General features: G+C 38.4%; 12 protein-coding genes and 1 long non-coding RNA gene across 22 annotated transcripts; 7 read left to right on the top strand and 6 right to left on the bottom strand.

Moving 5' to 3' along the window:
* Positions 1–29,217: 29,217 nt before the first annotated feature.
* Positions 29,218–32,242, top strand: LOC121793802 (protein terminal ear1-like). The gene is made up of 5 exons (XM_042191835.1): positions 29,218–30,056; positions 30,341–30,947; positions 31,162–31,281; positions 31,439–31,580; positions 31,660–32,242. The coding sequence occupies exons 1-5, from the start codon at positions 29,471–29,473 to the stop codon at positions 31,960–31,962; spliced, it is 1,758 nt and encodes a 585-aa protein (XP_042047769.1). The 5' UTR covers positions 29,218–29,470; the 3' UTR covers positions 31,963–32,242.
* Positions 32,243–69,092: 36,850 nt separating this feature from the next.
* LOC121795252 lies at positions 69,093–75,782 on the top strand. The gene is made up of 3 exons (XR_006049436.1): positions 69,093–69,137; positions 75,428–75,532; positions 75,607–75,782. It is a non-coding gene; the product is annotated as an uncharacterized LOC121795252 (long non-coding RNA).
* Positions 75,783–80,038: 4,256 nt separating this feature from the next.
* Positions 80,039–82,962, bottom strand: LOC121797240 (protein SIEVE ELEMENT OCCLUSION B-like). Its single transcript, XM_042195995.1, has 7 exons — positions 82,574–82,962; positions 82,335–82,490; positions 81,823–82,271; positions 81,617–81,726; positions 81,404–81,546; positions 80,844–81,323; positions 80,039–80,775 (listed from the first exon to the last, which is right to left on the bottom strand). The coding sequence occupies exons 1-7, from the start codon at positions 82,916–82,918 to the stop codon at positions 80,146–80,148; spliced, it is 2,313 nt and encodes a 770-aa protein (XP_042051929.1). The 5' UTR covers positions 82,919–82,962; the 3' UTR covers positions 80,039–80,145.
* A 3,495-nt stretch (positions 82,963–86,457) lies between these two features.
* On the top strand, positions 86,458–89,039 carry LOC121797130 (proteasome subunit beta type-7-A-like). Its single transcript, XM_042195861.1, has 8 exons — positions 86,458–86,753; positions 87,595–87,736; positions 87,857–87,953; positions 88,044–88,113; positions 88,197–88,301; positions 88,385–88,483; positions 88,586–88,673; positions 88,801–89,039. The coding sequence occupies exons 1-8, from the start codon at positions 86,610–86,612 to the stop codon at positions 88,875–88,877; spliced, it is 822 nt and encodes a 273-aa protein (XP_042051795.1). The 5' UTR covers positions 86,458–86,609; the 3' UTR covers positions 88,878–89,039.
* Positions 89,040–91,314: 2,275 nt separating this feature from the next.
* LOC121794512 (paramyosin-like) lies at positions 91,315–95,877 on the top strand. Its single transcript, XM_042192703.1, has 5 exons — positions 91,315–92,980; positions 93,132–93,208; positions 94,140–94,251; positions 94,424–94,540; positions 95,317–95,877. The coding sequence occupies exons 1-5, from the start codon at positions 91,607–91,609 to the stop codon at positions 95,671–95,673; spliced, it is 2,037 nt and encodes a 678-aa protein (XP_042048637.1). The 5' UTR covers positions 91,315–91,606; the 3' UTR covers positions 95,674–95,877.
* A 352-nt stretch (positions 95,878–96,229) lies between these two features.
* Positions 96,230–97,255, bottom strand: LOC121795041. The gene has a single exon (XM_042193472.1). It carries the CDS (start codon positions 96,920–96,922, stop codon positions 96,230–96,232), a length of 693 nt encoding a protein of 230 aa, XP_042049406.1. The 5' UTR covers positions 96,923–97,255.
* Positions 97,256–97,590: 335 nt separating this feature from the next.
* Positions 97,591–101,193, bottom strand: LOC121797475 (pentatricopeptide repeat-containing protein At1g13040, mitochondrial-like). The gene is made up of 3 exons (XM_042196237.1): positions 98,966–101,193; positions 98,171–98,390; positions 97,591–98,065 (listed from the first exon to the last, which is right to left on the bottom strand). Exon 1 carries the CDS (start codon positions 100,820–100,822, stop codon positions 99,278–99,280), a length of 1,545 nt encoding a protein of 514 aa, XP_042052171.1. The 5' UTR covers positions 100,823–101,193; the 3' UTR covers positions 97,591–98,065; positions 98,171–98,390; positions 98,966–99,277.
* A 2,109-nt stretch (positions 101,194–103,302) lies between these two features.
* LOC121794511 (coilin-like) lies at positions 103,303–110,378 on the bottom strand. 2 transcript variants are annotated; one of them, XM_042192701.1, is made up of 16 exons: positions 110,059–110,378; positions 109,473–109,537; positions 108,984–109,364; positions 108,730–108,888; positions 107,630–107,699; positions 107,165–107,266; positions 106,762–106,827; positions 106,629–106,694; positions 106,164–106,536; positions 105,747–105,778; positions 104,855–105,049; positions 104,665–104,736; positions 104,430–104,576; positions 104,036–104,201; positions 103,882–103,929; positions 103,303–103,808 (listed from the first exon to the last, which is right to left on the bottom strand). In XM_042192701.1, the coding sequence occupies exons 1-16, from the start codon at positions 110,251–110,253 to the stop codon at positions 103,483–103,485; spliced, it is 2,463 nt and encodes an 820-aa protein (XP_042048635.1). In that variant the 5' UTR covers positions 110,254–110,378; the 3' UTR covers positions 103,303–103,482. The 2 variants fall into 2 exon arrangements, with proteins under 2 accessions (XP_042048635.1, XP_042048634.1); XM_042192700.1 differs by having other exon boundaries at positions 106,164–106,542; positions 110,059–110,377.
* Positions 110,379–111,309: 931 nt separating this feature from the next.
* Positions 111,310–113,008, bottom strand: LOC121794510. Of its 2 annotated transcripts, none has more exons than XM_042192699.1 (2): positions 112,719–113,008; positions 111,310–111,700 (listed from the first exon to the last, which is right to left on the bottom strand). In XM_042192699.1, exons 1-2 carry the CDS (start codon positions 113,006–113,008, stop codon positions 111,691–111,693), a joined length of 300 nt encoding a protein of 99 aa, XP_042048633.1. In that variant the 3' UTR covers positions 111,310–111,690. The 2 variants fall into 2 exon arrangements, with proteins under 2 accessions (XP_042048633.1, XP_042048632.1); XM_042192698.1 differs by having other exon boundaries at positions 111,310–111,577.
* Positions 113,009–113,147: 139 nt separating this feature from the next.
* Positions 113,148–114,894, top strand: LOC121794508 (mitochondrial import inner membrane translocase subunit TIM22-4-like). 2 transcript variants are annotated; one of them, XM_042192697.1, is made up of 5 exons: positions 113,148–113,286; positions 113,569–113,737; positions 113,815–114,005; positions 114,102–114,174; positions 114,527–114,894. In XM_042192697.1, exons 2-5 carry the CDS (start codon positions 113,578–113,580, stop codon positions 114,577–114,579), a joined length of 477 nt encoding a protein of 158 aa, XP_042048631.1. In that variant the 5' UTR covers positions 113,148–113,286; positions 113,569–113,577; the 3' UTR covers positions 114,580–114,894. The 2 variants fall into 2 exon arrangements, with proteins under 2 accessions (XP_042048631.1, XP_042048630.1); XM_042192696.1 differs by having other exon boundaries at positions 114,494–114,894.
* Positions 114,895–116,449: 1,555 nt separating this feature from the next.
* LOC121794507 (alpha-L-fucosidase 3-like) lies at positions 116,450–118,829 on the top strand. Its single transcript, XM_042192695.1, has 6 exons — positions 116,450–116,774; positions 117,016–117,225; positions 117,305–117,474; positions 117,603–117,873; positions 117,973–118,234; positions 118,704–118,829. Exons 1-5 carry the CDS (start codon positions 116,489–116,491, stop codon positions 118,230–118,232), a joined length of 1,197 nt encoding a protein of 398 aa, XP_042048629.1. The 5' UTR covers positions 116,450–116,488; the 3' UTR covers positions 118,233–118,234; positions 118,704–118,829.
* LOC121794506 (probable protein phosphatase 2C 14) lies at positions 118,333–120,353 on the bottom strand. The gene is made up of 5 exons (XM_042192694.1): positions 119,864–120,353; positions 119,613–119,780; positions 119,200–119,370; positions 118,939–119,118; positions 118,333–118,870 (listed from the first exon to the last, which is right to left on the bottom strand). Exons 1-5 carry the CDS (start codon positions 120,179–120,181, stop codon positions 118,469–118,471), a joined length of 1,239 nt encoding a protein of 412 aa, XP_042048628.1. The 5' UTR covers positions 120,182–120,353; the 3' UTR covers positions 118,333–118,468.
* A 9,913-nt stretch (positions 120,354–130,266) lies between these two features.
* On the top strand, positions 130,267–133,743 carry LOC121794505. Of its 7 annotated transcripts, none has more exons than XR_006049302.1 (9): positions 130,267–131,119; positions 131,198–131,326; positions 131,768–131,872; positions 132,583–132,639; positions 132,748–132,814; positions 132,925–132,965; positions 133,084–133,158; positions 133,243–133,268; positions 133,389–133,743. XR_006049302.1 is itself a non-coding variant. In XM_042192690.1 (8 exons), the coding sequence occupies exons 2-7, from the start codon at positions 131,316–131,318 to the stop codon at positions 133,109–133,111; spliced, it is 309 nt and encodes a 102-aa protein (XP_042048624.1). In that variant the 5' UTR covers positions 130,267–131,119; positions 131,198–131,315; the 3' UTR covers positions 133,112–133,158; positions 133,243–133,743. The 7 variants fall into 7 exon arrangements, 5 of the variants coding, with proteins under 5 accessions (XP_042048624.1, XP_042048623.1, XP_042048622.1 ...); XR_006049301.1 differs by having other exon boundaries at positions 133,233–133,268; XM_042192690.1 differs by having other exon boundaries at positions 133,243–133,743.
* Positions 133,744–134,424: the final 681 nt, after the last annotated feature.

Below are 134,424 nucleotides of genomic sequence, written 5' to 3'. Positions count from 1 at the left end.
ACATCTTTGACCGGACTCGTCTTTGGTCTGATGAAATAAACATCTTTGACCGGACTCGTCTTTGGTCTGATGAAATAAACATCTTCGACCGGACTCGTCTTTGGTCTGATGAAATAAACATCTTTGACCGGACTCGTCTTTGGTCTGATGAAATAAACATCTTTGACCGGACTCGTCTTTGGTCTGATGAAATAAACATCTTTGACCGGACTCGTCTTTGGTCTGATGAAATAAACATCTTTGACCGGACTTGGTTTGTGTTCTAATTTGGCGATTTTTGTCGCCGGGATCGAACTTTCCCTTGTCCTAATTCGGCGAGTTTTATCGCGTGGATCGGACTTTCCCAGTTAACCGAAGTGGTCTTATGCAGTAAACCTCTTTGACTAGACATGGTCGTCCTCGGTCTTATGAGGTAAACTTCTTTGACCGAACTTGGTCGTCCTAATTCGGCGAGGTTTATCGCGTGGATCGGACTTTCCCTTATTGCAGTTCGTTTCAGACGAAGTGCTTATTTCTTAAGCCGAATTGTGGTCTTGTATCCTCCTTAGAAGCTTGGACTCACAATCGTTGGCTTATTGCAGCTCGTTTCAGACGAACTGCTTGTTTAAGCTGAATTGTGGTCTCGTATCCTCTTTAGAAGCTTTGACTCACAATCGTTGGCTTGTTGCAGCTCGTTTCAGACGAACTGCTTGTTTAAGCTGAATTGTGGTCTTGTATCCTCTTTAGAAGCTTTGACTCACAATCGTTGGCTTGTATATGTTCTAAGAAGGGGATCAGCCTTCGAAGAACAAGATACCTCAGTAACATTTGTAAGAGACGACACGCACAGAGACAGACAAAACACATAGACAAAACGCACAGAGACAAACAAAGACCAAGCAAACCAAATAAAGCACATTGACCGAACAGGACTCAAGACTGACTGACCGGACTGTCTCTTACAAATGGAACTTTTTGAGGTTGGAAATGTGCCATGTTCGGGGTACCTGTTCTCCTGACATGTGAGCCAATTTGTAAGACCCTTTGCCGAGGACTTCTGACACCCGATATGGACCTTCCCATGTGGGTTCGAGCTTGCCCAGCTTTTCTGCTCGGCTTACTTCGTTGTTTCTCAAGACGAGATCTCCCACTTGAAATTGCAGCTTTTTCACCCTTTGGTTATAATACCGGGCTACTTGCTCCTTGTACTTGGCTGCTTTTATGCAGGCCAATTCTCTTCTTTCTTCGGCAAGATCTAGTTCGGCTCTCAGTCCGTCACCATTCATTTCTGAGGAGAAATTGAGTTCGGGGACTGGGTATGCCGATCTCAACCGGAATCACGGCTTCAGTGCCGTACACCATCGAGTTCGGCTCCGGTGTGACTTCGGTCATTTCGCCTGCCTCTGACTCCGGCTGTTGTGATTGCTATGCTTGATGGTGCCGAACTGATTGCTCGGCACTTTTAAGCGCAATCTGCAAACACACTTGCTCCTTTTCGATCACCTCGGATGACCGCTATCCCTCCTTTGGTGGGGAAGGTGTTCGGCGAGGAAGCCTCTGATCGCTATGATCGGGCTTCTTTTTGTCTTCTCTAGATGAGCTGTCTAAAGACCGTTTTCGACGGTCTGCCTCATCGGCACGAGAAAACTTGTCCGCAATGTCCCACATCTCTTGAGCTGTTTGCGGACTGCATTCCACGAGCTTTCTGTAGAGAGCTCCGGGCAGGATTCCATTTTGGAATGCCGAAAAGACAAGTAGATCGTTGAGATCATCTACTTGTAGGCATTCCTTGTGGAATCTCGTCATGAAGTCGCTGATATTTTCGTCGCGACCTTGACGTATAGAAAGCAGCTGAGCCGAAGTAATCCGGGCTTCCGCTTTCTGAAAGAACCTCCTGTGGAAAGCATCCATTAGATCTCGGTAGGATCTAATGCTGCCTTGAGGAAGGCTGTCGAACCACCTTCTGGCGTTCCCGATGAGCAGCTCGGGGAACAGCTTGCACATATGGACCTCATTGAGGCCCTGGTTCGCCATATTATACTGATAGCGTCCCAGGAAGTCATGAGGATCCACCAACCCGTCATAAGTCATCGACGGAGTTCGGTAGTTCTGTGGAAGGGGAGTTCGGGTGATATCGTCCGAGAACGGAGTCTTCAATGCTCCGTACATGGCGAACCCGACATCTCTTCGGTATGGAGGAGATCGAGGTCTCCTGTGATTCCGGTACCGAGGAGGAACAGGAACATGTCGGGGTTGAGGATTCTTCTTCCTGGAAGACACGGTACTACTGCGGTAGTGACTTTCATGTCTGGACGAGGAAGGAGAATCTACCGTTTTCGTCTTCGGCTGTTGGCTCTTTTGCAGGAAGGCTAAGAACTCATCCTGCTTCTCAGCCAAGAACAGCTTGACAGCCTCATTCAAATCAGGCTGCTGGGAAGACTCGGTGTGTGGACCTTTTGAGCGGCTTGTTCCTTCATCGTGAAAACTGGAAGTAGATGTCTCCCGAGGCTGTTTTCCGGACCTGCGGGCTGGACTAGCTTCCTCATGGTTTTCACGAACGGTATTACGGGTAGTGTGTGATCTGGTATGCATTTTTTTTTTTTTTTTTGGGGTGGAAAAAGGGTCAAAAATTCGCTTTATCACAAATTTGGTTCTCTGTTTCCCACAGACGGCGCCAGTGATGAGTCCGCGAATCTCTGATGTTTGTGAATGCTAGTAGAGAATGAAAATGCAGATCACGACACAGAGATTTACGTGGTTCGATTTACTGAAGTAAATCTACGTCCACGGGAAGAAGGGAGGGCAAGACTGTATTGCTTGATCTGGGATTACAGCTTACAACACAGACTTGCTATATGGTATTTTATCTCTAGAGAGCTTAACCCTTTTCTATCTGATCTAAGTTCTATTTATACATTGAACTAAGATCGTGGCTTGCATCACCACTAATGATGGTTGTGGATGTCGTGGAGGTCATGGAGGTCCTGCATGTAGCTTAGGTCATGGCCTACGATCGTGGCCTGAGCTGACACCACGTGGTAGTGGGTGTGTTGGAAGTTGTGGAAATCCTGTATGGGTCCACTAACTCCTTGTTCGGTCGAATACTGAGACCGAACTGCTTTGGCTGCCGATCTGAGAGTAGAGCTTGATGCCGACCTGAGAGCAGAGCTTGATTGGTTGGCTTTTACCGAGCTGTAGGCTGAGGCCGAACTCTTTGGTAATGCCGAACTCATACTCTTCCTTGGGCTTTGGGCTGTTGGTTGCCGATCTGAGAGCAGAGCTTGATTGGTCGGCTTTTACCGAGCTGTAGGCTGAGGCCGAACTCTTTGGTAATGCCGAACTCATACTCTTCCTTGGGCTTTGGGCTGATGGGCCGTCATTGCTGTTGGGCTTGTTTAGTACGCACCCCATCAAAAACCAAAACTTATTGCACAAATATCTTGAAACAAGGTCTTATTATCGAACTTATAACATAACTCTTTGAGAATTTATAGTTTGTTCTTATTTAAGGTATTTACTTCTTCATGATGGCTGTGTTTCCTTTTGTTTTTTGTTTTATTTTGAACTAGTTGCAGTAGTTGTATTCCTCTCGTTTATGTCCAAGCATAAAGTAGACATTGTACGATATGGATGCATGTGGCATAAATAATAATGATGAATGAAGTAAATATTCAAAAATTCTATGTTCTCGTGTTTAGCATCTATTTGTTGATTATGATACTCCCCATGTAGAACCACCCTTGCATTCATATGCGTTTGTTAGATCATCAATGATACTCCCCAGGTAAAAATTTTTGTAATACTACTATAATTCACATGATTGTTTACATCTGTATGATATGGATGAAATTCGATGTGTTTTCCTATTGCAATGTCAGATTCTATGTAATGAAACTTCCATAATGTTATAATGACAGTAAGTTCATAGTTACTGTAATAACAGATTATATGTAAATGCAAACTCTATATTGTTATAACGCAATATATTGATTTAGGTAATGCATAACGTACGAGCTTTCGTGTAATACGAATTATAGATTGTTGTAATGCAAAATTGTCGTGAATTAAATAAGATAATATTATAATAATACTATTCTATCCACTTTAGGAGTCTCATTTGTGTTCGACACGAATTTTAAGAAATGTAAATAAAATTGATGGAAAGAAGATAGTGGAATGTGGGTCATACTTTCATATAAGAGTATTAGTTTTATAATAAAATTTGAGTGAAAACATGTTAGTGGAATGTGGGGCTTATTACCATTCATGGAATATTCCAACCGAAACTCCTACAGTGGGACGCCTAAAAATAGTAAATCGGGACTGCTAAAATGGAACGTAGGGAGTACTATTTTTAAGAAACTAATATTATATTCAACCGAAAAATAGACAAAAATAGAGACTTGCCTTATTATAATATACTCCCTCCGTCCCAGTCAAGATGTCCAAATTCTTGAGTGGCACGAAATTTTAGAAGAAGTTGTTAGTTACGGTAAGTAGAGAGAAAATGTAATTGAATATTTTAATAGTGAGAGATGATAGAGTGATTTATTACCAAATAAAGAAAGTGAGACAAACTAAAATGAAATGTGGACATCTTGAGGGGAACGGAGAGAGTACTAACCGGCTGAAAAATAGGATTTAGAGAAAACCGAAATATTATCCATCCTTGTAGTTTTCGTAAATAAGGGGAAAATTGAATGCAAAATGAGTCGTGTAACTCATATTTTAGATCAGTGTGATGCAAATATTGTCTTGAATGAAATATATATGAATAGGAATATAATAAAATGCAAACTCTAAATATTGTATGATGGGGTACGTACTAAACAAGCCCAATAGCAGTGACAGCTCGGCCAGCCCAAAGCCCAAGAGTTCAGTTCGGCATTACCAAAGAGTTCGGCCTCAGCCTACAGCTCGGTAAAAGCCAACCAATCAAGCTCTACTCTCAGATCGGCAACCAAAGCAGTTCGGTCTCGGTATTCGACCGAACAAGGAGTTAGTGGACCCATACCGGATGTCCAACACACCCACTACCACGTGATGTCAGTTCAGGCCACGATCGTAGGCCATGACCTACGCTTCACCCACGATCTTAGGCCATAACCTACACGACATCCACGACTGAGGGTGGTGACGCAAGCCATGATCTGAGTTCATTATATAAATAGAACTTAGATCTGATAGAAGAGGTTAGAATCTCTCTAGAGAAACAATCATATAGCAAGTCTGTGTTGTAAGCTGTATTTGGCAGATCAAGCAATACAATCTTGCCCTCCCTTTTTCCCGTGGACGTAGATTTACTTCAGTAAATCGAACCACGTAAATTCTTTGTGTCTGTATTTTCATTCTCTACCAGCCTTTGCTAACATCAAAAATTCGCGGATCCATCACTGGCGCCGTCTGTGGGAAACGAAGAACAAAATTTGTGATAAAGCGAATTTTTGATCCATTTTTTCCACCCAAAAAATGCATACCAGATCGCAGAATACCCGCATTCCTGCCCGTGAGAACCCGGAGGAAGCCAATCCATCCCATAGGTCTGGAAAACAGCCTAGGGATAAATCCACCACCAGTTCTCATGGCGAAGGAACAGGCCGCTCCAAAAATCGTCCCACTGAGTCTTCCCAGCAGCCTGATCTGAATGAGGCTGTCAAGCGGTTCTTGGCTGAGAAGCAGGATGAGTTTTTAGCCTTCCTGCAAAAGAGCCAAGAGCCGAAGACGAAAACGGAGGATTCTCCTTCCTCATCCAGACATGAAAGTCACTACCGCAGTAGTGCCGTGTCTTCCAGGAAGAAGAATCCTCAACCCCGACATATACCTGATCTTCCTCGGTACCGGAATCACAGGAGAACTCAATCTCCTCCATACCGACGAGATATCGGATTCGCCGTGTACGGAGCACTGAAGACTCCGTTCTCGGACGACATCACCCGAACTCCCCTACCACAGAACTACCGAACTCCGTCGATGACTTACGACGGGCTCGTGGACCCTCACGATTTCTTGGGGCGCTATCAGTATAACATGGCGAACCAGGGTCTCAACGAGGTCCACATGTGCAAGCTGTTTCCCGAGCTGCTCATCGGGAACGCGAGAAGGTGGTTCGATAGCCTCCCCCAGGGCAGCATCAGATCTTACCGAGATCTAATGGATGCCTTCCACAGGAGGTTCTTTCAGAAAGCGGAAGCCCGAATCACTTCGGCTCAGCTGCTTTCCATTCGTCAAGGTCGCGACGAAAAAATCAGCGACTTTATGACAAGATTCCACAAGGAATGCCTGCAAGTAGACGATCTCAACGATCTGCTTGTCATCTCGGCGTTCCAAAATGGAATCCTGCCCGGAGCTCTCTACAGGAAGCTCGTTGAGTGCGGTCCGCAGACAGCTCAGGAAATGTGGGACATTGCGGACCAGTACTCCCGGGCCGATGAGGCAGACCGTCGCAAACGGTCGTTAGACAGCTCATCGTCCCGAGGAGACAGGAGGAAGCCCGATCATAGCGATCAGGGACATCCTCGCCGAACTCCTTTTGGCGATCAGGGACATCCTCGCCGAACTCCTTTTGAAAGGATTCAAAGGACTCCGGTGCAAGACAGATTGGGACCCCGTCTCAATCCCGAGAAGCCGCCCGCTCAGTTCGTACCGCTGAACAAGCCGAGAGCGGAAATTTTCGAACTACACTCTGACCTGTTCGAAAAGCCAAAGCGGATGACGAAATCGGCCGCGCGCCGACCCCAGGATAACTACTGCTCCTACCATCAAGACCACGGTCACGATACCGAGGAGTGCAGAAACTTGGCTGCAGGTATCGATGTTCTTGTGAGGGCAGGGACATTGAAAAAATACCAAAGCAAGCAGTCAAAGAAGAACAAGAAGCAGAGAGGTGCGAACTGCGCTCCTCAGGATCCGAAAAGGCAGCCGGATCCCGAAGACGATGACGAGCCGCAATATGATGGAGTAATCCTGACTATTGACGCTCTCCCAGCCGGGAAGACCAAGTCGTCCCTGAAGTCAGAGCGCAGGGGCTCCAATCGAGAGGAGCCAACGCATAAAAGGCTGAAGCAGGACGAAGTGATTACGTTCTCGGATGCTGATCCCGTCCCGGCCATCTCTCCTCACCAAGACGCCATTGTCATCCAAGCCGGAGTGGCAAACAAACTGATCCACAGGGTGTTTGTGGATACAGGAGCGTCAGTCAGCATTCTTTTTAAAGAGTGCTTCGACAAACTAGAAGTGGACCCAGCTCGGCTCAGCCCGGCTCCGCTTCCCCTGAAGAGCTTCGCCCAGGAGGACACCCGCCCTGAAGGTATTATCAGCCTTCCGATCACGGTGGGGAAAGCGCCTACTAGCTCCAGTACGATGATTGAGTTTTTCGTGGTGAAAGCTCGGTCCCCGTACAACGTCATCCTGGGAAGAGACTGGCTCAACACAGTTCGGGCCATTTGCTCCACTTATCACCTCACCATCAAGATCCCTACTAAAGGAGGGATAGCGGTCATCCGAGGTGACCAAAAGAGAGCAAAGGAATGTCTGCAAATTGCGCTTAGAAGTGCCGAGCAGTCAGATCGGCACCACCAAGCATAGCAATCACAGCAGCCGGAGTCAGAGGCGATGACCGAAGTCATACATGAGCCGAACTCGATGACAGTTCAGCTGTACGAAGACGACCCATCCAGAACGGTTAAGATCGGCTTCGCGGGAACGCCTCTACTTCGGGAAAAAACCATCCAGCTCCTCAAGGAGTACAAAGACGTCTTTGCATGGTCTCCGTTGGACATGACCGGAGTGCCCCCCGAGGTAATCACTCATCGTTTAAATATTGATCCTTCGGTCCGGCCGATAAAACAGAAGCAAAGACTCTTTGCGGCAGAACGAAGTCAAGTCATCCATGACGAAGTCCGTCAATTATTGAAGGCGGATGTGTTATTCGAAGTGAAGTACCCTTCGTGGGTGGCCAATCCTGTCATGATCAAGAAAAAGGAAGGAGGATGGCGGATGTGCATAGATTTCACCGATCTAAATAAGCACTGTCCCAAAGATTGCTATCCCCTTCCGAACATAGATAAAAAAGTAGAAGCTCTGATAGGCTTTGAAATTTTTTGTTTTCTTGATCTATACAAAGGATACCATCAGGTTTTAATGGATGAGATTGACGCTTCAAAAACGGCCTTCATTACTGATTTCGGCATTTTCGCTTATAAAAAGATGCCATTCGGTTTAAAGAATGCCGGAGCCACTTATCAAAGGATGGTAGACAAGCTTTTTCGGCACCTGATTGGAAAGGAAGTCGAAGTATATGTTGACGATATAGTCGTCAAGAGCAAAAGCACCTCGGAGTACGAGCACAACCTCAAGTCCACTCTCAACGTGCTCAAGAAAGCCAACCTCAAACTTAATCCCCAAAAGTGTACCTTTTTGGTAGATTCGGGAAAGTTTCTGGGTTGTTGGGTTTCAAAAGACGGACTCAAGGCAAACCCCTCAAAAGTTCAAGTCGTTCAGAACATGGCAATGCCGAAGTCCATACATGACGTGCAAAGGCTAACCGGATGTCTAGCCGCACTGAGTCGATTCCTTTCCCAAGCAGCCGAAAAGCAACTGCCGTTCTTCAAGGTGTTGAAAAAGGCACCAAAGTTCGAGTGGGGAGCCGAGCAGAAAAAGGCCTTTGACGAGCTCAAAAGTTATCTAGCCGAGCTTCCTATTCTCTCTGCTCCAGCCGAAGCCGAAGTACTATTCTTATACTTAGCGGCATCGGATCAAACCATCAGCGCGGTGCTTGTACGAGAAGAAGGCCTAAAGCAGTTTCCCATCTACTTTACAAGCCGAGCATTAAGAGGTCCAGAAACAAGGTATCAACCTCTGGAAAAAATTGCTCTGGCGTTAGTAAATGCAGCAAGGAGACTGCGGCCATACTTCTATGCTCACAAGGTATGCGTCTTAACCGATCTACCTCTTCGGCAAGTTTTGACCAAGCCAGAAGCATCAGGCAGAATCGCCAAGTGGGCTATAGAGTTGGGAGAGCACACAATTGAATATCTACCTCGGAAAGCCATCAAGGGACAAGCCTTGGCAGATTTTCTTGCAGAAGCGAAGTTCGATCAAGCAATTCCTATTATTGCCGAACAGAAGAATTCTGCCAATGCCGAACTAGCACAGCCCTTGGAATCCGAAGTAGAGCCGCCGGACTGCTGGAGCGGATTCGTAGATGGAGCTTCAAACAAGATGGGAAGTGGAGCTGGTATTTTACTTGTCGCTCCCGACGGACACGAGGTAACCTACTCACTTCGTTTCCTATTCCCCACTACTAATAATGAAGCCGAGTACGAAGCCCTCCTGGCCGGACTCCAGTTAGCGCAAAGTCTACTCGTCAAATCTCTCAAAGTCCATTGTGATTCACAAGTCATAGTAAATCACATGTTGGGTACAAGTGAAGCCCGTGACGAGAGAATGAAGAAGTATTTGGACAAAGCGCAAAGCATCAGCCGAAGTTTCTCCTATTTCCGGATAATCCGCATTCCCAGAGCGGAAAATAGCCGAGCAGATACCTTAAGTAAGTTGGCCTCAGATCCGAGCTCAAAGGCGGAAGAATTAATGCATCGAAGCATTGATGAAGCCGAGGTACATTCTGTATCCAGCTCGCCGAACTGGATGACGCCGATCTTGCAGTATCTGGATCAAGGACAATTGCCCGAGGATAAGAGAGAAGCTCGGAAGATCACGTGCCGAGCTCTTCGGTACGAACTTCATGAAGGAGTCCTCTTTAGAAAGTCTTACCTCCAGCCGTTATTGCGGTGCGTAGGACCAGAAGAGACGGACTACATCCTCAGAGAAGTTCATGAAGGATCGTGCGGTAGCCACATCGGAGCCAGAGCTTTAGCTAAAAAAGTTCTGAGATGGGGATATTATTGGCCAACCATGGTACAAGAGGCAGTGCAGCTCGTCAAGAAGTGTACGAAGTGCCAAATTCATGCAAATGTCCCAAGGATGCCGCAGACCGATCTATACACTATGCAAAGCCCTTGGCCTTTCATGCAATGGGGCATAGACATAGTGGGACCACTTCCTCAAGCTCCTCGGCAAATGAAATTCCTTATCGTTGCCGTGGACTACTTCACGAAGTGGGTGGAGGCTGAACCTTTAGCTACGATAACGAGCTCAAAGGCATTGGACTTCGTCTGGAAGAACATAGTGTGCCGATTTGGCATACCCCACATCCTCATCTCGGATAATGGGACTCAGTTCACCGACAAGACGTTCAAGAATTGGTGCCAAGAGCTGAACATTCAACAGCGGTTCACTTCGGTCTCCCATCCCCAAGCAAACGGACAAACGGAAGTAACGAACCGGATTCTGGTGAAAGGGTTAAAAGCTCGGTTAGAACAAGCCAAAGGACAATGGGTAGAAAATCTCCCTCAAGTCCTATGGTCCTACCGAACTACACCCAAAACCTCCAACGGTGAAACTCCGTATAGCCTGGTGTACGGCACTGAAGCCGTAATTCCGGTGGAGATCGGCGTACCCAGTCCCCGAACCCTAAATTTCTCCTCAGAAATGAATGACGACGGACTGAGAGCAGAACTAGATCTCGCCGAAGAAAGAAGAGAATTGGCGTGCATAAAAGCAGCCAAGTATAAGGAGCAAGTAGCCCGGTATTATAACCAAAGGGTGAAAAAGCTTCAATTTCAAGTGGGAGATCTCGTCTTGAGAAACAACGAAGTAAGCCGAGCAGAAAAGCTGGGCAAACTCGAACCCACATGGGAGGGTCCATATCGGGTGTCCGAAGTCCTCGGCAAAGGGTCTTATAAATTGACTCACATGTCAGGAGAACAAGTACCCCGAACATGGCACGTCTCCAACCTCAAGAAGTTCCACTTGTAAGAGACAAAGTCCGGTCAGTCCGTCTCGTGTCTAGTTCGGTCATAGGGGTATGTGTTTTTATTTGTTTGTTTTTTACTTGTACCTTTTACTTGTCGTTTTATAAAAAGTTTAAAGTTTTTTCTTTCGTCTTTTTCATTTTTTCTCTATGTGTTTTGTCCCTATGTGCTTGTCGTCTCTTACAAATGGTACCAAAGTATATCGTTCTTTAAAGACTGATCCCCTTTTTAGATCGATTATTAAAGACTATTGTGAGTCCAAGCTTCTAAGGAGGATATAAGACCACAATTCAGCTTAACAAGCAGTCCGTCTGAAACGAACTGCAATAAGCCAACGATTGTGAGTCCAAGCTTCCAAGGAGGATACAAGACCGCAATTCAGCTTAATAAGCACTTCGTCTGAAACGAACTGCAATTAGGGAAAGTCCGATCCACGCGATAAACCTCGCCGAATTAGGACGACCAAGTTCGGTCAAAGAAGTTTACCTCATAAGACCGGGGACGACCATGTCTAGTCAAAGAGGTTTACTGCATAAGACCACTTCGGTTAACTGGGAAAGTCCGATCCACGCGATAAAACTCGCCGAATTAGGACAAGGGAAAGTTCGATCCCGGCGACAAAAATCGCCAAATTAGAACACAAACCAAGTCCGGTCAAAGATGTTTATTTCATCAGACCAAAGACGAGTCCGGTCGAAGATGTTTATTTCATCAGACCAAAGACGAGTCCGGTCAAAGATGTTTATTTCATCAGACCAAAGACGAGTCCGGTCTAAGATGTTTATTTCATCAGACCAAAGACGAGTCCGGTCAAAGATGTTTATTTCATCAGACCAAGGACCAAGTCCGGTCAAAGAAGTTTACTTCATAAGACCGAGGACAAGTACGATGAAATTTTTTCGCTAAGCTGTAAATACAGTGTTAGAAGCGAAAACAAAATTTCATTTATCAAATCTTGTTCGGCATACAACTCCGCTACCCTACAAAATGGCGTTACGCTATTACAAAGGACTATTCTACTGTCCAGGGTTGCTGAAGTTAAGCCACCTATCTGCAAAATCCTCCGGAAGCCGAGTTCGGTTGTTCCGAGCAGATGAAGAATAAGCAGGTCGACGAGACGCTATCCTCGACCCAACGCCTCTTCCCCGAGCCCGAGAAGTCCTAACACCTCGGCGATGAAGAGTCTCTGCAATAAGCATCTGCTGATCTTGCTCGCTCATAGTCACAACTCCTCGGCGAATTTCAGTCCGTCCCCGTCTTGACGATTCCGGTTGCTCCTGAGCCCGTTCTCGTCTTGACGTTTCCGGCTGTTCCGGAGTTCGTTGTTGGCTGGGAGTAGGATTTTGAACAAGGGAACCAGAGGTTTGATCTGGAGTGCGAGCATCTGTCGGCGCGATATGCCGGAGGAATCTCTCAATTGAGGGACGCCGGGCAAGAACAATGTCATACCGAGAAGCCCAGCGCCGCAATGATTTCACGACTTGTTGGCAAGCCGAGCTCTCCAGCGCATTGTTCCTCCGGAGTACATTATACTCCTCCCACAGTTCGTCAACTCGTTCCTGAACTTCTGATATGGTCATTCCCCCGCGCACACGGATGTAATCCTCATACGCAGTCCTCTCAGCAATGGCCGTATTCAGCTCGGCCTCCAGATCTTTCTTATCGGACTCTAAGTCCTTGATATCGGCCTCCAGCTTCACTAAACGAGCCAGAAGCTCGTCATTCTTCGTCTGATCGGCTATAGCTCTTCTCTCAGCTTCGTCCAAAGCCGAAGAGTACAGCCGTTTCCAGTGAAGTATCTCCATCTCCTTGGGTACAAAGCAGCTATATTAGTTCGGCAGCTATACCGAGCAGATAGTAAAATACAACAGGAATAAAGGCGAGTACGAAAAGCTATACGAAGACAAATGTAGAGAATTTTTCATTCACAAGGAAAATTTTTTACACTAGGGCTTCAAGGCCATTTTACAAGGAAGAAACTAGACTAAGAGAAGGGAGACGAAATCATACTCCGCCTGCTTCGTCTCCGGCTCCTCGGTCTGGTACAGCTTCCTTCTCCTGGGCTACCTCAGCCTCGGCCTCGCCTCCTGCCGGCCTCGCCTCCGCCTCCTGATCGGCCTCCTTCTCCGGATGCCCGGCCTGATCGACTTCGGCCTCCCGCTCCAGCGGCTCGGCCTCACCCTCTCCGTTGTAAGTCGAAGCGGGTGAAACGGGTCCCACGGAGGCAAAGATAGCCTCCAGGTTCTCGTCCCGATCAGCTCGACAACTCCGGACTCGGTCTGCAGAAAGCAGGACCGAGGATGAAGCGAGCTCCTCAAGGAGCGGCAGATTCTGAAGCCGAGCAGCTATCTCTCGGCTGTACAGAGGCAACACGACGTCGGGCCCCTGCTCGCCCTTATCGGCAATTAGCCTTACCAGACTACCGACAAAGGCCGAGAACTGGCTGCTCAAAAAGAGTCTCTCCGTGTAGGCACGGAGACCCTCTCCTTGGGCAACCACGGCGGCAGCATCCCTCCGTTTCGTCTGCTCTCGCTGGATGACGAGCTGGTTTTTGGCGAACTGAGCTTCATCCTGGGCCGAAATCCTAGCAGCCCTGGCTTTCTCAAAGTTTGCCTCAGCCTGCTCGGCCCGGTGACAAGCAGCCGCCAATTTCCTCTGCATCTCGGCATAGTCGTTGGACGCTTTGGAGAGTTCGACGGCGACGAGCTTGGAGAGCATATCATTCCTCTGAAAATGGATAAGGAAAAAAGTTAACAGAGGGCACCAAAAATACAAGACAGAAGCCAAGCCAAGGAATCAAGAAGACAATTCACCTCGGCGAAGTCCGTGGGCCATAAAAATGGCTCACAGATATGCTCCGAAGGAGGCGCCAAGACCACGTCTTTCTCTGGCGCCCTTGGGGGCTTCTGGGTCTTCCCCTTCTTTGGACCCGAAGAGGTCTTTTGCCTCTTCGGATTCTTCTCGGCATCAGGCGCCGAGCTGGTAGCCTTCTCTCTCTCCGGCTCCACAAGCTCGGAGGACTTTCTGATAGCCTTATTCAACATGAACACTGCCAAAAAGCAAGAAAGCAAAGTCAGATTTTCTTCGTTAAAGCAGTAGAGCATAAAGATAAAGAGAAATCCTCACCCTCGGCCTCTTCGTCCGAAGACGAGATGTCGAACACGACGTCGCCCTTGACGAGCTCAGACTCCGTGTATTGTTTCCTAACTATGGGAATCTTGTTGAGCTCGCCATCGAGCTCGTCCAACGGTTCAGGCCGAGGGTGACGGATAACGGACTCCGGCCCTCTCCAGGGAAAACTAGGAGCCGCGGTCCTATCATAGTAGAAGAAGCGATTTTGCCACTTCGGCCACTTCGTTTTACAAAAGGCCCTAAAGGGCTGTAAAGGGATCAAGTAAAACCAAGACCCCTTCCTCTTAAATTGAAAGAATTTAAGGATCGCCTTCAAAGACAAATCCCTTCCTAACCTACGGAGTTCGGCAGCGAAGGCCGACAAGTGCCTCCAAGAGTTCGGAGTCACCTGGCCTAAAGGAAGCTGAAAAAAATCTAGTAAATCTATAAAGGCAGAAGGGAGGGGGAAACGAAGCCCGCATTCTAAGCAGGCCTCATACACGGTGACGTAACCCTCCGGCGGGGAGTCAGCCCTGTGATCACCGTCAGGTACCACCGCCTTCCCCCCAGGAAAAGAGTATTTTTCGTAAAGGGATATCACAGTATCCTTACTCAAGATACTGTGAAAATACTCTACGGTCTTCTCCCCGGATTCTTTCCGGCTAGAAGACCCCTTACCCCCTTTCCTAACGCTACCCGACTCCGAAGAAGAAGAAGAAGACATTTTTCTTACTTTTTGAAGGTGAAGGTAGTCTGAAGAAATTTTTGAAAGCGGAAGGAAATTTTTCACGCAGAAGATAGAGAGTGCAGAAGAAGCCAATAGCAAAGGTGTTCAAATGATGAAGAAAGACGGTATTTATCAGATTTGGAAAAGATTTCAAATCATCGCACCGTTTCATATCCCACCTTTTCAGGATTCAACGGCCGGATTTTACTGTCGCATTTAATGCCGCATTTAATGCAGTCACGCGCAGGGCACGTCCCCTGACTTCAGCCTCCCCCGTACCCTTTTCCAGAATGCCGAAGTGACTCGCTTCGCCGAAGTGAATCACTTCGCTTTTCGGGGGGGGTAGTGATGGGGTACGTACTAAACAAGCCCAATAGCAGTGACAGCTCGGCCAGCCCAAAGCCCAAGAGTTCAGTTCGGCATTACCAAAGAGTTCGGCCTCAGCCTACAGCTCGGTAAAAGCCAACCAATCAAGCTCTACTCTCAGATCGGCAACCAAAGCAGTTCGGTCTCGGTATTCGACCGAACAAGGAGTTAGTGGACCCATACCGGATGTCCAACACACCCACTACCACGTGATGTCAGTTCAGGCCACGATCGTAGGCCATGACCTACGCTTCACCCACGATCTTAGGCCATAACCTACACGACATCCACGACTGAGGGTGGTGACGCAAGCCATGATCTGAGTTCATTATATAAATAGAACTTAGATCTGATAGAAGAGGTTAGAATCTCTCTAGAGAAACAATCATATAGCAAGTCTGTGTTGTAAGCTGTATTTGGCAGATCAAGCAATACAATCTTGCCCTCCCTTTTTCCCGTGGACGTAGATTTACTTCAGTAAATCGAACCACGTAAATTCTTTGTGTCTGTATTTTCATTCTCTACCAGCCTTTGCTAACATCAAAAATTCGCGGATCCATCATTGTACAAACTCCAAACTATGATCAGGACCGTTAGAAAATATCAACATATGACAAAATAGTAGCAACAGAAAATGTCAACACAGTGTCAACGATTGATGTTGTGTTGATATTGTGTTGACACTGTGTTGATATTTTCTGTTGCTATTATTTTGTCATCTGTTGATATTTTTTAACGGTCCAAATCATAGTTTGGAGTTTGTACAATATATGAGTTTGCATTTTATCATTATTCTAAATGAATATATTAAAATATACTAATTAATTACGAAAATAATTTAGGCAGAATCGATACTCCATCTGTTCCATTTCATGTGACACATTTCTTTTTCGCACGTGTTTGGGGAAAATCATAATAAATAGTTCAAGTAAACGGAAAGTAAAATAAGAGAGGAATAAAGTAGATGAGATCTTCTTTACATTATTTTCTCTCTTACTTTGCTCTTCCCTTTACTTTAACTATTTAGTATGATTTTTTCAAAATACGTGCAAACAGAAATGTGTCACATAAAATGGGACAAAGAGAGTAAGTACTTATTTTGTGATGATATAACTACTAGCAAAAAATAAATGAAGATTAAGAGATAGCAAAAAATATCCACAACCGTGGTCTTGCCAGCGGCACGGTTGTGGGCCCGGCCCAATTTTTTCTCGCATGCTCTCTGGCAAGAGCACAACACCCACAGATGTGCTCTTCCACAAGGACGAGCACAATTCAATTTAAAATTCAATTAAACAAAAACATTTCCATAATATGACAATTCATTAAAAAACCGAAATAACATTATAAATTACAAATAAATTTAAAAAGACATAATTAAAAGCCTAAAAATTTAAAATTACATAATTAAAATCCTAAAAATTAAAAATTACATAATTAAAATCCTAAAATTAAAAAAACCACTATGCGTTGCCGAATTTCGCCCACATGTGTTTGATTAGGTCTTCTTGTAGCTTAATGTGGGTTCGGGTATCGTGCATTGTGTGCCTTGTCTCGATCCTCTGGCCCACCGTCATATGCACAACTCAACGTGGGGGAAACCTCGCGGTTGAGCTTCCGACTTCATCCTCGTCGTAGAAGCTAGCCGCCCTCGGTCCTTCGTCGGCTATAATCATGTTGTGTAAGATAATACACGTGAACATGATGTCGGCGATATTATTGACGTACCACAGCCGAGCCGGGGCCTTCACAATGTTGAATCGGGCTTGAAGGACCCCGAAGGCTCTTTCGACGTCTTTCCGCGGGGACTCTTGACGTTGCGCAAAAAGAACCCGTCTCGGGTCGTGCGGGTTGCTGAGCGTCTTCACGAAAGTCAACCACCTTGGGTAGATACCATCGGCGAGATAGTAACCCATGTGGTATGCATTTCCGTTGACGGTGAAGTCGATCGCCGGTGCTACACCATTCATCACATCATTGAAGAGTGGTGAAGAATAGAGCACGTTCAAGTCGTTGTTGGATCCGGCAACGCCGAAATATGCATGCCAAATCCATAGGCGGTAGTTGGCGACCGCCTCAAGGATAAGTGTTGGGCAGCCGCCTTTGTGACCGCTTAAGTGTTGCCCCCTCCAAGCAGTCGGGCAATTCTTCCACCTCCAATGCATGCAGTCAATGCTACCAAGCATGCCGGGAAAGCCATGGACTGATTCGTGAAGATGAAGCAACCTTTGGCAATCATCGGTGGTGGGTACCCGAAGGAATTCATCACCGAAGGCTGAACGAACGCCATCGCAAAAATTTTTTAGACAAAGGATTCCAGTGGACTCACCGATATGCAAATACCCGTCGAAGAGGTCGGCCGTTTGCCCAGTAGCGAGTTGTCGGATGGCACACGTACACTTCTGGCAACGGCGTGATACTTTGCCGGTCGGTTGCATCTGGACCTGTTTGGAAGAATTCAACACGTGCGGACAATGTGTTGACAATTCGCATAAACAAGCGCTTTGACATGCGAAAACGGCGCCTGAAGTAATCTGCTGGAAACCGCGGCTGGTAGGCAAAATAGTCGGCAACGAGCCTTTCGTGGGCTCCCTCCCGGTCACGATGGATGTAGCGGCGAATTGATCTAGTTCGTTGAGGAGGAGGAGCGGGGGTATTCGCCGCGACATATGCGTCGTCAGCGGCACGATGTTGTTCGTAGTATTATTGTTCTTCGCGCTCCGCTTCCGCCATAAGATGAGTGAAATCCATTTGAGGTTTTGAGTGAGAGATGAAGGTGTAGATAGTTTGTATGAGAATTATGAATGAGAGATGAATGAGAGATGATTTGAAGTGATAAATGGATGATGAATATGTGTATTTTTAGATGATTTTGGGGGAAAAAATTTAAAAAAATAAAAAAAATTCAAAAAAGGGAAAAAAACTGCCATATTTTTGGAATTTGGAAAATATTTTTTTTTTATTTTTTTATCATTTTAAAAAATTAAATACCAAATTTTTAATAATAAAAAAAAAAAATCAAAGGCAACGGCTATGCCGTTGCCCAATCGCGTGCCGCCACGTCGCCTGCTCGCTGGAACGGACGTGCTCTTCGCAGCGAGCAGCGTCGTGCCAGCGGCGCGAGAGCAGCGGCGGTGGAGCTTGTCCGTGCCAGCGGCACGGACGGCGTCCGTCCACCGCTGCACATGCTCTAAAGCTTTTGTAAGAATGTGAAAAATTTAATGCAAAACGAGCTTATATGTAAATTATATAAGCCTATTACATATTTCTGTGATGCAAATGTTGTTTTCTGAACAACATAATTTAATTAAGAAAAATAATATCATGCATATAAAAAATTTCTGAAAAAAAGAATTTAATACTAGAAATTTGATAATGGATATAAAATATTCTGAAAAAAAATTTATTGTTACCCTATGAGAAAATCCATATATCATACTAGTTCAATATTATCAATGGCTTGAATATTCGTAGATTCTAGTGCATCTGATCGATATAATTAATGGACGAAATAAAACGTACGTAAATGTTTAAAAATAGTTTATTTTTGAGTCTCATTCCGATTGTATTATATACATATCATTCGTATATATAGACATAGTCACATAGTGCTTAATCAAAGACGAAATCTGATCATACATTGGATCAATAAATCAATCACAGAGATTAAATATCTACTACATCATTCTGTACTATCAGATATAGGTCATTACGTGGGTACAACAGAAATGATAATTTTTGGTTAACTAATTCAGTTTAGAAAAAGAAAAAAATTAAGAATTAAAATAAACATTTGTTGATTTGGTCTCCAATAAATAACTTTGATTCTCGCCTAGTTTATAACGTGGGACTTGGGAGAATGAGTTATTACAAAATATTCTATAAATCTGCAAACAACAAACTAAAATTTTGACCATTAAATTTCAATATTTGACATCAACTGATAGATAAAAAAAAACGTCAACAAAAAATGTCACGTTTGTATATTTAAATATTGGTTGACATTGTGTTGACTCTTTTTATTAACATTATTTGTCATTACATTAAAAAATCTAATAATCTAAATTATATATATGTGTGTGTGTGTGTGTTTGTACGTTAATGATTATATATATGTATGTGTGTGATTGCATGTCAATGATTGTATATATAATATATACGTATGTCTTACTCTGTGCGTTTGCATGTGAGTGATTTTGATTTTTGAAGGAAGAAAACAAGGAAAGAGATTAAGATATGTCAAAAAAGCGATGAGGAATGGTCAAATGCCTTCCCACGTTAAGGTGGGTTCACTTTCCTGGTTACAGCAAGTTAAAGCCTCAATTCTTGAAATTAACAAGTGTTCACTTTTTGAGAAATAATTCTTGCGGGCCCTAGAAATAACGTCGGCCCTCACTGTTCCTTGCTGAGATAACCAGTTTTGAATTCTTGCAAAATTGGTGTTAATTGAAACTGCATCAGAAATTGAATCAAGAATTGCAGGCAAAATACCTTCTATAACCCCCCTATTTTCAATGTCTACCAGGAATCTTTAAGATGGAAGAGTGAGGGCTTTTTAGTCAATGTCTACTAGGAATCTTTAAAAAATATTATTTACATTACCAAATCTGGTGTTATTTCATGTAAACTAAACATCAAATAGTAGAAACGTTTCTATGGGCCATCCCCATTCAATTATGACCTTGATATAAATCTGCTGAATATATAAAATGGAAAGTGAAAAAGAGTAGTATTATCCATGAAAAATTAGTACTACTTCACTATTCTGCCCTGCTACAATTGCCAGTATTATCCACGAAAAATTACTCCAGTAAGTTTTCAGATATATCTTCTATATGAGATATTGTAACGTCATAATATCTCAACACGTGGACGGCCAGGGTTTCACTGCCCCTTATGATTTTATTAAGGGTGTCCACTATAAGGTGGACACGCCCAATAGCCCCGCCCCAGTTTTTTGTCCATAGCCCCAATTTTTTGTCCATAGCCCTAAAATTCTATTTCCGCCACTATAGTGGACAACTCCAATAGCCCCAAAATTTTATAATCAACTTTCATTTTATAATATATCAAGTAATTATTAACAAATTTATCGGACTCTAATTAGTGGATTAAGAAAGGCCGACTATACGAATTAAAAATAAAAATAAAAATAAAAATAAAAATAAAAATAAAAATAAAAATAAAAATAAAAATAAAAATAAAAATAAAAATAAAAATACAAATACAATACAAATTAAAATTAGAATTACACACTAAATTTAAATTAAAATTAAAATCACACACTACATTGAATCTAATACAAATTACTACCAAGTTTACACAACGCCACCACCTCCCCTACGTGCCCACACTTCTTCAATCAAATCGACCTGCAGTGTGTTATGTGATGTGGTCCTGCGCATATCAGCGAAGCGTTGGATCAAATATTCATTGCTCTGTGGTACGCCCATCTGGATCGGCGCGGAGGCGACACCGTGACTTGTACTTGCACCCTCTTCCGGCGCCCATCGCTCTGCCGCAAATCATTCATCTTCTATGATCATATTATGCAATATGATACAGGCTAACATAATATTTGCGACATCATCTTCGTGCCAAGCTCGTGCCGGACATCGTATAATAGCCCACCGCGATTGGAGGACACCAAAAGCTCGCTCAACGTCCTTCCTAGCACTCTCTTGTTTGCGCGCAAAATATTGTTTCTTCGGGCCTACCGGTTGACGGACAGTCTTCACGAATACGGGCCACCGCGGATATATTCCATCTGCCAAATAGTAGCCCCTACTGTACTGCGTACCGTTGGCTACGAAGCTGATTTCTGGCCCCTCCCCCCGGCACTCCTCGTTGAAGAGAGGCGACGACTGAAGAACATTGATGTCGTTGTTCGAACCTGCCACGCCGAAATACGCATGCCAGATCTTCAGACGGTAGTCCGCCACGGCTTCCAGTATCATCGTTGGATGTTTGCTTTTGAATCTAGTAGTGAACTGGCCTTTCCATGCCACGGGGCAGTTCCTCCACTCCCAATGCATGCAATCGATGCTTCCTAACATTCCGGGGAAGCCGTGCACCGACCCGTGCATATCAAGTAGGCGCTGACACTCATCCGGGTTGGGCTTCCGTAGAAACTCCCCACCGAAAATTTCCCGGATCCCCTTACAGAACTGCCTAAGCACCGTGAGGCTAGTCGTCTCACCCATCTGTAGGTATTCATCGAACATGTCCGCTGGTCCAGCGTAGGCAAGCTGTCGGATTGCAGCGGTGCACTTCTGTTGTGTGGACAGCCCGATCCGGCCAGACGCAACACGCCGGAGGGTGAAGCACCGGTAACGCTCCGCCAAATTCGTCGCTATATAGTTGAACAACCGCTGCGACATCCTGAATCTCCGGCGGAATATCTCGGGTGGATAACGGGGGTTATCCACGAAGTAATCATACATTAAACGTTGGTGAGCACCGACGTGGTCTCGTGGGGTTGTCCGCCGATGAGTAATGGTGCGAGGGATCGGATCCTCCGCATCCTCCACCTCCTCCGCCAAACGGGCCGCTACATCCTGTTGCACCTGTTGAATCAGAGCATTCCAGTTGTCTCTCCACAAATTGTTCATTTCCGACCCCAAATTGTAGTGAGAGAAATTTGTATAGATGTTGTGTTTGAATGGTGTGAAAATAATGAATGGAGTGGGGTGTATTTATAGGTGAATTGAAACGTAAAAAAAAAAAATCGCGCGCAATAGCCGCGGCTTCATCCTCGTGCCACTATAGTCGCCGCGCCTATAGGCGCGGCTATAGCTCCATCGCCGCGTCCTCGCCCCGCACGCGGCTATCCCGTGTCCGCCGCCTCCCTCCCCCCTCGCCGCGTCCACCTCCGGGGCGGACAACTCCGCCACTATAAGGCGCCCCGCTTCCGCCCCAAACGCAGCTATAGCCGCGGGCATGTTATAGTGGACGCTCTAAATAACCTAGACTAAGTTATTATTATTTCTATTACTCCTTATATATAAATATGATCTACTCCGTTTCTTGTTAATAGAGACATTTATTTTTATCACGGAGTTTAAGAATAGTGTATTAAATGGATGGTGAAAAAAGTAAGAGAAAGTAAAGTAATAGAGATGAACAGAGAATAAAGTAAAAAGAAGAATTACTTTTTGCTAAAAATAGAAATAACTCATTTAACTTGGAACTTCCCAAAATAGAAAAATGACTCTAATAACATGGAACGGAGGGAGTATAATTTTCAAATTATATTAAAATTCTCTTAATTAGTTATTAATTTATGACTTAATTATTGAATAAATAATACAAATAATATTAAATACTTAAATATGTAGAATCCTAAAATTTGAAAAAAGAAACTTAAAAAAATGGGAAAACTTTTTTTTAGAAAGTTATAGTACTACTATTTTTCATATTTTAAATTTTGATGCTATTCCTTATTTAAAAATAAACAAACTTCAACATTTAAAAATTAAGAAATCATACGTATTACTTTTCATAATAAATCTAAGTAAACAAACATGTCCTATTTAAATATAGATAAAAAAGATTCAAAATATTCATGTTCTACTAGTATTATTTTTCTTACTATGTAATACTATCAGTAAGACTATGCTTACTTTTACAATATCATGATATTTATGATATAGTATGACATAAATAGATAATAATAAAATATCATTAACATTACGAAGTTTTTGTTATACTTCCCCCATCACGATATTAATTGGCCGTTCTCTTAGGTACATGCCTATTTATTTGGCACACTCGACATTTAGCAATTCCAATCTGATCTTAATCACAATTTCTCTCATATCCATATCGCGACTATTCCACGGCACCTTAGGCCATCTGCATCCATGTCTCTTATCCGTCTCATCTCTTCACCATTCATGGGTCTCGCTGTACTTTTCACTCCATCTCTTAACTAAGATACAACACCTGCATCCCTCCATCTTTTAACCATCTAATCCCTTAACTTTTCATTCAATTTCATTTTTTTATTTTTATTTCCAACAAATTCAATTAATAAAAACACACTTCATTAAATAAAATAAAATTACAGTTTAAAATCCTAAAAAAACACATAATTAAAAAAACCCCATAATTAAAATCTAAAAAAATAAATAAAAAAGACATAATTTAAAATACTAGAAATTAAAAATTACACACTTAAAAACTACTCCGCCGGTGAATCATCCCCCGAAGGCGGTGGCGGTGCACTCAAGCCACCTGCAGGCAGAACACCAATTTGTCTTGTCATATACTCAATTCCGACAAGATGGGCTTGATATTGGGGAGGCGTCATGCAGGAAGTGTCAGCCATCGTGTCGGGCAAGTACATGGACAATAGGATGTTCGAGCCCGCCTGGCTTGATTCACCTCGGCCACTCCTCCCTCTAGCCGCCTTGGTCCCTTGCGGCCGACGGCGCCCACTAGAGGAGCCCCCTGCATCGGTGGTCGTTCCCTCAATCTCTTGTGAGGCGTTGCCTGACCCGCCCTCACTAGACGAGTATTGGCCACCCGCCGTGTGCTTCGTGCGTTTCGAGCTCAAGCCCGTGCAGGACTGGACACCGCCAGCCCACCTTTCAACGTCTTTGACCGCCTCCTAAACATCGACATGTTTGAATTCTTTTTTGTTGTCGTCAAAAAAGACTCGCATAGCCGCTCTCAGAATGTCGGCTCCATTGGCTCCGCTTTGGTAATTCGCCGCTTCATTCGTGTAGATCCCGCAAAATTTTTTAACATCTCTGTCGACTCGGTCAAAATGACTGCGGAACATCTTCATGGTGCGGTGGCGGGACCCCTTTGGCTTGTTCTCGTTGTAGGCGTCGGTGACGTTTTTCCAAAAACACTTGCGGGTTTGTTGATTCCCGACGATGAGATCGTACGAGACGCTGACCCAAGCGTTGAACATAGTCAACGATGGGATCGTACGGCCTACATCCTGCTCATCCTCGGTCGCCTCCTGCTCTTACTCCACGGCGTCGAATGCGCGACCCCCGAAGCTTCTACCGCCTCATCCTCCTTCCGGATTGGGTTCATCCGGAAAATCCTCCCTAATTTGGGATAATCCCTGCGATTGCCCATACCTCGGGGCTGAGGGACGAGAGTATGCATCCACATCAAAATATGGTGGTTGGTACGCTGCCGGCGTCGAGGAGCCTTGGGTGCCCGGCGTCTACGAACCGTAACCGGAAGCACCCAAGACATTGTACATCCCCCCAGTCGCCAGACGTGATTAAGTCATAGCCGCCGGAGCCGCCAGAGTTTCCGTCGCCAGACATTTTGAGATGAAAATTGGAATGGTGAGATGAAAATTGGAGAAAAAAGACAGATGAATTGGGAAGAATAGATGTGTGTTTGTGTGTATAATGAGAATGAAAGATGATTAATTATAGAATAAATAAAGAAAAAATAAAAAATTACCGTTGAACGGTAATATTATCATTTTTTAATTTTTATTATATATTTTTAATTAAAACCGAATTAAAAATAATTTATTGCTTCAGCATGACGACAACCACTCGCAGGCCGACGAGTGGGCGTCACGCCTAGCGCCAACGCTCGCCACATGGTGCTATCGCGTGACGAGACGTCTCGCCAACCCACTCTCCGGGCTGAGACGCCCGCCGAGACGAGACCGAGATGGATGGTTGCATCGCTGTCTCGATGCCGTCTCGTCTCTCCGAGATGAGATAGAGACAGCATCGAGACGCGATGCAGATGGCCTTAGAAGCACATTATTCAATTCTATTATGATAGAGTCAATTAAAAAAATCTAGAAAATTTGTGCAACAATTTGGAGAACGGATAGAGGAGTGACACAAGAGATAAGAGAGACAAATATTCATAACGGCGTGACGATTATTAGTGGTGTCGAAACGGGTAGCGGGTAACGGATAATTCTCAGGGCATCCACAATGGGCGCCCTAAGGAGCGCCACGTCATCAGTTTTATCCTCCTACCCCCCACCTGCAATGGGGAGCCCTAAGACGCGCCCTATATGTTTTATTACTATTGTTTTGTTAATTAATTTAAATGTTTTTAAATATATAATGCAAACTAATTTAAAAACACAACGAGTAACTAAAAACCGGCGAAGATTGCATTAATTACACAAAAGTTACACGATTCAAGTTGGCTAATCTATGCAATTCCCAAACTTCTGGCGCATCTCATCGATCAACCCCCGGAGATATTCGGCTTTGGCGGGGTCCGTACACTTCTTGAGGGCCTTGTGCGTCTGCAACAACTTCTTCGCCATCGAGGCTGTTGCTAACAACTCATACACGGCGGCCGTCGGGCTCGGGGTCGGGATCGGCGATGGCGCGGCGGCGGTCGAGGATGATGTCGCCGCCGCCTTCCCCTTGGCCTTCGCAGCCTTGACGCCTATGGGACGCAGAGAGGACATCGGTGTGGCAGAACTCTCTTCCTCCATGTACGCTCGGTTGAGGTCCACCGGACGAGTTCCACTTTTGCTGCTCGTGTAACCACCAGATTCGGTGTTCTTCGTCCTCTTTGTCGCCCCGGTGTGCAGAATCCTGCCTTGGAACTTCTGCTTGTCCCTCAAGAGCGCCCAGATGGCCTCGTGCTTGAAGTCGTCGTACAGGACTGGTACGACAACAACGCTTTAGCGAGCACGTCGCTTAAGCTCTCGCCGTTCCCCTACTCCCTCGGGCACTTCTCGTACTCCGACGGGAACAGGTTGACTTGCTTCTTCACCTGATCCCAGTGCTTGCGGAGCTGCTCCCGTTGGCGCTTGTACGCGTTCGGTGGCTTCGCCGCATTGTAGCCTCGGCGATGTGCTCCCAGTACGCCGCATGCCTCTGGTTGTTCGCGAATATCGGGTCCTCTGATATATCCACCCAACACCTCGCCAATACGAGGGTTTCATCCGGCTGGTAGTTCGTACGGCCGGGGGCGTACTCTTCACAAGTTCCCGGAGATGGCAACTTGTACGCGCGCTTCCGGTTCCGCTTCTTTTTGGCAGGGGCAGAAGCGGCGGCGGCGACGGATGGGGTGGCGGCGACGGATGGGGTGGCGTCGGCGGCGGCGGCGCGGCGGGAGGGGGCGACGGGTCGGTTTGGAGACGGCTCCATGTCATCCAAACCGAACTATTCCGTACTGAATTCGGGATCGTACTGCGTGTTGGCGTCGAACGGCTGATATTCGTCGGGTTCTGTACCCGGCCAACGCGCTTCACCGAACATCGGACTATTGGGACTTGAATCCATTTCGTACTAAATGTGAGTTTCGAGAGTGGAATCGTGAAATGAAATGTTACAAATGAAGGTGGGGTAGGGGGTATTTATATAAAAAATAAAAATGCATGCCATCGTCCGCGCCCATCGTCCCCTGAGCCCACAATGGGGCGCCCGATGGCGCGGACGATAGGCCATCATACGCGCTTCTTCCGCGGACGATGGCGGGCACCCACAATGGATGCATCGTCCGCGACGAGGATGATGGCCTCCATCGGGTGCCCCATTGTAGGTGCCCTCATCCTAACCCGATACCCGCTGGGTATCGGGTACCCTCTACCCGGTGACAGTGGGAAACGAGGCGGGATCAGGTAGTGTGGTTTAATGTTTTGCGGGTATGGGTACACCTGATAAACTCAATAATTAGGTGTGCACACGGTTCATGAACCGCCGATTCCGGTTCATGAACCGGTGGTTCACGGTTCACAAAATGCATGAACCGGAACCGGCCCGCCTAGGGTCCCGGCGGTTCCGGTTCCGGTTCAAAAAACCGGCGGTTCAAGCGGCAGTTCAAAGCCGCCGGTTTTCGGGCCGGTTCGGCGGTTCGGCCCTTTTTTTTTTGCATTTTTCAATTAAATTACGACTCCAACGTGTAATATTTATTCAAAAATATACGATGAAAGTTGCAATTTTACTGAAATTACACGTTTACAAGTTACAACAATTACAAATCGAAAAATTTAAATACAAGTTACAATAATTACAAATCGAAAAATTTAAATACAAGTTACAATAATTACAAATCGAAAAATTTAAATACAAGCTACAACAATTACAATTTACAAGTGTTGACAAAAAAGACTTAGAAGTTCTTATTAAAAAAATTATAAGTATATATACTCTTAATCGGCGAATGAGATCTTTCTACATAACTAAATTAAGGACACCTTTAGCAATTCAACTTTAAATGTTGAGTTTAGTCTAACAATCAACAATTATAGTAGAATTGTCAAAAGTTTCCCGGATTTAGCCGTATAGAGAAATCTACTTCATCGACTAGAGTATATACAAATACAATTATGTAATTGTATTTGCATATTTTTAAAATAAGAACAAATGGGAAAAAAGAAATAAAGGAAAAAGGACTTGAACTCAACTTAAATTTAAAATTTAAGTTGAGATGCCTACATATCCCCAATGCTCATTTGCAGTAGGGAATCAAAGCCCACGTAGTTCTCTTACCTTACTTACCTATTTGGCATGGCCGGCGGCGGTTTACGGTTGGCTTACGATTCATCCCCGGTGAATTCATCTTGTGATCCCTCCTGACGATCATCCCAATCATTTTCTTGTTCTCTGACGTCGGCTTTGGCCCAATCATCAAGTAACATCACAACTTCCATATTTTTCACCGAGAGCTTACTTCTTGATTCATCCAACACACGCGAGCCAACACTAAAAGCGGACTCGACGGCGACAGTGGAAGCCGGAACAAAGAAAATCTCCTTGGCCATTGACGCAAGGATGGGAAAATCTTTCTCGTGGGTTCCCCACCAATCGAGGACGTCGATTTGGGCCGGAGGAGTAGGACCTTCATCACCAAATGAAAAGAGTGAATCGAAATATAAATCCAATTCACTTACCATAAAAATATCGGGTATTATTGAGTCAATAATACCCGATATTTTTATGGTTAGGGTTTTCAACTTTTTTATTTTAATTAATTAGTTTCAAATATATACTGTCAGACAGACTTTATTGCTTATTGTATCTCCTCCCTGACTTGTCTTCCAATTAATTCCATCCCTACTAAGTTCTACCCGCCGCCGCTATCCGCCTACGCCTTCACCCGCAGGAGTTTAGGTGAGTATTTCTTTTATTTTTCCTATTCTAATCATACTATCAGTAAGAGAGATTCGTAATCACCTTATTTGTGCATAGTTAATGGTTAGACATTATGCAAATACAACAAAGTAAAAAACACAGATACGAAATCATAGTGTAGCAATAATTCCAAAATTCATTCTGGGATTACAAACATGTAAAATTACAGTAAACAGGTTTGGGTACCCGCAACTACGGGTATCGGGAAACCCGTATAACCATACGGATCGGGAATGAGTAGTATAATATTAAACTTTTCAGGTTCGGGTACGTGTTTCGACACCCATATCGACTATCAATAAATTAGAGGAAAAGGCCTTTTGAGTACATGTTAACTTAGGAGAGGGTTTGATATTGTGAAAAATGTGTGTTCAACGAGCATATGCCCGATCGAACCAGCGATCAATTACATTGCCCAAATTTTTGACCGACGAGGTGGGTGGGAACATTTACATATAGCCTTCTGATTGGATATAAGACAACTAAGCACATACTATCCTGAACAATATATCCGCTGTGTTAAACTTTTTATAGGATATCAAAAATACTTTAAAAATATGAATAAAACAAACTACAATATTTATACTTTTAAAACGAATACCAAAGTCGTGGCTAGGATAAATGAGACTCAATGGCAAAAAAACACATCCAATTCCTCACATCTCTCGAAAAATAATTGTGACTCCAAATTTGAATTGGTAGTGTTTTTCAAAATTTGGTTATGTAGTTTTGTTTAGTTGTGTTTGGATTTAAATCGAATTCTTAATTTCGATTGTTTACAAATCAATTTAATTATAATATTTAATTATAAATATTTCTAAATTTGAAATGATGGAGAATGGTATGAATACGAAGTGAGGAGGGATGAAATGGAAGTTAAATACTAATACAGGTGTGATACATCGGGGATGACTTTAATACGTATAATTCCGAAAAGCACTGTTTAATTCGATTTGACCTTAAAATTTATTGCAAAGGCAATTTCGCAAATTTGAAAGGAAGAAAGCAAATTATTTTAGTTGTATATATCTCAACACTCTAGTCTGCCATTATCGTCACACTCTCTCTCTATTCCTCTCTACTACTACTACTACCTAGGCAGGCTGAAGATCCAAGTAGAGGCTAGAGAGAGAAAGAGGTCGAGATTTTGTGCTAGTGTGTACAGTAGTATACATCCATCGAATGAAAGCGAGTCAAGTGAGAGAAACCAAGATATGTTCTGAACCAAATTATAACAAGATCACCAACCGTCCAGCGCTGTGGCTCTTTTTTTTGTAGAAAGACCACAATACCCCTCATCGGCGATTTCCCCCCTTTTCCCGACGATGAACGACCCTGTTCACCACCTCGACCCCGCCGCTCAGGAATTCTTCCCCACCGCCCACCCTCAACTTTACTACACCTCCTATCCCCCTCCTCCACCCATGCTCTACCCGCGCCCACCGCAGTTCGCTCCTCCGCCTCACTCGGCGGCGCCCTCCCGTACGCTGCTTCTCAGCATGGTGCCGGCCACCGTCAGCGAATCGACGGTGCGCCGTGAATTGGAGGTGTTCGGCGATGTGCGGTCCGTGCAGATGGAGCGGCGCCGTGAGGGTTTGGTGACGGTGCACTTCTACGACGTGCGAGCCGCGCAGGCGGCGCTGGTGGCGATCCAGGACCAGCACATGCAGCAGCAGTTCCGCCTCGGCCGCCACTACGAAGCCGTGCTCACCAACCCCGCTGCGTCGATGATGGTGCCTATCCCCCCGCAGACGGCGCTCGGCCTCATCTCCGGGCGGGTGGTGTGGGCCCAGTTCGTGACTCCGGTCACCTCCGGCCTCCCCGATGGGAACAATCAAGGAACCCTCGTTGTCTTCAATTTGGGCCCAGGCGTTTCCGCTTCTTCCCTCCAAGAAATTTTCGAAGAATTTGGTACCATATGATTATTATCATCCCCTTCTCCCTTTTGCTCTCTCTCACACTCACGCAGGCTGCCACGTGAAGGGTGGTGGTCCGGCAAGACACGATTTTGTCGTATGTATATTCCTTGTATGATGTTTGTTTCAGTGCAATAATGAAGATCTAGTGAGATTTTGGTGTGGGAGGAAACGAGTCGCTTTCTTGACCATATTTATGTGAAAGAAAATTATTGTCTTTTGTTACTCATTATATTCTTGGTAGTTGCTTTTTAATGCGTTGATTTTCCTTTCCAATAGGACCCGTCAAGGAATTGAGGGAGACGCCACACAAAAGGTTTCAAAGATTCGTGGAGTTTTATGATGTTCGAGATTCCGCAAGAGCCATGGCCGCCTTGACCGGCAAGCAAATCTTCGGCAAAAACGTCCTCATCGAATTCAGCCGCCCCGGCGGCCACTGCCGGAAATTCTGGAAATCCCCTCCTTCACGAAATCTCAATCCAAACTCAAACTCATCCAGACGTTTGCCTCAGCCTCGCCCTCCGCCACAGCGCCAAGGGTGGAGAGGAAACCCTAGTGGGAGCGATGGGAGCAGCAGCGGATCGTCGCTCCGTGGATCGCTCTCGAATCTCTCCATTACTACTGGATTTGAGGAATGCTCTAATAATAATAATAATAATAATAATCGGCGCATTAAAAGGAGTAGTGGCTCGAGGAAAGACAACGCCCCGGCGTCTAGCAGTGGTGGGGCTTCGAAGCTTGGAGGCAAGCCGTGGAAAGGCGGCGGGAATCGGCGGGGAAAGGAGCATGATCCCCGGTTTCTGATAAATGAAGATACAATTGTGGAATCGGATTGCAGGGATTTGAGAACCACTGTCATGATCAAGAACATCCCCAACAAGTATAGGTATTGCAAATATTCAAAAAAATCGATTCTTTTCACTCATAGTCCAAACATTCTGCATTCTGCATAAAATTAATTGATACAGTTTCTTTTGGTTTATTTTAAAAAAGGTGGTCTTTTTTAACCCTTGTGAGGATGGTCTTCTGCATTCATCTTTGGTGATTTGACTTTGCAAGTATTTTTTTATTATTTTGTTAATGTGAAATGTGTTGTGCAGTCAGAAGCTGCTGCTGAACATGCTGGACAACCACTGCATCCACTGCAACGAACAGATGACCGGCGGCGATGACCAGCCCTTGTCTTCCTATGACTTCGTCTACCTCCCCATTGATTTCATGTGCCTCTCTCTCTCTCTCTCTCTTCAAGATTTGATTTTAGATTTGTGTGTGTTTGTTGTTGTTAGTATTTAATTAGTACTGCTAAACTTGAGAAAACCCCAATTTGATTAGATTAATGTGCTGATTGTTTAGTTTATAATGTTTGATTGATATTAGCAACAAGTGCAATGTGGGGTATGGATTCGTGAACATGACTTCTCCAGAGGCAACATTGAGACTCTACAAAGCCTTCCACCACCAAAGCTGGGAAGTTTTTAACTCCAGAAAGATCTGCCAAGTCACATATGCAAGATTGCAGGTTTTATTTTTTTCCCCCATATACTCTTATGTTTGTTTCATTTAGTTGCGGTAATATATAAATAAATTTCTATAAAAAGGGACTTGATGCATTGAGAGAGCACTTCAAGAACTCCAAGTTCCCAAGTGAGGCCGAGGAGTACATGCCGGTGGTGTTCTCTCCCCCTCGCGATGGACGAGCGCTGACCGATCCTATCCCGATAACTGGCTGCACCTTGGAGAGCCCAGCTCCGTCTTCCACTGCAAGTTCCAAGGGAAATCTGTCGGAGCCACACAGTGACAAAGGTCTCAACGGCCACCACATCGGCAACGCCATTTATGACTACGACGAGGGCGGCGGCGGCCACCATGGTGTTTGTAGTTATGACGAAACTGATATGTGAAGAATTGGTGAAAAGTAGCCAATGGGCATTGTTGTTAAGAAGCCTCGAGCCCTTCTCTGGCACCCCACATTCATGGCCATGCATTGTGTGTGTGTGTGTGTGCGAGCGAGAGAGAGAGAGAGAGAGAGAGAGAGAGAGAGTAACCTTAAAACCACAGTTGAGCTAAGCTTTATAGAATTGGAGAGTGAAGCCTGTCTTTTGTATCGTAAATATACTTAGAACTTTCAGCGAAATAGGTGTTAGGGCTTAATTTATAGCATCTTTGCTTGTTTTTTTTTCACTTTTTGCGTCTCTTCTCTTTTCCTTGAGTCAGTAACAAAATAGATATGGAGTTTATTGGAAGACAGAATTTGCGTGATGTTTTTAATCTCTATTTCGTTCTAGTACTCATTCATTTCGTTTTATTTTGTTTTTGAAAGGTCATTTAGCATATCGAATTAATAAAAACGTTGGAAATTACTACTCCACACATCTATTCGTTGGCAATTCGGTTTGATTGCATCTTTTGTTTGGTTAAATACTCGTTTTAGTCTTGTTCCATCTTCTGATTTCTTCTCCGTAGTAAATTTGATCCCAGCTACACGATATTCTATTTAAAGCTTCTTTATTTTTGTTACATGAGATAATTGTATATTTAAGTTGCTAGTCTGGCAATGACATTAATTATGCAGATGAGAAAGAAAGTTGTATGTTATCCCAAGGCATTAAATGACATCGATTTAATATTCTTGAATATTCTTTATTCGATGGATTAGTAGATATTTATTTCTATGTAAACTATCCTGAGTTTAACACTCCCAAGTAAGCATGCACACGGTTCAAAAACCGCCGGTTCCGAACCGGCGGTTCACGGTTCAAGATTTCCTTGAACCTGAACCGACCCGCCAAGGTCCCCGGCGGTTAGTAAATTTTTTTTTCTTCTTCTTCTTTTTCTTCTTGTTTTAGTGTTTATTTCAACGAGACTACAAGTTACAAGTCACAACTTATAAATTACAATTTACACTTAATGTTGGACTTGAGCCTTTGGGATGAAAAGAGAGTATATTGGATGATTCTTTTTTATAGCTAAATGTTCTTGGATGTGTTACTCTTTCTTTCAATGTGGGATAAAACTCCTTATTTATAACTACATGATACATCTCATCATCTTTGTTTATATTAGTTTATATCTTGACTATCTTCTATTATTATAACTTAACAACAAATATAATTACATAAACTATTATTCTTTAATTCTTTATCATTATCGATTTGTTTGTATATAAGTTTATGTGTATGTTAACTAATAAATATCATTATACACATTAAGAGAATAATTATTATACAAATTGTATTAATCTAGCGATAACTATAATATGAATAATTATTTATCTATATACAAATCATATTACTCAATAAGTGTTTATTCTTATCTATCAAGAATATATTCACAAATAATAATTTTATTTATACAACTTATACTACATCTATTAGAATAACAACTATTATACAAAATCATACTATTAGTCTACTACTAATATAAAAATATATAAACTATATTATACAACTAAACAAATCATTTTTTAGTTATCTATTTTTATCATTATTATACCAATTATATTAATTGTTGTTTTTTAACATTTTAATCAATATATTGAGAAAAATTAGCAACATACTTACATTTAAATCCAATTATTTGAACACGTCCACATTCTATAAATATACAAATTATTAGCAACATGCAACATTCAAATTTAATTAAACTATTCTAGTTGATGCTATTATTATCTATAAATTTGTCTTAGAAAAAGAATCATAACAAAAATAAAGATAAAGTTAGTGAATAATAAAATATAGTAAAAAATAAAGAAAAGTAGAAAACAAAAGAAAGTTTTGTATCCCACATTGGAAAAAGATGAATGAATGATCTAAACATGTAGTTATAAAAAAAACTTCAACATATTTTGTCCCACATTGAAAGTGATACAAAAAATATTCAAGAATGTCTCTATAAAAGAAAAACAACCTACAATGGTTTCATAAATTCGCAAGCCCATCAAATATATATGGGCTATTATGAATTTCTTGTATTCATTTATTTGTAAAAATTATTTTTAAATATAAAAATCAATTTTTATAAATAAATTTTTTTTTTAAATTTCAGTTGAACCGATGGTTGAACTGTTGAACCGGCAGTTCCGGTTTCGTATTTCGTTGAACCTGAACCGGACCGTGTGAACAGCCGAACAGTCCGGCGGTTCGGAACCGCCGCGCCGGTTCCGTTTTATGAACCGGCGGTAAAACCGGCTGTCCGGTTCGGTTTGTGCATGCGTACTCCCAAGTATGTAACGCGTTGTCAATTATAAATGTGTTAGGCTTAAAGAGAGACGACGGCTGTTGAAGATTGTGTAGAATTTGAGTTGTGTAAAAGTGGTGTTTCTATAAATCAAACACAATGAAAGGTACAACCTAATGCGTTTGCGATTTAGTTTATTTTTTGAATTACGACTCACACGTGACACGTGTCCGTATATGATATTCGTTATTGAATTAATATACGATTGAGTTAAATCACCTCTCTTTTATGCTATTTTATGGTGATATTTGGCTAAAAACACCTCTCAGATGATAACTTAACTACTAATGTCAATCATTAAATAAAAAAATTAATTTTATCGGATATCATCATTACTAAGTTACAATATCGCCAATCATGTAATATTGTCGTGATAGTAAAAACACTGGACAATTAATTATGTAAGGACTTACTTAAACCGTTAATTTATCATATATCATCAATGCTAAGCTACAAGTATCATCAGTCATGTACTATTGCCGTGATCGTAAAAACACCGGACAATTAGTTATGTATTAAAGCTATCCGTAATTTCTCTCCCAAAAGTTATCATAATATTTTATACTTTCTTAATTTAGTAGTACTATTTTTGCAAAAAATATAGTATTAATATAAATTTATGAGAATTTTAACAATATCTTAATTGTATATGTTCAAATAAAAAATTTTATAATTTTTTTTTACCATAATATCAACTTAGCACACAGTATCATGAACGCTACATAACAATATTATTAACATAACATGTCAATATCATCAACATACAACATAACATCATTAATCTTATGTCACTATATCATTATCACAAGGGTTTGTTATATTGTCAACTCTCTCTTAAATTATTAACTACAACTAAATGATAGACATTAGATCATTATATCAAGGTACAAGATCATTCATCCACAAATATCGATACGATGCACAAAAAATGTCAATTAGAGATATTAATGTCAATTAACAAAAAGTTAGTTGTATCCAACTTTTAAAAAATATCTCAAAACTTTAAATGATTATAACTATATCAATTTATATTATTTGTTTTACACAAAATATATTAAATTAAAGATAATTTTATAAGAATTCTAACGACATCTCACATGCATATGTTTCAATATCAAAATTTAATTTTTTTTAATTTTTGTATTTTTTATTATTAGTTTAATGTAAATGTAGGTATCAAAATATGTCAATATAATATATATACAATGCCAATCCAAAATTATGTTTACATATTCAAGCAATCACATTGATATTTTTTATATACTATATTGATGTTTTATCCAAAATTCTAAATTTGGTCATTCTTCTAATCTATTTAAATTTAAATAATAATAAAAGAAAATTACACACGACAATTTATAGACCACTAGATCTCTGAAAATCCCATGGACTTAAATTAATAGTAGTTAGCAATTAAGGGATGAGTTAGTAATTGATCACACCTCATTATCACAATATCACCAACTACATATCACAACATCAACAACACAACGACCCAACATTGTAATGACATCAACACGACAACACAATGTAATTTTATCAACCCTATGTCACAAAACCATCAACACAATATCATCGACACGATATCACATTATCATCAATCAAATGTAACAATATTAGTGGCACAGAAACACACAAGATCATCAACACAGAATCACCATATCATTAATGAAAATCATCTTTATAATGATCATGCAAATTTCTTTATATGAACTGATATATTTACAATTTCGTTAGAATCCTTATATAATAAAATTTTATTGATCTATTTTTATTGGAAAATAATTAAATAAAAAAAGAAAGTGAAATCAAAATTGTAAAATTAACTTTAGGAGAGAAATTGATTCATATACATTTTAGTGATCATATGCATAAAATAAGAATTAAATCCAATGAAATCCTACGTTAAAATGGCTTTAGCAACCTTTTTCTATATGTAAAATGCTGAAATTAGTGGGACCCCGTCCCGTTGTATAGTAATAATCCGGGGGATTGCAATTGTAAAGTTAGATTATGGAGTAGTTCGTAGAGAAATGATATTAGTTGAAAAATAATGTTTAAGTACATATTTTATGTTAATATTGTTTTTGTTTAATGTATATTTTGTATTGTTTGTTTTATTTTAGATATAAAGTTTAATTTTAATATATTAAAAATGTTATTGATAATTTTAATTTATAAAATTCATAAAAATAAAATATTCATTTTCTCTATTTTCAATATATAAATAAAATAATAAATTGAATTTTGATTTTTATGAATTTTGTAAAAATAAAATATTAATAATATTTTTTTATATTAAAATCCAAATAAATATATATAAAAAAACAATACTGAACGTGCATTTTACGGGATAGTGCTCATATAAAGGGCTTATATTATTTCCCCTAGTACTCTACATGTCCTACTTAATGTAACATTATTTTTTAGAAAGAAAATATTATATTATCTTTCTTACTTCATAACATAGTTTTTAGAAAAACGATTCGCTTTAAATCGGAATCTAAAAACTATTCTCCTTAAATAGGATGGAAGGAATATATAACTACTATTCGTCTTTTTTAGGGTGGATAAGAATTGGAAAAAGAAAAGGAAGGAATATATAATTACGATTCTTCTTTTTTTGAGTGGATAAGAGTTGAAAAAAAATAGAAACTCATCATCATTAGTGAGTATTTGGTTATCATGTTGCAATAATTATCATTGCCCACTAATAATTTGATTTTCTTACCCACTCATGAGTTTTGGAATATTCTATTTAGAAAACCTTTCCATTCCCCCTCCCTTAAAATTGCTTCAACCATGAAGGTAAACGAACAGGTAAAGAGAAATAACCATCATATTTATCTTTTCTTGATAAAATTTCATGCTCCAATGGAAAAAGTATTTGAAGAGGTATTATACCTTCTTTCATTTTGAGAAGGTATCTTTACTTCTTCTTGAAACAAAAACTAAAAAATTAGTTATTTTTGTTTGTCTTTTTAATTCATCTTTTTTTTTCTTGGAATTCATTACTTTTTCAAAAGGTATAATTAGCTTTTTGAGAAAATACCTCGACGGTTCTGCCACGATGCCTTTAAAGCCTATAAGCGATGAGAAATATATGTTCTCAATTATGGTTATTACTATTATTTGCTACAGTTGGTTGAACCAAGTGGTGTAAAAAGGAAGGAGAGTTAGTATGATGCTATTTGCGGCAAATTGTAACAATTACCAGCGCCTTACACAAAGTACATTACATAGAAAGGGGAATTTAGATGATAAATAATTAGAGTGCTGTTTAAATTTTAATAGTAGAGGTGGTCAAGGTCAAACATATTAGTTGATAGAGCAATTGCAGAATGGCAGCTAATACAATGTAAAAGCTACAAAATGTGTAGTTGCTTTCGGGGAAAATGTGCAGATATTTTGGGCTTTACAGTATTTGCCCCAACTGCAGTGTGTATAAGAGAGCTTCATTGGACTGCTCGGTTATCCATGAATCAATCCACCCAAATATTAACCCTCATATTTGTACATGGAGTATATTTTAGTAAATTTATATTTTGATGGTCAAGGAAAACTTCATTTTCCTAGAATTGAAAATTTACACAGGAACAGGATCCATTTATTTATAGTGTGATATTGCATTGCTATTATTCGTTGTTTAACAATTTCTTAGACAGGAGATGTTTTTTTCTGTGTTTGCGACAAGCTTTTTAGGGCATCATTAACCCCGTCCCCATTTCCGGCCCCAAGTCCCCTCCACGTCATCATTCCTCTACAGTTGCGGCCCACGCCCCAACTGCTGTAACCCTGCATGTTGCGGCCCGGGCCGCAACTAATAAATGACACTATTCACAACTCCAACCTATTTAACTCGTAAACGCAATTCGTTAAACAATTGAAACCGGGAAAATGCATTGTTCATTAGAAATTAACATTACATTACTAGACGAAGCAAATTTGAAATACAAGAAACCCGGGCCACGACTACTACTTCTTCATTTGGGCGCGAAGGTAGGCGATCATCTCACGGTGCAACTCGATCTCCTCGTCCGACATCTTCGATGTATCCCTCGATGTCAACTCCGTCAGCTGGCTCATCCGCCATGTAATATTCATCTCCGACAAAGTGTCGGCGATCTTATCCAGAGACGGATTGGTCGGCGGTGGCACCATAGCGGAGTTGCTCGCAGCTGCCTTCCCCTTTGCTTTCCTCTTGGCCGCCTTTGTTCCTATCGGGCGGCTCTGAATGCTAGGAGAGGAGCAGAAGACATCGTCGTCCGTCACGTTGAGGTCGATCGCCGGACCTCCTTCGCTCGAAGAGTAGTTTCCGGAGGCGGAAACTTTGGTTCTCTTCGCCGCACCTGTTGCCGCCGGCTCGGCACCGCTGGTGTACTTCGGGCTCTTCTCGACGAGCTTCCAAACTTCGAAGTACTTGAAGGTCTTCTTCCCGTCAGTGAAGAACTCATCCTTCACCTTCTCGACGAGGTCCGCCTCGCTGTGCCCGCTCGGCCACATACGGACTACGTTGGCCCACTTTCCGTTCCACTGATGCCTGGACCCGGCCAATGCTTGCGCAGCTTCACGTAGCTACGCTCGATCGACCCTTTCGGACGGCCAGCGTTATATTTCTGCGCAATCCGCTCCCAAAAAGCCTTGCCGGTCTGCTGGTTGTCGATGATAGGATCCTCGGCGACATCGATGTAGTTCCTCGCAGGCCACAATGTCTCGTGCGGAGTGTACTTCTTCGGCCCATCCTCCTCCCTGACCTTCTCCTTTCCCCGCTCTTGAGCGGGCTCCATATCACTGAGCTCGAAATCTTCGGTGTTGACCGGCGATGTAATGTCGACGTTGCTACCGACTCCCGGACTAGGTTGTGTCTGCGATGGTTGCGACGACGGTATGTACCAATTGTTCGAGTTAACGAACTCCTCCATCTCACGTTGATCGCTGTTGAACCAATCCATTGGCGCCGAAACAAAGGGTATAATAGAGTATTGAAATGGAACGCGGGATTGAAATGGATGGAACGCAAGCTCGTATTTATAGACATCGAATTAAAAAAAAATTGGATTTGCGGCACGGCCCGAAGAGCGTGTAACGCTGGGCCGGGCCGCGGGACATGCGGCCCGTCACCGTGCAACCCCATCCCGGGCTGGGACGCGGGATGCTCACCAGGCCGGGAACGCGGCCCCGGGACCGGCCTGGGCCGTGACTCGCCTCCGTGTAACGCATGGGACGGACCGGGACTCGCGATTTGCGGCACGGCCCGACGCGTTACAGATGCTCTTAAGCCTCGGAAATCTCGAGGGTGGATCCCCTGCTGTGGTGAAAACATAGCAGGGGCTGTTGTCCCATGAAGCGGTAACGTTTTTGCCTCAACTTTTGCAAACTTAGCTTTATTCAAATGTAGCTTCTGAAACCCGCCGCCCTAACTAAAATACACATACTGATTCATAGTAATAATGATTTTATTTAAATGGCGATTAACTAGGAGCTTATGATCAATTTGATTTCATTTTCAGTTGCATCAGGTTCACTTAAATTTAATTTAATTATTATTATTATGATAAATTAATGTACTATCAATGAATTATTATTTGAAATTATAGTTAGAGACTTAGAGCTTATCGGTTGCAACTAAGAATTATCAATTCTATTACTATAATTTATGAGTACTTAATAGCCACACTTTTTTATCAAATTTGAAAAGTCACTTTACATTTAAATTTATAATCTCTATTATAGTCTCTAAATATTTTTAAAAAAATAATTGAAAGTCCCTTTGTACTACTCTTCTATTCGCGAATATAAGTCTCATTTTTCCATTCTAGTCCATAGGAGTCCCGGTTCTTTTTTGCTATAAATGATAATAGGGTCTCACATTTCATTAACTCATTCTCTTCACATTTCATTTAAAACTAATAGTGTATGCAAGTGGGACTCATATTCCACTAACTTCATTCCACTAACTTTTCTTAACAATTCTTAAAACCCGGGCCCCAAGGAATGAAACTCCTAATGGCGGACGGATGGAGTATATAAGTGAGACTCATATTCCACTAACATTTTTCCATCAACATTTCTTAAAATCTGTGCCGAAAAGAAATGAGACTCCTATTCGCAGACGGAGGGAGTATTATTTTTTAAATTATTTTTTGTGGACTTTTTCTTGTTGATTTCATAATTTTTCAAATTAAAATATAAAATTATACTCCTATCATTCCTGAAAAATATGAACATTTAGTTCGGAACAAGTTTTAATATAAAATTTATAAAGTAAGAGATATAGATAATAGGTAATAGTGTTAGTGGAGAGTGAGCTTCACATAATTAGTAATGTATTGTAGTGATATAAGTTGTAAACATAGTTTAAATGTTATATTATTTTAATTACTAAAAACAAATATTCAACAAGTTATTACTATTACTTATATAAATAAAATCACTATTCAACCAGAGTATTAAATAACTACTATGATTTAATCAACGGTAGTTTGGACGTAGAACTAGTAGTGCAATGTTAACAAAATCATTGATATTGCATACCACATCGGCAAGTTAAGCTTAATTGAAAAAGGCAAGTAATGTAGTGGTAATTGAATCAAAACGTCACCGTTCCATAGCACGGAAGCCCCTGCTGTGTTCCCACCACAGCAGGGGATCCACTCCCCGAAAATCTGTCTTTGTAAGTTCAACTTTTAAGTTCTTGAAACTCTTTGTTTTGTAATCAAATTTTGCTCTAGATATATATTCTCTCTTATTTATTGATTCTTGCAAACTTTTAATTTCAAAAGTTCAACTTTTAAGTTCTTGAAACCCTTTGTTTTGTAATCAAATTTTGCTCTAGATATATATTCTCTCTTATTTATTGATTCTTGCAAACTTTTAATTTCGCTCATTATTAATCAGTATATATTGCCATCCAACAAACGCGCTAATATTTATAATTTGAAAGGATCTTGATGGGGTACGGACTAAACAAGCCCAATAGCAGTGACGGCCCATCAGCCCAAAGTCCAAGGAAGAGTATCAGTTCGGCATTACCAAAGAGTTCGGCCCCAGCCTACAGCCCGGTAAAAGCCGACCAATCAAGCTCCACTCTCAGATCGGCAAAAGCTGCTCGGCAATAGTTCAGCAGTTCGGTCTCAGTATTCGACCGAACTGGAAGATAGTCAACTCATGCAGGATCACATGCAGGATAGTGGACCAAGCACAGAGATAGTGGACTCATGCAGGATCTCATGCAGGATAGTGGACCCATGCAGGATCTCCATGACCTCCACGACATTCACAACCATCATTAGTGGTGATGCAAGCCACGATCTTAGTTCAATGTATAAATAGAACTCAGATCAGATAAAGAAGGGTTAAGTTCTCTAGAGATCAAATATCAAATAGCAAGTCTGTATTGTAAGCTGTAGAAAACAGATCAAGCAATACAACTCTGCCCTCTTTTCTTCCCGTGGACGTAGATTTACCTCAGTAAATCGAACCACGTAAATCTCTGTGTCGTGATCTGTATTTTCCTGCATTCATCACCATCAAAAATTCGCCCAACCATCACTGGCGCCGTCTGTGGGAAACAGAGAACCAAATTTGTGATAAAGCGAATTTTTGACCCTTTTTCCACCCCAAAAAAAAAATGCATACCAGATCACATACTACCCGTAATACCGTTCGTGAAAACCATGAGGAAGCTAGTCCAGCCCGCAGGTCCGGAAAACAGCCTCGGGAGACATCTACTTCCAGTTTTCACGATGAAGGAACAAGCCGCTCAAAAGGTCCACACACCGAGTCTTCCCAGCAGCCTGATTTGAATGAGGCTGTCAAGCTGTTCTTGGCTGAGAAGCAGGATGAGTTCTTAGCCTTCCTGCAAAAGAGCCAAGAGCCGAAGACGAAAACGGTGGATTCTCCTTCCTCATCCAGACATGAAAGTCACTACCGCAGTAGTGCCGTGTCTTCCAGGAAGAAGAATCCTCAACCCCGACATGTTCCTGTTCCTCCTCGGTACCGGAATCACAGGAGAACTCCATCTCCTCCATACCGAAGAGATGTCGGGTTCGCCATGTACGGAGCATTGAAGACTCCGTTCTCGGACGATATCACCCGAACTCCCCTTCCACAGAACTACCGAACTCCGTCGATGACTTATGACGGGTTGGTGAATCCTCATGACTTCCTGGGACGCTATCAGTATAACATGGCGAACCAGGGTCTCAACGAGGTCCATATGTGCAAGCTGTTTCCCGAGCTGCTTATCGGGAACGCAAGAAGGTGGTTCGATAGCCTCCCCCAAGGCAGCATTAGATCTTACCGAGATCTAATGGATGCTTTCCACAGGAGGTTCTTTCAGAAAGCGGAAGCCCGAATCACTTCGGCTCAGCTGCTTTCTACACGTCAAGGTCGCGACGAAAAGATCAGCGACTTTATGACGAGGTTCCACAAGGAATGCCTACAAGTAGATGATCTCAATGATCTACTTGTCATTTCGGCATTCCAAAATGGAATCCTGCCCGGAGCTCTCTACAGAAAGCTCGTGGAATGCAGTCCGCAAACAGCTCAAGAGATGTGGGACATTGCGGACCAGTTTTCTCGTGCCGATGAGGCAGACCGTCGAAAACGGTCTTTAGACAGCTCATCTAGAGAAGACAAAAAGAAGCCCGATCATAGCGATCAGAGGCTCCCTCGCCGAACTCCTTCCCCACTAAAGGAGGGATAGCGGTCATCCGAGGTGATCAAAAAAAGAGCGAGTGTTTGCAGATTGCGCTTAAAAGTGCCGAGCAATCAGCTCGGCACCATCAAGCATAGCAATCACAGCAGCCGGAGTCAGAGGCAGGCGAAATGACCGAAGTCACACCGGAGCCGAACTCGATGGTGTACGGCACTGAAGCCGTGATTCCGGTTGAGATCGGCATACCCAGTCCCCGAACTCTTAATTTCTCAGCAGAACTGAATGAGGACGGACTGAGAGCCGAACTAGATCTGGCCGAAGAAAGAAGAGAATTGGCCTGCATAAAAGCAGCCAAGTACAAGGAGCAAGTAGCCCGATATTATAACCAAAGGGTGAAAAAGCTGCAATTTCAAGTGGGAGATCTCGTCTTGAGAAACAACGAAGTAAGCCGAGCAGAAAAGCTGGGCAAACTCGAACCCACATAGGAAGGTCCATATCGGGTGCCAGAAATCCTCGGCAAAGGGTCTTATAAATTGACTCACATGTCAGGAGAACAAGCACCCCGAACATGGTACGTTTCCAACCTCAAGAAGTTCCATTTGTAAGAGACAGTCCGGTCAGTCAGTCTTGTGTCTAGTTCGGTCCTAGGGGTATGTGCTTTCTTTGTTTTTTACTTGCGTTGTGTCTGTCTATGTGCGTGTCGTCTCTTACAAATGTTACTGAGGTATCTTGTTCTTCAAAGGCTGATCCCCTTTTTAGAACATATATAAGCCAACGATTGTGAGTCCAAGCTTCTAAGGAGGATACAAGACCACAATTCAGCTTAAAAAACAAGCAGTTCGTCTGAAACGAACTGCAACAATAAGCCAACGATTGTGAGTCCAAGCTTCTAAGGAGGATACAAGACCACAATTCGGCTTAAGAAACAAGCAGTTCGTCTGAAACGAACTGCAACAAAGGGAAAGTCCGATCCACGCGATAAAACTCGCCGAATTAGGACAAGGGAAAGTCCGATCCACGCGATAAAACTCGCCAAATTAGGACAAGGGAAAGTCCGATCCGAGCGATAAAACTCGCCAAATTAGGACACAAGCTTAGTCCGGTCAAAGAAATTTACTTCATAAGACCAAAGACGAGTCCGGTCAAAGAAGTTTACTTCATAAGACCAAAGACGAGTCCGGTCAAAGAAGTTTATTTCATAAGACCGAGGACTAAGTCCGGTCAAAGAAGTTTACTTCATAAGACCAAAGACGAGTCCGGTCAAAGAAGCTTACTTCATAAGACCGAGGACGAGTCCGGTCAAAGAAGTTTACTTCATAAGACCGAGGACGAGCACGATGAAATTTTTTCGCTGAGCTGTAAATACGCAGTGATAGAAGCGAAATGAAGATTTCATTTATTAAAACTTGTTCGGCATACAATTCTGCTGCCCTACGAGAAGGCGTTACGCCATTACAAAGGACTATTCTACTGTCCCTGGTTGCTAAAGTTGAGCCATCTATTCACAAAATCCTCGTGAAGCCGAGTTCGGGCGTTCTCGGCAGCTGAAGAATAAGCAGGTCGACGAGATGCTCTAATCGACCTACCGCCTCTTCCCTGAGCCCGGGAAGCTCTAGCACCTCGGCGGCGAAGAGTCTCTTCACGAAGCATTTGTTGATCTTGCTCACTCATAATCACAGCTCCTCTACGAACTTCAGTCCGTCCTTGTCTTGACGTTTCCGGTTGCTCCTGAGTCCGTTCTCGTCTTGACGTTTCCGGCTGTTCCTGAGTTCGTTGCTGACTTGGAGTAAGGTTTTGAGCAAGTGAATCAGGGGTTTGAGCTGGAGTGTGACCATCTGTTGACGGGAAGTGCCTAAGGAATCTCTCGATTGAGGGACGCCGGGAAAGAATGATGTCGTACCGAGAAGCCCAGCGCCGCAATGATTTCACGACTTGTTGGCAAGCCGAGCTCTCCAGCGCATTGTTCCTCCGGAGTACATGATATTCCTCCCACAGTTCGTCAACTCGTTCCTGAACTTCAGAGATGGTCATTCCCCCGCGCCTGCAGATGAAATCCTCATACGCAGTCCTCTCAGCGACGGCGGTATTCAGCTCGGCCTCCAGATCTTTCTTTTCGGACTCTAAGTCCTTATTGTCGGCCTCCAGCTTCACTGAACGAGCCAAGAGTTCGTCATTCTTCACCTGGTCAGCTATGGCTCTTTTCTCAGCTTCGTCTAAAGCCGAAGAGTACAGCCGCTTCCAGTGAAGTACCTCCAGCTCCTTAAGAGTTCAGAATATAGAGCAGCTATGTCAGTTCGGCATTTCAGATTACTGAACAGGTAGTAAACCACAACAGGAGTAAAAGAGAGTACGAAAGGCTATACGAAGACACAAGAGCAGAAAGAAGAATTTTTTCATTCATAAGAAAAAATTTTTTCTACACAAGGGCTTCAAGGCCGTTTTACAAGAAGGAAGAAACTAAACTAAGAGAAGGGAGACGAAATCATACTCCGCCAGCTTCGTCTCCGCCTTCTCGGTGAGGTTCAGCTTCCTTCTCCTTGTCTGCTTCAGCTTCAGCCTCGGCCTCCCTGCTCTCCCCAGCCTGCTCGGCGCCACCGTAGCCGATCTGCTGCGCCTCCTGCTCGGCATGCTCATCGCCGGTCTGCCGCTCATGCTGCTCGGTCTCACCCTCTCCATGGAAAATTGGAGCGGGTGAAACTGACCCTATGGAGGCAAAGATAGCCTCCATGTTCTCATCGCGGTCAGCTCGGCAACTACGAACTTGGTCTGCAGAAAGCAGGACCGAGGACGAAGCAAGCTCCTCAAGCACCGGCAGACTCTGAAGCCGAGCTGCTATCTCTCGGCCGTACAGCGGCAGGATGACTTCGGGACCCTGCTCGGCTTTATCGGTCATCAGTTTCAGCAGATCACCGACAAAGGCTGAAAATTGGTTGCTCAGAAAGAGTTTCTCCGCGAAAGCACGGAGAGCCTCTCCTTGGGCAACCACGGCGGCAGCATCCCTCCGTTTCGTCTGCTCTCGCTGGATGACGAGCTGGTTTTTGGCAAATTGAGCTTCATCCTGGGCCGAAATCCTAGCAGCTCTGGCTTTCTCAAAGTTTGCCTCAGCCTGCTCGGCCCGGTGACAAGCAGCCGCCAACTTCCTCTGCATCTCAGCATAGTCGTTGGACGCTTTGGAGAGTTCGACGGCGACGAGCTTGGAGAGCATATCGTTCCTCTGAAAATGGAAAAAGCAAAAAGTCAACAGAGGGGCCACAAAAAATACAGGAAAAAAGCAAGGCCAGAAAATCAAGAAGAGAATTCTCCTCGGCGAAGTCCGTGGGCCATAAAAAGGGCTCACAGATATGTTCCGAAGGAGGCGCCAAGACCACGTCTTTCTCTGGCGCTCTCGGGGGCTTCTGGGTCTTCCCCTTCCTACTTGCCGAAGTCGACTCCGGCTTCTTTGGATCCGAAGAGGTCTTCTGCCTCTTTGGATTCTTCTCGGCATCAGACGCCGAGCTGGTGGTTTTCGGCCTCTCCGGCTCCTTGGACTCAGAGGATTGGCGACTGAGCTTATTTAGCATGTTCACTGCCGAAAAGCAAGGAAACAAGGTTAGTTTTCGCCGCTAAAGCAGTAAAGCATAAAAAAGAAATCCTCACCCTCAGTTTCTTCGTCCGAAGACGAGATATTGAACACGAGGTCGCCCTTGACGAGCTCAGTTTCCAAGTACTGTTTCCTAATCATAGGAATCTTATTGAGCTCGCCCTCGAGCTCGGCCAACGGTTCTAACCGAGGATGAGGAATCACGGACTTCGGCCCTCTCCAGGGAAAGCCCGGAGCCGCTGTCCTATTATAAAAAAAGAAGCGGTTTTGCCATTTCGGCCATTTGGTTTTGCAGAAGGCCCTAAAAGGCTGTAAAGGGATCAAGTAAAACCAAGATCCCTTCCTCTTAAACTGGAAGAAATTAAGGATTGCCCTCAGAGACAGATCCTTATCTAGCCTACGCAGTTCGGCAGCAAAGGCCGATAAGTGCCTCCAAGAGTTCGGAGTCACCTGACCTAAAGGGAGTTGAAAAAAATCTAGCAGCTCTACAAAGGCAGGGGGAAGAGGGAAACGAAGCCCGCATTCCAAGCTGGCTTCATAAACGGTGGCGTAACCCTCCGGCGGCGAGTCAGCCCTATGAAGGTCGTCGGGAATCGCAACCTTCCCCCCAGGAAAAAAATATTTTTCGTGTAAGGATATCACAGTATCCTTACTCAAGATGCTGTGAAAATGCTCTACGGTCTTCTCCCCGGATTCTTTCCGGCTAGAAGACCCCTTACCCCCTTTCCTACCGCTACCTGACTCAGAAGAAGAAGAAGAAGACATGGTTCTTACTCTTTGAAAGTCTGAAGAAATTCTGAAGAAATTCTTGAAAGCGGAAGGAAATTTTTACGCAAAAGAGAGAGATTGCAGAAGAAGCAATAGCAAAAGTGTTCAACTGATGAAGAAAGGACGTATTTATCAGATTCGGAGAAGATTTCAAAATCATCGCACCGTTTCGAATCCCACCTTTTCAGGATTCAACGGCCGGATTTTACTGTCGCATTTAATGCAGTCACGCGCAAGGCACGTCCCCTGACGTCAGCCTCCCCCGTACCTTTATCAAAATGCCGAAGTGACTCGCTTCGCCGAAGTGATTCACTTCGCTTTTCGGGGGGGTAGTGATGGGGTACGGACTAAACAAGCCCAATAGCAGTGACGGCCCATCAGCCCAAAGCCCAAGGAAGAGTATCAGTTCGGCATTACCAAAGAGTTCGGCCCCAGCCTACAGCCCGGTAAAAGCCGACCAATCAAGCTCCACTCTCAGATCGGCAAAAGCTGCTCGGCAATAGTTCAGCAGTTCGGTCTCAGTATTCGACCGAACTGGAAGATAGTCAACTCATGCAGGATCACATGCAGGATAGTGGACCAAGCACAGAGATAGTGGACTCATGCAGGATCTCATGCAGGATAGTGGACCCATGCAGGATCTCCATGACCTCCACGACATTCACAACCATCATTAGTGGTGATGCAAGCCACGATCTTAGTTCAATGTATAAATAGAACTCAGATCAGATAAAGAAGGGTTAAGTTCTCTAGAGATCAAATATCAAATAGCAAGTCTGTATTGTAAGCTGTAGAAAACAGATCAAGCAATACAACTCTGCCCTCTTTTCTTCCCGTGGACGTAGATTTACCTCAGTAAATCGAACCACGTAAATCTCTGTGTCGTGATCTGTATTTTCCTGCATTCATCACCATCAAAAATTCGCCCAACCATCAGATCTGTATCTCAATGTTAAAGTTACACAACCACATAACACAGAATAAACGAAATAAGTTTAATTTAAGTTATAGATGTATAACAATAATAAAATAGTAAGTATAATATGAATATTTAAGAAATCCTCGTTTTCTTCAAGTCATGTCCACCCGTGGGTAAAAGAGCTGAGATTCTCTCGGACTCATTTTTTCTTGTTCTTGTGCTTCTACATGCATGGATTAATTAAATCTTGACCGAATCCACTCGATTTTATGAATCATTGTATAATCTTTTGTTTTCAAACATACACTACTCCCTCCTTCCCATAATAATAAAAACTTAAGAAACAACACGTATTTTAATGAAAAATTAATAAAGTAAAAGAGAGATCGAAAGAAAAGAGTGTTAGTGGAAAGTCCCAACTCATTAGATAGATTTTTTTTCTATAAATAGAAAGTTTCTAGTGTTCAGGGACAGAAAAAAAATGAAAGAGTTTGTATTTTTATGAACAATGAAGTACTTAATTGTAGTAGTATTAATTAATTCTCAATTAATATTCCCTCGATCTCAGCTCATGTGATTGACTTATTTTCATCACACATGTTTTGGTAAAATAATAAGTAAATAAATAGCTAAAGTGGAAAGAAAGTAAGACTAAGAGAGTATAAAGTAAGACTTCACCTGCATTGTTCTCGGTCCTATTCTATACTCCCTCCACTCCACAATACACTCCGATCCTATTTGGGTTTTTCCACAATCAATCCAACCAGTCAATTTATTACTAGTTCATTTAAACTAAAATTTTTGCGAGGACACTAACTCGACTAAACTTGCATGGATTGCTGAATTATGTGATCGTTTAAGAGCCTCAAATAATACATTTATATGTTGATGAGTAATTCTTCTGCATTTAACTCATTTATAGTTTAGAGCATAACAACAATACCTAATTAGATTGGTGGAAAAACATGATAGTGGTGGGGAAGCATTTTGGCCTCCCTATATTCAGTTTTCTTTTCAAATTTCTATAATTATATATTCAAATCAACATGATTTGTTCTTAAAAAAACAGTAACATGTATGCGAACAATCAAACATCATGTCTATTAGTAATTTAATAGGAGTATATAATTATTCATTGGGAAAGGAAAAGAATAAGTAAAGTGATATGAATACATAGTAGATTAAACATAGTGATGGGGAAATCGTGTGATACAAGTAGTAGGTGTGGTCTGTATAAAAGCCATGCCATGCCATGCCTCCCACCATCATCAAACTATATTTCTGGGAAAGGGTGAATGTGATCAGCCGCCAAAATGGAGAATAGAATTTGTGTAGTCAAGAAAATATTGCAGAAAAGCTATCATTTCTCTTTCCCTTCTTAATTAATCCTCACATTACTACACGATACCTCTCTCTCTCTCTACTCTCCAGCTCTGTGTTTGGTGTTTTATATTGCGTTCGTATCTAGTTATTTATTCTCATTAATTATTTATTCTCTGCGCACACCATACTAGTTTATAAATATGTAATATACGTGGTGGCTGGATATCATATAATATACCAACCGAGTCAGTTCAATTTACGTCTAACTTTTTGTTTAGTTCAAATCGCCCATGAAACTTGTGAAAATTAACAATTCGTTATGGGAAATTGATAGTAGTAGTTTTTTTTTAATACCATCCGCCTAAATGCACGTAATAAATGTAAAATACTCCATCCGTTCGCGAATAATAATAGTCCATTTTAGTCCGTCCGCAAATACGAGTTCGGGTTCACTTTTACCAATGACGGACCCAGAAAACATTCATAGTAGGGTTGGACAAATTAGCAATAAATCATAGAGTTACTTTTATCCGTTTAGCGATTAGTCGATGACCCTTCCACTCGGCACATCATCGATCACTAAGGTCGACTTTCGTCCCCTACTAGCCTTTCTTGATGTAAAATCTTAAAAAAACACATTTTTGTGTTTAAATAAATTTTTATACTATTAAGTAGCTTTAAGTTGATGATGCATCAAATTGATAATAGTGATATATACTCCCTCTGTCCCACTTTATGAGTCCCGGTTGGAATATTCCATAAATGGTAATAGGCCCCACATTCCACTAACTTTTTTCCACTTACATTTTATTATAAAACTAATATATATAAAAGTAGGACTCACATTCCATTATCTTTTTTCACCAACCTTTCTTTAAAATTCTTAAAACTCGTATCAAACTCAAATGAGACTCCTAAAGTGGAACGGAGAGAGTATATTTTTGTAAAATTGGCGAATGTATGAGTGCTTCAAATAGATAATAGTGATATATTTATGAAACACATAATTCTTAATCATAAATCTCATTATATTCTTATTATCCTCTTTTTTTAATCTATTTACCTTATAATTTTTCATCATTATTCGAAACTCATTTGTCCAGTGCATAGCACGGGTGATAATATTAATTATTGAAAAACACCGCACATAGTGATATATTGATGCTAGTCACTCAATGCACAAAGTAAAATAATAGAGGACATCAAGCCATATGAAGGAACTCCCTCGGTCTCTCTTTTCAGTTTTCTCTGTAACACACAAACACGCTTATTCATGAATACAAAAAGACGGAGACCGTATATGATTCCTTGATAGACATCTGAATAAATTCATTACCATTTAACAAACCCAAAAAACAACAAAAAACAAGAATCAAAGTTACTCCTACAATTTTCACCATCTATTTCAGAGAGAGGCTATCGTTTTTTTGGGACGAAGGGTTGTAGGTAGGGTCGACGGCTGATCGAAAGCCAGAATTCAATTGAGATTTCCGGTATTCGTGGACCCACAGTGGAGTTGACCGACCTCACGCGACCTCACCTCCGTCTGTCATTGACTTTTACCATAAATGGTAATAGGGTCTCACTTCCACTGACTCATTTTACTCATGTTTCATTTAAGACTAATATATACAAGTGAGACCCATATTCATATTTCACTAACATTTTTCACCCATTTTACTTAAAACTTGTGCTACCAAGAAATGAAACTCTTAATAAATCCGACAAATATTGGGTAGATGTGTAGAGTAGATCAGTAGAAAACGACAGAATAGGAGTATTTGGTTAATTTGTTTTTTGTTTAATAAATCAACTTTAAATGGAAGGCGAAAGGACATGGGCTTCCGTAACATAATTCAGCATAAAATGGCAATAATTAAATGGTTGGGGGGCATTGGCCCAGCTTAATCCTAGGCTCGGGCTTAAACTAGAAGTTGGGCTTTGGGTAAAATTACACACGCAGCAGAGTAGTTGTACTTGGTTGCTTTTCTTATTAGTAGATCTATCTTTGCACTTAAAATGTAGTAGGGAACCCATTGGTAATGCCGTAATGTAATGATACTAATTATTTATAGATCTAAAACCAATCTGGGTATATATATTTACTAGTACTTCCTTTCAAAGGAGCTGACGAGTGGGATGGATATGCCTGCCATATATTAGGAAACAAGAATCTAGCAAATACTCGTATATGATTATGACTACTTAAAAATAAAAGTAATGTAGGCAAACAAAATTGTGTCCAAAAAGGAGAGTAATTTAGTTGCAGAAAATGAGTGCAGAGTCATATTATCATTATTCATTAATTAATCCAGTTCGGTGGTGTTCAGTTTCTACGATAAAATAATACCAAGATTCAATCTAGGATTGAGTTGTGGGATTATTTTTAGTCATAAGGGGGTTAGCTATAACTAATTATCCCATGATTATCCATCTATGATTGAGTCGTGGGGTTGAATCTCATAAACCAAACACACTATAAATTTAATCTCGGATACAATCTTACAAACCGAGTACATTTATTCTCATTCTCTAATCTCTATTGTAGAGAGGTTGAAGCTTAAAAGTTGATGAACACAAATGATATATATTGTGTGTGTGTGAGAGACAGAGAGAGAAGCATTGTTGATGGGCTTTCAAGCCCGAGAGATTTATGGAAAGAGATTTCTCCATTATGGGATCCGATTTGAGGCTCGCGCCATTTGGGACGGGCCTGCCCTGGGAAGGCCCTCCCCTTGGGCTAGCCACGGTTCACCTGTGGCTAGCGAGAATGCTGCAAAACATGGAATGGCTTCCTCTCCAACCGGTGGATATTGGAGAATGTCTAAAGCTTTCTCTTGAAATGAAGAATCCATTAGTATGTCGTGCGGTTTCTATAAGTTGAATTTCTCAACGTATTATACTCAAATGCTTCTAATTTGCATGTTGTGTACAAGCTTTAAAGTGTACAATGTTATCAAGCTTTATATATAAATCTTAACTAGCCCAGTTATTTTGTGTTTTTATATTTTTCTTTAAGTGTGAAGATCGAGATATAAGAGTATAAATTAGCTGATTTGGTTGTTGCGGACAAAATTAACCGAAATATGATAAATAAATAAACAGACTAGGCTGATCACTAGTATTTATAATTAAGAAACAACCTTGGATTGCCTACAACAAATAGGCTTTGAAGTACTTGCTTTGCACAACTTACACTCGCCGCATAAAATACTCGTTAAATTTATTTAAAGGCATTTGGTTGTAAGTAGGGATGTCAATCGGGCCGGCTCGTCGGGTTTCGGGCCAACCCTACTCGGGTTGCAAGTCAATCGTGCGTGGGATAATCGGGTTGTGATTTCTTTCGGGTTATAAATATTCAACCCTAACCCTCAAAACTCGGGTTTCGGGCTAGCCCAACGGGTTAATCGGGTTGCTACCGATAATATTAACATGCGATCAATCTAATAAATAATGATTAAAATGACTAATATTCATACAATGTAAGACATTTAATTATGATATACTTGAGATATATGCTTAAACTCAATCATAAACATGATAAAATACTAATATTTGAGATATTTCGTGAAATTTTAATGCATGTTTTCAAAATTTAAATATTTTTTAGTGAATTTGAAGGTTTTAATTTATTTATCAACTATTATATTAATAAAAATTTAATATTTAATTTGTATATTTAATATAAAATTAAAAGTTATTTTTTAAGTTAAAATTAATCAATGAAGTATCGAATTAGGAGTAAAAAATAGAATAATAGAAATTTTATCGGGTTTTTGGGTCTGGCCCGAACAAGTTGCGGGTTAATCGAGTGCGGGCTAATCGGGTTTGTATTTTATCGGACTATAAATTTTCAGCCCTAACCCTATAAATTGGCGGGCTATTCGGGCCAGCCCACGAGTTACGAGCTACATTGACGTCCCTAGTTGTAAGAAACGGTATGGTTACTCAACTAGTGTCCCACAACATATTTATTTCACTATTTTAATATTTTTTAAAAGGAGTTGTTATGGAGTATATTTTAAATGGAATTAGTTTAAGTAATTTGAGAATTAAAACAAGAAATTAAACCATTTGGAATTATTACTTCGATTTTGCATCAAAGACTACACGGATCGATGTTTGGAGTTAAATAACTGAACAACATATATTTTACTCGTATTTTAAATTCTCATCAAAATTTTTAAATAATACTACTTATGAAAAATGAGTGAACAATTTCTGGATGTACAAACATTGCGAATTGGCTTTTGGAATTAATTCTGATTCGCATCGTACCAAAGCATTAACAATAAAATAAAATAAATAAATAAGTAAACATTAAGTGACTTTTAAAAAATAAGTCTCGAAACGATTTGGGCCGACTGGGCTAGGCTCATAAACTCAATGGCTTTTATGTGTCGCAACTAACCCCTCTAACTTATATATTTATAATAGACAAAATATAAATTAAAATAAAGAAATCACATATTAATCATTTCACCATCCAAAATATTATAATTACAAAATCCATCATTACGAGACTTATTTACAAATATTATTAACCCACATATAAATGACATTAAATATCATAAACATTTCAGATCTATATACATATGTCTATTTGTTCAATTTATTATTTTGTGACAAATCAAGTCTGGTATCTGCCCGGGCTATTGTATACCACCCGAAGGTTCCTTTTGATTATTTGACCTTTCCATCAAGGTCCCTCTTTGATTTGACAGTTTGAAATAACATCCCTTTGACCCAGGATGATTGGAACTTGTAAATCATTGATATATGATGTGTTAGAAATATTGGGATGAAATTCTCAAGCCGTATACAGGCGGTACTCTAACTATTACAATCGAAAGGAAAATGGTAACAATAAGTGGAATGAAAATTACAACGAAAATAATAAAATAAACCAAACTATAAGTCGAGTCAAGTCGAGGAAAGCCCTCTTTCTGCAAGACAAATTACGCCCCGACTAGTGCTCATGGAATGTATTGTCCCCAAAGATAAAACGACTTCCTCCTAGAGTGCAGAAGCACCTCAAAACCGCTAGGCACCGGCGAACTTGATAGAGTTCCGAGAATCAAGTTAGACAATGCCATATAATGCACACTAGATGTACAGAGCTAGAGAGAAGAATGCTTTTCGTCGTGTTGTTGGTGTTTTTCATTTCTCTACAATTCCATCCTTTTATAGGCACAAAAGGTGGACATGGAAGATCATGGCATTAAGACACCATAACCCATAACCTTAAGGAATTGGTAGTTAAAAAGATGAAAAGCCAAAAGGCTCTCATAATCCCACACGTTTTCAACATGATGTGTATTGCTTTACTTGTATTATGATTACGGCTTGTATTGCAGCTATGATGTCATTTTAGCCCACAGATCTTATTCCCGATTTGATCATTTGCAGTATTTATTCGTTTCCTTGCATATTAATATCCCTTTTTTATTATCTTCTGTGTTTTGGTTTTATCATGCGTAACAAGCATCCCGAAAATAACTTCTGAATTTGATTACATGGATTTATAATTTTTTATTTGGGCAGATTACCACATGTTGAGGCAAACCTTTTTAGTCTTCAAGAAGCTCTTCTCCCGGCGTAGTTATCAAATCATTCGCTCTGCGCCTCTGATATCCCACAGCTACGCCGACAAGGGAATCCCAGCTTTTGTGTATTGAAGGAAGAAAGGTGTCGTCACCCCAATAAAAGATCAGCAGGGTTACGGTATCATATATTCAATTATTCTTATGGATTATATTCTTTATCATTAATGTTATGTTTTCTTCTTAATTGCATTCTATATTGAATGTCAAATATGGTTGTGAAGCTTCATGCTAGGCCTTCGCAACGGTTGGTGTTGTTGAATCAGCTTATCAGATTAGGACCATGCTGTCTCTTGAACCTGTCCGCTCAGGAGCTTCTGGATTGCAACAGACACCCAAGTCGCACGTCTGATGGAGGAGGAACAATGTATCATGCCTTGGTGTATATTACCAAGAGCGGAATTCACAAGGAGGAGGATTATCCGTATTGGCGTGTTCCGGGAATTGCATGACAAATAAGGTAAATTTGGTTTAAACTCTTTTTTCTTTCCTTCTCTGTTATATATATATATATATATATATATATATATATATAGGAAAATGATCAATACAAAACTTGATCTCAATACAAAATCCAGACCAAATCATGACCATGAGATTTGACAATCCAATGGTCAATAATTAAACAAAAACACGGAGGGTCATTGTAAAGTAGTTTTAGGTCATATTATAAACTTTGGGTTTGAGGTCATGTTAAGATCATTTCATGTCATCCTTACTATAATGGCGTAAAAATAAGCTTACAATGACCTAAAAATGACTTTTGTATGCTTGGTTCTGCATTTTTGTATTAAGAATGGTTTTGCATGGATCAAAACCCTATATATATATATATATATATATATATATATATAGGGTTTTAATCTATGCAAAACTAGATTTAAATACAGAAACGCAGAACAATATCATGCGTATGACATGTTTAGGTCATTGTTAGTTTATGTTTAGGTCATACTACCGAAGCATGACCTAAAATGATCTTAACATGACATTAAACTCAAATTTTATAATATGACCTAAAACTGCTTAATTATGAACTTCCGTGTTTTTGGTTAATTATTGACTATTAGATCATCTAATCCTAGGGCCAAGATTTGGGCTGCATTTCTGGATTTAAACACGTACTTGTTTTGATCATCTCCCTATATATATATATAAGTGAAATCAAAGCAAATCTCAGTCATTGGATCTTGTGATGTAACTATTAGATTAATGTCACTCATCCACAACATATTCAGCCACTCATCCAAAACATTTTCGAAATATCAACTTCAAGTAGATTATGTCAACTTGGGGGTATTATCGTCAATAGCCTGCACATCAAATGTCAACAACTTATAGTTGACATGAATTTTATATCTAGTTGACATTATATGTGTGTAGTTGACATGGATTATATATGTAGTTAACATGGATTGTAAACATAGTTTACATTATATGTGTGTAGTTGACAAAAAAAATTATTTTTAATTTTTTAAAAAAAAATTTAAAAAAATTAAAAGAAAAAGTATTTATTGAGTTTTTCTTAATATATATATAGGGTTGTGATCAATTGAGATTTTATAGCCTAATTGCGAATTGAGATGCATTATCAGCCACTCATTTTTATTAAATGAGTGTTTCAGAATTTGCCACATGAAAAATATTTTTAGATTAATTAATTATGAAAGGGCAGAATGGTAATTTCATGGTACATTTTATTCAATAAATAATTTTTAAATTTTTTTTATAAAAATTTAAATTTTTTTTATCAACTACATATACAATTCATGTCAACTACGCACATATAATGTCAACTATATATACAATTCATGTCAACTACACACATATAATGTCAACTATGTGTACAATCCATGTCAACTACATATACAATTCATGTGAACTATACACATATAATGTCAACTATAATTTGTTGACATTTGATGTGCAGGCTATTGACGATAATTCCCCCGAGTTGACATACTCTACTCGTAGTTGACATTTTGAAAATGTTGTGGATGAGTGACTGAAAATGCATCTCAATTTTCAATTAAGCTAAAAAATCTCAACCTAACAGAACCCTAAACATAAACGATCAAGGGCATAGATCATCAGCCTCGGAATATCAATACGATCAACAAAAACGTCAATAAGGGTATTAAGGTCAATTTACAACAAATTAGTTGTAACTAGCTTTTGAAAAATATCCCATAACTTTAACACGCATATAAATTTCTCGATTTAAATTATTTTTTCGCACAACATATCAAATTAAAGATAATTTCATAAGGATTCTAACGAGATGTCACTTGCATATGTTCCGATGTCAAAATTTTAAAAAATTTCGTTAACAACTTTATATCAATACACAACACATGATAAGTCAATACAAGGCTTGTACAGTGTCAATATGAAATTGTATTGACATTGTCATGTATTTATGTTGATGTATTTCATACACTGTATTGACATTGTGTTTCTAAACCCTAAATTTAATAGTTGCTATTATCCTTTTAATATTGAAAAATGAAAAACGAAATTACCCATGACAAATTGTAGACCACAAGATTTCTAATATCCTATGGTCTTAAATTAGTTGTAGTTAGAAATTAAATGATGAGTTAGCAATTGATCATTCCCCTATAAGGATGTATTCAGATTAATGTGTAAAAACATGTTAAAAAAGAAAACTAATTTCATGCATTGATTAGGTGTGATCTGATGGTTGATATGGAAGCCACTTGGAATTTAAAAATTAATAAAATAATAAAAAATGGTAAAAATGATAAAGCACAATTGTACATGATTTCGCTACATGATATAGTTATATTTGTATGAAAATGGTATTTTAATGTACAAGTCTCACGCATTAATGTACGTACGTGACTGAATAATGTATACATTATCATGGCTATACTATATAGCATCCACAAATTCGCAAATTCATGAGATGGAAAGTAATGTACGATATACCCATGATAATGTAGCATCGTATGAATTCCCTTAGGGCCAAAAGTTAACATCATTCACCAAGGGTTTAGTAGTTCATGGGGCTAGGGTGTAGTACCATCATATTAACATAACATTCACTAACCAGAGGAAGTTAGATTCAGTCCCCTAGGGTTAACTTATCCATAGGGCGAGGGTATAGTATCCACAAGATTACCCTAGCGAACATTGTGTTACTGAGTCGGTATTACACCCTAACCTCATGGATTGCTAAACCCTTGGGAAATGGATAGAACTTTCGCGCTCATTCAAAAAATTATAATCTACGTTACGTAGAAGGGGCATATACATTAATAACACATTAATGTATACATCAAGTTAATGTACTAATCCATATAAATGATGTAACAATAATATACCCACATTTCCTTTTAATGTACGAAAATGGTATAATAATGTACGACGATGCTTTTAATCAAAGCCATTAGATTAATAGATCCAAAGAATTATATTAGTCCTACGTTTTATACTGGGGGTGATAAGGAGGGTAATGCACCCCTATATATATATATATTTTTTGATTTTGTAAAAAACTAAAAGGACGCAAAGTTGTTAAAATTAGTGTCTTTCAAGGGCTACCCCTCACTAACGGATGCATCGACGAGATGGAGCTACAACGGGCTGTTGCGAAATAGCCTATTTGTTGGATTATGTCTGCAACATACTTGGAACACTATAGGGTTAGTGCTCAAAGTGTTTTTTTTTTTTAATTTCAGATATCTTTTTTAGTCTAATAATTTTTTTATTCTAATATCTTTCACTCATTTATATGTGATGGTTTATTCTATGAGGGAACATCATTTTTGGTCCACGAACTTTGCCAAAGTATCATTTTAGATCCGTGAACTTTGAAAATATCATTTTAGGTCCGTGAACTTTGAGTTAGTATCAGTTGAGGTACTTTTTACTATTTCCAAGTTTTTTTGGATGAAAATACCCTCAATACCTTAAAGTGTATATATTTTTAATAAATTTATCATATATTCATATTTTTTTATAAATATCTTTACAATATATTTTTGACAAATTTTCTAAATATAATTTGACCTTAAATATTATCACTTAATTTTGTGACATGCAAGTAAAATTGCTTCTTCAATTTTTTAGATTAATTTTTTTAAAAAATTGAATAAAGAACTTTCTTTAATAATAACAAATTGAATAAAGATTTTTTATAAATATCTTTACAATATATTTTTAACAAATTTTCTAAATATAATTTGACCTTCAATATTATCATTTAATTTTGTGACAAGCAAGAAAAGATCTTTATTCAATTTTTTATTATTAAAGAAAAGTTCTTTATTCAATTTATAAAAAAATAATATAAAAAATTGAAGAAGCAATTTTACTTGCATGTCACAAAATTAAGTGATAATATTTAAGGTCAAATTATATTTAGAAAAGTTGTCAAAAATATATTGTAAATATATTTATAAAAAAAATAAGAGTATATGATAAATTTATTAAAAATATACACTTTAAGGTATTGAGGGTATTTTCAACCAAAAAAACTTGGAAATAGTAAAAAGTACCTCAAATGATACTAACTCAAATTTCACGGACCTAAAATGATACTTTGGCAAAGTTCGTGGACCAAAAATGATGTTCCCTCTTTTTATAAATATCTTTACAATATATTTTCGATAAATTTTCTAAATATAATTTGACCATAAATATTATCGCTTAATTTTGTGACATGCAAGTAAAATTACTTCTTCAATTTTTTATATTAATTTTTTTATAAATTGAATAAAGAACATATCTTTAATAATAAAAAATTGAATAAAGATCTTTTCTTGCTTGTCACAAAATTAAATGATAATATTGAAGGTCAAATTATATTTAGAAAATTTGTCAAAAATATATTGTAAAGATATTTATAAAAAGATTTTTATTCAATTTTTTATTATTAAAGAAAGTTCTTTATTCAATTTTTTAAAAAAATTAATATAAAAAATTGAAGAAGCAATTTTACTTGCATGTCACAAAATTAAGTGATAATATTTAAGGTCAAATTATATTTAGAAAATTTGTCAAAAATATATTGTAAAGATATTTATAAAAAAATATGAATATATGATAAATTTATTAAAAATATATACACTTTAAGGTATTGAGGGTATTTTCATCCAAAAAAACTTGAAAATAGTAAAAAGTACATCAAATGATACTAACTCAAAGTTCACGGACCTAAAATGATATTTTCAAAGTTCACGGACCTAAAATGATACTTTGGCAAAGTTCGTGGACCAAAAATGATGTTCCCTCTTATCCTATTTCCCTCAGTCAAGTGATGTAACATCCCAAAAATGGGCTTGTACGGAATTTTTTATTTCGATTAGAAATTTTTGACAAATTATTTGATCGAAGATGATAATAGTTATAATTATATATTTTAAACTATTTTATAGGCAATAAGTGATTAAATGGAGATATGAATTAAGATGATGAGAATGTACATTAATATTTCATTAATTATTGGATTATTATTTTGACAAATTTCTAGGAAATGTCCGAAAACTTATTAAAATACTAAACTATTTTTATATCATAAATGAAAAATCTGTATTGAAAATATAATAGGAATATAATTTCTGTGTGTGCACGTACGTAGGTGTCATATTTATATACCTAATGAATATGATGAGCATGAAAGTATATATTAATTAATAAATAAATTTGGTACGTACATACTACATAGATAAATATGTGTGTGCATGTGTTTTGAATTTGATCTAAAAAAAAGAGATAAAAACCTTCTAGAAAGATGTGGAGAAATGGAAAAGTGGCAAACATGAGATGATATTTTTTATGAATATTCTGGAAGTATAATGATGGTTATAGATAAATATATTTTTTAATATATTTAAAAAGAAAATTCTAGAAAGGTTGATATCTCTATATATATAATTCAAGCATCTCGTTTTAAAGGGGAAGGAGGCTTCCACTCTCCTACACGGCGACACTCATCGTAGGTACGTGTGTTGTTCATTTTATCTAGGATTAGTCAATATATGTAACGGTTTAATACTCGATAAAGAGTGATAGTAACGGTTTAATATGATGATTAAATCGGAAAATCGGAGCATATGCTAAGGAATGGGTTCAGGATTTTTCACCGATAGTAACGGTTTAATATGATGATTAAATCGGAAAATCGGAGCATATGCTAAGGAACGGGTTCAGGATTTTTCACCTCCCCCAGTTCCTGGGTCCAGCCTCCCAGGGGTCGAACACGCGACCTCTAGGATGACGCGGTATTCTTGCCTCCATTCTCAATCAGTTGAGCTAGGAGGCTTGGATAGGATACTGATTAAAGTACAAGAATATGATTTTATGAAAATAAGTTTCAGTGTGGTACGTCGGATGGTTCAAAATAAGTATTTTTATGTGAAAATAAGTATACTTTGACTGTGTTTTCGTCCCGTGCTTGAGTGTATTATGTGGGTACAATTGGTATGCCATAGGACTTCTGCGTTTAATTTGCTATAATTTATAGTACAAGAATTGTGGCATTTTCTATTTGGTCTGTCATGGCATTTTCTATTTGGTCTGTCATCGGCCGAGTAGGGGCCGAGTAGTAGGGTTGTTACAAGTGAAATGAATCATATGGTATTAATCGTGGGTACGATACGTCTGAAGATGGATATGACTATTGGATCGTAAAGAATTCGTGGGTCTGAAGATGGATATGACTATTGGATCGTAAAGAATTCGTGGGGTCTGAAGATGGATATGACTATTATCGTAATGAATTCATGGGATCTGAAGATGGGGACGAATTCATGGGATCTGAAGATGGGGACGAACTGGGGAATCGATGTAAGTGAAATGAATCATATGGTATTAATAGTGGGTACGATACGTCTGAAGATGGATATGACTATTGGATCGTATAGAATTCGTGGGGTTTGAAGATGGATATGACTATTATCGTAATGAATTCGTGGGAACTGAAGATGGGGGAACGAACTGGGGAATCGATGTATATACACATGTAATAAGGAATTCAGGGATCACCAAGATGTATGCGGGATGAACTTGGAAGCATGCTACCCTGTCATATATTAGCCCAATTCCTTCATTGTCAAATGTCTCTAATTAATTCTCTAATACTTTGTTATATAATGTGAGTCTGTAATTAATTCTCTACTAATTTGTTATAAAAGCAATGCAAGAGAGAGCTTAAAAATAGTATCGATCGGAAGATTGGATTCACTTGCAGATTTGAAATTTGATGATATGATTTATTTTAAATATCTATATGTCAGGATTGGAACTTGTTCTAGGATTTAAAATATACTAACAATAGGGATAACTTTGGAAGTAATACTCTCTCCGTTCCAACTAAGTTGAGTCGTATTCCTTTTTTACTAAAAACAAAATATTCAATCTTTGTTACTTTATTCCATCACCAAAATATTCAATCTCTGTTACTTTATTCCATCACCTACTTTACTGCATCTTATGAATCTAAATTATTATTAATTTTAATTAGATTAACAATTCTATTTCTGCCACATGTGTACTAAATGTATTGTTATCCTTTAATCTATAATATTTGTAATTTTGTGAGGGGCCAAATTCCAAATATTAAACAACTAGCTAATATTATGCAACTTGGATTCTTGAAATGTGTTCGCTATTTCATTTCTACAATTAATAAAAAAATATTTTAATAATAGTACTTAATTAGATAAACTGAAAACTACAATAAAAATTATTAAAAAAATTAAAAAATTACTTTAATATTTGACACACTTCTTTTTGGCAGTTATGTATATAGACTTAAAATAGGTGACCCATTATTGTGTGTAGGTGTAGCCAGTAGGACCGTCTCTTGTACTCTGCTCTCTTTTCTCCAAGAAGTTGAATTAAAATTAAACATAGCTCTCTCTTTTCCCCGTACTCTGAAATTGAAAGTCGCGAGCTCTGTAAACCGTTTCTCACACAATTGTGGCCAAAAATCAATACCCCTATCCGATGTGTATGATGGGCTAATTTTAACCAATTTGTTTGATAATACCATGAAAGAAGGAAGAAATTGAACGCAACTATGCCTTACTTACTAAGTCCACGAAGCGATTCAAACTCCATCTATATGGGTTCCTTGATGTTTTCGAAGAAAAGAAATATTAGAAATGAGAACTCACCCGATCGAATCCATCATCGACTTGGGCCCGCTCTGATACCATTTTAGAAATGGGCCACTCATCCGAATCCATCATCGCTCTGATATTAGAAATGAGCCACTCATTCACACTTATATAGATTAGATTAGATGAGATCTTCATCAAGTCGAGAAACATATCAGAAATGAGCCAGGATCTTCACCAAGTCGAGAAATATATCAGAAATGAGCCAGGATCTTCACCAAGTCGAGAAATATCAGAAATGAGCCACTCACCCGAATCCATCATCAACTTGGGCCATATAGACCATATAGATTAGATGGGATCTTCATCAAGTAGACCATATAGAAATGTGTCACTCACTCCTTAAAAAGCCTTATAAAGGGGAAGGTTATCCATACTTATATAGAGGAGCTATGATCATCACCAAGTCGATGTGGGACAAGATTTAAGAGTTTTAAACAGATGATTCACTGTTACGGAGGCTTTACTTCAAAAAAAAACTCAAACTGCTACTTTCTTCTATTTTCGATACTTTGTTTTATTCTTCTTTAGGTACTCTTCATGTTGATAGGGTTAGAATAGTTATGTAATTATAGTAATAATGTCGATCTTGGGTGCGTGTATGTTTGTGATCAGGTAAGTGGTGGTGGAGTTTAGTCTTTCATGGCGTGCGCAGATTCTGTCCAAGACAGCCAAGAAGACACCCCATGTTCGCTGGACTGTGATGATCATATATATGGTACGTAGTTGTACCTTGTTACGAGCCTATTATTATTATTATTATTATTATTATTTAATTATTATTATTATATTATTATTATTATTATTATTATTATTATTATTATTTATTATTATTATATTATTATATTATATTCTTCATTATTATTATTATTATTAATTATTATTATTATTATTATTAATTATTATTATTAATTATTTATTATTATTATTATTATTATTATTATTATTATTCTTATATTATTATGATTATTACTTCTTAGTATTATTACTTATTTTCTCCTCTCATTATTAATTATTATTATTATTATTAGATGATTATGATTCTTCTTCTTCTTCTTCTTCTTATTCTTCTTATTCTTCTTCTTCTTCTTCTTCTTCTTCTTCTTCTTCTTCTTCTTCTTCTTCTTCTTATTCTTCTTCTTCTTCTTCTTCTTCTTCTTCTTCTTCTTCTTCTTCTTCTTCTTCTTCTTCTTCTTCTTCTTCTTACTTCTTCTTCTTCTTCTTCTTCTTCTTCTTCTTCTTCTTCTTCTTCTTCTTCTTCTTCTTCTTCTTCTTCTTCTTCTTCTTCTTCTTCTTCTTCTTCTTCTTCTTCTTCTTCTTCTTCTTCTTCTTATTCTTCTTCTTCTTCTTCTTCTTCTTCTTCTTCTTCTTCTTCTTCTTCTTCTTCTTCTTCTTCTTCTTCTTCTTCTTCTTCTTCTTCTTCTTCTTCTTCTTCTTCTTCTTCTTCTTCTTCTTCTTCTTCTTCTTTTCTTCTCTCTCTTCCTTCTTCTTCTTCTTTCTTCTTCATTCTTCTTCTTCTTCGTCTTCTTCTTCTTCTTCTTCTTCTTCGTCTTCTTCTTCTTTCTTCTTCTTCTTCTTCTTCTTCTTCTGCTTCTTCTTCTTCTTCATTCTTCTTCTTCTTCTTCATTCTTCTTCTTCTTCTTCTTCTTCTTCTTCTTCGTCTTCTTCTTCTTCTTCACCATCTTCTTCTTCTTCTCTTCTTCTTCTTTCTTCTTATTCTTCTTTCTTCTTCTTCCTTCTTCTTCTTCTTCTTCTTCTTCTTCTTCTTCTTTCTTCTTCTCTTCTTCTTCATTCTTCTTCTTCTTCTTCTTCTTCGTCTTCATTCTTCTTCTTCATTCTTCTTCTTCTTCATTCTTCTTCTTCTTCTTCTTCTTCTTCTTCTTCTTCTTCTTCTTTTCTTCTTCTTCTTCTTCTTCTTCTCTTCTTCTTCTCTCTTCTTCTTCTTCTTCTTCTTCTTCTTCTTCTTCTTCTTCTTCTTTTCTTCTTCTTCTTCTTCTTCTTCTTCTTCTTCTTCTTCTTCTTCTTCTTCTTCTTCTTCTTCTTCTTCTTCTTCTTCTTCTTCTTCTTCTTCTTCTTCTTCTTCTTCTTCTTCTTCTTCTTCTTCTTCTTCTTCTTCTTCTTCTTCTTCTTTTCTTCTTCTTCTTCTTCTTCTTCTTCTTCTTCTTCTTCTTCTTCCTTCTTCTTCTCTTCTTCTTCTTCTTCTTCTTCTTCTTCTTCTTCTTCTTCTTCTTCTTCTTCTTTCCCTTCTTCTTCTTCTTCTTCTTCTTCTTCTTCTTCTTCTTCTTCTTCTTCCTTCTTCTTCTTCTTCTTCTTCTTCTTCTTCTTCTTCTTCTTCTTCTTCTTCTTTCTTCTTCTTCTTCTTCTTCTTCTTCTTCTTCTTCTTCTTCTTCTTCTTCTTCTTCTTCTTCTTCTTCTTCTTCTTCTTCTTCTTCTTCTTCCTTTCTTTCTCTTCTTCTTCTCTTCTTCTTCTCTTCTTCTTCTCTTCTTCTTATGTTCGCTCTATTCGGGATTTGCCTATCTTCTTTTCTTATATTTGTTTCTTGTTCAGTAAGTTAGGGTATAGTTCTAGTATTATAAATATGATAGATTGTTATCTTTTTATTCATTCAGTCAATTAATAAAATCAGTATTTCGCCCAAGTTGGCTTGAATCACAAGTATAATTTTCGTTCCTTATTTGCTGTCCAACGGAGAACGTCCGTTAAACCGCAAATCGTGGCCTTTCCTTCGAGCACGTCGACGGTTCGATCACCTTATCTCTCCGAGAAGTTAGCCATCCGGCCTTGTTACGGAGAACGTCCGTAACAACTGGTGCTTTCATCCGTGCTCATCCTCCGTCTACTTCATCCATAACTCATATCTCACCAATCAAAAAAAAATCCTTCTTCACCACAAAAAAAATACACCGAACCCCTCCACTCCAACTTCATTCTTTTTCTTATTAGTTATGCACATTCACCACCAATATCAGCCCCCGCACCACCAATATCAGCCCCCGCACAAGATGCACCCTATTTTTACAAAATTTGATCGCCTATTGGACATGATGGAATCCCGTATAGACGCGGCAGAACGGCGCGTGGAAAACCTTCGTCGGAAAAAATACCCCAGCCGACACCAATCTGGGCGGTCGGGCAACATCCCATACGTCTTTTTCAGCCGCCATCTGGAGGATGCAGCGAATCGATGCGTTGGCTACCCTCGTGCACCTCCGCGGCCGGAGCCACCTCCATATCCGACTCCAGCCCCGCCGTACGCACAGCGAACCCGCCGCAGCTATCTGCCCCACTGTCAGCCACCGCCTGCGCGCTCTAATTCCAACGGGTATCCCGCCCGACGGAATGTCCACCAGCCGCCGCCCATCTCCTTCCCTGCTGGGGATCAGTTCGGGGATCAAGAGTTGCGAATCCCTAACCCGGGTAGTTTTTTCATCAGAGTCGCACCAGCTGCAGTTTCTGCCATCAAAAAAGTCGAAACAACAGGAATACCCATCACATAAACCACCAACACATGTGGATTCCCTTGATCGTGAGTTTGTACAATTCCGACCTTTGCCGCAGCCACCACTGCCGCATCACTTTAGGAGTGAGGTAGATGAGGGCAGATGTTATGGAGAGGTCGTTACTCACACGCATTCGCCAACACGAGACGGCGACAAGGAGCTTTGTGATTCAGAGGACTACATATTAGATGCAGAGCTTTGTGATTCAGAGGACTCTATATTAGAGGAGGAACGTTGTGATTCAGGGAACTCCATATTAGAGACAGTAGCAAAGAAACTCATGGATCGTGGCTTGTCTAGTGAGAATCGGGGATCTAGGGAAGGTAGAGATGGCAGACTCGAAGACCAACAAGTTTCATCTTTTGATGAAATCTACCCACCGTGCAACCACAATATGAGTAAAGCGGAGGAGGAAGAGGCATTGTTAGACGATGTAGAGGAGGACGATTCCACTGATGAAGTGAAGAAGGTCATTGCCTCACTCAATGTTGTTCAAGTGTCATCCAAAAATGTTGTTGGAAATTGTTGGGGCAAGAAAGGAGATGGTGCTTACACCGATTTGCCCGTAATTGCTTGTGTCTATGTGGATTTGAATGTCGGTGATGTTCCAAGTATGAATCATCGATCAACATCGCTCGACAAAGATGCAAGGTTGATCCCTCCGAGTAATGACATGCCATGCTTGGGCATTCTGGGAGGCGTGGACAAGCTTTTCGATTTGGCAAGGAATTTTTCCGACAAAGTTGGGTCTCCTTTGTTGATTTTTTATGGAGGTGAAGAAGGGAGACGTTCATCTGTTCGGTGTGTGTTTGATCCAGGAGGAGTTGCCTCGCCGAAGCTTCTGCTTTCAACTCTCCTTTTTGCTTCGTGGTTCCCACCTTGAGGACAAGGTGGATTTTAACCGTGGGGGAGTTGTTACAAGCCTATTATTATTATTATTATTTAGTTTAGCTATATTAGGAATTTGCATATCTTCTTTTCTTATATTTGTTTCTTGTTCATTAAGTTAGGGTAGTAGTTCTAGTATTATAAATATGATAGATTGTTATCTTTTTATTCATTCAGTCAATTAATAAAATCAGTATTTCGCCCAAGTTGGCTTGAATCACAAGTATAATTTTCGTTCCTTATTTGCTGTCCAACGGAGAACGTCCGTGAAACCGCAAATCGTGGCCTTTCCTTCGAGCACGTCGACGGTTCGATCACCTTATCTCTCCGAGAAGTTAGCCATCCGGCCTTGTTACGGAGAACGTCCGTAACATACCTCCATTTATGTTGTTAGATCAATCAGGATTGGACCTCTAACGTTGTTACAGGGGATGCAATGTGTTGCTCGGCACTGCAAGATCAAGGTATTGTGTTCTTCAAGGAGGGGGCTTGTGATTGAGAGGATTGAGACGACAGAGGAAGAAGCTGTTGCAGCTAAGATCACCCTACTACATCATCATCATAATCCTGTCATCGTTTAAGATATTACTACTACGGAGTGCGTTAAAATGCTTACTTTTCTTAAATTGCTAACTTGCTAACTCATCAATTTAGTGTATTAAACATGTCAACACATATTTGTGTTGACATTTTAATAAGCTGTGTTGACATTTAAATATCAATGTCAACATAATGTATTAAAATATCAACTTAAGTTCAGTATCATCGTGTTGACATTTTTAATACATTGCATTGATGAGTTAGTAAGTTAGCAACGGATCACACCCTTTGCTACTACTATAGATGTGACTTGAGCTCCTGAGATGATTTCCACCAGCTTCATAAAATTCTAGTCCTAATTATCTAATTACTAGTTTACGTTTTTATTTAACTATCGTATTTCATTATTTGTCTTTTTTTATGTATTTGAATTTCATTTTAGAATTTTGTTTAAGATAGGAATTAAGAGTATAATTATTTGTATTATGATTCATAATCGTTTGTTTAATAACTCTAAAAATCGACATTGATTTAGAATGGTTATCATCATTTTCAAATATCTAGTACAATGTTCACTTTCACCATGAACAATATATTATTTAGATATAATTTGAACAAATAGATAAAGAATATTTTCTTATGTTCCAAAGATAAAAAAAAATTCCAATGGTTAAAACGAATTCGTAAATAATATAATATAATAATAAAAGAAGCAATAATACATAACTTTATAATCTAAGATACTTATAATTTTCAACCCTAACCTTTTAATTAATAATAATGCAAATAAGAATTCACTCAATTAACAATTCTTTTTCGCATTTATATTCCTACATTCTACGCCGCCTGCTTCCTCCTGCCACCACCCGCCAACACCAGCAAGGCAGCCTCCAGCTACAGGTGATATTTCAGGTAACCAACGTTTCCTTCATTTTATTTATTATTTTTTTATTTTTTCCAGCAACTTTTGCCTCACTTTAGGATTTTACATTGTATATCCAATTTTCCACTCTCCACCAGCAACGTTTTTCATCATTGATCTAAAAAAACTCAATGATTGTGAAGTTCCAGCAACGTTTTCCGCATCCCCAAGGCAGCAACCTTTTATTTTGTTCTTTCCATTGTTTTTCATGAATTATGGATTCATGTTTTGGGGCTTGATAATTTTCATGAATTACGGGTTTGTTTAATTTTCATGCTGATTTTCTTCAGTTAACAAAAACAAGTCGAGAACACTTTTTGTCTTCAAAAATCTCCTTTCCGGCGGCGGATCCACTACCGCTATCCGATCTGTGACAACACTAATACCTGGCGATGGTGTCATGCCGCTTGTAACCGGTTTGTTGGATAAATGGTGTACCGAGTATGGAAAATCATATGCTTCCGAGAAAGTCTTAAAGATGGTAATCGAGAGAGATATAGATAAGTTGGTAAGGCATATTGAGAGTAGGAAGTAGAAAGAAAAATATTTGTTGTATATCTTTCAAATGCTCATTCACCCTAGTATCTATAGGGTGAAAGAGAAGGTTCTAGTACATCAATAAATGTGAGTTGGAACTCTACAAGACTTAGGGACTCATCACCCAAAATGAATGTTGGGCGGCATATTAATGACGTCCCTCTTTCCAACACTCCCCCTCAAGTTGAGTAACGGTATCCCCGATACTTAACTTGCCAATGAATTCTTTGAATTTTGTAGGACTCAGCGCCTTGGTGAGAATGTCTGCCAGTTGTTCCTCGGATCGGACAAATGGGAACTCGATAATTCCGCTTTCAAGTTTCTCTTTGATAAAGTGACGATCGACCTCAACATGTTTAGTCCTGTCATGCTGCACGGGATTTTCTGAAATGCTAATTGCAACTTTATTGTCACAGAAAAGCTGACTTTTCCGTGTTGGTGGGAAGCCAATTTCTGTTAATAACCTCCTAAGCCAAAGTATCTCCATCAGGCCACTTCTGATCCCTCGAAATTCTGCTTCTGCACTTGATAATGCTACAACTTTTTGCTTCTTGCTTCTCCAAGTGACTAGGTTTCCCCCAACAAAGGTAAAATATCCTCCAGTAGATTTTCTATCGACTGGATTGCTTGCCCAATCTGCATCGGTGTATCCATCAATTTCCAAGTCTTTCTTTTTTTCTAAGAATACCCCATAACCGACTGTTCCCTTTAGATATCTCACAATTCTCATGACAGCATCCATATGCTCTTCCTGAGGCTGATGCATGAATTGACTGACCACTCCAACTGCATATGTGATGTCGGGTCTAGTATGAGAGAGATAGATAAGTTTACCTACTAACCGTTGATATCTTTCACGGTCTATAGGCTTAGCTCCATCCACAATCTTCAATCCATGGCTGGGTACCATTGGCGTTTCAGCAGGTTTGCAGTCCAGTAGGCCCGTTTCTACTAACATGTCAAGAACATACTTCTTCTGCCTTAGGAATATTCCGTGCTTGGATCTCAACACTTCAATTCCTAGGAAGTACTTTAAAGCTCCCAAGTCCTTCATTTCAAACTCCTTGAAAAGATTCTCCTTTAGATTTTGGATTTCCTCGGCATCATCTCCTGTTATGATCATGTCATCAACATAGATTATTAGACATGTCATTTTGCCGTTCCTCTTCTTTAGGAATAGTGTGTGATCTGAATGGCTTTGTTTGAAGCCATGTTTGAACATTGCCTGGCAAAATCTCCCAAACCATACTCTGGGTGATTGCTTTAACCCATAAAGGGTCATCCTCAGTCTGCACACCTGTCCTTTTCCAAATTCACCACAAAAACCTGGGGGAACCTCCATGTAGACTTCCTTGTCTTTCTCAAGTTCTCCATGAAGAAAGGCATTTGTAACATCAAACTGGTATAATGGTCATTCCTTACATGCAGCTACAGATAGAAGTGTTCTTACTGTATTTAGTTTGGCCACAGGGGAGAAAGTTTCTTCATAGTCTACTCCATACACCTGAGTATATCCCTTAGCAACTAATCTTGCCTTGTATCTCTCGATTGAACCATCTGCACGTCTTTTTATGGTGAAGATCCAACGACATCCTACTGGTTTCTTTCCCGGAGGTAGAGTACACTTCTCCCACGTTTCATTTTTTATTAAGGCATCAACCTCCTTCTTCATGGCTTCCCTCCAGTGCTTGTGTTCCATTGCCTCTTCGAAGGATTGCGGAATCTCTTCTTCTTCATAAAGTGCAGCTTCGAATGCCCTAGCCATTTCGGTGAGGTGTCCCTGGGTAAGATTTGCAATACTGTATCTAGATTTCCGCCCTTTCCAGTCTGGCGAATATCTTCGAGGAGGAATGCCCCTTGTATTTCTTTGGGGCAATCTGTCGTGCTCTCTCTCTTGTTCGGCTGGTGGCTCATTTGTATCACTTCTGTTTTCCCTGTCACTGTTAGTGGTTTCAAGTAGGGTACCGATATTGGGATCAGAAGTATTTACCTCAGGATTCAAGGACTGGTCAGATAGCTTGGCAGTGTCCTGAAGCGGCATGTTCTGTTCATGTAGATTTGACTGCCCAGTGGTACTGCTAACTTCCTCTGTTAGACCGATTTCTACGGCAGGATTTTGGTCTGGTAGGGTAGTTTGGTTGTTTTCCCCTTGAGTATCCTCCCCCTGAATGGTTTCTCCCCACAGAGGTAGCCAATTTAGTGCGTCACTGTTTGGATTATCCGTCTGACTCTCCCCCTGACCGCTAGATTGGCTATAGAAGTATTCACTCTCAACAAAGTCACAGTTCATAGTAACATACATGCGATCTGTTGATGGGTCATAACATCTATACCCTTTTTGATTTTTCCCATAACCCAAGAAGACACATTTGACTGCACAAGGTGAGAATTTGTCACGGTCATGTTTGGGTATGTGGACAAACACGGTACAACCAAAAATTTTGGGGTCTAGATGGAGGGACGATGGTACCGAGTTTTGGGAAGAGAAGACCTCTAGAGGAGTTTTGAAGTTAAGGATCCCTGTGGGAAGGCGATTTAAGAGATAGACGGAAGTTGCGATGGCTTCTGGCCAGAAGGATTTTGGGATGTTTGATTCAATGAGGAGGGCACGAGTGATTTCTAGGATATATCGATTTTTTCGCTCGGCTACCCCATTTTGTTCTGGTGTATAGACACATGAAGTTTGGTGGACAAGGCCATTTTCAGTGAAGAAAGATGTCATCTTAGAGTTCACGTATTCCCTCCCATTATCCGATCTAAGGATTTGAATTCTAGAGTTATATTGGGTTTGAACAAGACGATAGAACTCAGAAAATTTCTCAAAAACTTCTGATTTTGTTTTCAAAAAATAAATCCAAGTCATACGCGAAAAATCATCAATAAACAACAAAAAATATCGAAAACCTCGTCCTCCAGTAACCGGAGCAGGGCCCCACACATCAGAGTGAACCAAAGCAAAAGGTGATTTTTCTCTAGTGTTGTTTAATTTGAAGGAATGTCTGTGACTTTTTGCTAAAACACAAGTTTCACAATTCAAAACATGTGTAGAAGAAACTAACTCAGGAAAGATTAGACGAAGATAACTTATGGATGGGTGTCCTAACCGGCGATGCAAGAGCCAAATCTGTCTGTCAGTTAGTCCATGAGTTAGCATCGCAGTACTCTGTTGGGCTATCTCATCCACGTAGTACAATCCATGTCGCTCAGTGCCACGTCCAACTATCGTCCCCGTCTTGATGTCCTGTAACATACAAAAATGAGGCTGCATTAGCAATTTGCAGTTGAGATCTCTTGTTACATGACTAACAGACAAAAGTTTGTGGGACAATGAAGGAACATAAAGACAGTTCGAGAGGCGAAGGGTTGGTGAGATAGTGACAATTCCCGCCCCCTCTACTTGTGCTAACTCCCCACTAGCTGTTTGGACAAATTTCTTTGTGGATTGAGAAATATTGAGGAAGTCCGATGCATCAAAGGACATTGTATCAGTTGCCCCACAGTCAAAAATCCACTGGTAGTCTTTAGGACCTATGTTTGAAGAAGATGAGTACGCTAAAGCTTGGAATGTGTTTGTACAAGTAATGGAAGGCTGAAATTCAAAATGTTGGGGTGTATTTTCGGAAATTCGGACACAAGGGGGTTTTTTCTGCAATTTTTTGGTCAACTGGGTTGGATTTGGTACTCTCAAAATTGACTTTGGGAAATTTTGGTAGGGATTTTTGGGGTGGGGTTTATTTTGGAGTTTTCTTAAACTTGAGGGGCTCATTTGCAAAATGGAGGGAGGGTTTTTCCAAAACCCCCAAATCGGACCCTTCTTCATCCCCCACATTTCTTTAACTTGAGGGGCTATTCCCCCACATTTCTTTCTCCTTCTCCTCTGCTCAGCCACCGTCGGAGGCGCCTCAGCCGCCGTCGCTGCAACTTCAGCCGCCGTCGCTTCCGCCGATGCCACTGCTTCAGCCGGATGCTGCTGGTTCTGATTATCATTCTGAACTCTCAACCTCGCCGGAGATCTCGCTCGCGGAGAAGCAGCGCTTCTCGCCGCATCCCCATCCCCGTTTCTTTTCGCTTGAATCCTTTTAACGGCCGCCGCAGTCTCACCGCCGGCAGTAGTGCTCTTCTCCATAGCCATTGCCGGCACCGAAACCAGCTTCCCCGGCTGGGGATCGGCATTCGCGGCAGAGGAGTTGGAATTAGTCCCATTGTGTGTAGTGATTGGGGATTCAGATTTTCTACCATAATGCTGTTGCTTTTCCTGTGCAGCATATTCCTTCGCATAGTCCTTGGTTCTGTTGTAAATTAGCTTCCTGTTAGCAGCCTTCTTTTCCTTGAGAGCTGCAACCTCCTGCCTCTTGACCAAGGCCCATTCCTCTTCTATCTTCTGTTTCTTCAAGACAGATTCAAGAACAATTTGTCCTACCTTCTCAGCCATCGGTGAGTTTTGGCTTTGGTGTGTGTTGGATTTGTACAACTCAATTAGTTTTGAGATTGTCTCGATCAATAGCTCGAGAGTGGATATTTGGTTGACCTCCATTAGAGGTTTTTTTGTTGGTTTCCTGCTCTGATACCATCTTAAAGATGGTAATCGAGAGAGATATAGATAAGTTGGTAAGGCATATTGAGAGTAGGAAGTAGAAAGAAAAATATTTCTTGTATATCTTTCAAATGCTCATTCACCCTAGTATTTATAGGGTGAAAGAGAAGGTTCTAGTACATCAATAAATGTGAGTTGGAACTCTACAAGACTTAGGGACTCATCACCCAAAATGAATGTTGGGCGGCATATTAATGACGTCCCTCTTTCCAACAGAAAGTAAAGCAACAACGCTTTCTGGATCCATTAAAACGCAGATATGCGTTTGTTGTTGGTCAGAATCACTATGATGACGACAATGACGATGGTAATATTGATGGAAATATGGATTGTTTCCCATTTCATTTCGAACAAGAGAAATTGGCTTCGCAACAAGTGATTTGCTGATACTCATTCCGTGAATGGAAGAAACTTTTCCAGAAGTTTATTGACACCAACACACTGGTAAATAGTTAGCATTTTCCTTACAATTCATGCGATGGTAAGATCTTATTGTGAATCTACTTTAGTAGAAAGATATAGCTTGTTATCTAGTGAAATATATTGGCCGTGTCGATACCTAGACTACAATAGTGTTTGCTGTTATGTTAGTGACTAATTTCGATAGTGTGCGCTTCTTCCTTGACACAAGTATGATAATGATTTGTGTGTGTGTGTGTGTCTATGTCGTGTGGCTCAAAAATTTTATAGTCTTGACATGAAATGATTGCTGCTAGGTATTGATCAGTCACTTTATGCCGAAGTTAGGTTAGTGTAGTCATTTCGTTCGACACAATGCATATAAAGTCAATCTTGCGGGGGATGTGTGTGTGTTGCTCTGTTTGTTCTGCCTTCTGTCGTGTTCAAGATTCTTTAAAGGTTTGACATGAAATGTTTGCTGTTAGGGATTGATAATTAGCTTCATTATAATGGCCGATTAGTATAGTTTGCACGACCGTTGATGATGTCAGTATGTGTGTGTTTCTGTCTTGTTTCTTGTGTTTCTTGAGGTTTTAACATGAAATGTTTATTACAAGGAACTGGTCAATAACTGTAGGTTGGTTCTCAATGTAGTAATGTCTTCTTCATCAACTTGGACACAATGGGTCATAATGTCAATGTTGGGTGTGTGTATGTTTGTGCTTTGTTGCTTAACTATCTTGTGATCAGGTGGTTGTGGAGTTTGGTGTTTCATGGCTGAAGCCTATTCTGGCCGAGATAGCCAAGAAGGCACCCCATGTTATATTCTTGAAGGTGGACGCTGATGAGCTTAGTGTATGTAACTGTACTTCCATTCATGTTGTTAGGTTAATCAAAATTGTATCTCTAACTTTATACAATGGGTGCAGAGGGTTGCTAAGGAGTACAAAATCAACACGCTGTCCTCCTTTGTGTTCTTCAAAGAGGGGAAGGAGATTGACAAGGTTGTGATTAGGAAGGAAGATATTGCAGCTAAAATCACCCTGCATGGTGGTGTTGCTCCCACTGCTTTTGCTTGATCATCATCATCGCCACCATATATGTAGTTGTGGTGAGTGTGTATACGATTTAACTCTTGTCATCGGTGTAATTTTAACTATCTATCTCTTATCATTATGTTTTAGTATTATTTCTCTTCTAATTTACGTGCCAATTTGCTATGTTGATTGTCTAGTGCATGTAGTAATTACTTCCTCTGTCCAAGGCCAAGCATAAGTGAGGTTAATGTTTTGGCATATGAATTTAGGTAGTTGTGTTTAGTGAGTTAGCATTTGTGGGAAAAAAAGTAGATAATAAAAGAGAATATGATACCCCTAGTGTCTTGCTATTTACAATCGTATATACATCCCTATATATATATATATAGAGTCATGATCATATGATAACCCCTAAATATCGTAATAACCCTATAACCAAATCTGGACCACACATATTTCTAATCATGCGGTTGAGATTCAAACTTAGATATACTTCATATAAAAAAGTGCGGGGGTAAAACTGTCATTTCCCTCATTTAATTTCTGAATTTCGCCAAATATCACGTAAAATGATAAAATGATAGGTTTATTGCATAGAATGGTAGTTTTGAGATTCAAACTTAGATTTACTTCATAAAAAAAAGCGTGGGAGTAAAACTGTCATTTCCCACATTTAATTTCTGAATTTCGCCAAATATCACGTAAAATGATAAAATGATAAAATGATAAAATGATAGGTTTATTGCATAGAATGATAGTTTTGAGATTCAAACTTAGATTTACTTCATAAAAAAAAAGCGCGGGAGTAAAACTGTCATTTCCCTCATTTAATTTCTGAATTTCACCAAATATCACGTAAAATGATAAAATGATATGTTTATTGCATAGAATGATAGTTTTGCCGGATAGAATGATACTCTGAGTTGATAAAATAATACTTTTGACTGACTGATAAAATGATAGGTTTATTGCATAGAATGATAGTTTTGCCGGATAAAATGATACTCTGAGTTGATAAAATGATACTTTTGACTGACTAATAAAATGATAAAATGATATATGTTAGGTTTATTGCATAGAATGATAGTTTTTCCGGATAGAATGATACTCAGAGTAGATAAAATGATACTTTTAGCTTATAAATGTTAGGTTTACTGCATAAAATGATAGTTTTGCTGGATAGAATGATAGTTTCAGCCGATAGAATGATAGTTTTGCCGGGTAGAATGATACTTTCAACCGATAGAATGATAGGTATTTTTGGTGTATAAAATGACATTTTTGTTTAATAAAATGATACTTTTACCTGATAAAATGATAATCTAGGCGATAAAATGACAGTAACCTTATAAAAATGATACTCTGAATTGATAGAATGATACATTTACTGCTTTGTAGGTTTTGTATATTATGTATTGTGCCGATTATATTAGGTTTATTGCATAGAATGATAGTTTTTCCGGATAGAATGATACTCTGAGATGATAAAATGATACTTTTGACTGACTGATAAAATGATATATGTTAGGTTTATTGCATAAAATGATAGTTTTGCCGGATAGAATGATACTCTGAGTTGATAAAATGATACTTTTGACTGACTAATAAAATGATAAAATGATAGGTTTATTGCATAGAATGATAGTTTTGCCAGATAGAATGATATTCTGAGTTGATAAAATGATACTTTTGACTGACTATTAAAATGATAAAATGATATATGTTAGGTTTATTGCTTAGAATGATAGTTTTGCCGGATAGAATGATACTCTGAGTTGATAAAATGATACTTTTGACTGACTGATAAAATGATATATGTTAGGTTTATTGCATATAATGATAGTTTTACCGGATAGAATGATACTCTGAGTTGATAAAATGATACTTTTGACTGACTGATAAAATGATAAAATGAGCGAAATTCAGAAATTAAATGAGCGAAATTTGGATACGTAAATTTTATCATGAGCGAAATGACATATTTAACCCGCGCTTTTTTTTTATGAAGTAAATCTAAGTTTGAATCTAGACCACGTGATTTTAAAAATGTATGGTCCAGATTTAGTTATAGGGTTATTACGGAAATTGGGGTTATCATTATAATGCACCCATATATATATATATATATATATATATATATATATATATATAGGGTTGTGATCAATTGAGATTTTTTAGCCTAATTGAGAATTGAGATGCATTATAAGCCACTCATTTTTATTATATGAGTGGTCCAGAATTTGCCACATGGAAAATATTTTTACATTAATTAATTGTGAAAGGGCATATTTGTAATTTCATCATATATTTTATTTAATAAATATTTTTTTTATTTTTTTAAAAAAATTTATTTTTTTTTTCGATTTTTCGATTTTTTATTTTTTTATTTTTTTTTTTTTGTCAACTACATATACAATTCATGTCAACTACACACATGTAATGTCAACTACATATACAATTCATGTCAACTACACAAATATAATGTCAACTACATATACAATTCATGTCAACTACACATATATAATGTCAATTATAAGCTATTGACATTTGATGTGCAGAGCTATTGACATTTGATGTGCAGACTACACATCGTAGTTGACATAATGTCTCAGTAGTTGACATCGAGCGAAAATTTAAAAAAATTTAAAAAAAATTAAAAAAAAATAAAAAAATAAAAAAAATTAAAAAAATTAAATTTTTTTTAGTTGTTGACATTTTAATACGAGTTGTTGACATTTGATATTCTGGCTATTGAAATGAAATGACGATAATACCCCTTAGTTGACATAATCTACTTGCAGTTGACATTTCAAAATGAGTGGCTGAAAATGCATCTCAATTCTCAATTAAGCTAAAAACCTCAACCTAACAAGACCCTATATATATATATATATATATATATATATATAGGGTTGTGATCAATTGAGATTTTTTAGCCTAATTGAGAATTGAGATGCATTATTAGCCACTCATTTTTATTAAATGAGTGGTCCAGAATTTGCCACATGGAAAATATTTTTACATTAATTAATTGTGAAAGGGCATATTTGTAATTTCATCATATATTTTATTTAATAAATATTTTTTTTTTAAAAAAAATTATTTTTTTTTCGATTATTTATTTTTTTATTTATTTAATTTATTTAATTTTTTTTTTGTCAACTACATATACAATTCATGTCAACTACACACATGTAATGTCAACTACATATACAATTCATGTCAACTACACACATATAATGTCAACAACATATACAATTCATGTCAACTACACATATATAATGTCAATTATAAGCTGTTGACATTTGATGTGCAGAGCTATTGACATTTGATGTGCAGACTACACATCGTAGTTGACATAATGTCTCAGTAGTTGACATCGCGCGAAAATTTTAAAAAAATTTAAAAAAAATTAAAAAAAATTAAAAAAATTAAAAAAATTAAAATTTATTTAGTTGTTGACATTTTAATACGAGTTGTTGACATTTGATATTCTGGCTATTGAAATGAAATGACGATAATACCCCTTAGTTGACATAATCTACTTGTAGTTGACATTTCAAAATGAGTGGCTGAAAATGCATCTCAATTCTCAATTAAGCTAAAAAATCTCAACCTAACAAGACCCTATATATATATATATATATATATATATATATATATTCCATTCTTGGTTGGCTCAAGCTACTTGCTACATTTCTTTTGTTGCCAAAAACTTTATCTTATTTCTTCTTTTATTTCATCTGACTCTTTATTTTATTTCCTATTTTATGTTCTTTTTATTTAATCTTTAAACATCAATTTCTGAAACCTCGTGCTAAAAAGAGTATCAAGGTAGTTTGGAATGAAAGGAGTAGTATAAAGAAAAAAAATGAATAAAGTAAGATATAGAAGAAAATAAAGTAGGAAAAAGAGAGTCAATTATTGCTATAAAAAATGTCACATTTAGCTTGAGACATCCGGAAAAGAATACACCTCACCTAGGGATGACATTCTTGAAAGTAGGGCTGAGATTTATGTATTCTTGAAATGAGAGGTGAAATTTATGTATTTTAGTTTGGATGTTTGCTAAAATCCAAACCAGCTTGAACATATGTCTAAAATTTCGAACAAAATTCTCGAATAATTCAAGCTGGTTTGAGTATATTATGCCTAAACTCTGTGTGTGAGTTAAAATGAGACAATAAATCTTGGAGAGAGGGACGTGCATTAGTGATTTTGGGGGATTTTGTAATTGGCGAATGACAATTGTGTCATGAATGTGGGAAAAATATCTGTACGGGTGATCTACAAGGGCTTGATGAACATGATATGTATCACATCATTCATAAAACTAAGTTTATTAATTCATAGTAAAGGAGGAAACAAGTAGTACAGCACAATACTAGTAGTTCAAGCAAATGTGGAAATAATGGTAGAGAAAGAGATACATCAGTCGGTGCAGCAGCGGTACAAGACAAACTTGTCCATGGTTCTGCCACACTCGGAGCAGACGACATGATCGGGCACGTAGCCAGCGTGGCCTGGCAGGATAAGGCGGTTGCAGTGGTGCTCCGGGTGCGTCCGCCGTATCTCCTCGTCCAGCACTGGCACAAACTTATCCGGGCGGTCCACCTTGTACTCCCACGCCGCATATCCCTCCATCACAGGCAGCACGACGTCGCCTTTCCCCTTGGTGATCTCGTGGTTGCCGCGGCTGAAAACCGCCCAGCCCTCCTCGCTGCTGTCGTATGTGAGGATGTCCATGATCTGCTGCATGATGTGGTCGCTCTCCACGCTCATCCCCACCTGCTTCTTCGAGTTCCACATGCTCCACAGCCGCACCCAGAAGTACCACACGTAGTCGTAGTAGTCCGTCGGGTGGAACACGTGGCTCAGCTTCTCCCTCTCTATCGCCTCATGGCACCTCCGCACCTTCTCTCGCGGGTTCCTCTTCCCCACGTACAGCATCTCCAGCGGCACGTGCATTTCCGCCGCCGCCGCCCTCGCCGCCAGGGTGAACTTCCGGATCCACTCCATGTCCTCCCCGCCGTACAGGCACACCACCCTGTCTCCCCTCATCTACACCATTTCATTTCATTTATTAGAAGCTCGAAACGGAAGTAGCTTGGTAGTAAGTATATAGTTACCCATTCTTGAAAGCGTGGATCGATGGAGTCAGCTAGGAGCTCGATGTTCCACGTCTTGTCTCTCCAGAGAGCCCATTCCTGGTCCTTGGTGAAGGGGAAGGCATCGCTGCCCCAAATCCACATCATGGGCAGAGCATCGGCTTTGGAGGGCTTTCCATGGGGATCTAAAACGATCAGCATCGGCATGTGCACGAACTTGAGCTCCTCTCGGATGTACCTCACCGCCACCGGCTCGATCAGCGCCGGGTGATCCACCGAGTACCATGGCATACTGTTGTTGCGGAGGTCGTAGAACACCGTGTTCTCCACTCCTGTCATGGGCGTTGTCGGATTCACAATTGGAAGCCACAGAACCTCGTATTCGTGCCTCCTCGCCTGTTGGTTGTAGATCATGTGGAGCACGTTCAGCTCCTCGTGAGGGATGTCCAGGTCCGAGATCAGCAGCAGCACGTACTTGCTCCTCAACACCTCCAGCCGCTCCTGTAAATAGATATATACATCTTCTTGTTACTAACATTGGTTTGATTAATGATTAAACCACAAATTGCATGCGCACTCACGTTGATCCTCTTGGAGCCATCATAGAGCGGCCTTTGATCGTCTCTTGCACGGATCATTGCGCGTAAAACTTTCATATTCTCAATGTGGGTTGATTCAATCAGCTTCTTGAACGCAATGTATGCGTCTTCGGCCTTCTTTCTCTCTGTCAAATTTAGTTACTACATTAGCAATGTGTTTGGGTTAATGAATCCAGGAACTAGTACATCACACACCTACTAAGCCCTTGCAAACTGCCAGCTGATCTCGGAGGTGCTCCAGTATGACCGACAGCTTATGAGCCAGGCTCAATATCTCCCACGATTCAGCAGTTGAGGTAATGTACCTATAACAACAACAATAGAGTAGGAGTACATTTTAATTAATACTGCTACTACATAACTACATTAAGAGGAGAAATAAATAAAAATCTAAAACATACTCGTGGCCACTCCCGATGAGGTTGAGGAGAGTGGATGCACAAGCGAGGAGGCTCCTTATGATCCAGTACACAGCAGTTGGGATATGAGCGGTGGCAGCCACGACTTCTGGCGCGTCATGGCTGATGTAAACGGAAGGGAGCTCCTTGAACTCGATGAGGCAGTGGATCACGTTCAACACAGCGTTTAACAGGTCAAGAACTGCTTCAAACTTCTTCTCTAATTTCCCCGCGTGCTCCATCACATAGGGCAGATCCTTGAGGGTGGCGATGTGCTTGGCGAGCATGTTCATGGTGTGGTTCTGCTCAACTAGCCAGAACTCCCCGTAGTTGACAGCAAAGGCCGCGAAAATGATCACCACTTTGGCATCCCATGAGTAGTTGGACAGTGATTTGAGGAGGTCCATAGTGACAGAGTGTGCCTCCCCACCAGCAGAGCATTTGCAGATGATCTGTTTTACACATAATGTGAGTTTTGCATTAGGATAACGAAGTAAGAATGGAGAGAAACGTACCTCACAAGAGATCTTGCTGATTGGAAAAGCCAGCAGTCTAACAATCTCCGAATCGTGTTCGTGATTGTATAGGACTTTGGCGTCCTGATGGGGTGAGCTCTGTATGGCCTTGCTGCTATCCAATGTGTCCAAATGTGGTTTAACTTGATTATTCACCTGAAAACAAAGCAACATGTGTGAATTCGAGATTTAAAGTGCATTATGCTAAGTAGTAGTAGCTATGTATGGAGCATATATACAAGAGAGGTGTGATCAGTTGAGGAGGAAGGTTTGGAAAGACGAAGGATATCCTCAACGATGGATAGGAGCGGCTTCACGTTGAGGTCTTCTATGTCAGGAGCGTGAGTGGCGAGGATCTGCTTGGTGAGGGCGGTGTCGTCTGAGGAGAAGAAGCCACGGTCACGCTGACGCCCACCTAGAGAAGGAGGGGGAATGGGGTGGCGGACCAGCCTCGAATCTGGCTCATGGCTTGGTCGAAAACTGTGATTGGCGCCTACCAATCCCAAATCATGGGCGGCAGCCGATGGAGGCTTGGCCTTACCGTTGGTCGATCTGGTGGAAGGCACCGCGTCCCGGCTTGCCATTGCAGGAGGTTGGAGGGAAAGGTGTTGATTTGAAAGGGAGATGATGTGTTGGTTGTGCATCTTCTGCTCAACTTGTGTAGGCCTTATATAGATACAAGCTCTACATTCGACAAAAATAAAGATGCGAGGGACAAGAAATGGAATAAAGTCATGTTCTTTACTTCCTATTGCTCCTAGATTAATTTGGAAGGTTTGGAATTCGTTTCCTATTTGCCTATAAATCCTTTTCTTCACAGTGAAAACATTGCCATTTTGCTTCTTCTTCAACAATGTCCAATACATGAATTTGCATGGAAGCAATAATTCAGCATTATATAAGTCATTTCTGAATTTGCAAAATACACATGTAACCCAAAGTTCATAGTGATTACTGATGATGAAGATTTCCGAATTATATTTCTTTACATTTTTAGGGAATATTTGGAACTAATATTTTATGACTCAAAACTTGCATATTCATGCATGTATAGATCAAACTAAAGATGACAAAATAGGAGTAGATTAAATGAGTTAAATTAAAATAAACAAATTCAATGCCTATAATTTCCTGTTAAACTTTACGTTATTCCAACGTCGGACTAAGACAAACCATAGCAAAGCAATTATAAGAAGAATATTAGACAAAGAAGTAAAAAGAGCTTGTCCAAAATCCAGATATCGCCTTTATTTTGTATTGTCATTATTAACGAGACAACAATATATTACCTCGTCAAGTTATGCTTCATTTACTTCCATTTATATCAGCTCTCTCTACTTTATACTACAGCGGGCGTTCGTCAATCGTCATGATTCGCTATGATTTGTTTAGATGATTTTTTTATCTGTTGAAATATTTTTTAGACTTTAAACAGTGACCAAACTAAGTCAATAGATTAATTGTTGGATATTAGATATTGGAGGATGAATTATTTTTACGTACAGAATGTGAAATTGATTAGATAGCCTCATTGTGTTGTGAGAGAAGGTCAATAATAATGGGAGAGAATGTTATTGAGTTTGCTCGTGTTGGCTGTTTACATAAACTTGTTTAGTTGTTTTGTTAATTAAGATGACCTAGTTTACCTTAAATTCGTCACCAATGGTCCAATACAAAGTATTAATGTTATTTACATTTACTATACTTTAATCTAGGTACTGTATCAATGTCTCTCATCCAATTGATTCATTCTTATATAACTATAAATAGGATGATGTTTGTACTGTTTATTCACTTAAGTAAATAACAAGAACTCTTTAAAGTAAACATCATCTTGTTATTCTTGTTTAAAATATATATCTATATAAATTTTCAAGAAGTGTATCGAGAACTAAGTTGTCCTTGTATTAAGTCGTAAATCATGAAGCTTATCAACAACTTTTTGTCTTTTGCGATGAAAATTACAATTTCTAAAATATCAAAATGAAGATTTTTCTATTGGAAGAATATCAAAAGGTGTACAAATTTCTGACTCATAAAAGCACAACGGTGACCTATCTCCGGAGCCTATCTCAGAGTCTATCTCCATTTTTTCTTGTCACGTCACCAGGCCCATCTCAGAGCCTATCTCCTTGCAATGAGAGTCCATCCCAGAGCCTATCTCAGAGCTCATCTCATTTCCACATTATCACTATTTTATTTCACTTTTAATTATTGATGTAAATTAAAGACAACGTAATATACAGCAAAAATATATTTTATTTTAAAAACTAAATAAAGCATAAATGTCTAAATAATACTCCCTCCATCCCGGATAATTTATCTCATTTTCCCATTTCAGTCCGTCCTACATAATTTGTCTCATTTCACTTTTTACCATTTTTTGTAGTGAACCTCATATTACACTAACTCATTCCTACTCACATTTTATTATAAAAATAATATATAAAAGTAGGACCCACATTCCACTAACTTTTTCAACTCACTTTTCATTACATTTCTTAAAACTCGTGCCGATCAAAGTGAGACAAATTATCCGAAACGGAGAGAGTATAAATAAAATTTCATTTTAAAGACATTTCTAGTGAGAAAAAAAATGTGAAGTAAAGAAGGACGTGGGTGTGTGAAATGAAGGAGAGAAGATTGAGGTAATTTTATAATAAGAGAAGAAAATTAAAAAATTAATTTTTTAAAAAAATATGAAAATCGGCTCCGCCATCGGCCCGAGCCTCCACAATGGAGGCCCATCGCAGGGCCGATGCGGAGCCGATATGGCATTGGCTAGGGTGATTGATCGAGAATGGGGTGGAGGCGTTGGGGAAGGGCAATCGGCTCCTTCCCCACAATGGGAGCCAATTGGAGGCGATCTGGTGGCCGATCGCTCGGCCCTTGCACGATCGGCCACCACTGCTGATGCTCTATATTTTAAAGGGTTATACTTAAAAGGTTTTTATTGCAAATTATATGAATTATGTGCGCTTAATATTTTGATATTTTGCCGTATTTATTGAATTAAATACATAAAAAAAAACAAAGATTAGAGCAAATCGATGGATGGACAATGTCCGGCCCGCTGAGTCAGAAAAATTTATCTAATTTTGAATGAGAATTGAAGCCATCTTATTCTCTATAGACCAGTCTATCCAAAGTTAGATAGGACGGTCTTAAGTCTTATATAAACCCCATTCAAGACCATAACTCATCATCATTGAATAAAATTAAGATCAATACATCAAAAGTTCAAAACGAAGACTACAATATTTAATCGATGGATTATATCTAGTTGTTTATTCATGTTTATGGATGGATTATTGCGATTTTTGTTGAATTTTCCATAGGTAACTAAATTGTAGAATTAAAATACTCCCTCCGTCCCAAAAAAATATGTGCATTTAGGATGACACGGAAATTAAGAAAAAGTTGGTAAAGTAAGAGAGATGAGGAGAATGATATAGTAAAGTAAGAGAAAAGAAGAGAATGATAGATAAAAGTAGTGTTAGTGGATAGTGAGACCTACATTATTAAATTGATATAACTTTCTAAAAATGGAATGCACATATTTTTGTGGGACGGATGAAAATGAAAACTGCACATATTTTTATAAAACGAGGAAGTATGATTTAATAGGCATTACTCTATTATACTCCAACCATCCCAAAAAATATTCTCATCTTTCTCTTTTCGTTGTCTATCAAAATTAGTCTCATACCACTAAAAATATAAAGTTACTAGTATCATTTTATCACTTATACTAAGTTTTATCTTTATCTCTTATTTTATCCAAATTTTCTTACTCTCTTATTTTCCTTATTTTATCTGTGCTCTCGTATGTTTATTAATTTTGCACAAAACATGGGCTCTCCACGAATGAACTATTTTTAATGGATTGAAGGAATAGGATTTAATAGTACTAGACCCTTAAATTGGGTCATTTCTAAACACAAGCCCATTAAAAACTTAGCCAAGTGGACATGAATGGGCTATATTTATAGAAAAAAATCCAAACCCAACTCAGCCGTTTCAGTCGTGGGCCCAGGTCAGGTCAGGCCTAATGCGTACTAGACGGTCCGACCCAGCTCAGTTGACTAGTCTTGCATCCGAATTCTGTTGAAACCCAAACCTGAAAGAGAAATCACCCGACCCGACACGACTGCCTCCCCTTTCTTCGTCCCCAAGCTCTCACATATACACTTGCACTCCTTTTCCTAAATCTACATAATTTCTAGTTTATTTTTATCCGAAAACGGTCTTAGTTTTGATCATTAGCAAATTGCAATGTCGAGATTCGAGGAATCGGCTCCTGCTAGGGGAGGATTTTCTTACGATTTGTGCAAGAGAAACGAGATGCTTATGCAAAAGGGTTTGAAGCCATCCTCGTATCTGAAGACCGGAACTACGATTGTTGGGTTGGTTTTTCAGGTACATTTTGATTATGGACCGTCTTTGAATTTCGATTTGGGTATTTTTGTTTGTTGGAACTTAATTAACATTGTGCTTGCTCAATTGTGTTTTCTCTTTTGGCTTATTTTTCATGAATTTGTTTGTTGGCCTCCCCTTTTCCGGAAGACCGTGATTATGTATTGCTTTGGTTCCTTTCAGTTTTTTATTGGACGGCTTTGTAGTGAATTGAGATGGAAAATGTGGGAATGTGATGTTTTATTGGAAAAAGATGTCATAATGTTATCCTGAGCTTTTTTGTAGTCCAGATGTCTTTTCCATCTATTCAGTAGACATTTCTTGAATACTCGAATTTAAATTTTCTGATGATTTTGGGTGAGTTGAAGTTGAAGTTTGTTCGGCTATGAGTAACATGATTCGTGGAATTGTGTCGGTTGCAATAAAAGGAAATTGGACTTAAACAGAATAATCAGAGTCTTATTGTTTGAGGTAGAGTTGAAGTTCTAATGGTTCAGAACTGTACTTCATTAAGTACAGGCTAATCGAGCTGAAATAGTCTAGTCAAGCTGACATGGAATTTATAAGATCACCTAATGGTAATCCATTTGTTTCAAATGTTGAGTTGTTTATGAAAATGTGCAAGCCCTACCCTATATTGTAGCCCATTGTATTTGGACTTCAGTTAAACTAAGCAAACATCTTCTCAGTGGCCTTATTTACTTTCATGTATCGCGTAGGAGTGTATATGTACTCACTACACACTACTCAGCACATCCATGTTTTCCTGTAGCTTATTAAGGTTAATGAATAAGTTTGTTATATGCTTGAATATGTTTCCCTTGACAATATTTCTATGCTTTAGGATGGTGTCATTCTTGGAGCTGACACGCGAGCCACTGAAGGCCCCATTGTTGCTGATAAGAATTGCGAGAAGATCCACTATATGGCTCCAAATATATACTGTTGTGGAGCTGGTACGGCTGCCGATACAGAAGCTGTTACAGGTATAAATTAATTAATTCTCATCTCATGTTGTCTTCTTGTTTACTGAACTATCTGACTCTTTATTATGCCTTCTATATATGACCAACTTATAACTGTCCGTTTGTATTGACCTTCACTAGACATGGTTAGCTCTCAGCTGAAGCTGCACCGGTTTCATACTGGCCGTGAATCCAGGGTTGTGACTGCTCTAACTCTTCTGAAGTCTCATCTTTTTAGGTGCAAACACCAAAACTCTTTTATAGTGTCATTATCTCTTGTGTGTAAAATGGGTTACATAGGAAGTTCATTGGTTTATATCTGAATCAGTTATCAAGGACATGTATCAGCTGCCTTGGTGCTTGGTGGAGTGGATGTGACAGGTCCTCACTTGCATACTGTGAGTTACTTTGGCCTGAAGATGTTGCTTTGTTTTCCTTTTCTTTTATCCCTCGGGTCTAACATGTAAGGAGTCTATCCCAGATTTATCCACATGGTTCTACAGATACTCTACCATTTGCCACTATGGGTTCTGGATCACTTGCTGCAATGGCTATTTTTGAATCAAAATACCGTGAAGGGCTCACTGTAAGTTCCTTATGTCTTTTATAGAGCATCCAAACACTTAATGTGTGGATTCCTTGAGTTGAGACTGCAAGGCACTTTTGCAGAGGGATGAAGGAGTAAAACTAGTGGCTGAAGCAATTTGCTCTGGTATATTCAATGATCTGGGAAGTGGAAGCAATGTGGATGTCTGTGTCATAACAAAGGTTTGGTTTCAAATTTATGATGTTTTCTTCCTATCCACTCATAGGTACTTGTTGCTTGTGATAAACTAGTTTCCATCTTACCCCTTTTGCCTTTTCTTTTAGGGGAAGCGAGAGTACTTGAGAAATTATATGTTGCCGAACCCTCGTACATATGTCAGTGAGAAGGGATACTCTTTTTCCAAGAAGACTGGTGAGTATCATTAGGAAATGGAGTATTAGTTTTAACACATTAAAAATTGCATTATGTGTTTCATGTTACTTGATTGCTTCAATATTGATTTTATTTCTACTCATTTTCTTCTGTAATATATCTACAGAGGTGTTACTGACAAAGATCACACCATTGAGAGAGCTGGTGGAAGTGATTGAAGGGGGAGATGCTATGGAAGAATGAATGTGATTGAATATGTCATTGTTCTTGGAAACATTCCTGGTCTTCTCATTAACTAGCCTACTGTCTAGCCTCAATGCCTTCACTTTCATTTTCACCAGAACCTTATCCATGTTGCAGTTTGTTGGAGATTATAATTTCTACAGCTTACAGTTATCCCCCCTATCTCTCCCTCTCTGTCTCAGTAAGCATATGATGGATAAGATCATGATACCTAAACGGTATACAAAATATCGTTGTTGCTTTTGCTTCCGAGCTAAGAATAATTAATTCACTGCACCAACCTCCTTCCGGAATTTGGAAAATTTTGAGTATGTGCAGGCTAAATAACCACAGTAGATGTATCAGTAAAATGCAGACGAATTCGGGTTATGTATAATTGATATAGGTGCGCCTGTGGAGCAACAGTAAATTGTGATTATGTTGTTGTGTAGTCTATGTCAAAGCAAACATAAGTGCCATCTTTATGCATCTTAGAATCTGGGATATTGAAATGACATAACTGCATATTACCCTGAGTTTTGAAGGGTGCCCTAACTAGCCTTCTTGCAGGCATAAATATGTTCCTCTTATTAAACATTTCATGCATCTAAGGTTAAGGCGGTTTAGATAGTAGTACTCCTATTATCTTTACGAAAACAGGTCCCACTATATCTATTAGTTGATTTATAGTTAAGTTTGCAAGGTTTAAATAAATTTATGGTTCCTTAAATATTACTGTGGCGTGACGCCAACTTTCAACCTATTAATTCGACTTAAATGTAATTACCAATTAAGTTATATTTGATCATGTCACAAGTGAAAGCCTTTGTGCGAAGTCCCAATCTGAACAATAATTCACTGATTTCTTTGATAAGAGCAATTTTGTAGTAATGGTTCGAGCTAAATATCATCTATATCTATACATATATAAAAGATGAGTTTTTAAAAATGCCATTATGAATAATTCATTAAATTCAGCAAAATAAAATAGTTTTTAATTCATGTAATAATTGACGGAAGTGGATTATAGGAGTTTTATTTGGAGTAGTGGCTATTGATTACAATTGGAAAAGGATCTTTGCAGGTTTCATGCAGACGAGGATGTCTCTTCCTTGAGAAGAATCACCCGCAAAAAGGCAGATCAGATGAGGCAGCTTGAGAGGTTCAATGTTGCAGGTGGTGAGGTTGCGATCGATGTCTGCAAAAAGGCAGATCAGATGAGGCAGCTTGAGAGGTTCAATGTTGCAGGTGGTGAGGTTGCGATCGATGATGGGCTCGACATTAGGGGTGGCCGAAGGTGACGACCTTCTCAGCCAGGGAGAAGATGATGACACCGATCTCCACTCCGCAGAGAGGGTACAGAGCTCGCCGGCCTGTTTGAAGTAGCTGACTTGGTGGTGGTTTTTGTTCCCATGCTAGGCTTCTTTGCCATGGTGTGTTGTTGGTTTTGTGATGAGAGATCGTGGGAGGTTTGTGTTGATTTTTTTTAGAGAGAATGGAAGATTTGTGTTGGATATATACAAGATTGTGGGATGGAGAGCTGGAAATTTGGATTCTTGGTTATTTATTATTGTGTGAATTTTGTTTTTCTGGTGAATTTGTGTTTTAGTTGTCGTTATTGAATGTTGATTAATTGATCAATTGTTATTTTGAAATTTGGAGCACAAATCAATCTCATATGTATGTTCCACCGTTAGTAATAATCTATTTATAAAGATTTAAAAAAATAGTATGTAAAATTATTAATATGCAAATCCAATATACTAACAAATACGTGTATAATATTATAGTGAAATAATAAATTAAATATAAAATTTTATCACAACAAATTGGTGAAACATGTAATGGGATTGAGAAATGTATAAAAGTGGTGATTTAATTACCTACTTTTATAACTTATGAGATGAACCAAAAATCAATTAAGAAATTATGATCTAATTGACTAATCATAAAATAGATATAAATAATTTAATTAAACTATCATAATGTTAATAATAATATGTATGTATATTTTTGCCAAAATCACCAATCAATATATTTGTGTGTTATTTTTTTTTCTTTGTTTGATTATATATTTTTTAATAGTTGTTTTTTATTTTATATATTTATGATTTCAGATTTCATACAATAATATTTTTATGAATTTATAAAATCATTTTACATTATAAAATAAGTTTAAATAAAATAAAATGGGTCGTGGGTGATACTAGTTTAAATTAAATTTATAGAAAATTTTCCTCACATTCGTTGATTACTTCGCCAGTTGTTTAGTTTCAGTTAACTGCATCAGTACAATACAAAATGTTATTCCAAATTTCCAACTTCACTTACTTTGGACAAAAAATGCTCTTTAAATTTGAAATTAATTAGGTCGACCAATATTAAAATTATTTTTAGACCAATTCAGATTATATATATAAAATATAATCTGAATTATAATACTACGGCTCTAATACCAACAATCAAAATTCAAAAGCTATTGTGATAATGAAATTTTGATTTCCTGATTTCTCTACGCCTGTGGACTCCCTACAGTTGTCGGGTACGATCCCCCAATTCTCAAGTCATCATCTTCTCCAAATTCAGTCTATTTTATTTCTCAATTAAGTGATCAATTTAATTTCTCATCATCTCCCCTGATCGACAAAACCAATCAAAAACCCCAATCCTTTTCTCCGCCCTATTTTGGTTGATCCCATATCCGATTGTTGGATTTTGAGTTGGTTATTAGAGGGAGCTGGTGTAGTATTATGGCAACCTTCGGCGACGATGAAAACGACACCGTATTGAGCGATGTTGAGGCCGATGATCCAGTCCCTATTGTAATTCAAAACCCTGAGGATGTATCCGTCGAGAAGCTTAAGGAAATTCTGGCGGAGCTCGATCGTGAGAGAGCTGCTCGTGAGGCGGCTCAGAATGCGAAAAATGATTTGCAAGTTTCGTTCAATAGGCTTAAAGCGCTGTGTCACGAGGCGATCAAGAAACGGGATGAGTGTTCGCGGCAGCGGGATGAGGCCTTGCGCGACAAGGAGGAAGCTCTTAAGAACTTGGAGAGGGTCGGTGGGGATCTGAGTGAGGAGGTTAAGTTAAAAGAAGAGATAAGCAGGCAAAAAGATGAGGTTTCGTTGCAGCTGGAGGAGGTGGGCAAGGCGAGGGATTCGGTGCAGGTGGAAATGGAGAAAGGATCATCGATGCTGGTCAGTGGGATTGAGAAGATATCTAGGAAAGTGAGTAGCTACAAGGACTTTGGAGCAAACGGTTTGCCAAAGTCTAATAAGTACTCGGGATTGCCAGCAGTTGCCTATGGTGTGATTAAAAGGACCAATGAGATTGTGGAGGAGCTTCTGAAACAGGTTGAGTCGAGTATCAAGGGGAGGAATGAGGCCCGGGAGTTGGTTGAACAGAGGAATTATGAGATTGCCATTGAGGTTTCTCAACTTGAGGCAGCTATTAGTGGGTTAAGGGAAGAAGTGGCAAAGAAAAGTGAGGAGATCGAGACTCTGAAAAAGTCCCTACTTGAGAAGGATGGAAAAGTTGCAGAATTAGAAAGAGAGTCTGTGGAAAAACAGGAAGACATGGAAGGTGAACTTTCAAGGTTGAGGCTATTAATTTCTGACTATGAGTCGAAGATGGAGATGCAAAGGCCTTTGCTGATTGATCAACTGAATTATGTAACAAGACTGCATGAAGAAATGTGCAAAGCTATGGAGATTGTTGATGCTAACAAATCCTCAGAATTGTCAGAGTCCTTGTTCCTTGCTCAAGAAACAAATATGGAGGAAAATATAAGGGCATCTTTAGAGGGGATGGAATCTGTGTATGAGTTGAGTAAAATTGTTGTTGAGAAAACGAAGGACCAGGTGGAGGATAGAACTTGTGAGGTGAAAAAACTAAATGAAACTGTTTCACAGCTGATAAATGAGAAAGAGCAAATTGGGTCTCTATTGAGAAGTACTTTGGCTCAGAGGATGTCAGTGGATATGTCCTCCAAAACCAACAAATTATTTAAAGTAGCAGAAAATGGTTTAAAAGAGGCTGGGATCGACTATAAGTTCAGCAAATTTGATGCATCCAAAGGTAAAGCGGGTCCTGATGACACAGACGACAATGAAGTTTATGCTCTGGTATGCGAATTTTCTAGCATTAATTTCTGTGTGATTTACTAGCTTTGATCTATGTTTTATCAGCTCTCACTTGCATTATTCAGTTCAAACACTAGTTTCTGATGTCAACTCTGATTTTGCTCCTGGTGGTGACCACTACTCTTGATTGCAGGCCAGTGCACTGGAGAACATAATCAAGCAGTCTCAGATTGAGATCATAGAGCTAAAACATTCAGTGGAGGAACTAAGGTACTTGTTCTGCTATGAAATCATTAAAAAATCATAAGAGGATCCTCTACAGAAGTTTTTTTATTACTGATTGATCTAATGAAGTTACATATGGTGCTAATGTTCCTGAGTACAAAACGTTTGAAACATCATCATACATGCTTGGTTATAATATGCACCCCATTGTGCGTTATTTTCTGTTTCCTAGTGACCTTAATGGGATTAAGTGCTTGAGGTTGCATAGGAGTTCCCTGTGCTACAGGGAACATTGAAGTTAATTTCGTTTGTTGGTTTGAAGCTAGATCAAATCCTTCAACCAAACTCAATCCTAATGTTTAAAATTCTTTAGTCGAAGTGAGCATCATATAATCGTTTAACAATAACTTACATGACAGTTCTTTCTAGTTTTAATAGTCTAATATGGAGTGGCAAGAGTCCAGTTTGAACAACTGTTGTTGCTCACATCCAAGGCCCTCTCTTGGTTCAGTTTGGTGTTGTTTTATGTAAAACTAAGAAGGTATTCTTAATATATATCATACTTTAAAAGCGTTAATCCACATATATATATATATATATATATATATATATATATATATATTTGTCTCTTTGTCATTAGAGCTTTATTTTACTCTTTGGAGTGTGAGAAGAAGCATGTGATTGTGTGTCTTACTTCGATATACTGCTTCTCTTCTTTGCTAAAGGAAAATCATGCACCCATCTGTAAAGACAAGCAAAATGAAATAAGTTTTTTTAGAAGAAATCATTAAATTCAGTCTTTTTGGTTTTTGGAACACTGTAGCTGCTTCAGATCGTGCATCAAAGAAAAAGACTACATATCTGAAAATTGATTTCTTATATTCCATTAATGCATAACATCATGTAATTTTGCTATTATAGCAATGCAAATTTTTCTTTACTGTCTTGGCTTATATTCAATGTTGCCAAAATGAAGGGCAGAGTCAATTTCATATAAGGAGTGTGTTGATGCCCAAGCTAAGGAACTGATTCAGTGGAAGCAACGTGTAGAAGAGCTTGAAGAGAAAGAAAGAGTGGCTAATGAAAATGTAGGTCGAGGTTTTTTTTAATTGGCTATACCAACCATCTAAAACTTCCAACTTTTTAGTTATCACTCTTCTCATGATGGCTGGGCCCACACAGTTGTAATTTTCCATTTTCCATTTTCCATTTTCCATAAACAAGCCTTATTTGATCTGACACTTTATTTTTCTTCACAAGGTTGAGGGGCTTATGATGGATATTGCTGGAGCTGAAGAAGAAATCATGAGATGGAAGGTAGCAGCACAACAAGAAGCGGATGCAGGAAAAGCAGTTGAACAAGAGTATATATCACAAGTAAGTAAAATTTGAGAAGCCAAACAATTTTTTTCACTTATCATTTTCGTCTTCATTGATTGACTGGCTTTCCCGTCTGATGCCTTTTATTCTATGTATGCATCACAATGAAAATTTTACTAGAGGAAATGAAACATATGTATATGAATCTAGGACCTTTATATGTTGTTTAGGCTTTATCTTTGTTCAGGAAGTAATATCATTGGAACTTTGTTTCTCTTTCTCAGATTTTTTTTTGCTCTTTAAACCATCGATAGATTGTTTGGCATTTATATAGTAGCTCTTATACCAGTACATTGTTTGCCTGAAGAACTGTGCCATCTGTCCATGTCATAGGAGGTTTGCATATGAATTGACTATAGGGAAACACTCTATTCGAACTATATGCTTCATCATGGAGTTTGACATTGTATGTTGCAACTAACTAAATTCCAGTTCTCAATGTGGACATTAAGTGTGTTTCCTTGAGACATATTGAATCGACCTTGTCTAGGGATGTCATTTTGCTGCTTCATCATTCTATTCCCTATTTTCCCTGCTGATGAATCTTGATGTTTATGTAAATAACCTGCCAGTGGAAAGCTTCTGGTACTCTCGTTTTTCTTGTCTGCCAGTGTAAATAACCTACTCTTAGTTATTATTTTTTGCCTTTTTCCCCCTTTCTAAAGCATTCGGAAGACTAATTCCTAAGATGATTACTTTAACAAGTGCCCGTAGAATTAGTCCTGTATGGTTAACATGTGAGTTTATTGAATTTCAATTCTGTGATTCTGCAGCTGGCATCGGTGCGCCAGGAACTTGAAGAAGCTAGGCAAGCTGTAATAGAGTCAAAGAAAAAGCTTAAATTTAAAGAAGAAACCGCAGAAGCGGCAATGGCAGCAAGAGATGCTGCTGAAAAGTCATTGAGATTGGCAGATACAAGGGCGTCCAGGCTGAGAGATCGTGTGGAAGAGCTCACTCGTCAACTTGATGAACTTGATACGCGGGAAGCCTCAAGAACCACCAGTCTGAATAGGCCGAGATATGTCTGCTGGCCATGGCAATGGCTTGGCTTGGATTACGTAGGATCCCATCGGTCTGAACTGCCGGAACAAACTGCCAACGAAATGGAACTTTCTGAACCTCTTATTTGATTGTTTTTTCCTAGCGACCTTTCTTGTTTACTTCTTTGTTATTATCGAGTTTTGAACGATGCTAAATATATATTCCACTGTTAGTTGATAGCAAAACTTAATTTGGCAAAGTAGTTGAAATCAGATGTACATTATTCTTATTATTCTTTCTTAGTAGTATTTAATTGTTGAAGGATAAGCTTAACCAATTGATGGTTGTGTAAACATTTCTTTGTGTTTTTCTTCCTTTTTTTTTTGCAATTCCATTTCAATGGTGAAGGATTGTAACTTAAAAAGTAGAGTTTATAAATTCTAAATTTATTATATCTTGATATTTGTCAAATGAAAGTTGACGTGGCCTTTGATGATAGTTTTTGGAAGCAAATTTAACGGTATTTCATATCAGTTTATTGTAGAATAGAGATACAGTGGAGAATGATGGAAAGTAGAAGAGAATGAATCGATCAAAACTCACATTTAAATATTCAGACTAAAACAATGGATAAATAAACCAGAAATGACAAAAAAAGTGTGAAGGCAAGACATAAATGATGAGGATCAAAATGGCCGGACTTGTTCACCTCTTAGTAACGCACTTTTTTGTGAGCAAAACTCCGGTGGGAGGGCCGGTGACGACGAGTTGGCAATGCGCATACATCCAATAGGAGTAGTGGAAAATGCCTCCTAATTTAGACCTAGCTCTAAACAATCCTTTAATCTCAAGGTTCACTCTTCCTTCTTCTATCTGTTTCTGCAGCTGCATGCTATGCTTACTCGACAGCTTCACCTGGCTACCCACCATGTGCACGTCGGCAAACCTCGACTCGCCCCTCATCACCGCAAACGGCTTGATGTAACTCGTGGTAAGGTAGTTGTTGTCATAATATAGATCCAAGATCACGTAGCTGAAATCCACCTTCACCTTGCTGTTGGGATTGCTGAAGTTGGCCAGCACCGTCACGTCCGCATTCAGCAGGTAGCCCATGTCTAGGTATGCCGCGTTGATGGTGGCAGTTGAGATGTCAAACCAAGGGCTGCGCGGCCGGAACACCAAGTACACTATGAGGACGATCAGGCCTCCCACAATCACCAATATCCAGAAGAGCATACAGAATGCTGCCACCAGCCAGGTTAACGGCCTGGTCCGTTGGGATGTTGGGGGGTGGATGAAACCAGGGTGGCGGCCGCCTCTTCCGTGCTGAGGACGCGTATGAGAATCGGAATGGGGTCTGGATTCTTGGTGCGGTAACTCAGCGACAAAGGGTGCCATGGTCTTAACATGGGCCGGATGGTCGGGCGATGTTCCGCCAAGAGATGGTGGAGGGTGGCCATGAGGCGGTGGAGCACCGTGCGTAGGGGGGACATGAGGTGGAGGGTGCTGTGTAGGGTGGCCATGAGGCGGTGGAGCAACTTGCGTAGGGGGGGCACGAGGTGTAGGTGGTTGTGTAGGGTGGCCATGAGGCGGCGTTTCCGCCACATCCTGAGTATGGCCACGGTGGCGTGACGGTGGCCTGGAGCGAGGTGGTGGCGTGCGTGAGGGAAACTCGATGATGGGATCGCGTTGACGGGGGAGAAAGTGTGGATTTGTCTCATTGTGGTGGGACATTGTGGTGGCTGAGGATTGGTGCCGAAAGTGAAGTGAAGTGAAGAAGAATATATGGTAGCTTACCAATCAAAGGAGGAGGAAAAGAATAAGACATAAGTTGAGGAAGCAAGGCAAGTAAACAAACTGATGCTAAGTGCAAAAGCAGAGTATTTTATTCACCTCAAAATACAAAGAAACCCACACACTATATATAATATACTCGATGCCGCCGGTTCCATTTCCACTCTCTATTGAACTGCAATTCCGGGCCAATTTAGAAAAAAATTGACATCACTACTTTTCATAGCTTTTTGAGAATCTTTACGAAGATTAAAACGGCAAATGAAACTATCTAGTTGAACTAGTAGTTGAATATAATATACTATCAAACATCTCCAGTTCTATTGTATAAATCCATATTCATAAACTAAGAGAACAAGAACCCTTAGTTGGTAGCAAAAATGAAACTTTTGACTCATTTAAGCATAGCATGTTTGGCAACAAAATCAACATGCTAACAGCTAACACTATCATATACCCTATATTACAACGTTAAGCATGAGCATTCTTACAGCTACACTATCAAACCCAATACCCCCCTCCCTCTCTTTTCTGTTTAGGTTTGTCTAAACTTTCTATTGAGTAGTTATGCTTGAAGCTAAAATGAAAGGCATGGAACTCAGTATCGGCTGCCAGGAGCTAAAACGTAAGACATGAAATTAGGTATCTGCCAATTGTGCAAATTATTTGTTCACCATATCTTCAGCAAGCTTCTCTTACATATGATTCATCCTCAACATTTTACCACATCAATGCTGGGACTATCACCTGAGCAGCAAACAAGCGAAAGGAGATTATGATCCATAACTGGAGGAAGAAGGACCAACATTATGTTCTGAATAAATCAGTATCTTAATATAAAACGTATCATACTTTTTGCCAGTAATTTTCTTTTTTCATTCCCCACCGAGGCCTTCCATGACTCCAGATAATGATGTTGGATGGAGATTCTTCAAGTTTGAACAATGTAACAAAATTCTACCCTCTATTAGGAACAGAGAGCTTGCCCCACATTAGCTAGAGATGTGAGATTTCCTTCATAGTGGAGGGAGAAGGTAATAAACATGTCGAGAAAATGCCCTCAGAACAGATCCTGCAATTGCACAAACTTTCCATCAGTAGCAGACACAGGATATAGTAAATTTGAGTGGAAAGGAGACATTGTTGAGAAACAAGGGTAATTGAGAATTAGGAACTTAACAAGATGAGCAGAGATAGAGTAAATAACATTTACATGTATTGCATGCACCAAATCAGTTGCCTCTCAGAACGTGATAGAGTAAATAACAAACAAAGAAATAAAAAACAAGCATTTTTTGGTTCAGATGTAATTTGAATTATTACAAGGAGAATGCTTAAAAGTACAAAGGAATCTGTTGAACTTGATAAAATGGCAATAAGTGGTTTTGCACAGGAGCAGCAAGGATCAATAGTGACATATTAGCATTCGAATGATAGAGGAACATTATTGACTTAAGCTATTTGTTTTGAATGCTAAAAGATACCAATAAAAAATGGAGTAGGACATAATACTTTTGTTGATGAACCATAGGCAGGCATTCTACATTAATTTTAGAATTGTGAAAAATAGGGCAATGCAATGCCCTAGAAAGCAAAAGGGGAGTATGTGAATGAGCATAAAATTATTAAATGTCTGAATCGGTTCACCTTAATTCAGAACATGGATGCAGATAGATGTCCCCAACATCAGAACACAGCAGGATCTGTCCATACCCATCTCAGCAGTATCTAAGCAAGTACCAAGAGCCCTTAACGATCCAAAAGACCAGAACTTATGGTACCATTCCCTACTCAGCATAAATGAGTCAACTTGTACCCGCACTCAACACTGACCAATGGAAGCATTAAATCTGGAAACACATACATTCAAAAGAAAGCATTTGGCACCAGCCAGAAGGACAATGGTGATTTCATCAATGGATTCCCGGTATAATGTTTAGGAACATAATTTACAAACTCTTATATTTCTTTTGAGTTGATAGCACCTATTAGAGTCTCTGACAAATAACTATCAAGAGTAAAACCATTCTTCATCATATCATCCCAAACTTCACAAGCCAAAGAAATTTTCTTGTCATTTATAAGGCCTCGAATGATCAACTTGTAAGTCACTTCATCTGGATAAGCCCCTCTAGTTTGCATCTCCTTAAATAGACATAGGGCTTCGCTAACTTGATAGGTCTTGCAGTATCCACCAATAAGTGCATTGTAGGATATGACATCAGGCACAATTCTATGTTTCACCATATCATGAAAAATACCATGAGCCATGCTTACTCTACCAGTTTTGCATAGATGGTCAATAATTGTCGTATATAACGCAAGACTTGGAAATAGACCCACGTTTGTCATTTCATCAAGAAGGGCCTTAGCTACAACAGAGTTTCTTTCTTTCAGAAAAGAATCAATGAGAATTGTGAATGTCACCACATCAGGAGCAATTCCTTTCCTTCCCATCTCCTCAAAGAGCTTATAAGCCTTTCTCGTAACACCGGATTTGCAAAGAGCAGTAATAATTGTGTTATATGATACAACATCTGCATATCCCTTGACCTCCATCTTGGTAACTAACAAGACATATGCCTTATCTATTCTATTGGCTTTGCAGAAACCCTTTAAAAGCTCGTTATAGCTGTAACTATCGGGTTCCATCCCACTCCTCTGCATTTTCTCCAGCAATTTCTCTGCCTCATCCAACAATAGTGCATTACAACAATGATTCAACAACACATTGTGTGTGATTAAGTCGGGCTCACAACCATTCTTCTTCATAAAATTCTTGAGTGTGAGTGCTTTATCAATCCTACCAACTCGGCAAAAACCAAAAATAAGTACATTATAAATCACAGCATCGAAGCAGACCTTTCCCCTCATGTCCCCTACCGTGAGCTCATAAGCCAAATCAACTTTCCCAATGTCGCATAGCCCGAGCATAAGTGCCCTGCACGCCTTATTATCCGGTTTAACATCTCTCTTGATCATGATTTTCCACATGTCAACTGCTTCATCATGTCGTTTGACTCTACATAACCCACTGATAACAATAGTATAACTGACAACGTCTGGCTCGCGTCCTCTATCTCTCATTAATCTCAGCAATATCAATGCATCATCAACTAAACTCTCACCACACAAAAGATTTAAATAAATATTAAACGCCCAAATGTCGGGCACAATCCCGAGCCTATCCATATCCTCAAAAAGCCTAGAAAGAAGGTATAAGTTTCTAACTTGACACAACCCAGAAATAAATCTAGAGTAAGTAAACGAACTCAAAGAAAACCCTTTGGAATTCAATGAATCGTAATAGTATTCAGACAGCTCAAAACGCTGGTTCTTGATTAAAACACCAAGAAACCTGTTGTAGTCAACCGAAAAAATCCTGCAGTCTGATTGAGACATTTCGTCGAACACCTTGATCGCGTTATCAATGAGGCCGGATTTGACGTAGCTGGCTATGAGAGAACGATATATGAGTCGTTGCTTGCCAAGAGCCTTATACATTTATCAAAATCGCTTCCGCAGAAGCGTATGCATTTGAGCTCCAATTCCGACAAGGAAAAAAATCTTGAGTGCAAGCAATGGGATAAAAGAAAAGTTATACAAAGTGGTTAAAAACAATGGGTGAATGTCAGTGGCTCTACACTGTGTATGTGAGTGTTGGAAATCAGAATCAGCTGATTTCGGCGGAAGCGGTGGTGGCGCAAAACCAACTCCACAGACCACACTCTCCACCTTCAGACGAGTAAATTTTTGAGCCATGTATAATTGGGCTTTTCCTTTGGGCCTTACCGTTACTGTTATTTAGTCTTTGAAAAAATGTTAACTTTATTTGACTCTGTATGACAAGTTTTTAACGAACTTATAATGACTAAGGAAATTATGAAGATTTTGGTGACAATAATAATGCTTCATTTATGATGACAATTTCTCATACATTGTATTAATGCCCATTTTTATGATAATCATGATTCATACATAGATCCATAACACCGACGATTTCTGGTTAATTCAGTTGATCAAATTATTTGTACCTCAACTTATATAGGAGTATATATATTCATCGAGAAATTTATGCACACGAGCATAATACGTAAATACTGTTACTACATCCGTCGCCATTAAACACTTTAACCAATACTCCATCTATCCGCTATTAGGAGTCTCATTTCTTTGCGGCACGAGTTTTAAGAAATGTTAAAAAAAGTGGGTGACAAAAAATTAGTGGAACAAGGGTCCCATTTGTATATATTAGTTTTAAATGAAATGTGAGTGGAATGAGTTAGTGGAAGGTGGGACCATACCATTTATGGTAAAAGTGAACCAGGACTCCTATTCGCGGAGGGAATAAAATGGAAGAACGGAACTCCTATTTGCGGACGGAGGGAGTAACTCCTAAAATCCCGTGCCGGCTAAGAAATGTGTCATCTTAGTCGGGACGGAGGGAGTATATTTTCTTTATAACCTCAAATAAATAAATAAAAGAACTATTTGATCTTTGATTTTTATTTAATTTGTAAAATTAATGATGTCAACAACAAATTTAAAGGTATTAACTCAAACCAAACCATACTCCATAAACAAAACAAATATACTAATGTATACTAAGGAACAAATATACTAATGTAGACTAAGGGGAGTGATCAATTGCTAACTAATTAGTAATTACAAACTAAGATCAAATCTTAGCCATTAAATTAGTAAATCTAGTGGTTGAAATAATGTCACATGAATTATATTTTAAATTAAAAAATTTATTAAATAAGTTTAAAGGGTATTAATGTCAATTTTCTCTCATCAAAATCATCTCAAAACTTTAAATTTACGTAACTCTCTTGATTTAAATTATTTTTTTGCAAAAAATATATCAAATTAAAGATAATTTTATAAGGATTCCAACGAGATCTCAATTGCATATGTTCCGACGATGTTCAGATGATGAAATTTGATAAATTATATTTTAATTTTCGTACACGTTGATAATCATATTTTATCAACAAATGCAAAAAAAATCTCAATATAGTGTATACAAAATCTCAATATAATGTAGGTAAAATATCAATAAAACTATGTTGATATTTTCTTGTACTTGTGCTGATATTCTCATTTCATATTGTTGATATTTGTAATACACTATGTTGATATAAAAAAACACCGACGAAAATTATCATATGATAACATAATGATGATATTACCATTTTGTTAATATTTTGTCTACTATTTATTGAAATTTATGAGTTTTAATCTCATCCACTCATTTTTAAAATCCAAAGTTGTAGATTTAGTCTTAGTTTTGAATTATGGTGTTATAACCATTAGAAATGACCCTGTAGACTAAATATGAAAGGTTGATGGGTTTGTTTAGAGCATCTCCAGTGGGCGGATGTCCCACTCGGACATCCACTAGGACATCCCGAAAACACATCCCGCCACGTCACTAGGACTTCCCATCCCACTGCCACGTCACTAGGACATCCCCTTCACAATCCGCCCTTCCCATCGCCCTTCCCACTAGGACTTTCCGCAATAAAAAAAATCACAAATTCACAAATAAAACAATTTACGTTTAGAGAGAGAAACTTGTTAACACAAGTGGTGCGAATGAAATAAAATTCAACGAGCCGTATATATAGAGTTTAAAAAAATTTAAAAAAAATTTAAAAATCGGACGTCCGACCCAAGCCACAATGGCGGACGTCCGCCCGCCCGTCGCGCCGACGTCCGAGGACACCCGACGTCCTCACGGGACGTCCGTATCCGACCTCCCACGCCACAATGGCAGACGTCCGCCCGCCCGTCGCGCCGACGTCCGAGGACACCCGACGTCCTCACGGGACGTCCGTATCCGACCTCCCCTGTCACAATGGCGGACGTCCCGGTCGCCCGTCGCGCACGTCCGACCGGACGTCCACCATTGGAGATGCTCTTACTTTTGGGTAGTTAGTTTAGAAGTACGAAACAAATACAGGTTAATTTACCAGATATTTTGCCAGGAAAAAGGAACCAACTACGCAAATTAGTGAGATCCCCTTAGCACCTCAACTATCTAACAAGTTGAACTAGCTTAAGCTTCCTGCATAATTAAGTTATCAAACCAATGGCGATTTACACGGACTGACAAGGACTCACTGCCATCATACAATCAAAAACCTAGTAATCGAGTTTCATTTAGTTCCGGTCTCACATGTGTCCCTCTTCGACCTCAGCAAAGCCATCGTTTGACCAAGTCCGCTTCCTCTCAGTGCTTTATATGACCATGATTTACTGCCTATATTCTGCTTTCCCCAACTATTTTCCTGCGACATCTGTGGTTTCTTGTCCAAGTTACTTCCAGGTGATGCTTGCACCTTTTTCTCATTCTTCCCCCGACTATTCTCATGAGAGACCACCACCTTCTTGGGGGTACTGCCCCAACCATTTTCTTTGGATAGTTGCTCCTTTTTTGCTTTTAGAGCCTCACTCAATTGGTCCCAGATGCCCCCGCCAATTTCTACAACAATGTTACTATTATTCAGTCGTTCGAATGTATCAAAATCAAAACTATATATATAGAATGCACTTACCTCCACTAGGCAGCTGTGCCTCTTTACCCTGGTCTGATTCTTGAGTATCTGCAGATGGTGGGTTATTTAGGAAGGAGATAACTTATTTGGGCTTTTTACTAGGAATTATAAGTTTGGTTCTTTGTGCTTCTTTGAATTGCAGTGCACATCATACCTGGGCTGGGTTCGGCTGTTGGTTCACCACTGGTGCCAGGCAATGCTGTCTTCAGAGCATTTACATCATTTGTAGATGCTTCATTCACACATGCAACAGCTTTGTTTCCTGGTTTTGATCCCCCACTGATGAGGACACGGACATCAACGAGTGCAGAAAAATAAATCTGCATGAGATGGATCACAGTGAAAACAGTCAGAAGCAAGGCAGCCTTTGTAACAAGAAGTGAATCATGGTCTGCTGGTGTACGTCTCTGTGGAGCAAGATGATAAATAGTGAAAACAGTCGGTAATAAGGCAGAGTTTGTAACCAGGAGTGAATCATGGTCTGCTGGCATACGTCTCTGTGAAGGAAGATGATAAATAGGCTTACTTTACATGCATACGCTGCTTACCTCCAAAGAACCATCTTCTTTATAGAGTGAAGTATCAAGTTGTGCAGCTTCACCATCATCTTCTTCCTCAGAAATGATTGGATATTCTGGTACTGGCAGTAACATTGTTTGTTTGGATTCCACATTGTACCAAGACACCTTTCCAACCTATATAAAGAAGATGTCTCACACTCTTTCATTGTGGTCACATATAAAAGGGAAAAGAAAAAACACTTCAACTATGGTTGAACTATACTCGATGGGCAGAAAGCTCAGGGGTCCATGTTGATGATAATTCCAGAACTCGATATGCAATAAGATCTCCTTCCTGCAAAAAATGAAAGGACAAATGACTAAAGTTTCTTTCTTGGAGAATATTGAGAGACTCAAATTGTACTCCCTGGAATCATTACTGTTAATGATGTAAGAAGAAATCAAGGAACAACCTTTGGCAAGCCAGGAAGAGGTGGAAGCTTATCAAAGTCGATTCCCTCATTTGGTTGTTTCCTTTTCTCTTTGGTAGGTGTTTCGAAATCCTCTTTGTTTGTTCTGTAGTCATTTATAGGAGTGAATCTACGGTTTTCCTTCCCCCACTGTTGGCCTTTCTTCTTGCTAGTAATTCCATTCCAATTAAAGGTTTCCTAATGAAAAAGTAGCATATTCGCCATGAAGAAATATGTCAGCAGTTTGAATGAGATAGAAACACTGACGAAAAGAACAAAACTAAGAATAATTGATTTGCAAGAACAAATATCCATCGACAACTCAATAAAACCTTGAGCTGAACTTTTTCTTCCATGCTTTTATTAGAAGCTCATTACATATTGTAACATTTTTCCATGTTGACATCAGCAAAAATAAAAAAAGGTCAGTTTTATTATATCTCCTTATCTCAAACCTGATGAATCACATATTGGTTGGCATTTGGCAAAAATAGTAAGTTCGCAAAAGAGTACATACTTAGGCAGCTTAGTTAAGAAAGTTAATATCCATGTTGACTAGCATCCTATGCCTTGCATAGATGATGAGTCTGACACGTGCCACGGGTTGCAACCTTATGCCTTGCATAGATGATGAGTGTGACACATGTGTCACGGGTTGCAGCCTATGCCTTCCATAGATGAGTCTGACACATGTGTCACGGACTCAGGGGTTGCATCCCTTGAGTCCAGGCCACCCCAAAAGGAAACCCAAGGCGGATATATAGATTGCATGATCTCCTAAGTAGAATTTGCTCTGAAGTAATATCGTTTCATGAAAATGATCCTAAAACTCTGGTACAGAATTAAAATGATGAAAATATTGTTCAACCAACATCCAATACATAACAAAAATTACCAGAGGTGCATGATCTTGCTGCATAGCTTCTTCTGCATCAACAAAAAGAATTTCATATGTGAGATGTACGAAATAGTTCACTGTGTATCATGTATATCCAAGTACAGAATAGAAGATTTCGTTCCCAACTGTGAAGACACTAAGACAGGACAAGGAGGGAGAAATTGTTGGAAATCAATTTATGAACAGTGGCATCAGCGAAATAACTTTCAACAATAAGAACTAGTGACGAGAGAAGAAAACTAATAAATGCTAGTCCTATTAGGAACAAAAATTAGAAGGCTGAAAAATATCGTCGATAACATAATTAACATTATTGAGCAATAAGTCACCTGTTCACCTAGTTAGAAGGACCAAGTTTAATAACGTCATCACAACCATAATCCAAATAAATTGACCAAAGACAGAAAGCAGTACCTTCTTCCAAAGGTTCAAAGCGGATATGTCCTGGCCTTATTTCAATGGGAACAACTTCATCCTCCTCGGTACTTTTGTGATTTGATTGATTTGATACATCACATTTTTTATTTGTACATTCTTGTACAGATGGACTACTCTGACCTGATTGCTCATGCAAACTGTGGCTCGGTTGCTCTAATGTGTCACTCATTTGGGTCAGCTGATCATGTTTATCATCGTTTTGATTTTGCTGCTTTTGTACATCACCATTTTCATTTTTCTGCTTGCATACATCGCCATTTTGTTTTGGAAGTTCAAGAATGTCATCAATGTTGTGTTGGTTATGCTTTTTTCCCTTAACACCCCCATTGCTTGGGGAAGATAGCTTCCACTGTAGCTAGACAGACAACTTAGGTCAATATCAAATGACAATCAGAGGCATCCAGAAATAGGCACTAACTTTAAGCAAATGAGATATCTCACTAGTCCTTTCAGCTGACCATCTGCTTTGTTCCTTTCAGCATCAGCTTGGTATTTTTTCCGCTTTTGCTGTAAAACAGAGGTACTCAGTTTTTCAAGTTAATCGCAGGAGGTAATAAGAAATTAAAACACAAACCTGTCCATTCCATTGGCCATCCGTCTTTTTTCTGTCAGCTTTAGCTTGATCCTCTTTCCAGTTTAGCTGCAAAATTAAGTGACTCAGACTTCTGATTACTGGCACTGGAGGAGTTTTAATAGCTGGCACTGGAGGAGTCTTAATAGTCAATATATATATATATAGGGATGTATTCATTTCCTTTTTGTATCTTTTGTTCTTTGTTCTTTTTAATCTCAGCCCCACGATTTTGTCATCCAACGGTTAGATTGGTGCCACGTGTCATTTAATAATGCAGATTTTCAGTTGAATAATGCACATCGACTAATAATGCACCATTATAGTGTAATAATGCAGATCATCTGGACCGTTGATGAATGAGATCTAACGGCCCATATTAAGAAGAATAAAGGATCTAACTCACAAGACCCTCCGATTCACAGGTTGCATTTTTCTTCTGAATGTTTGCCATTTCACGCAACCAACGCCTTTTTTTAGTCTTCCGCCGAGCACTTCTACTTGGAGCCTGTAAATAATCAGAGACATACCAATTCCAGATGATTACCAGGGAGAGACTGAGAAAGGAGCATTCAGTACAGCCACGGAAAATAGTTTACAAAATTGATTGAATCATGTAATTCCAAAAGGTAACCATATATCAAAATTGATATCGCACATCCACAGCAGACCAACTCAGACCAACTCAGAGTTTGACGTCAACCAAGGGATACCAGTAGCATATAGTGCCCAAAGTGTAATTTCATGAAAACTGCAAAGCTTCTTACTTAGAAGATGATTCTTAGTATTTAGTACAGCACAACATTGAAGTGCTACACATATCCACAGCTTGCAAGATAAATACAATCCATTAAAAAGATAGAAAAGACACCTTTTTTGTTTCCTTGGGGGAAATTTTGGCATCATCAGTCTCATTGTCATTCTCTTGAACATCAACAGTTCTGCATGTGTAGCAACAGTTAGATAGAATGAATCAATGAATAGATGTGTGATCATTCGAAAAGTTAACAGTAACACATGAGTAAAATATATTCCTTGAATGTCTAAAAAGAAACGAGAAAAACAAAGAAAAGCGAATAAAACTGTATGTGCTACTTACTAGTCTAAGACCGAAGAGTGAAGGATTTTCCTTTCAGTGGTATTAATAGAGATTGGGGTCTTATTTGTTAGTTTCCAGACCTTTAATATACTTGCATGGGTAACTCAAGCCCTTTTGCATATGTTTAGCAACCTTCTAAATTTATAAAAAAAATTATTCACATCAAGAAAAAATGTAGTGGCCACTGGCACTGGACCAGTTATATATCTTTGAGATTTTTTAATATCCCAATCTGAAAGACACTATATACCGAGCTAATAAATATTTTAACACATCCCCTGTTCACTTCTTTTCAGCAAAGAAATTGCACAGCAAAAGGAAGGCAGTGGAAATTTTACTCCTCATCAACAAACTTGCTCGTCATATCTGCATCCATGATCGAAACTGTATCTTTTTTAATAATAGTAATATTTTTCTCTGCCTGTATTACGAGTGTACAACAACTTACCTCTAGCTCCATAATGCCATGTTAGTTGTTCAAAGACACACTAGCTTTCTCATCACTATCTTGGCAACAATTATGGAGCCTTAAAGTATTTGTCTATAATCATTTTAGAGATAAAATAAACTAATTAACACTCCCTAGGCTCAATCATCTGGGGTAGAAGTTCTACTTGATTGACCAAACTATTATTCACTTAGCAAAAGCTTAAAAGGAATGTCATATTATTCCAAAAATAAAATAGACTGGTCAGGCCGGTAGGAAATTTGTAGCTTTCTATCCTGTAATTTGTTTGATTGAAGATTATTGACTTCAAATTAGTTTTCTGGATACGATATACTTTTGGACGTTGTACTTTGATTAGAAGAAAAACAATTCACAGTCAGTGAAAGTAAAATTTCCAGAAATAGATCATTTCTAGTACTCATACCTCTCCTCACCAGGCTCCGCCACATCATTATTTTTATCACTACGCTTAGCAGGACCATCTTTGTTTTCCACGTTATCTCCAGCTACAGAAGCATCTTTTTTCTCTTTACACACATCACTGGAAGCATTTCCCGTAACCACAGAACGCTGTTTCTTCTCCCTAAGAAATAGAGGATTAAGAGCAGAGTGTGTAAGCATGAAAATATGAGGTAGATTTGAGTAGATCAAGCAAGGAAGTAGCAGGGCACAACATACTTATTTCCTTCTAGCCTCTCCACTGATTTTCTTTTACAGTTTTTCTTTCTTGAATTTAGACATGCAGAATCTTCGACAATTTCCAATGGGACTTCATCATCTTCAGATTCCGCAACTTTTCTTTTGCGGTTTTTCTTTTTTGACTTACAATCTGAAGAATTTTCAACCACATCTAACAGGAATTTATCATCATCATCACCATCTTCAGATACCTTTTTGGATTCATCACTTTCATAACCACCTTTTTCTTTCTCAAACTCCTCATTTGCTAAAAGCAAGACACCACCATCTACAGGTCGCTTCTCCCGATGTTTCAATTTCTGAACATCATTAGCAGCATCGTTTCCTTCTATTGACAAAATGTGTTTCCTTTTCTTCACACTTCACTCACAAAGCAAAAGTTAAAATGCTAATATATCATTTCCACATACATGCCAGAAAGACAAGCCCCATATGTTGTTTTCAGAATTAATAATCTTTTTTACTAACCTGATAATCTCATTATCTTTTAAAATGCTGGTAGATATAAATGATGGTAAGGCAAAGCCAGATATCTGCCGGAAAGATTCAGAAACGATACAAAATTAAGCATTTGTAGCACGGAATAGAATGCCAAAACAATGATTCCTAATTTTCGTATCTCATCTGCAAATCAATTAAAACAATAACAAAACTAAAGCATGAGTGAATTCGTTTGCTTTCTTTTCTGATTTGCCAAAGTAGCAAGGGCAGCAATTCCTAAAACCCTACCCAACTTTTGCACAGAACAAGTTAGCCATAAGCTTCAACTCTTTCCAATGTTTTCTAAAAGATAATTATAGACTCACAAAAATGAGAACCTACAAAAACATAAATTATGAAACATAGAAAATGAAAAATGAGGATCATAATTCATTAAATATCCAGAGAAGAGTAATTCTACAGTGTGCAATGTGCATGAGCTTTTAGTCTTCTCTCGGAAGAAGCAAAAAACATCTATCTAGACAAGACAGAAGACCGGGCAAAAGAGAGAAGCGCATGGATTGATGAAAAACAATAGTTTTGAAGAGAAATAGGAAAGTTGGGAGGTCCGTACGGAGAGGAGGAGGCCGTTGGGGCAGGATTCGTGGAGACGGAAAGCGTGGAGTAGATGGGAGGCGAGGTCGGAAACGGCGTGGAGGCGGCGGGGTTGGAGCAGAATCCAGCTGCGACTCAAGCCCTCCAATTTCTGGGTGTCGCTCAAAATGTCGTCATCTTTGAATACCACTCGGATTCTCTTGCACAAGTCCATCACTCATGCAAGCTTCCCCTAATTCTCGGTCGCTGTGAAGGTGTGGACTGTGGAGGGAGGGAGGGAGGGAGCAGAGCAGGGCAGGGCAGGGCAGGCTGCAACAAACAATAGGTTACTCAAATTATAAAGCCTTCCATTTCTAAAAGGCCCAACTCCTCCGTTTAGAGCAAGCAGTCGATCATTATAAATTTCAGTAAAAATTTTGTAATTGCTTATTAAAAATGATGGGCATTTATTCCACATATTCTTTTTTTAAGTGATTGATTTCTTTTGACTATTAGATACTAATATTTATTTAAGTTAAATGAAAAGAGAATTGATTACTTATAATTATACAACCAAAAATGAAATATCAATCATAGAAGTATTCAATTGCTCATATTAAGTGAAATATATAAATCTGAATGATATTCAAATATCACACAACAACGTAAGATACATTTTTTATTTGATAAAATATATAGTTTCCATGGAAAACATGAGTTGTAGGAGAAATTCTCTATGGTACTAGTACTATTTTAAAAAAAAATGTTTTCTGGATCACTTAAAGAAAATGTTGCTCGTGCACATACATGCATGCTAAAGCACGCAACAACATGTTTGCCTTGTGTGCTCAAGCACAGCGTCTCATGCTCAAGCTCAACGATGGTGTTGCAGTTGTCATAAGTGTATTGGACGAAATTCACATGTAGCTAATTGCCGCGCAACATATGTCGATCTGTACCACTTAGTTGTTGTACTCAATAACTCACTCACACCATCAAATAGGGAGTAGGGTGAAAATGCGCAAAGAATATGAAAATTCATACTATTAAACAAGATCCGTTTGGCACGGCACCATGTCCATGGGCGTTGAATTGTATTGAATAGAAATTATATGGAACAAAATTTAAAGATATGATACTCATATAAATTTCAAATTACTTGTTTGATAAAATTATGTATCTCTGAATTTTTTTTTCAATATATCTGAGTTGTTATATTGTGTAGTGTGTGCATATGTGAACTATGTCTAATTTCACTACAAACTGAAATTCCAAATATTTACTTGCGGAATTGAAAGAATTTTAAATTGAACACGAATCATTTTCATAATGCAAAATTCCACAAGGTCTAGTAGTGGCGACAGCAGTTGCTACGTCAAAATTTAACACCCTGTTCCCTCTTTCGGACCTATGTTCATTCAACTGGATAAAAGAAATGGCAGCTAAAGTAAAACATTCCCTCTACAAATTCGAGTAAATTTGCATACATCAAAATATTTGGCATTGGGAGACTGATTTATTGGTGGGAATTTTGCCATCAAGAGTTGAGGTCCTGCCCCCTGGCAATGTACACAAAAAATTACCTCAAGAAACCACTGGAAATTCAACTACCTATAAGTGGCAGATGTAAATGGTTTCCACATAACCCCCCCCCCCCCCCTTCAAGCTAATCTTATAGACCCCTGCAGGAAGAAAAACAATGACATGTCAGTTTCGAAACTAATTTTTTCTAGGCTGAGAACACAAACTAAATTTCAACAAGATCTAATAATTCAAGTGACAGATGGAGCAGAGTATAAAATATAAGCATTACACTACTCAATGAAGCATTCTTGTTTTCTTAACTACTATTGCTGATACTAGGAAGCATAAACAGTTCAATTTTGTACACTTTTTCCAACTCCAGTTCAATCGAGTATGATGTAACCCAGCTTTCAAACATGAAAAAAGGAAGGAAATGGTATATTCATACACAAGATATGAAAAATATATGGTTGACTGTAGCCCCCCCTAGTTGCTTAACAGGGGAGATTGTTCATCATCCAACAGTTTTAGGACACTAATCATTCACAAATAATCTCCACAGTATTTGTGTTCATCCATAGTGTCCAGTGTCCCTTCTCTGTTACAAAATCTAAAACAAAGCTAATACCTTTTCCTACTTCGAATCAAATTCCCTGAAGACGGGACAGTCACAAGCAACTCAACCGACTCAAGCCACATGTTTCCAGTAACCAAATAACTTAAACACAGGGTTCTTTTTAATTAGTATACTACAAAGCAACAGAGCCACATATAAACAGACATACAGAATTAGAATCCCTCTAATATGTGATCATTTCATTTAACTCCGCAGCAACAAAAATATCAGTAACAGTTTCCTCAACATATCATACCCTACCATTTCAACCTTCAGTATCAGTCTTAAATACAAGTTGTAGTCAAAAGCTATAATTTTCTCATACACGGATAATTTAATCTCAATAGTAGTTTGCAGCATTATACTTATTTCAGTTTCAAATCAGACACTGCAAAGAACCCGAACCCTTACACTCAAACGTCACCCTACTTACCAAAAAATCAACAAAATATCCATTTCACATAGATCAAAATTAATAAGTACTAATTCACTTTATACGAGCAACGATCAAAGAAGGTAGTATGCATATACAAAAAATTAAATACTCAATCAAACTTTACCTGACTTTCTGAACGAGAATCGTCTTGAGCTTGCGGGCGAGATCCTGTGCACGAATCTTGCGCTCCAAATTCTTCTTGGCCAAAACGCGCTTCTCGGAATTTTTAACATGGGTGAGCTGTTCCTGCTTTATCATTCGCTCGATGCCGCTGGACTGCATCTTCCGCTGCATTAAGTTCAGAGCCTGATCCAAATTGCTGTTTATAACCTTGACTCGGATGCTCCTGCATTGTTGAAGCTGAGAACTCAAGGAAAAAAAAGAGCTCCGCCGCATCGCCGCCGCCTGAATCATTATACCGGTTGTAATTTGGGAATCAAACGAGGGTTCTATTGATGTCGTTAGGCTTAAATATCACTTGACCTCAATATTGGGCCTCTTGAATTAAAAAAGAAAGGCCCATAATAATTGAGAAATTTGAAAATTGGAAGCCCTAAAAGTCATCAGTATCACTACTTCACTCAGTTTGCAGTAGCCTCTACGCCAATCGCCATAGACACCACGACTCCTCCCTTACGGCCAGACGCCGCATTCTCTCTTTCCCAAACACTCTCTGTTTTTCCACTAAATAGGTGAGTTTCTGTTGCTAGATTGCTTTCTTTACGTCAATCAATTAAGCTTACTTTTCCTAATCTTCTACAGATTTCTCTTCAAATATTACTTTTTCTGTATTCCGTGGCGCTGACTATATTGTTCTTCTTGTTAACACATGTATTGCTTGGTTTGTTTTTCATTTCTTGTCAAAACTTTATTTTTTATCGCTAAACCAAATTAGATTGAGCTGTAGATTTTAGCTGCTACCTTATTGACATAAGATGAGAATTCTCCATGTAACCTAATCCTATTATATGTAGGCGACCATCATGACATCAAATCCAGATAGTGACTTGCCAAATGCTTCTTCATCACAAGAGGAATCAAAGCCCCCAATTGAGACTATACGTTTGCCTACAATGGAGGAAATTCAAGGCCAGGATATATGGAATAATTGTGCTGTGCGCAGTGTTATGAGTGGAGTTATGGGTTTGTTTCTATAATCCCATTTCTATCATATTGTCAGATGTAAATGGACCAGTTAATTTATGTTTACTAGTCTGCAGGAGGTGGATTGGGATTGGCAATGGGATTGTTTCTTGGATCCTTTGATACTCCTCTCTTGCAAGATCAAATGACAGGTAGACAGCAACTGGTCTTCCAAGCAAAGCAGATGGGTCAGAGGAGCTGGAGTAACTGCAAGTCATTTGCCCTTATGGGTTTTGTCTTCTCTCTTTCTGAATGCATTGTTGAGAAGGTGAGCCGTCTAACTTAAAACTGAACGATACCGTCATGATTTGACCATTTTAGGGAAAGCTTATAAAACTGTGATTCTAACCATTTGTTTATGAAGGCCCGGGCCAAGCACGACATTACAAATACAGTAGTAGCAGGCTGTGTAACCGGAGGTACTATATCTGCTAGAGGTATGTTTCAGTGCTTTTGGTGTGCTTAGGAAATCCAAATAAACTAACCCTAATGTTCTGATTTAGCTTCAGCGAAACCCTTAGCAAAAAAGGCTTGGGAATCTTAACTTGAGTTTAGTACTATGTTATCAGAATTTAAATTATGGATATGGGCACATGATATTGAGCTTTATGTAGAGGAAAGTTAAATATTAGAAGTGAAGTAATAGAGATGATGGTGTATGTTCATGGGATTGGTTACTAAATGAGCAGGGGAACTCTTTATCCATTTGATGATCCTGCATCCTTGATTTCAACAATATTTCCTTACCATGATCAGGTGGGCCAAAAGCAGCATGTGTTGGCTGTGCAGGTTTTGCTGCATTCTCGGTTGCTATAGAGAAGGTTTTAGAAAGGTATACTTGAAGAGCCAACCGGTCACTCGATTCGATCTGCTACACTTGATGCAAAGATGGTAATGTCAGTATACTCGTATTTAACTCTAGCTCGCATATAACGCTCTTAGCTGGGATTAAATGGTCCCATGATGATCCAGGGATTCTCCATTCGCTGCTGACTCTAATAAACATAAATTATTTTTTGATCATGATTTGTTTATGAAATTATTCTAGTATCAGCTGAGATTTTTTGTCCAATGTAGTTTTTAGTTTTGTTTGTTTATTTATTTTGTCAGGTGTATGTTCCTTATTTCTCGTAATACTATTTCAACTAGTTTATCGATTTCTACTAGACCAATTTTACTTTAAAATTCGTGCTATGGCTGAAATTTTTATTTTTAAAGAACAAAGGGAGTGTATGTTAACTATAAAAAATTTACTATATAGCCCTTGTCATAATATATTTCTATGTTCCGCCATTGCGACGATGGATACTAGTTAGCCTAAAGCGACAATAAATACAATACCAATCTTGCCCAACTACACCCTCCAACTAAAACAACTCAAAACAAACACAAAATAGTGTAACACACTAATTAACACTGGTGAATTTATCACTAAATTTAAAATATTTTCAACTTTACTTGCATACATCAAAGAATTTAATTTATATATTTTAAAAATTACACTCCCTTCGTTCCGCCATCTCATCACAAATGATCAATTTTTCATTTTGAGTTGTCCCGTCATAAGTGATCAATTTCCTTTATTAGCTAAAAACAAAACTCCACTCATCTCTTACTTTATTTTCTCTTTATATTTCTTACTTTTTCCTCTCTCATACTTTACTCTCTCCACTTTAATTTAATATATATCATTTTTTTAATTCTCGTGTCTAAAAGAAATCCATCACTTATAGTGGGACAGAGGGAGTACTATTTAATTTAAAGATGATTGGTTAAATTAATACAGAGATCATCGCGATAAGGGTCTAAACAAATTATAGACAAAAATTCGATCGAACGGTACCAATAAAACTATAAATATATACCATAAGCTTATGCATGTCACTTCCTACTACTTCATGTATGGATGCAATATTTTTATTAAACAACAACTTTGCCTCAAATTAATGCATTAATATTATTTCAACTTTTTAAACAACATATTATTGTTTAATACATGTGTTTTCTTGTATAACTTCTGTGTATATTTTTACAATCCCCTTGTAATGTATTCTGTATTTTTTAAACAATATTTTTTCGTCTTATTGCATTCTTGGTTAAATTTTTTAAACAATAGAAACTTTGTGTCAACAACCAAAACTTATGCATTTTAAAATTCTTGTGTGCATAATGTATTTCTTGAACAACACACTGTCTTAAGTCTTAACTAAACGCATTCTTGTTTAAAAAATTTTAACAACAGAAACTTTGTGACAACAACCGAAATTTAATATATTCTGTTTAAAAAATATTTAAAAGAAGAAAAATGACTGATCAAATTTAAAGTTTCAACTTGGTATAACCATTTTTTACACCTTTAGAAGTAAAATCTTGGATACGCCAATATATGAAAAAGCATTTCTTTTGAAGAGATTTTATTGTTTTTGTTTTGTTGTCTTTTTATTTATATATGGAAATGAAGGTAAGTTCACTATAATAATGTTTTTAGCTCTTATGCTCATCGATTGAGTTACATTGGTGTCGCGTATGTTTCCCATTTAAAAATATAATATCCCCATCTTTGCCATATGATTATTATTGTTATTATTATTACTGTTGTTGTTGTTTTATTTTATTTTATTTTATTTTATTTTTATTTGGCCTAGCCACGTTGCGACAACTTTAAGAATTAATCTTAGTAACTGGACCATGAATAGAATCAGACATGTGAATTTGGAGGAGCAAGCATATGATTGTCTTTATAGTAGGTACATGATTCCATTTTATCCTTTCCCCTTCCCATCATCTGCTCTGCACTGCTCCTCCATTTCCCTAATGAATACTTTATCCACTTTTCTTCTATTTCTGTTCTCATTAAGCTTAGCATGTGCTGCAACTCCTTGTGATTTTCCGGCCATATTCAACTTCGGCGACTCCAATTCCGACACAGGCGGCCTCTCCGCCGCTTTCGGCCAGGCGGGCCCGCCCGCTGGGGAGTCCTTCTTCCACGGCCCAGCCGGCCGCTATTGTGATGGCAGACTTGTCATAGATTTTATAGGTAATGCACTACTCACCTCATACTTATGTGTTCAAGATCTTTCCTTTCTCACATATTTCTTTGTTGGAAGATGTCATATATATTTATGTGTTCTTTCATTCTATGTTGTTGAAGGATTTAAAGGCTTAATAAAATGTCAATCTATATTGCAAACAAGGAATCTAAGCATGAGATCTGATTCATGTTTCACATTATTTTTTAGCCTATAATAATGCTAGTGAACTAACATCTAGTAATGCAGCTGAGAGCTTTGGACTTCCATATCTGAGTGCGTTTCTAGATTCCGTGGGCTCTAACTTCAGCCATGGAGCCAACTTTGCCACAGCTGGATCCACTATAAGACCTCAAAACACAACTCTACATCAGAGTGGTTTCAGCCCCATTTCTCTAAACGTGCAGTTTTACGAGTTCAATGATTTCAAGCACAGATCCAAGCTCGTCCGGAAAAAGGGTTGGCTATATCATCCTAGATTGATCCTATATACAAAAACCAAGAATTTTGATGACTGTTTTTGTCTAACCACTTGCAGGGGGAGTTTTCAAAAGACTGTTGCCTAAGGCACGAGTATTTTCTCGAGCCTTGTACACTTTCGACATTGGACAGAATGATTTAACCGCGGGTTACTTCCTCAACATGACTACTGATGAAGTTAAAGCATATATACCTGATGTGTTAGGCCAATTCAAAACCTATGTTAAGGTAGCAGAGGTCTAAACTTAGTGTATTTGATGAGACAAACTTCTTTCAAGATTTTTTCCTGCATTATTGTTTCCTAGACCCAAAAGGAGGTTTAATTTGAATAAGAAATGGTGTTTTGTGTGATACAGAATATACACCATCTTGGGGGTAGGTCATTCTGGATACACAACACAGGGCCAGTAGGTTGCTTGGCATATGTCCTGGACCGGGTTCCAGTCGAGCCCGGACAAATAGATAAGGCCGGATGTGCAGATCCATTCAACCAAGTTGCCAAATATTTCAACCTCAAATTGAATGAAACTGTTGTGCAGCTGAGGAAGGAACTTCCCTCAGCAGCCTTAACCTATGTCGATGTCTACTCAGTCAAGTATGAGCTTTTCACCCAAGCTAGGAAACATGGTACATCTCCTTGCTCTTTTTTCTAATCATAGTAGAGCAGTGTGCTTGTGTGAAGATGAGATTAGACAAAAAAGCTCATAATGTTCATTGCAAGGGCAGGCTTTGTCAACCCTCTGCGTTCTTGCTGTGGGCATGGAGGAAAGCACAACTACGACTTGCATGTGGGATGTGGGGCAAAGATCAAAGTGAGAGGAAAAGAAATATTGGTGGGAAAACCGTGCAAAGATCCGTCAGTTGCAGTTGTTTGGGACGGAGTGCATTATACTCAGGCTGCTAATAAATGGATCTTTGATCAGATTGTGAGTGGTGCTTATTCAGATCCTCCAATTTCTTTGAAAGAGGCTTGCCACAGGCATTAAGGGTGCGTTGCTTCCGAGCTCAATCTCAAAATACAGTTGTCATTTCACTAATTATGTGTTATAGAAGAATTCATCTTCAATCATGTAGGCAACAAACAAGTGAGCTCAAGGTAAAAACTAGTTGAATTTGAAAGCAATAGAACTGTTGCTGTGAACATATGTTTAGAAGAAAATGGATGCTAAGCAACAAATGTTAGCATTGTGGTGTAGGTTAGCATCTATTGGCAGGGCCTTCACTATCCGTTATAACTACTCAAATCAACGATCATCACAGTAATATCATCCAAACTACCTCTAGCCACCGCAAGACTGACAAGCTCCTTGCAGGCACCAAGGAGCCCAGGATTAATTGATTTATCACCCGAAACATCGTTCTCATTGTTTAGAAACTGAGTCTTTGATGACATTCTTGGAGTACTTGATGCAGGATTTTCGCGCTCACAGCATTTTTCGTCTTGTGTTTCTCTGTAGTGAGATATCCTTTTCGATTTGTGAGATGGAAGTCGCGGCGAGAGTGATGAAGGACTCACACTTGTGCAGTGATATAGGCACCCATTCTTTGCTGGAGAGAACCCTTTAAGTTTCTTGCTGCTTGAACATGACTGCATAACAATGTCCACGGCTTCTTGATTGCTAACCTGCGAGTTTTAAATCAGTATCTACTTTGATTAAAAAATGAGTTTAAAAAATCGGAAAGTTTGTTTACCTCATCCCAGAGGCCATCAGAAGCTAGGACAAGGTATTGCATATCAGGTGTCAAATGTATAAGCTGGGTATCAGGCTCTGCAATCACCCAATCTTTTAAATGAGAGTCTCCTATGCTTCTGGAGATGGCTAGTGTCCCGTGCACTCTCCAAGTTCCACGATGAATCTCCAAGAACCCACCCTGCATCACGAATGGTACATGATGAAACAAGCACAATCTTGATTCTGCTTATTAACAAGTTTAATGAGGAGTAGTAAATACATTATCCTCTATTCTTCTCCGCTCATCCTCTCGTTCTGGTTTATGATCGGTCGTGATGGCTTCTGCAACCCCGTCTCTGCATAGGACCGCTCTGCAATCACCTAAGTTTGACACTGCCATTTCTTTTCCTTGGATCAACGCAGTCACGCAGCAAACACCACTACTCAACCCCTGCAAGTAGCCATTATTAGCCACAGTCATAAGCATTGAACTATTGTTGAAGTAAAACAACCATACTTGGAATAAGTAAATCTCAGCATTGAACTATTGTTGAAGTAACAAGTAGTCATTAGTCACACCATATTTTTAAAATAATTCTTTGAAAGTCTTAAGCAGAAACTAAGTGAAGAATAAATTCAAAGCTCAAAACACACATAATTTCAGAAACTTGACAGATAATATAAGATGGATACCTGTTTCAAGAAGTCCTTATCAGTTCTTAAATAAGCTTCTCGGATAGCCTTTTCCTTTTCATTTCCACAACTATTTTCCAACATCTCCAAAATATTGAGATGCAGATTCTCTGCCACAAACTCTGCAGCTTTGCTCCCTCCATGCCCATCATACACCCCAAAAAAGTCCTGCATTTCCAAAAAACACTTAAAAATTCCCCAAATTTTGACCTAACAAAAAAAGAATACTATAGATCTGCAGGTAGCAGTACCTTAGTAGGATTAGAAGAATGGAAGAATTTGTGGGAGTCTTCCATGAACTTTTTCTTGCCCTTGGCAGCAAAAACAGCAACCGAAGAAGAAGAGAAACAGGCACCACCGTCATTACCATGACTACCAGGTTGGCCATTGAAAATATCAGCAGGAATTTCACGTAGAACAATTGGGATGTCGATCTTGGGCGGTCTCTTCCTCTTCAAAGAAGAAACCTGCAGCAGCCTATTCGGGGCATTGAGAATCCTATTGGGTTGATGGAATCTTGACCTCGAAACGGCGGCATCGATCACTACAACAGCACTGTCATTTGCCATAGAAAGGATGGAAACTAGTTGGGATGTGGTCAAAGTGATAGAGAGAGATAGCAAAATCTGGTTTGGTAGTTAAAGTTGTTTGTTGTGGTCAATGTCAAAGGTAATGTGGGGAGTTGGAATTTTGAATATTTGTGTCCGCGCCGTTGGGGAAATTCAAGTCAACAAATTTGAATGCCTGCCCTGCACTCAATTTTTAGGGCCTGCACCTATATGCCTTTCTCTTTTCTTCTTTTTAATTCATATTAATATTAGACTAAATGCTAAAACTGGTCATAAAAATATGCTCATTTTACGATTTTGATCTTATACTTTATTTTTTAAATTTGTGCACTCTGAACATTTCAACTCGGATCACAATTGGTTCTACACTAACAATTCCGTCAATTTTTAAACTGTTTAAACCCGATTTTGTTGGTTTTAACAGTCTCATTCGGGTTAAAACTGTTTAAAAATCGGTCAAAATCGGGTTAAAACCGTTTAAAAATTGACGGAATTGTTAGCGTAGGACCAATTGTGACCCGAGTTGAAATGTTCAGGATGCAAGAATTCAAAAAATAAAGTATAAGACCAAAATCTTAAAATGGACTTATGTTCAGGACCAGTTTTTGTCTTCCCTCTTAATATTATTACCAAAAGTTGTTTCAATAATTTTTGCAACTTTGATTGACCAAATAAACCCATCATAGTAATTTTGCTATGAATTTTGGTGCAAACATATAATATGACTACATGTGTATATGCTCCAGCTAATTTGAATAATTGTTCTCTTTCAAATTTTTAGGGTCAAATACTGTAAAACTTTTCATTTTACCTCTGTTTTCAATACAAATTTCTCATCTTTATTTTTTATGCATTAGGCCATCCACAACGCTGTTCCTATACCGTTCCTAAACCGTTCCTTAAACTACTATTTGCGGGCCCCACTGTACTTTTTTACTCCATTCCTTAACTAAGGAACAGAACCTGCAACCCTCCGTTCCTTAACCGTTCCTTAACCGTTCCTTAAATTACTATTCATTCAATTTCATTTTTTATTTTTATTTCCAACTCAATTCAATTAAAACAAACACACTTTAATAAAATTAAAATAACATTACAACTTAAAATTCAAAAAAATAGAAAAAGACATAATTAAAATCCTAAAAAAATAAAAATTGACATAATTTAAAATACAATTTTATAGAGACAACCAAGAATAAGTTTGTCCCACATCGAAAGTGGAACATAAAACATTCAAGGATGTCTCTATAAAATAGAGACAACCAAGAATGAGTTTGTCCCACATCGAAAGTGGAACATAAAACATTCAAGGTTGTCTCTATAAAATAGAGATAACCAAGAATGAGTTTGTCCCACATCGAAAGTGGAACATGAAACATTCAAGGATGTCTCTATAAAAGAGAGACAACCAAGAAAGAGTTTTTCCCACATCGAAAGTGGAACATAAAACATTCAAGGATGTCTCTATAAAATAGAGATAATCAAGAATGAGTTTGTCCCACATCGAAAGTGGAACATAAAATATTCAAGGATGTCTCTATAAAATAGAGACAACCAAGATGAGTTTGTCCCACATCGAAAGTGGAACAAAAAACATTCAAGGATGTCTCTATAAAATAGAGACAACCAAGAATGAGTTTTTCCCACATCGAAAGTGGAACATGAAACATTCAAGGATGTCTCTATAAAATAGAGATAATCAAGAATGAGTTTGTCCCACATCGAAAGTGGAACATATAATATTCAAGGATGTCTCTATAAAATAGAGACAACCAAAATGAGTTTGTCCCACATCGAAAGTGAAACAAAAAACATTCAAGGATGTCTCTATAAAATAGAGATAACCAAGAATGAGTTTGTCCCACATCGAAAGTGGAACATGAAACATTCAAGGATGTCTCTATAAAAGAGAGACAACCAAGAATGAGTTTTTCCCACATCGAAAGTGGGACATAAAACATTCAAAGATGTCTCTATAAAATAGAGATAATCAAGAATGAGTTTTGTCCCACATCGAAAGTGGAACATAAAATATTCAAGGATGTCTCTATTTTCTATAAAATAGAGACAACCAAGATGAGTTTGTCCCACATCGAAAGTGGAACAAAAAACATTCAAGGATGTCTCTATAAAAGAGAGACAACCAAGAATGGGTTTCATAAATTCGCAAGCCCATCAAATATATATGGGCTAATACGAATTTCTAGTATTCATTTATTTGTAAAAATTGTTTTTAAATATAAAAAACAATTTTTATAAATAAAAATATTTTTTTTATTAAATTCGATTTTTTTAAAAAAAAAAATCGAATTATTGCGTCACCGTGACGACGCCCACTCGCGGGGCAGCGAGTGGGCGTCACGCGTCGAATGGGAGGCCGCCACGTCGCCTCGGCGCGTGGCGGAACGTGTCGTGCCGCGTCTCGCGGGAACGGCACCCGGCACGGCACCTGCACGGAATGGCGACGACACGGGCGTCTGCAACGCGTGCCGCCGCGGTTCCGTTCCTCCGGAACGAAATAAGGCACCGCAACGGCACGCGTTGCGGATGCTCTTAGTTGAGGACAGAAAGAGCAAAAGTGTCAACTTTCTTGGTTAACGAATTTGACGACTAAAGATATAAATCTATGTAAATTGGATTGCAAAAAGTCGTCCCAATCACGGTATGCTAAAAAACATAACACGGGTTTCAATATATATTATTCAGTTAGTCCTAAACTTTTTTATCTGAATCCTAAACTTAATTAATGCTTCTAATGGTTAAAAAATCTTGTTTTATTTTCTTCAGACAATAAGTTTATCAATTACTACGTCTAAATCACGATATCTATTTATGTAACAATTTTAATAAATGCTTGTTGCCATCCAAATTATGTCGATCTCCACTAATGGTTAAATAATCTAGATTTTGTACTTCTCTTCTTAGAAGTTTGGTTTAAATTATTTCAATATTTATGACAAATTTGCAGTCAAAGCTCTAATACTTTTAACCAATCAAGAATTATGCGCCTACAAACTTATTTAATTCAAAGAGGGTGTCGGAAGAAAACAACTATATATGTTTCAATATACAAAACTTAGAATATTAAGGATGGAGACTTGAAATTTAGAAGAATTTTCTAAAAAATTTCAAGTGAACTGACTCAATTTAATGGATACAAATTTCGGCAGTTCAAAATTTCTTGTCTGTATTTTAGAGTGCATTGACAAATAAATAAAAAAATTAAAAAAAAAACTAGTTCAGAATACTACTAGTATTTCAGAATCCTTTTCTTTTTGTTGAACTTTAGCTGTTATTTAACAGCAAAATAGAAAAAATTTAGTTTATGTATACTTTATAAACACGTAGGAACTTATTATGAACAATATTCAACTATAAATAATTGAATAATTTTTTAGTAATGTGTCGTGTATGTTATATGTATATGTAACACTGTGTGTATAGTTTGTGTGGGTTGTTGTTATGAACTTATGATGGTGTCTGCTACTTTAATGCTATTGATTTTAAATGAATGAATTTAAAATGATTAGGTTTCCGTTGGATTTTAAATTTATTCAAATTGAATTGAATGAATGAATTTAAAATGATTAGGTTGCGATGGATTTAAATTTTACTCCAATTGGGTTTTATTTCAACGAGAGAATCGACGGTGACGCTTCATCACTAGGGGAATATATATATGTATGTATAATTATTGGCATATCATTTTTTCTTCAATTCAAATTTCATGAATTCATCATCCTCAAAAATATCTCTTACTACTTCATTTTTTGTCGTTTTATACCTTTTTATTTGGCATTTAACAATAATTAATCTTTCCCTTCAACAAAAAAATACTCGTATGTCTTTATGCTGAATGTTTATATTTTATAAATCCACGTATGCATCCGGAGATAGTAGCCGAATTATTTAAATTGTTACAAATCGATAGTAGCTGGTATTCAAATTCGTGGAACTATTAATATTTAATGATAAGAATATTTGTTTATAATATGTTATTCTTTATGTAGAAAACACAAAAAAAATATAAAAAAAATTACTGGACAAGATAAGGTGCATGCAATATAATGTGGAATTACATTGCTCGAAGCTATGGTCTTTGGGCCCTTTAAAAAGAGTAGTACTCTAAAGAAGTTGGGCTTAAAACATATTTTCTACTCCAAATATAACTTGGGTCATATAACTTTAACGGCTTGATTAAGTATAAAATTTTCACAGCATTATTCTAGGCCATAATTAATTGGACTATAGTTACTATATAAATAAACACTATGCCTGCAGAAATTTTCGAAGAGAAAAATGCAAAGTTGCAGTGATTCAAAGAAAATGTGAGGACCATGAAATTGGAAACTATTTCGTGAGGGGTCCTGAGATCTAAATAAAATCTATGGATGCATTCATATTCACAAACTTAGTGCATGAGCTATACAATTTGGGGACAAAAATGATCTATATCACTCAAGATCTGAGATTTGTTCGTGAATGATGTACCCACTAATCCACAATATTGCAGTCGGAATATTATTAGCTATTGAATTGTTAGTGTAACTGAGCCAACATGAACAATATTCAATATTACATGCTATAAACAAATTACTCGTTTGTTTGTACTAGGGGTGAGGAAAAATACTGGAATATCAATCTTATCGTACCAAAAAATATCAAAATTTAGGCCTTATCATACCAAAAAATACCGAAAATTTTCAATACGGTTCAGTAAGGTAACGATATGAATTTTCCTATATCGCGACATACAAAAAATTGGTATATACTGTAAATTAAGAAACACGGTGTATACCGATTTTGCGGCATATACACTAAAATATGAATATAATTATAAATAAAATATTTTAATATATTTTTAAAATTATAGTAGTAAATTTTATTGTGAAATATAAATATAATAAAATTTTAAAAATTTTAAAAATTAAATAATATTCTGAAAACCCAAATATTCTAATTTTCATTGATGTTGAACGTCCGTTATACCGCAAAAGTATGATATACTGAATTTTGGAACAACATTCTGAAAATAAGTTACTCCAGATATTGGTATTGAAATTCGCCATATCGAAAATGAGGCATACCAAATAGTAAGGTAAATGTATGTTTTTTTTCTCATATTGAATTTTAGGTCAGATATAAGATATGATGGTTTCGTTACGGTAAACTATACCGATCCCTCTTAGTTTGTACATCTAAGAAGTAATTAAAAGTCAATTTTAAGTTAGAGAGACTATTTTTTGGAGAGATATTCCATATTCAAATGTACAAATGTGAAATTCTCACGACATCGCCATCTCTATTAATAGTGCAATATACGTACGTAAGATAACAACTAAGAATATTCTAAAAGGGGAGTGATCAATTGCTAACTAATTAACAATCACAAATTAAGATCAAATCTTAGTCATTAGATTAGGAGATCTAATGGTTGAAATAATGTCACATTGATAATATTTTAAATTAAAAAATTATTAAATAAACTTAAAAGGTATTAATGTCAATTCTCTCTTATTAAAATCATCTTAAAACTTTAAATTTACGTAACTCTCTCGATTTAAATTATTTTTTCACAAAAAATATATCAAATTAAAGATAATTTTATAAGGATTCCAACGAGATCTCAATTGCATATGTTTCGACGATGTTCGGGTGATAAAATTTGATACATTATATTTCAATTTTCGTACATGTTGATAAGCAGGTTTTATCAACAAATGCAAAAAAAATTCAATATAATGTATGCAAAATCTCAATATAATGTACCCACCAAATCAAAAAAAATCTCAATATAATGTAGATAAAATATCAATAAAATTGTGTTGATATTTTCTTGTACTTGTGTTGATATTCTCATGACATATTGTTGATATTTGTAATACACTATGTTGATATAAAAAACACCCACGAAAATTATCATATGATAATATAATGACGATATTAACCTTTTGTTGATATTTTATCTACTATTTATTGACATTTTTTTATTCAATCTTAGCCTTTGATTTTTGGATCAAAGGCTCCATATTCCGTCTCAATTTGGGATTAAGGTGATAAACTCAGTAGAAGACGACCCTATTCTAAAATATCAATTGTTTAGTCTATTTTTTAATTAGCCCTAAATTTTTAATTTTTAATTTTTAACTAATCTTAAATTTGTACTTCCTCCGTCCCAAGATAAGCGACTCGCATTCCTTTTTGGGACGTCCCAAGACAAGTGATCCATTTCCTTTTTTGGCATTCTCTCTCTTACTTTTTTTCTCTACTTTATTAACTCTCTTACTTTATTCACTTTCCAATTTACTAACAAAACTCAATTTTCTTAAATCTCGTGCCGAAAAGTTTTGGTTCACTTATCTTCGGACGGAGGGGGTAATTTTTATTATTATTGTTAAATCATAATCAAAATTAAATTTAGCTACAAGTTTTAGAGAAAGAGAGAGAAAGAAGATCTAACATAAAGTGATTGAAAAGTGAATTGAAAAATATCATTTTCGGTACTCAAACTATAATAAAATATCATATCCAATACTTCAGAGAAAGATAGAGAAAATATCATATCTAGTACCTAAATATGAAAGTTCAAAATTGCCCATCATGCATTGGGGGCATTTTTTTGTGCAAAATAGTGATGAATAGTGAAAAAGTATCATAAATGTGATTACACCTTAGTTCAGGGACTACCCATGATATTTTTAAAGTTCAGGCACTGTTTGTATATGAAACGCATAATTCAGAGACTATTTGCGTAGTTCACTCAATTTTAAAAAGTTATTGCAATGTACGTAGTATTTTATATCAATACCAAATAAATGAACTACTAACATTTTTCAAAGGTGCACCACATCTGGACACATTTTACAAGAAAATTTTAAATACTCCCTCTGTATTAAAAAAATAGAAACATTTGAAACGATACGAGTTTTAATACACAATTGGTAAAGCAAGTGAGAAAGATTGGTAAAGTAAAAGAGATGAAAAGAAAAATGTGTAAAGTAAGAGAGAGGAAAAGAAAAAGTAGTGGAAATAGAGTTAGTGGATTGTGGGGTCCATATCCTAAAATAGAAAAATTCTAAAGTTTCTATTTTTAAGTAACAGCCCAAAATGGAAATAAAACGGAGGGAGCATAATGATATTAATTGTTTTAGTGTTAACATTTTTAGTCAAGTCATCTTCTCCCCCACACATCTCGATAGCCATTGTTCTATTCTATCCTCTGCAATTTTTATTTATTGATCACTGATTGTTCAGCCCCTTCTTACCATACAATTTATAATGATTTAGTCTTATACTACAACATTAGTTTAGCAAGGGTTGGAAATAAAATTTCTGAATTTTAAAAAATTTTGGTAACAGAAAAAACTAAAAAGAAAAATTTGGGTAGGGGCTTAAGCCCTCCCCCTCCTATGCATATATTTATCATTCAACTTTAAATAATTTTTAGAATGATAATTTTATTTTATAAATGACAATTATATTCAATAATTTCCTAATTAGATTTTATAGAAATTTGACTAAAGTCCCAAAATGGTCCTTAACATATTGCGTTTTTTTATTTTGGTCCAAAACATTATCTTTTGAATTATTCAGTCCCTCGCATTTGTAATCGGATCACAATTGGTCCATTTTGGACGGTTCCGTCAAATTTTTTACGGTTTTAATTACCGGGTCACAAATCCGTCACTAACTGAGATAAACTGATCTGTCACTAATCCGTCATAAATTCCGTCACTAATCCTCCATTTCATTTCTCCCCTTCCCCTCTGAAATCTCATGCTCTCTACGTCATGGCAGCCGTCGTTCACACCATGACTTCCGCCATCCGCGACCCTGTGGTAGTAAGCCCCTCTCGAGTTCTCGTCTCCCTCGCCGTCGTCAACGCTATGGCCGCCGTCGTTTGCGACATGGCGGTAGTGGCGATGACCCGCTAATTTGTTGTCGTGACGATTCTCCGAGTGAGATCCGAGCCGGCGTGCTCCATGGCCGCTGTTGTTTTCCATTTTTTTGTGATTATGGATTGAGAATCAATTTTAGAGGTTCAATTCTTCCATCTGGATTCCGTTTGCGCAAATTTGAGCCAGCAAATCGATTCTAGGTTCCTTAGTTTTGATTTTAAAACTCGATTTTCTCTCGTTTATGAATGAATCTATTGATTATGGAATTTTTGACGAATTTTGGATTTAGATTTTGCCAAATGCAATTTCTACAACTAAAAAAATGCATAGAAGAGAAGGGTAATAATGTCACTTTAGCTCCACTTAAACAATAATAAAAAAACTATTTGTGACGGATTAGTGACGAATCAGTTTCTCCCAAGTTAGTAACGGATTTGTGACCCGGTAATTAAAACCGTCAAATATTTGACGGAACCGTCCAAAATGGACCAAATGTGATCCGATTTCAAATGTGAGGGACCGAATAATTCAAAAGATAATGTTTTGGACCAAAATCAAAAAACGCAATATGTTAAGGACCATTTTGGGACTTTAGTCTAGAAATTTAGTATTTAAAAATATAAATATGTGAAGAAAGATATTTAAAAAATAATAAAGGAAGAATTGATTTCATGCGTTTTGTGTCCATAGTATCTCATTAGTATATATTTCCTCTATCTATTAAAACTGAAACGATTTTTCTTTTAGGACTGTCCACAATTAAGAATGAAACATTTCTTAAAATGGAAACAATTCTATCTCTACTTTTTCATCTCTCTTACTTTACTTTCTATTCATTAACTTACAAAACAACATTACATAAAATCTAGTGTCGATTTTCAATGTTTTATATTTAATGGGACAGAGACAATACTATATTGTGATGTGCTTTAAAACAGATCCATCCCCTAATTTTTTTTCCTATTTTTTTTATTTAAATGTACAGCCTGATTGGTGGACCCGCAACCTGACCAGGCCAGTGTGGCTAACCCGGCAGTCCGAATGGGCTAGCCCGATTTTATATTCTACAACTCTAACTCTGTAATATTATTAGGTTATTTGGGCTAGCCCACAAATTTTAGAATATAGATTGATATCCCTATTTCCAGACAGTCAGCAAACACAATAGGACAATAAACATCCCAATACACAAGACCAGGGACGGAACTAGAAAAACAAATTAGCCGGTGCTTAAATTTCATTATATAACAATAGTAAATAATATTAATAAAATATTGAAAATAATAATATTAAAAAATAATTTATAATATATATAATTCAATTTATTATTTTATTCAATTTTTAAAAATCAAATCGAACTAAAAAAAATATACAATCAAATTTAGAAGAACTAATATTTGTTTGAAATCCAAAAGTAAGTGATCATGGATATCAAGAAATACTTCATCCAACCTTTAAAATAAAAACTATATTTTATTTTAGTATGTCCCTTTGTTTTAGGAATTTTTTTATTTCTAATGAGATAGGACATATTATTCACTAAATAAAATTTAATTATTTTTCCTTTTTTCTACTATTTTATCAATAGTACATTAAAACTCATGCCTTTTTGAAAATTCTTATTTTTAAGGGTTATATAGAGATAGAGTAAAAAATTAATTTAAATGATACATTAGAATCAAAATAAATCTATAGACAGAAGTATTAGAATCAAAACTTTAGTTGTTGTAATTTAGTTATTTGTCTTTAAATTTGATTTTATTTCTTTAATATAATCAAAATTAACTTAAATCATAAAATGTTTATAATTGATGATTAGAACGACGGAGATTGTGTGCCAACTAATTATAGTGTTGTACTTGAATTTTATCTATAAAATATTAAGATAAGGAGATTGAAATTTTAGTGTGGGCAAACTTTATACTCCTTGATGAATTTAAATTTGGGAATATGGTGACAAGTGTCCACCCTTGCATAAAAAATTGATAATAAAATACGAAGTACAAAAAAGTAAATTAAAAGAAGAGAGTAAAATTGATGAAAAAGAATTTCTCATCGGCTACTTGGCATGTGGGGTTTAATTAAAATAAACTTTGAACTTATTTTATTATTAAAATTCAATAGAAAATAGTAAATAGTAGTAGTAGTAAAGGTTAAGGCCCAGTATATTAGTTGAAGCCCATTTACTACATCTTTCTTCCCCAACTTTCTGGGCGGCGCGCAACAACTCAATTGTGAAATTTTGGATTCGCTGCTGGGGCGCCAGCACGCCGGCGCGGGGGATGATCAATGGTGGTAGGGTTCCGGGACCGGCCAAGCCCCCGCTCGAGCGGTGGCTTGGCCGCTGGTGTCTCCGTCCCTGCACAAGACTCTTCACATCGAAACCCACTAAAGATTTGAGAGGTATTTAAAGTATCAAAAGTTGGCTTAGTATAGAATAATGGTATTGAAATGTTATGTTCGATATATTTCATTGACATGGACAAGAATATGGCTACATACATATAATCAATTTTTTGATCATGCAAAAATCGTTAAGAGCAAATATTTGCTTCAATACAGAAATACATGTCTGAGCCGTTCCATGATTAAGTTATCATGTGCATTTATTATTCTTTTGTGGAGTATATATTTTTCTAAAAATCAAATATAGGTAAACATGACATGATATTTAACACCATCTTCTTGTGTTGAAGTTTTCTAAAGATGTAGTAATGTCACATGCGGTGTAGCAAGGAATATAATATTATCATTCCAAAAAAAATAATTAGAAATATGCAATATTTAACACCATCTTCTTGTGTTGAAGTTTTCTGCAATTCCCCTTTCTGCACCGGTAAGTGTATTTTGGACACAGGTAAGTGTATTTTGATTGCTTAATGAATGCTGCCAGCGTTATTTACATATTGCATATTTTCATTCTTTCAGCACATTGCCTAAAAAGCCAAATGAGATTATGAGGGTGCTTGTTACCATTGCTGTCGGGATGATGTTTGGCTTCTTCATAGGAGTGTCATTTCCATCACTCTCTTTAACACAGGTACAAGAATTATTTCCTTATACTTTGAATGCGAATAAGTTTGTTGCATGCCTTAATTGTTCCTTTCTATTTTTTCAGCTAAATATCACTGCCGCCCTTATTCATTACTTTGTAATAATTGGGGACAAAAGTACAGCTAACTCTACACAAGATACTGCAAGTACGAGTAGCTCTTCCAGAAATCAAGTTACGACGGATGTCTCAAAGGTTTGTGTTCTCTTGCTAACATGATGAACCTGGTTTCCTTTCATGTGGAATACAACTAGTACTAAATACTATGGACTTGTCATAACAAAAATGGGAAAATGTGAAAGCTGAACAGCAGTTAGGGCTTTAGGCTGGTCGAAAATATCCTGTTATTCTTATGAACCATTAGGCATCATTCCGTTCTATATGGTTCTCGATAGTTTTTCCAAGAATGGAGGGAGATCGGGGGGAAAGTTCATTCTTTTTTGTTAGAAGCCTTTGTAAAGTTCAACCGAATACCAATAATCTTGCTGAAAATGATGCATGCTTGGAGCTTCCCTCATCTCTCTTTTTCTATGTGTGTACATCCTTGTAAGGCACTTCAAAACTTATAAAATGTATCATCTTATCTCCAATGGAATAATTATGTTTAATCTGCCCTCTAATTTTGTTATGATTCAGATTTGGGTTCCATCAAATCCAAAAGGTGCAGAAATGTTGCTTCCGGGTATTGTTGCATCTGAATCATATTTTTATCTACGGAGGCTTTGGGGAAAACCTAGTGAGGCAAGCACTTACCATAAGTCATTGTTTACTGCATCATGCTGCTTTAGATTATTTGTAAGTGCAGCCACAAATTTGAATGGCTGTTGAATGCGCGACGTAGTTTCTAATTGTTAGGAGAAGTTTGTAAAGGTTGTCTGACTGCAAAGAGAAAAATAAGAAGGTGTGGACTTTTATATTAAAATTCCCATACCAATGGTGCCCAAAATAGCAAACACAAATACTAAGGCTGTTAGCTGTTGCCTTATATGAACACAATCTGATATTTTGCTGGTGATAAGGTTAATCGAATGGCTATAATTAATTCTTTAACTCCAGAAAAACACACGTTTTAATCGGGAAAAAAATAAGATAAAGTGAGATATGGGCTGTTTGGTAATCGGGTCTTGAACATGGAATATAATTTATTATGGACAGAATCATAGTTAACAAAGGAATGTGATATGATAAGTAAGATATGTGATCTCAAGATTTTTAAATCTTTCATGTAAACAATGAGGGGTTTTATCTTTTGCACTTGAATGTTGTTTCTGCCGGGTTCGGAACCCAACAGGGGTACGACTTGGCAGATGACAAAAAGAAGAGGCGGTCAAGATATTCACAAGTAGGGAGATGAATCTGTGCTTAAACCAGTATACCATCTAGCAATACATACATATTAAATGGTATTTAAGTCTTATATAACTTGTTCCGTTTCTTATGCTTATGTACAGGGTAACAGAGGAGAAGCCTGGTTGGTGTTCTGACCTCCATTTGCCGCCCTGTGCAGCGTACGAACTTCTCTCTATGTACCTTCTTCCAATGTGTATTTTCCCTTACTGCTATTCTTTCATCTAATAATTTCTATAATTTGATCTTTACTCTGCCTCATTATACAGTTTTGTAGAAATCATGGCTCCTGTATTTTCTCGAGAAGCATGGCGCTGTGTTTGGCATATGATTCAGGTTTCATTTTCTTAAAGTTAATGTTATTCTTTTGAAGCACAGAAGTCCTCAGATTACTTTTTCTTCTCCTTGGCCAATAAATTTTAGAAAACTAAACCGAAAAATTGCAGAACGACTTGGTGCATGGATGGGGACTGGACTTTGCGTTGAGGTCAGCATCATCCACTTTCCTTTAAAACTTCACACGTTCTTACCTCTCGAAAGATAAAAAACTGGATTATCAATTAGTACTGTACTCTGCTTTGCTGATGAGATTTTGATTAATGTAGCCTGCTCATGAGAGAATCGGAGTGGTAGATGCTCAGTGGATCGTCTATCAAACAGTTCCTTCACTGGGAAACCAGGTATATACAAAGAGTGATGACAGTTCATGAGATTATGGACACGACTTTCTCTTGCGTATTTTCTTTGTTGGTAGGGCCAAGCAGAAGACGGAAAGGCTTCGTGGCAAGGGGTACGTACATTAATCATGCCTGGCTTGTATATAAATGAAATCTGAACTCCTTGATTTATCATAATACGTTACTCGACTTTGATAATATATCTTGAACTTGTCTGCTGTCGTCGGTGTAAGTGAGAGAGAGGTGTCAAAAAGAGTGGGAGATGTTCAGAAATCGAATGGAGATTGCAGAGAAGTCTTACTACAAGTTCATTAACTTTACAAGGAATACATAGATAGTAGTACTAGAGAAGAATACCATGACCTAATTTCATTAGTCTACTTGTAGATAAAACAATTTTATTAGTCAATTTTGCTTATTCTATCATGCACTAGTAGCCTCTGCTCTTTCCCCTCTGTCCTAAGATTATAGTTTAGGAGTACTTTCTTTGTTCCAGGTGCTTCAGATATAGGTATGCATCCTGTTTAATATACCTTTGCTATTGTGATCTTTGGAATTAACAATTTTCTAGTTTGGATTTGTGAATTAGGGAGTGTGGTCTTGTGTTATGTTTATTTCCAACTCCAATAAACACATTTTGTTAAAAGAATAGAGAAACGAGCCACTGAAAATTAGACTTATCAAAGTGCTGCATAAAATGAAATTCAGGACTAATCATCATTTTTTTCTTTGCAAGATCAATTATTTTCTCTTAGGATGCCCACTCATTTGGTGATCATGAAAAGAGTTGATTGTAGGAAGTTTTCAGGTATCATGCGTAATAGCTATTTATTTGATGTGTTTTAATACAGTGGAGTACTACTATAAATATCATACCCCCGTCCCATAGAATATGTCATATTTCCTTTTTCGTCCTCTCCATAGAAATAGTTCATATTCATTTATGACAACATTTTTCTCCTTCTTTTTTACTTTAATATTTATGGGTCCCACTATCCACTATACAATTTCAACTACTTTTACTCTTTTTCTCTTACTTTACCAAATTACGTATTAAAACTCGTGTCATTTCTAAAGGGTCTATTTCTATGAGACATAGGGAGTATAGAAAAATGAATTGGTACCTACTACGAGGAAATATATACAAATATCCATTGATATTTTTATAGCTCCAAAGGCTGATTTGCCACTACAGTGGAGTACTACTATAAATATCATACCTCCGTCCCATAGAAATAAGTCATATTTCTTTTTTCGTCCATTCCATAG

The sequence above is a fragment of the Salvia splendens genome, chromosome 3, assembly GCF_004379255.2.
Source record: "Salvia splendens isolate huo1 chromosome 3, SspV2, whole genome shotgun sequence".
In the NCBI taxonomy this organism is placed as follows: domain Eukaryota; kingdom Viridiplantae; phylum Streptophyta; class Magnoliopsida; order Lamiales; family Lamiaceae; genus Salvia; species Salvia splendens.
The sequence above is the reverse complement of the archived record's forward strand: the minus strand, read 5'-3'. Positions and strand labels throughout refer to the sequence as shown.

Excerpts from the sequence above, each read along its gene's own strand:
- LOC121793802 (XM_042191835.1), top strand. The coding sequence starts at position 29,471 with ATGAACGACCCTGTTCACCACCTCGACCCCGCCGCTCAGGAATTCTTC. Across the intron at positions 30,057-30,340 it reads AGAAATTTTCGAAGAATTTG|GACCCGTCAAGGAATTGAGG; the intron begins GTACCATATGAT and ends CCTTTCCAATAG. Across the intron at positions 31,282-31,438 it reads TACCTCCCCATTGATTTCAT|CAACAAGTGCAATGTGGGGT; the intron begins GTGCCTCTCTCT and ends GATTGATATTAG.
- LOC121797240 (XM_042195995.1), bottom strand. The coding sequence starts at position 82,918 with ATGGCAAGCCGGGACGCGGTGCCTTCCACCAGATCGACCAACGGTAAG. Across the intron at positions 82,272-82,334 it reads TCAGCAAGATCTCTTGTGAG|ATCATCTGCAAATGCTCTGC; the intron begins GTACGTTTCTCT and ends TGTGTAAAACAG. Across the intron at positions 81,727-81,822 it reads CTCATCGGGAGTGGCCACGA|GTACATTACCTCAACTGCTG; the intron begins GTATGTTTTAGA and ends TTGTTGTTATAG.
- LOC121797130 (XM_042195861.1), top strand. The coding sequence starts at position 86,610 with ATGTCGAGATTCGAGGAATCGGCTCCTGCTAGGGGAGGATTTTCTTAC. Across the intron at positions 87,954-88,043 it reads CTGAAGTCTCATCTTTTTAG|TTATCAAGGACATGTATCAG; the intron begins GTGCAAACACCA and ends TATCTGAATCAG. Across the intron at positions 88,674-88,800 it reads CTCTTTTTCCAAGAAGACTG|AGGTGTTACTGACAAAGATC; the intron begins GTGAGTATCATT and ends ATATATCTACAG.
- LOC121794512 (XM_042192703.1), top strand. The coding sequence starts at position 91,607 with ATGGCAACCTTCGGCGACGATGAAAACGACACCGTATTGAGCGATGTT. Across the intron at positions 92,981-93,131 it reads ACAATGAAGTTTATGCTCTG|GCCAGTGCACTGGAGAACAT; the intron begins GTATGCGAATTT and ends TCTTGATTGCAG. Across the intron at positions 93,209-94,139 it reads CATTCAGTGGAGGAACTAAG|GGCAGAGTCAATTTCATATA; the intron begins GTACTTGTTCTG and ends GCCAAAATGAAG.
- LOC121795041 (XM_042193472.1), bottom strand. The coding sequence starts at position 96,922 with ATGGCACCCTTTGTCGCTGAGTTACCGCACCAAGAATCCAGACCCCAT.
- LOC121797475 (XM_042196237.1), bottom strand. The coding sequence starts at position 100,822 with ATGTATAAGGCTCTTGGCAAGCAACGACTCATATATCGTTCTCTCATA.
- LOC121794511 (XM_042192700.1), bottom strand. The coding sequence starts at position 110,253 with ATGGACTTGTGCAAGAGAATCCGAGTGGTATTCAAAGATGACGACATT. Across the intron at positions 104,737-104,854 it reads CTCTTCCTGGCTTGCCAAAG|GAAGGAGATCTTATTGCATA; the intron begins GTTGTTCCTTGA and ends CATTTTTTGCAG. Across the intron at positions 104,202-104,429 it reads AAGAAGATGGTTCTTTGGAG|ATTTATTTTTCTGCACTCGT; the intron begins GTAAGCAGCGTA and ends CATCTCATGCAG.
- LOC121794510 (XM_042192698.1), bottom strand. The coding sequence starts at position 113,008 with ATGATTCAGGCGGCGGCGATGCGGCGGAGCTCTTTTTTTTCCTTGAGT. Across the intron at positions 111,578-112,718 it reads ATTCTCGTTCAGAAAGTCAG|GGGGCAGGACCTCAACTCTT; the intron begins GTAAAGTTTGAT and ends GTACATTGCCAG.
- LOC121794508 (XM_042192696.1), top strand. The coding sequence starts at position 113,578 with ATGACATCAAATCCAGATAGTGACTTGCCAAATGCTTCTTCATCACAA. Across the intron at positions 113,738-113,814 it reads TGTTATGAGTGGAGTTATGG|GAGGTGGATTGGGATTGGCA; the intron begins GTTTGTTTCTAT and ends ACTAGTCTGCAG. Across the intron at positions 114,006-114,101 it reads CTGAATGCATTGTTGAGAAG|GCCCGGGCCAAGCACGACAT; the intron begins GTGAGCCGTCTA and ends TTGTTTATGAAG.
- LOC121794507 (XM_042192695.1), top strand. The coding sequence starts at position 116,489 with ATGATTCCATTTTATCCTTTCCCCTTCCCATCATCTGCTCTGCACTGC. Across the intron at positions 117,226-117,304 it reads CAAGCTCGTCCGGAAAAAGG|GGGGAGTTTTCAAAAGACTG; the intron begins GTTGGCTATATC and ends AACCACTTGCAG. Across the intron at positions 117,874-117,972 it reads CACCCAAGCTAGGAAACATG|GCTTTGTCAACCCTCTGCGT; the intron begins GTACATCTCCTT and ends TTGCAAGGGCAG.
- LOC121794506 (XM_042192694.1), bottom strand. The coding sequence starts at position 120,181 with ATGGCAAATGACAGTGCTGTTGTAGTGATCGATGCCGCCGTTTCGAGG. Across the intron at positions 119,371-119,612 it reads ATAAGGACTTCTTGAAACAG|GGGTTGAGTAGTGGTGTTTG; the intron begins GTATCCATCTTA and ends GGCTACTTGCAG. Across the intron at positions 119,119-119,199 it reads GGAGAAGAATAGAGGATAAT|GGTGGGTTCTTGGAGATTCA; the intron begins GTATTTACTACT and ends TTCGTGATGCAG.
- LOC121794505 (XM_042192690.1), top strand. Across the intron at positions 132,640-132,747 it reads CATTTGCCGCCCTGTGCAGC|TTTTGTAGAAATCATGGCTC; the intron begins GTACGAACTTCT and ends CTCATTATACAG. Across the intron at positions 132,815-132,924 it reads GTGTTTGGCATATGATTCAG|AACGACTTGGTGCATGGATG; the intron begins GTTTCATTTTCT and ends GAAAAATTGCAG.